Source organism: Muscardinus avellanarius (assembly GCF_963383645.1).
Source record: "Muscardinus avellanarius genome assembly, chromosome: 5".
Lineage (NCBI taxonomy): Eukaryota > Metazoa > Chordata > Mammalia > Rodentia > Gliridae > Muscardinus > Muscardinus avellanarius.
Window position 1 is genome coordinate 108591588 of NC_137790.1, and position 144179 is coordinate 108735766.

General features: G+C 35.4%; 1 protein-coding gene across 1 annotated transcript; it reads left to right on the forward strand.

The window, feature by feature from the left end:
- Positions 1-2908: 2908 nt before the first annotated feature.
- ZBBX (zinc finger B-box domain containing) lies at positions 2909-119052 on the forward strand (the record flags this gene model as incomplete). The annotated part of the gene is made up of 19 exons (XM_080696580.1): positions 2909-2976; positions 10440-10553; positions 13319-13409; positions 20114-20162; positions 21099-21208; positions 32527-32622; positions 54286-54441; positions 60186-60357; positions 63710-63830; positions 72278-72387; positions 73060-73160; positions 74318-74397; positions 75394-75533; positions 80926-81209; positions 86730-86883; positions 97187-97444; positions 107798-107927; positions 109626-109741; positions 118814-119052. 19 exons carry the CDS (start codon positions 2909-2911, stop codon positions 119050-119052), a joined length of 2589 nt encoding a protein of 862 aa, XP_080552706.1.
- Positions 119053-144179: the final 25127 nt, after the last annotated feature.

The following is a 144179-nucleotide window of genomic DNA, read 5'->3' on the forward strand; positions in this document are numbered from 1 at the left end:
GATTTACATAATCTTAATGATCAATGATATTAAGCATTTATTTATTTTTAACACAAAAAATTACATTTTCATGGGGTACCCTGTAATGTTCTGATACATGTTTACATTGTGTGATGTTCACATCAGGGAAACATATCCACTTTCTCATTTATCATTTCTTGGTTGTCAAAATATTAAAAACTTTTCTTATAGCTAAAACCAGTATTGTATTAGTGCATTGCAACAGTATATTATAGCGAGGTTCAATGTGACAAAACATTTCTAAAAATATATAGCACATTATCATTATCTGTAGTCACCCCATTGTTCAAAAGAACATCAGAACTTATCACTTTATCTTTTTAAACTATGACTTAGTACCCAAGAACCAACCTTTTCCATCTCTTCTTCCTCTAATCTCCCCAGTCTCTGATAACCACTGTTCTACCAGATGCCTATTGGCCACTGATATGTAGTCTTTCTTTATTTTTTTTGCGGGTCTTTCTTTTTTTTGGGGGGGGAATAGAATCCAGGGGCATTTGACCTCCGAGCTATACCCCCTGTTCTATATTTTAGTTTTTATTTTGAAACAGGGTCTCACTAAGTTATAAAGGGCCTCACTCAGTAGCTGAGGCCATCCGTGAACCGCAATCCTCTGGTCTCAGCCTCCCGAATGCTGGATTACAAGCGTGCGACACCACGCCTGGCTGACTGATATGTATTCTTTTAAGAAAGGCTTATTCAAATCATTTGCCCATTTTTAAATTGGATCATTTGAAGTTTTTCTGCCATTGAGTTGACTATTTTATATATTCTGAATATCAGTCTCTTGCTGGGTCAATAGTTTGAAATTAATTTATTCCATTTTTAGATTCTGTTTTTGTGGTATTGGGGATTGAACCCAGGGACTTTCCACCTCCAATCTATACCCTTATCCCTTTTCTTATTTTTTGCTTTGAAGCAGAATCTTGTTAGGTTCCTGAGTCTTGCTATGTTACCAAGGCTGACTTCAAACCTGTGATCCTCCTGTCCTCCTGTCTGTCTTACAAGTACTGAGATTACAGGCATGCACCACCACACCTGGCTTCATTTTTAGTTTTAAATGAAACAAACATAATAGATTTATGTGTTTATTTGGTATATAATGGTTCTGCAGAAAGTTTTTAAAAAGCCTTTTCAAAAGTGTTTGTTATTGTACCGTCAAGTTATGAGTCAGTCTTCCAGGGGAACAATATTGAAGAACGATTCATTTGATTATGTAGAATTCCTTTTGGTTGCCCCAATTGTGTCTGTTTCTTGCTTAAGTCTTAAAGCAAAATTTCTGGATGCATCTTCTGTTTTTCCTATAAAACATTCACTGATTCTTACTAGCTGCAAAATAGATTCCAAATGTTAGAACTTGGCATTTAGAGCCACCCAACACCAAGCCTCTGCCTCTCTAACCCTATGCATATTTCTGCTCTGTGTGCCTTGCACATCAACCAAATTGAACAAGTCATTAGTCCCCACTTTGATGAAGCTTACCCCACACTGGAATGTTTATCCATATCTCCACCTAGAATCTCTGTTTTTTCAAAACCTCACTTAAATGCTAGCCAGCTTGAATTCTCTCCTTTTTTTTTCACTTCTTATATTATTATATCTATAAATTTTATGGCCCCTGTAATTTCTACCATTTTATGGCTTTTATATATAGTCCTATAGGCCCTATTTGACTCTGAGCCATTTGAGCCTAGAAAACAAATCTCCTTGGACCTTGACTCTTCCTGCCTTTCAGCACAGAGCCTTGCAGATAGCAAAGCCTTAATAAATATTTATTGGAGTGACAAGCACACAGGAACCTATCTATAAACTGACAGCATCAAGTGATTTAGGCACTTAAGACTACAACCACTGTGATATTTCTTTAAAAGCATTTGGCATGTAGAAAATTTTATTTATATGAAAATCTAACAGTTGTGCATGGGATTCAGTAACTCATCATTACAGAGAAAATTATTTTAGAACCATGAATAATTGGGATACTCAGGAAACAGGGTGTTCTGAATAATTTAATTTTCTGGTTAGCTCAGAGTTAAGCAGAAAATCCTTTTCATTTCATTTCTTCTTGAAAATTTCTTTCTGAAATATGCTAATTTATGATCTTAGCCAAAAAGTATCATTAAAATTTTCTTTGATAAATGGGGATATTAGAATGCCTTTGGGTAATTATTACATACCTTAATTTTCATGTTACATCACCATAAATATAAAAATCCAGGTTTGGGGGTTTGGTTTGTATCTCAAAGGTTCTTTTCATTTTTCACTATATAGAACCTCCTTGAATATTATTTCTGAGTGGAAACGAATACCTTCTATGCTCTTACATGTTGCATAACCATGGGCATACATCTCGAGAAATGCATTATCAGTTGATCTTCTCATTGTGGAAACATCAGAGACTGTACTAACACAAGCTAAGATGGCGGTGATGTCCTTAGGTGATATCATCGTAAGGGACCAGGGTTGAATATGTGATCTGTTGTTGACTGAAACATTGTTATGGGGCACATGGCAGTTTATATTTTTGAACCTTAACCACTGAAAAAAAATAGAATGTGTACTATAGTTTGTCTTAATGAATGCATACTTCACTTTTACTTGAATATTTCCAGTTTCTTGTTATATCTAAATACTAATAAAATTCTAGTTTCACCAGATATGTCACATTTACATAACTTAAAGTGTATTTAACATATATGACAACTTTTTACTGTTCACCTTTGATTCAGCCTTTTTACTTATAAAGATTTGTTTTTACAGTTTATATAAATTATGTTCAGTTTGAAACTTGTAATCTACATTGTATAATTCTTTTGTCTTGTTTATTTTATTTTTTTTCAGATTTCACAAACTGGCATAATTTTTAGGCACTCTTAAGACAATAATCATGAACACCAAAGATTTTGTAGTTCTTCCATGGGGAAAACCTGGAAATTCTGTAAAGCTAAAATATAAGTAAGTACATATATATGTGTATACACACACACACACATATACACATACATATATATATAATATATATATATATATTTCTTGAGTAGCAATATTGCTAAAGTATCTATACATTGTAATTTAAACTAATCCTTTCACATGGAACTAGTTAGAGCCCAAACTCATATTTTGTAAATTCTCGTCTCCATTTTCATCACATTGCTATAATTTGTCTATAAGGAAATATCCATTTTAAATATGATAAATTGATTATGGTTTAAAAAATAGTACTAACAGTATTTATTCCACAGGAGTCAAAGTGCAAGTTTCAAATACAGTTTGGGTTCATTAACTATTGAATCAGTGTAAAAGAGTTAAAAGCATTTTTGTGGCCCTTAACTTTTAAAAATAGAGCACCTGGAAATTTAGGGAGAAACTGACAAAAGAATGTTAGAGTAAGCTTTACGCAGAGAGCAGAAAGCCCTGTGTACCTTGGTGCTTCACATAAAGAACTTTGTGTTGAGTGTGTCTTCCTAGGAAGTGTGCCTTCTGTCCTGGATCTACTGTGGGGACATTCTGCTAGAGCCAAGCAATTCCAGGTACCTTGAGAATTTCATGACATTTCAGGGGTAGGGGAGGAATCAACACACTGTTTTTTCTCCAGGATCACCTAGTTTCATTAGAAATTGTCACGGCCTTCCTCTCAAGCATCACTAAGAGCCAGCTAGCCTGGGCTGGGGACAGACTGATTTTTTTCCGAGTCCCTGATTCAGATCAATAATCCTGTGGTTATCTGGCATCCTTAGGGCTTTCATAGCATCCTCTGCACTTTTGAAATATTGGGCATAAAAGCATTGTGCATACTGAAAATGGTTTTCAAATATATGGCATAATTGTTATTACATATATCATTTTTTATGGTGATGGGAGATATCTAAGTGTTAGTACTACCTTTTTTTTGAAAAAGAGGGAGGGACATGTGTTCTTATTTTGTGGTATGTTTCAATGTTTCAACCTGTTTGTTTCTATACCTATAAATATTATTCTAGAATGAATATATTATTTGTGGTACTAAGAATGGAATGCAGGGGCATTCTACCTCCAAGTTATACCCTCAGCCCTATTTTTTAAATTATTTATTTTGAAGCAGGGCTTCACTGAGTTGCAAAGGACCTCAATAAGTAGCTGAGGCTATCTGTGAGCCGTGATCCTCCTGTCTCAGCCCCCAGAATTCTGAGATTACAAGTGTGTGCCACCATGCCTGGCAGCAAATATCTTTTAAATACAAATGGTCATATACACTCTGCTAAGGAGTAGTTGATACAAAAGTAGTGGATACAATCTACTTTCTATCAAGTTGATTGCAGAGGATACAAAGGGGTAAGATTCCATGGATAATATAGAATGAGTCATAATGTGGCATGTAAACACAGGATCCTAGGAGAACATGGCCCAAACTTCTGGGGCAAGGAGATGTCCAATTACCTAAGAGATACAGTTAGTTGGATAGTTATTTTGTGAAACTTTGCAAAGATATCTACACGACATAGACTGGGGACTTTTCAGATATATCCAAATGGCTGAGGTTATAGCAGACAGTTGAAGAGAAAGCAGGGTCTTTCTAACTTTCCTGCTGTCTCAGGTGCTGGAATAAAAGAGGTTGGAACTGGAAGTGGGGGTACACATCTGTAATCCTAGTACTTTCAGTACTTGGGAGACTAAGACAGGAGGATCACAGATTCAAGGGCAGCCTCAACAACTTAGCGAGGCCCATACAACTTAGTGAAACCCTGTTTCAAAATAAAAAAATAAAATAGTGCTGGGGGTGTAGCTCAGAGTAAAATATCCCTGTGTTCAATTCCTAGCAACACACACACACACACGCGCGCACGTACACACACAGACTAGAATTTATCTTTGAAAGGAGGACAGTATTTCCTGGCCTGTATTCTTTTTCATTCAACCATGACTTGAAAACCTGCAGAAACCAGGTCAGGAGAAGCTCCTTTGTGCTAATTGTCATGAGGTTCTCCTCCTTGTCCATTCCTTATTCCAAACTTATTGCATTAAACAGTGTCTTAAAATAGTCTTTACGGCAGTGTCCAACACTGTTGTGTCCCCTCTTTACCCCTTTTCCAGCCTCCGACTCTTCTCAGCCTTATCTCCAGTCATGTGATAGTTGTGTTGACTGGTTTCTTCATGAGCAGCCTTGCCTTTCTTCAGTAGCTTTGCCTGCCTCCAATTCTATGTCTAAGGCTGATTCCAGGAGAATCTTTTGTGTGGGACCTGCAAGATCCAACTTGGCTACTTGGTAAATTACCCAGTCCTTTTCTGTCAGTTTGGTCCCTTTTCTCTACCACAGTGGGGACTTCCAAAATATTAAAAGTCTTCCAAGAAAAAGAACACAATCGCATTTGTGCTTTTGAGATCTTCCTCTGGAAGCATAATATCTCACAAGCTGTTGAGATGTTGGCCAGGGAGAACATATGGAAGACGAATGCTGAGATAGGCCAGCCCTCTTCAGAGTGGACTTGTTCAGAAACAGGCACCAACGTCTTTTCGGGTACTCAAGCAGAAACTGGGATTATTTTAGATTCATTCCATTTTTGTTTTAAAATTGTACATATTTATTTATTTATTTATTTATTTATTTATTTATTTATTTATTTATGAAGACAGGGTCTTGCTATGTTGCCCTGGCTGATCTCAAATTCCTGAGTTCATGCGGTCCTCCAGCCTCAGCCCCTTAGGTACTGGGATTATGTGTCTGTGCCACTGTGCCTGGCTTCAGAGTCCCTCTTTGTCTCCTCCCTGCTCAGTCATCTACTTCTGCTCAGTCTACAAATTCAGTTAATTCTCTTTTATTTCAATTATCCCATCTTTCTCTCCATTGTCTCTGCTCAGTCAGATCCACATAAACCCTTTATTATTTGAGTTACTTGAATAATCTAACTGGTGTCTTGCTCCTGACCTTGCACCTTCTAGTTAGTTTTCCATGATACAGCCAGAGCAATCTTTCTAAATTTAAGTCTAATTGATTTTCTTAAGATCCTGAAATGCTCTTCATTGTCCCTTGAATACAAATCTAATTTTTCAATCATGGCTTACAAGGTTCTTCATGATCTGGCCACTTCTTCCTCAGCAGGTTCATGTCTGGCCACTTTCCCCATCCTGCACTTAATGCTTGGCTTCAGGGGGCTTCTGGTTCTTAGATGTGTACATTACATCTTCTTTCCTTCCTTCTTTCCCTGTCCACACTCTTCCTTCTTCCTGGAACCTGACCCTCTCTCCATCCCTTCAACTGGATCAATCCTTTTTCTCTTTTGGGTCTCAGCTTTCTCCAGAACGTATCCCTGCAATCCTGGGGCTGGCTGTGCTCCCTTTCTGGGTGCTCAGGGTGCCTCCAATCTTTCCCGATGAGAGCCCATCACACTAAACCTAAGTTACCTTCACGCGTATCTGTATTCCTTTATCTTCTGGAAGTTTTATTGGGTCTCATCTCTGATCACCATCTTAATGCTTGTGAGGAGTATGAGCTGAATTTCTCCTTCTGGAGTAGATATAAAGAAACTGATGAGCTAGGAGTAGAGGCACACACTTATAGCCCAGTACTTGGGAGGCTGAGACAGGAAGATACCAGTTTTGAGGCCAGTCTCAGCCACTTAGTGAGATCCTATTTTAAAATAAAAGATAAAAGGGGCTAGGGGTATAACATGAACATAGTATGCCCCTTAGGCTCAATCCCTAGTACAAATAAGAGAAAAAGGAAAAATAAAAAATTCCACTATATTCTAGATAGTTTCTCTGAACACTTTGGACAGTCTGTGCCAAAGCCCTCTGAGATGTTTCCCTGGAGGTGTCCCTTTGAGGACATATGCTTGGCCCACTTGCCTTTTGGTGATAGCTTTTCACTTATATAGGAACCCATACTACTTGATTATAATAAAACACTAATGTAATAATGAAGAGATTTAAATTCATGACAGATAATAAATGCTAGAGAATTAGGTTGCCTTCTATCTGTAAAAGAAAGTCAATGACTAATTCTGACAGGAGACCAAAATCATAAAAAAAGAAAATGGCTTGTGTTTAAAATTTGATGAGTACCAGATATTATGATCAAAAATCTCTTCCACAAGAACATCCTATTCAAAAGATTAAGAGGGCCTTCCTCCATGAGGCCCAAACACACTGTGCTTTTTCCTTCCGTGTTTCTCACATATAATATAAAGTAAGATTTATGTAAGGTTTCTAATCCATTAGTTCAGAAAAATATATATTTAGCTTATAAAGAAAAAAATAGTCATGGGTAAACAGGATAATTTCCTGGGGTTCTTGGCTTCCATGGTGAAAAGAACTTCATCACATACCAGTCAGAGAAAAGCAGGGGTTAATTCAAGAAAAGTGGAGACCCACGTTCAGGGGAAATGCAGGCCATCTCGAGTGTGAGAGCAGTGCAGAGCGAGAGCACGGGGTCTTTTCAATCTTTTTTATAGGATTCCTAGAGAAGGGGGGCTCTGGGCACACGGCGAGAAATGGGGCAACATGGGATGGCAGTCTTCTCTCTTTGAAGCTTTAGTCTGACAAAAGCCTCTTTGTTCTTCTGCACCATGCTCCGAGGTCTGCAGTCCCCACCACCCCATAGACTAAGCCCCAAACCATGAGGAAACTGAAGTCCAAAGAAATGTCACAAGTTCACAGAGCCAGTTAGCTGCACATCCTGGGCCTCAGTTGATCCTGAGGAGTCTACTGTAGAAGTGGAAGAATAAAAGAAAGAAAAAGAAAAGAACATGCTTTATTTTTTTCTCAGAGCAGGTATCCAAGCTATAGATCAGCCCTGAGCCAAGGGAAGAAGGGAGAGTGGATTGTATGTGAAATCAGAAGTTCCTTTTTTTTTTAATACCTAAGAGGTCAGTTATATACACTAAAGTGGGACACAATAAATACGTGACTGACTGGTTCAGAACCTGGAGACCTGGGTCCCAGTCTGGAAGAAAGTAAAAGAAACACAATTATTTTATTGAAGAACTCTACCTGCTATTTATTACAAGAAAAAAATCTCTTACTTTAGACTTAAGAGATCTAAATTGTCTAAAAAAATAAATGTATGTGATAAATAGTGAGAAATAAATTGAGAGCCAAAACTATACTGTATTTAATAAAGTAAATCTATATAAAAATTTTAATTCACAGAACATTCCCGGAAAAAGTGAATTGTGTCATGATAATAAGATAAATGCTGATTATAGTGAATGCAGAGATGAAAGCAAAGAGAGAAAAACAATTATAGTGAAATTGATAGAAATGGAGAGTACAGAGTAGTTCAAAGAGTTTAAATCTATACTCCTGAATAATAGCACCCAAGTAAATGAACCATCATCCAGTGGTGTATTGCTGGAAAAATCCTCTGACATGAGAGAAAAATTTTAATTAGAGCAAAAATTTGTATGCCAGGAATATTTAAATTATAATACATAATAACTATCTAGGCATATTCTGGTTAAAAGAGTCAATATAAGTGATGAACATTTTTTTATAAAAAAAACTGGAGAGGAAAAATAGGTTATCTACAAAGGGAACAAAAATCAGGCTTAAATCTTTTCTGTAACATGCAGTGGCAGAACACGATATGGAAAAGTGGCTACAAAGTTCTGAGGGGAAGGAAAAAAAGCATACTTAGAATCAATCTTACATCCACCTAATTGTTGTTCAAATATAAAAGAAAACTTTCACTCTCAGATATGCACAAAATTAAGAGGATATGGTACTCATGAGCACTGCTTGAAAACCAACTTTGTAAGAACACCTTAATCCAAAAATCCAAGCCAAAATAACTCAAGAACAGAAAATCCTTGGTAATTATAAAGATAAAATGAACTTAAATATAAATACAGAGGTACATCTGCGTGCAATAATACATGACTGTAATCCCAGTACTTGAGAGGCTAAGACAGGAGGATTGCAGGTTCGTGGCCAGCTTCAGCCCTCAGCAATTTAGAGAGACTCTATTTCAAAATTTTAAAAAGGTGGGCTGGGAGTCTAGCTTGGAGCTAGAGCGTCTCTGGATCCAATCCCAATACTAAAAAGTAAAATAAAATAAAATAAAGCTATAACTTAGCAAACTGAGCAAAGTATGAGGACAGAATGAATGAGAAAGAGTTGAACCCTGGTGAAGTAACTGTAATTTGGAGAAAGAAGGGAGGATGAAGTATAGCAGAAACATGCTCATCTAGAGACAGTACAGGAGATATGGTTTCCTAAAATATTTCAAAAGTTCAATGCAAATTATGAGATCCATTAAGATGTCAGAGGGCTTTTAAACTATATTCTTAAGTATTAATTTGGGACAGAATAAATGGGTATCTTGTACTGTTCTTGAATTCATAAAATGTATGATTATAAAGGAAACTAATTGGAGCTGAGCATGGTGGCACACACTTGTAATCCCAGCATTTGGGAGGCTGAGACAGGAGGATTGTAGTTCATGGACAGCCTCAGCTGCTACTAAGTGAGGCCCTTTGCAACTCAGTGAGACCTGTTTCAAAATAAAAAATAAAAAATAGGGCTGGGGGTGTAGCTTGGAGGTAGAATGCCCCTGGGTTCCATCCCCAATAACGCAAAAAAAAAAAAAAAAGAGGAAACTAATTGTATTGAAATCTAGTTATCAAATTTAAAAATAACTTTTTGAATATGAATAAATGAGTTTTAAGGCATAAAATAACCAAATATAATGGCAGGTTTAATAATTATCATAATTTTAGGTAGTGACAAGTACTAATGCTACTTTGAAATCTATACTACATGTAACATTATATAAAAATGTCTGCCATGAGTACTGTTAATGCCTCTGAGATTAGTGGCCTAGCATTATTGTTGAAAGAAATGATAAATTCCAGGTAAGGTTTAGTAAAAGTGTAAGTGTAAAATTTTTAAAAATCAGATTCACAGACCACTTAAATCTTCCACAAGATTTGAGTAGTCCTTAGACTCCTGTCTTAAGAAATTTTCCTCTGATAATAATATAATCCAGAATCTCATAATTCATTCATACTGGATGAAAATACTTAAATGAATAAATTATTTTTTCTTTGTCAAAAAGTAATACTTTTAAACTTTGGACTTCAAACTACTTGAATTTGCTAGAATAAACACTTTGGAAATTAGAAGCATTTTTATTTGTGTGCCACAGATATTTACATATATGTATAGACATGGCTCATATATGAAGTGAATGGCAATTTTGAAACTCTAGCAATGTAACAGGAGAAACAAAGTAAGATTTAAAGGCATCCTTACCTTAAGAGAATATTAATGAAGGGAAATGCTAATTTTATAAAGATCATATTTCACAGAAGTAGTTGAAATATTTCATCCTTTAATTTTTAATAATATTAAGAGCAAAACATTATGTAAAATTATTTTATCGTGGGTATTACTTGTTTGTTTCCTTCAAATGGGAAGTCTACATTTAAATCTCATTTTTTCAGAAATGTTCAAGAACTTCGAATGGAGAAAGTACAGTTGGAATTGGAGAACCAGGAAATGGAAAAGAAATTACAAGAATTCAGATCAACAAGGAGTAAAGAAAAGGAAGAAATAAAGTAGGTGAAATTTTTAGAGAGTTTTATAAGAATAATCTGAATTATGTAAAGAACTATTTTATATACTTAACATTTTAATAATACTATTCAGTGGATGGATAAGTTTTGCCTTTCTCTAATGAACAAATAATATTGTATCTGTGCTTTAAATGAGCCACATTGCTTCCGAAAGTTGCATTACTTTTGCTTCTCCTGAGCTTCATTTAGTCTTACCAATTCATATTTCCCTTCTTACTTTATGCTTCTCAATGACTTACAGTCTGAAGTGCTTAGGGTGACAATGGGAACTTTGTTCTTTGCTCTTAGAAGATTGCTGCCAATAGCATATGAGAGCCAGTGGGGCAGGAGTTTGCATGAACATGCAAGAGAATTATTTATTTATTTATTTATTTATTTATTTATTTATTTATTTATTTATTTATTTATTTATTGGTGGTACTAGGGTTCCTGGAAACACTTCTACCTCCGGGTTACACTCCCAGATCTATTTTTTAAAAATATTTTTATTTGGAAACAGGGTCTCTTAAACCAGCGCGGCTGGCTTTGAACCTGAGCGATTCTCCTGTCTCCGCCTCCCAAGCACGGCGATTACAAGCGTGGCCACCACGTCCGGCAAGAGAATCACTTAAACCTGCAGAAATGTTTGAAATATTTTTAGCAAATACAAGTTAGCTGATATTTCAAGAACTTTCTAATATCACACTTTTATATTTATACTAATTTAACTGAGACTATTGTGTCATTATAAAAATAAAAAAGAGATAAAAAAGTCAAATAGAACTGTTTATTTGATGGAAATAATCTTCTTACTCATAGGCTGACCTCAAGCTCATATTCTAGCATCACTTTCATGATTAAAAATTATTTTTCTGAGTCTGTACATATACATGATTATGAATATGTATGTTCTGAGTAGGTGCATCTGATGTATCTTTTATGTAATAACAAATGTGATAATCTATAAAATTGTGAAATTTAACTAATATATTATTATTTTACTTAATATATCTTAATGTTCTGATTACATCAACACTCACTGATTTATTTAATTCTCTTGGTGGCTACAAAGTATTTCCTTATGTGGAGAGAATAGCATGAATTTTTTTATATTTTATTAACTTTAAACTCTTTTGTGATTGCAAATGCTGTCATGAACCTATGGTGTGATATGTATTTTTGCTTACATGCAAGGACATTTGGGGGATAAATTCCTACCTCTGTAATTTTAGGTAAAGGTGTACATATAATTTGTATTATGATAAACATTGAGAAATTGTTTTGCAAATGGGCTTCAAAAATTTATAATGTTCTTCTCAGGAATATGCAAGTGCATATTTAAATTTGTGCTGATACTAAATATTACAAAATTATTTGTATATTAAATTTACTTTTGTTTGTCCATCAAATTGGATCATCAAGTAACTACAAAATGCTTTTCGAACCATATTAAAGAAAACTCAAATATATTTATTAAAATCTCAGTGGCATTTATCTTTAGATTTAGTTCTTTGAAAAATATGTGTGACACACACACACACACACACATATATATATATATATACGCTCTCTAGATAACCAAAGCATTGGTTTAATCAAAGCATCTTGTATTATATATCATTCCCAATGGCAAGGTTTATTGTGTTTTGCCACTTTCCTCTTTATTATCCAGTAGCCAGTTCTTTTCCCTTCATTGATTTGTACTTAGTTTGGACTTAATGGATCATGATAGTCACCTGGAAATGAGAGCTCCTGGAATCAACCCTCAAGAGTGAATTTTCCTTAACTGTGGAATCATTTGTGCAAGAATTTTTTTTTCCTACTGAAGTTTGATCCCAGGGCCATTCTTCCTCCAAGCTATACCCAAGGCCTTTTAAAATTTTGTTCATTTATTAGTTATTTATGTTTTGAAAGAGTGTCTCTGTATGGTATGGAGGTTGGCCTCAAACCTGTGATTCTCCTATCTCAGCTTCCCAAGTACTAGGATAATAGGCATGTGTCCCCATCCCTTGCTTCTGAATGATTTAAAAAAAAATTCTAAAGCTTGACTGAGTTTTTAGAATACACTCTTTTCTAAGGCTGCACAAATAGTAAATGTCAAAAGCAGAGTTAGTACATGCTGTTCACTGACTCAGGAGATAGAAGTCCAGTGTTCTAATTTTCAGACTTACTATTTATTATCTGTGTGGGATTGAACAAAGTATTGTCTCATTATTATTAAATGGGAATTGGACTCTCTGTCCAGATAACTTTAAAAAAATTATGAAGCTCAACTAAAAATACTTTGAAAACTATAAAACTAAATTTGCTGTCTTTGTAATCTCTGTCACCTTTCAGTGTGGGAGCTCATTAAAGTTCTAATGAGAAATTCACTCCTTATTTGAGATGCTGAGTATCTGTGGGCATTGTGCTGCTTCTTTTTATATTTATGAATGCTTGGTTTTTTAAAACTGCTTAACAATATGTAACATTTTCTGTAAATCAGTGAAATGATATTTAATCATTGTAAATATCAAAAACTGGAATTCTTCAGCTGTGTTTGGACATTTCATTTTTATTTATTCTCTAAAAAAGTAACAAAGATGGTAAACCTATATTTTAAAATTACTGAGGATATTGAGCCATTATTGATATTCCATTTTCATTTTGTGATGGTTTGTTATATGTGAATATATGAATTTCTAGTCTTTGAAACAGAGAAAATATGTTTATTTTCATTAAAAGGAGAAATGTTTCAGTAATTACATTTTCCCTTGTTTATATTGAAGGTCAAATGGATATCACTGGAAATCTGGAAAAGTGGGCAAATTGGGTAATCAATCACATATGATGTCACAAAATAATGGAAATGCTATTAAGGTAAGACATTACCATTTTATTCCCAGGCAATTTACTAAGCGAGAAGATATAAATTATGTTTTCAGGTGGTACATTACATTCTAAGTCTTCCACAGTTCTTGTTTTAGCAACTTTGCATAATACAAGGTTTTTTATTTTTTGTCAGTTTATATGTAGCTTTCATTATTTAGATTTTTAAATTTTCGTTTATAAGTTGTTGTTTTTGTGGTACTGGGGTTCCTGGAAACCCTTCTACCTTCGGGCTACACTCCCAGACCTATTTTATATTTTTATTTGGAAACAGGGTCTCTTAAGCCAGCGAGGCTGGCTTTGAACTGGCACGATCTTCCTGTCTCTGCCTCCCAAGAGCAGAGATTACAAGTGTGTGCCACCACGCCTGGCTATAAATTGGTTTCTAAAGAATTATCTTCAGGTAAATATTTTCATTCTGAATTCAAATTCTAAACAAAATGTTTACATTCAGCTTTGTTCTGGTTTCAAATATGTGAAATAGCCGGGTGTGGTGGCGCATGCTTGTAATCCCCGCGCTTGGGAGGCTGAGACAGGAGGATCACATGGGTTCGAAGCCAGCCTCAGCTACTTAGCGAGGCTCTCAGCAACTTAGTGAGACCCTGTTTCCAAATAAAATATAAAAAATGTCTGGGAGTATAGCCCGGAGGTAGAAAACCTCTGGGTTCTACCCCCAGTACCACAAAAAAAACAAAAACAAAAACAGAAACAAAAAACCAAATATGTGAAATAGAATTATATAGTTTTCTATTAAGGTGAAAGCTAGTGTTATCAGATACAAGAAGTGACAGACTTCACTCCTACCTTTATAAAATTTCACATTTGTTTATTATTTTTATATCTTGTATCAATAATGATTATTCGTATCCTGGTGATTGCATGTATGAAGATACCCAAAGAAGAAAATGTGCTTTAGTTTCCCAGCTATATATTTATCTTTAGTGTGTGCTATAAAATACAATGTTGCATTATATTTAAGATTAAAACCAGGCAAGTATCTTATATATAAAAAAAGCTGTTTTGTTTCTGGATTCTTTATCAAGATTCATGACTTTGTAAGTTTTAACTTACACAGCTTTTTATTTTTTTATATGCCTATCATTAAACTTTCATCAGGTCAGTTGGCATCTATAAACTTCTTACTCAGTGCTTCTAAACTTTTTGTCTCTAAAAAAGCATTTCATTCTACAGTGTCATTCCCTTAGTTAAATAGGTTTCTCTAATTTTGAAGTTAAAGTTTTATAATATATTTTTAATGCTTCACTCTCATTCTAAGGTAGTGTTCAGTGTTTCAGATGTTATTATAAATATACTATTAAACTACTGACTGTGATTATGGATTTTGTGATTATTGACTTTGTAAATAGTACTTATAAAATGTTTTTGGGGTCTTATATGGAGATTTTTTATTCTCAAAGAAGTCCTCATCTAATCTAAAAGGCAAACTACATTAAAAATATCTATGGTAAACCAGGCATAGCAGCACACACTTGTAATCCCAGTACTTGAGAGGCTAAAACAGGAGGATCACAGGTTAAAAGCCAGCCTCAACAATTTAGTGAGGCTCTCAGTAACCTAATGAGACCCTGTTTCCAAATTAGAAATGGAATTAATCTGAGGGTGTAGCTTGGAGGTAACATGCCTCTGGGTTCAATCCACAATACCCCCCAAAATTATGGTAAAAGAAGTTAGTATGTGACTTTTGCTGTAATCATTTAGTATATGAAATGTGTGCTTGAATAAATAGCTTAAGGAAACTTTGATGAGTAACTAATAATATCTTTCCTCACAGGCATCATGATTAAGAAAGGTGAAAGAATGGAGGGGTGGCATTCCAGTCATTATTCTCACTCCTGTGACTAAATGCCTGATGATCACAACGTAAAGAAAGGAAGATTTATTTTCTTACAGTTCTGGAGGTTTCAGAGGTTGCAATCCATGTTCGATCTAGTGAAGCCTATGAAGCTCAGGGAATGGGTGCAGGAAGCAGAAGAAAAAGAAAAAAAGAGCAAGAGCTCTGCCCTCACATCACAGAGGCAGAAGGGAAGAGAGCTCTTGAATGAGTCCACAGACATGTGTATAGTCCCCAAGGCCATGCCCCCAGTGACTCACATCCTCCAGTCACTCTACCTGCTTAAGTCATCACACAATAAATTAATTGCAATGGTTTATTCACTGTTGAGATTAGAACTCTCATTATTCAAATTTATTACCTCTGAACTTCAATACATGAACTTTTCAGGGGACATTCTATATCCAAACCCTAATGGATGTGGAGCTGTTGAGAGTCAGTCTAGAATGTGAGACTGGGCAGGAGGTAGAAGGCCTTGAATACTAGACTCAGGAGTCTTGATGTGTTTTATTGGTGAATGGATTTCCCTGTTTTCTGACAGATTTTAAGTAGCAAGTTGATTTAAGATTGTTTATCTTATTTAAATATCCAGTAGTTTAGAGTTGCTAAAGAACAAGACAATTAGTGTCCAGACTATTTTGAATATTAAGTACCTTAAAGAGAATATATTTTAAGCTTGGATTTTCTATTTATTTCATATATATACTTACATATACTTACACCTTGTATAATATAAGACAAAACATGAGACTTATTCAAGGGTGGGATAAACATAAATAAAGATGTTTCTTTTCTACTTCCTTCCACCATCTTTCTTTCACCTTACCCTCTCTCTGGGCCACACCTTTACATATGCTGTACTGGCTAAACTGCAAATCTATAAAGTCTCTCTACTCTGCGTTCTGCTCCCAAACTTTGGTGCACAATTTGCTGAATACAGACATCAATATCTATAATGCAGTTTGGATACTTTTCTGTTTTGAGATTTCCTCTACAAGTTTAATCCATGCATCATCTTTATTAGCCTCACACAAAGTTTAAGGACACATGCAAAATACTAATAAATTCTTTGCCAGAATGTAACATGTGTGATCTCTACTCTATTTTCCTATGGAGTTCTCATTTCCTTTGAAATCTCCTGAGCACAGTCTCTACCATCGACTTTTCTAGCCACATTTTGGCCCTTCCAACTTCCTCTTACAAACCAGTTCCAAAGAATCATAGTGCATCTTGTCAGAATTAGATATAGCAGTGATCCCACTTTTCTGGTACACATTTTTGTCTCAGTGAGCATTCTCACTGCTTTCATTCAAAAGGACTGAACACACAAGTTATATGTAGGAAGATTTATTTGCTCACAGTTTCTTGGAGATTTTAGGTTCAGTCCATCTGAGGTCAGGGTCTTGGATCTCAGGACATGGTAGCAGAAAGTGGAAAGAGCATGCAAGCTTCTGCTCTCTCACTGTGGAGGCCAGAAACAAGGGCTAGAGGAGGAAGGATATATAATCCCCAAGGCAACAGCCCAGGGGACCTCTCCCTAGCAACCAACCCCACTTCCAACATTGCTACCTTGGTTCCATAAGGGCTAGAAAGACGTTCTAAATGCAACCATTATACCTCTCTTTCAATCCCCTTCTACTTTCTACTAGTCTCTCTCTTCATTTACCTGAAGTCCCTTTTGTTTCCTATTTTCTTTTTACCTTCCTCATATGAGAGATAAAACATTCTACCCTTGATTTTATGAGATGGGCTTATCTCACTTAGTATAATATTCTTTAGTTCTATCCATTTTTTCTACAAATGACATGATTTCATTCTTCTGTATGGCTGAGTATAATTCCATTGTGTATATATTACTACATTCTTTTTATACCTTTATATGTTTATTGTGATAAAAGTATATAAAAAAAGAAACCTTCTCCAGATAAAAGTATATTTTTTTGAGGCCAGAGAAGAAAAGCAGGTGAAAATAAAAACAATTTTATTGGCTGGATTGGACAGGTGGTAAGGTATCATACTGTGATACATTGTAATAGGAAGACAACACCAACAACTTAGTAAAGTTAAATACCATCTGCTCAGATGAAGGGAAGGACACAGGATACATTGCAGTTCTTGGACTTAGAGAAAAATTGGCCTAGCTGGTCATGATAGTGCATGCCTGTAATCCCAGCATTTTGGAGCCTAAGACAGGAGGATTACAGTTCTTGGACAGCCTCAGCTTCTACTTAGGTTGGCCCTTTGCAACTCAATAAGACTCTGTTTCAAAATAAAGAATAAAAATTAGGGCTGGGGGTATAGCTCAGAGGTAGAATGCCCCGGGGTTCCATCCCCAGTACCACCAAAAAAAAAAAAAAAAAAAAAAAATTGGGAGTGGCCACTGTGGGAATCATGATTGGGGTTTTAGTAGCAGATAAATGAATGTTTTTCTGAAAAGTCATGAGGCTCCACTGGGGTCATCCAGAAGGGCTCTGTAAGAAACCCCACAGCATTATTTTATCACAATGGTAAGACATGGAAGTCTAAGTATTCCTTTAACACCTACTTGCAGAGGCCTAAGTAGGCTACTAAAAGTATAGGGCTTAGTATTTTAAATCTTTGATGTTTGGATACACATTTATATATTTACACACACATATGTATATACCATATATATATATATATATATATATGTGTGTGTGTGTGTGTGTGTGTGTGTGTGTGTGTGTGTGTGTACAAAGGTAACTTATTTTTTGTGTATGGTACTGGGGATCAAACCCAGGAACATTCTAACTCTGAGTTACACCTCCGGTCCTATTTTCTTTTTATTTTAAAATAGGGTGTCACTATGTTGCTGAGGTTTGCCTCAAACCTACAATCCTTTTATCTCTGCTTCCCAAGTACTGAGATCACAGGCCTGTGCCATCATGCCCAGCTTACATATGTTATCTTTGTGTGTTTGTGTGTGTGTATGTGTGTGTGTGTGTGTGTAGATGTGTGTGTGAGCACATATGTATCTTTCATCTGACCATACTACACCACCCAACACATTTTCAAACAGATAAAAAATCAAACTTGAGGAAATTCTATTTGCCTAAAAATAGCAGCTAGCAGCTTGATCACTGAAATATTTTATAATGTTTGAATAATATGAAGTCAATCTGGCTGTATTCACAGAACAGAAAAATTTATTATTCAGAATAATAAAAATAAAACTTTCCTAATAATTGTTCATTTTGCTCTAACACATATATCCATTCTCTCCAAGTAGCCCACAACCACGCAATCATATTGCAATTCAGACGTATCACTAAGGTGATCACATCGGATAATTTGGCTATGAAAATGAGATTCAATTATCTGTAACTTGTGTAACTTAAAAATAAAAGTCTGATTCATGTAAGAATTGATTATTTTAATCCTATTTTTTTCTGCTCTGCTTGGTACAGAAAACATCTGAGAAGCTCCTTCAAAAAATATGAACAATAAATGCCTCTTTGAAACAAAACTATGGAAAATAATTAGGCTTAAATTTTCAAAGATGACTGTAGTTGGTGTAGCCATAGATACAGAGACAGCCATTGTCTTCATATTCTCTTGTACAGATTGGGCAATTGAGCATGCAAATTGCAAACTGAAAACGGGCATGCATTGACAGTGTCTGTATAAATGCGCCCCATCCTCCATGCTCACTTGTGTACTTTAACTGTTGGTTTTAGGAAGACCAAGGCAAATACATTCAATTACCAAGACTGTGTTCTTTCCTAAAATGTTAAAATCCAAGGATGTGAAGTGATTATTTATTGAAACACCCAACAGTGAATCTTATTTACTCCATTGTTTCAGCTAGAACAGCAAAGTCAGGCTTCACAGATAATATATTTGAAGGTTAAGATCATGATACTAAAATATGTGCTTCCCTAAATTGAACAAATAAGTTAATAATATTGGCTCCTACAGTTATGTAAGCAGAGAAACTCAGAATTCAGTTTTTATTCAGTCTATATAAATATTAGACTTTGCGTGTTTCAGAAAGAGCAGAAATAGAAAATATTTATTGACCCTTTACAATATTTGAACACTAGTACTTTCTTATAATAATTTCATGATTAAATTGAGCAGTTTCTGTTATTATTTTTTTATTTTTGCAGTACTGGGGGTGGAAACGAGGGGCATTTTACCTCCAAGCTATACTACCAGCCCCATTTTATTATTTATTTTGAAACAAGGTCTTACTAAGTTGCAGAGGGCCTCACTAAGTAGCTGAGGCTGTCTGAGAACCCGCGATCCTCTTGCTTTAGCCCCCCCAAGTACTGAAATTACAAGCATGTGCCACTAAGCCTGGGTAAATTTAATAGCTTCTGTTTAAAAATAATTTCTGTCGGGCGTGGTGGCGCATGCTTGTAATCCGCGCGCTTGGGAGGCAGAGACAGGAGGATCGCGCTGGTTTGAAGCCAGCTATGCTGGCTTAAGAGATCCTGTTTCCAAATAAAAATATAAAATAGGTCTGGGAGTGTAACACGGAGTACAGGTTTCCAGGAACCCCAGTACCACCAAGTAAATAAATAAATAAATAAATAAATAAATAAATAAATAAATAAACTAAAAATAATTTCTGATCTGTTTTTAAAAACTGGTCCTGTATATATATTTGAAAGTTTTATTTTCTTTTTTTGAAATTCTCTGAAATTAGTAACAAATCTATATATGATTTAATGATATCTATTTCACATTATTTCACTATAAATTTGTGTATAGGATATATCAAAACTGTACAGAATTCTAATAGTGTAGTTGGTAATTTAATTAAGCTTTTGCTAAGAGATTATATGCCTGACAAGTAGTATCTGCTTCTTTAATACAGCTTTCTGCAGGAAAAATGAAGTTAAAATTACTGAAGCATCAGATTAAAGGTAAATAGTTAAACAGTGTATCATTAGATATTAGAAATATAGTTCATTCTCCTTCACATTTGAATTACACATAAGTTGTTCATATCTTATAATGATTCAAATCCCCAAAGTGGTGACATTTTTATTTGCAAAGTAAAATTTATTCAGATTTTTTTCAGGGAGGGGACCAAATTTTTTGTCAACAAATGTCAACATGAAATATGATCAATAATAATACTTTTAAAAAGTAAGGGCTTTGATAGCACTACTCCTTAAACATTGTTGATATAATCTTCTAACCCAGAAGATAATTTTTCTGTTTGAAATAAATCATAAATTTATAAACTGAAATGTTTTTCTAAGAAATTAAAGTATTTACAATTGCTTTATATGTTAATAAATTATTAAAAAATAAAAAACTCAAAATAAATTATGAATTTATAATGATTTCAAGGAAATACAATATTTTTTGCAAGACAAATTTCATTTTGAGTAGTTAACATAAATTAGTAAAATAAGTTCTAATGTGTGTGTATGTTCAATATTTATTGCATGTATTTACATAAATATAGAATACATATTATACATTTGGACTATTGTACATGTTTAGAACTTGTTCTGTGTGTCCTTCAGTTTGACCCAGAGAAGGGAAAATGTGTAGGGATTCTGTCAAGAGTGTGGTTTTTGGCTTTCTGAAATTGTCATGATCAGCTCAGGTGAGTGTCAGCAGAGAGGCCATTGGCGGGCTCTACCACCTGGGCTCACAGGTACTGGCAGAGGCTCCATGGGCTTCATCTTCAACTGACATTAAACTTGACTACATGTCTTCTTGTTTTGGGAAGACAATATTTAAATATTGTTTGAGAATTTAGCAATATGCATAGCCACATTACTTTATTAATCAGAAAAGTAAACATCATATCATAAAGTGATTGGCCTGAAATTTTTTTCTTCCAGAGCCAGTGAAACAACCAGTTAACTATAAAATGGCCAATCCCTCTGGAAGTGAAAAACCCAGGATAAAAGGGAAGGTTTGCGGACAGTGTGAGAACAAAGCAGCTCTACTAGTATGTATGTTACAACAGACAGTTGATAGAGCTTTCTGAAGGCCTTACAGACCTTGCTCACCCCCACCTGCTTTGGAGCTGTGCTCCTTGTTTGCATTATGGTTATCATGGGTGACGCATCCATGATTTTTAAAAAATCTTGTTCTCTCTCCTTTTTATAACTCCTGTCAACACATAAATACGAAGCAGAATCTCCCCTCTAGAATCAAAACCAAAACCAAACCTACCACAAAAATTCTTTTTGACCTCCAAGTCTCCCCTGAACTCTAGAGAAATAAAAACTCTTCTGAAAAGTTTTCTCTTCTTGCTCTCATCGTATTCTCCCTCCCATTCTCCTTTACTTGTTGAGGTATAATTTACTTACTACGATATGGACAGCTCTTAAATGTACAACGTATGCCTTTTGACAAATGTATATACCCTGGTGGAGATACAGAATGTTACCTTAAGCAGTAGCTCACCATTCTCCCTCCTCTCAGCTGTAGAAAAACCATTTACCTTTTGTTTTTGTAAATTTGACTAGGTTACTCACATAAATAGAATCATATATTATCTATTTTTTTTCCAGTACTGGGGATGGAACCCAGGGACATTCTACCTCTGAGTGACACCCCAGCCCTAATTTTTTATTCTTTATTTCTGAAACAGGGTCTCACTAAGTTGCAAAGGGCCTCACTAAGTAGCTGAGGCTGTCCACCAATGGTGAGCACCACCACGCCTGGCTTTTACCTATTCTTTTGTAACTGGCTTATTTCACTTAGCATAATATCCAGACTTTTCAGCTATTCTGTAGCATGAGTCAGAAATTCCTTTTCTTTTTTTTTTATCAGAATAATATTCTGTTCTCTGTGCAGACCTCATTTTACCTCTTTATTGATAGGTACTTGGCTTGCATCTACATTTCAGCTATGATGAGTAATACTGTTAAGGAGGTGATACAATTATCTCTTGCTTTTCTTTGGAAGTATGCCCAGAAAGTTGCTGGATTTCCATTCTCTCCTGAACTAATCAAGTCCTTTCCTGGGTCTCCACCTACTGTCCTCCACCTACCAGCTGTACCTATCAGGATCATCAGTGACTTGCACATCCTTACACATGGTGACCAACTATCAGTTCTTATCTTAATTTACTAGAAATATTTGATTCCATATCCCTCCCCTCACCAGTGACTTCTATTCTGTGGGTCCTCCGAGATGCCATGCACTCTTGGTTTCCTATTACTTTGTTATGTGTTTCCTCTCAGGTTTTGCTTTCTTTCTCTATTCTTGAACTCTAATGTAGGTGGCATGATACCGGGCTCAGGTCTCAAGCCTCTTCTATGTAGTCTTATGCTTAGGATTTTATCTACTCTCTTCATTTTAAAGACAATTTCTACATTGGTAATTTCTGGATTATCTGACCCATACTTCATCCCTGAACTTTTGACTAAAGCTAATTACTTAGCACTTAAACGAGGATGTCTAATAGGCTTGCTAACTTAGTATTTACAAGATTGAGCTCTAACTTCTCTCCAACAAATAATATTTTCCTAGTCTCCTCCTATCAGTAAACCCCAACTCGAGTGTTGTGACCATGACAATACGTTATGTTATAAATGAGCAAAAGCTAAACCGGGTGTGGTGACATGCACTGTAATCTCAGTACCTGAGAGGCTGAGACAGGAGGATTGCAGGTTCATGGCCAGCCTCGGCTACTTAGTGAAGCTCTCTGCAACTTAGTGAGACACTGTTTCAAAATAAAAGAATAAAAATAGGGCTGGAGAATATAGCTCATAGGTAGAATGCCCCTGGATTCAATCCCTAATATCACAAAAAAGAAAAAAAATAATAATTAAAAATAAAAAATAAAAAAGCAAAAGTCACTACTTTTGAGAAATGAGTTCATTCATTTGTATGCCACTTGTTTATTTTCCATCGACCTACAGTGCACCTTCAAGAGGGTCTGGGTTTAGTTCTAGTATCCACTACCTGGAACCCTGCCTGCAGTTTAGCCAGCACCCAACAAATACAGGTGCAGTGATCATTTCTTTAGTATTGCTCTACTATGTAGATTTTCATACATTTAGATATATTTTTAGGTGGCATTCAAGTGTTACAGTATTTTTCAATTTAAAATATTATACATATGTAGGAAGCTGATTCCCCCTTCAATAATTTAATGATTAAAATTAATACTGTGTTTGTATGGCTTTAGAGAACTTACTCATAATTACTTCTAATTTAAAACTATATTCTTAGGTTTACTCAGGGATAATTTTACTTGGATATAAAGTGTTAGAATGTTCTGTATCCAATAAAGAACAAATAATGATATTAAATGACAAACCTGGCTCTTGGTATGCTGTTGTTAGTATTATATTTTATTTTCTCATGTGATATGGTGGTGGACAATAATTTAAGGAATGTTATCACATTTTAACTATGGAAAACTTGTAAGATTATAAACAAATGCCAACATTTCTCAAGTAAGAGGTATGAAAGCTAAGAGGGACTTACTTGTTGGATAAAATTGTTGGGATCTTCTGTTCATTTAAGCAAGGATTTAAGTTAGAGCTGAGTCAGTGTTTCCTGAAAAACTCAGTGCTAAGCACTTAAACTTACTCTTTAAATTTGTTTAAATTGGTGCATTTTAGTCAAACATTTTAATCTTTGGCTTCTTCCTAGCTACCATATATTAGGAAGAGCATCCGATTTCTTACTTTTTATGAGTGACTAATCTCACTTTTTCCAGTTCAGTTCATTTCTCTATAAATGATATAATTGTGTTTTTCTTTATGGCTGAGTAAAAATTCATTGTGTACATATTCCATAGTTTTGTAATCCATTCATCTGTTGATGGACATCTTGGCTGATTCCATAGTCTGGCAATTATGAATTGAGCAGCTATGAGTGTAGACACTCATGCATTAATTTTGTAGTCTGGTTTTCATTCTTTGGGTAGATATCCAGAAATGGTATTGCTGGATCATACGGTAGGTTCATTCTCATTCTTCTGAGGATACTCCATATGTTTTCCAAAGTGGTTGTACTAATTTGCAATCCCACCAACAATGTATTAGAGTTCCCACTTCACGTTCTTGCCAACATTTTTTTTTTTTTTGTGGTACCAGGGATGGAACCTAGAGGCATTCTACATTAGAGTATATCACCAGCCATATTTTTAAAAATTTATTCTGAAACAGGGTTTCACTGAATTGCAAAGGGCCTCAGTAAGTAGTAGCCGAGGCTGGCTGTGAACCTGGATCTTCTTGTCTCAGACTCCCAAATGCTGGGATTACAAGCAAGAGCCACCATGCCCAGCTATTGTTTGTGTTTTTAATGATTGCCATTCAGTTAGAGTTAATTAGATTTCCTATCTAATCAGAGAGGTGTGAAAGCACCTCTCTGATTGCTAATGATGTTGAGCATTTTTTATACACTTATTGGCCATTTGAATTTTTTCTTTTGTGAAGTGTCTATTTAGTTCATTTGGCTATTTTTCTTTCTTTTTTCTTTCTTTTTTACATTTTTTATTGGTGCATTGTAGTCATGCATTATAATGGGATAAAAGATGGTGGAGACATACATGCACACATCACCCAATTAGCCCTTACCCAATTCTTACCCAATTTCCTCCCTCTCCCTCCTTTCCATGCTTGGATTAGTGATTGACTTTGATATATTTAAGTACATCATGTGCTCTAGAGAATTTCTCTCTTCCTCTCTCATTTCCTCAGTTAGTTAACCTTATTTGCACTTAGCCAATTTTTGATTCAGTTATTAGTTTTATTAGCACTGATTTTCTTGAGTTCTCTGTATATTCTACATATTAATGCTCTATCTAAGGCATAGTTGGCAAAATTTTTCTCCCATTCTGCCAGTTGTCTCTTGAAGTTCTTGATAGTTTCCTTTGCTTTACGGAAGCTCTTCAGTTTAATGCAATCCCATATATTGATTCGCCTTTGAGTTTCTTGTGACTTTGGGGTCTTGTTGAGAAAGTTTTCATCTGTGCCTATGTGTTGTAGTGTTGGACTTATACCTTTTTCAAGGAGCCTCAAGGTCTCTGGTCTAATTTCCAAGTCTTTGATCCATTGTGAATTGACTCTTGTGCATGGTGAGAAAATGGGGTTTATTTCAATTTTTCTGCATATAGTTAATCAGTTTTCCCAACACCATTTGTTGAAGAGGCTATCTTTTTTCCAGTGTATGTTTTTGTCCCCTATGTCCAAAATCAATTGGCTATAAGTCTGTGGATTTGTTTCTGAGATTTTGATTCTGCTCCATTGGTCTTGTATCTGTTTTTGTGTCAGTACCAGGCTGTTTTTATTACTATGGCTTTATAGTAGAGTTTGAAGTCAGTTATTGTGATTCCTCCTGGATGGTTTTTGTTGCTGAGAACTACTTTGGCTATTCTGGTTTTTTTTTTCCAAGTGAATTTAAGGACTGATTTTTAATTTTTTTTTTGGTCTATGTGGAATGACCCTGGTAATTTAATAAATATTGCATTGAATCTGTAGATCACTTATGGAAGAATGGCCATTTTGATGAATTTATTTTTCCTATCCAAAAACATGGAAGATTTTTCCATCTTCTAAGATCTTCTTTGTAATATTTAAATCATACTAAACATACTTTTCTTTACACATTTGTCATTTCATTGTGGTAAGAACAATCCATTTCTTCTAGCATTTTTAAATACACTACATTGTAATTTCTATAGTCACCCTACTGTGCAATACCACTCCAAAACTTCCTACTCTTATTTAACTGTAACTAAGTGTCTATTGATCAACCTCCCCCATCCCTCCCTCTCTCCCTTTCCCCTATTCTTCCTGGGCTTGAATATTCACTATTCTGTTCTCAACTTCTTTTAGATCATTACTTTCCACATATAAGTGAGATTATACACTACTTGTCATACAGTGCCTGGCTTATTTCACTTAAAATTATGATCTCCAGTTCCATACATGATATTTCAAAGGATGAGATATATATTTTTATGGCTGAATAGTACTCTATTGTGCATGTGTGGGACACTTACCTGTCCATCATCAAGTTGATGGATACTTGCCATATTTCTGCTCCTTGGCTCCTGTGCATGGCCGTACAAAGAGCATGGGAATGCACAAGTTCCTTCCACATACTGCCTTTGTTTCCTTTGAATATACACCTAGGAGTGGAATGCTGTAGCACACAGTAGTTCTAGTTTTAACTCTTTGAGAAACCTTTGTGAAAAACCATACTGTTTTTCACAATGGCTGTATTAATTTGCATTCCTGGTGTCATTGAGCAAGGTTCCCTTTTCTCCACATTCTCCCTAGGACTCACTATCTTTACTCTTTCTGTAAATGGTAATTCTTACTGGAGTGAAATGAGGCATTGTGACTTTGCCTTTCATTGTCCCTGATACTTACAGATGTTGGATTTTTAAAATAGCTTTTTGTTAATCCGGTCGTGGTGGCGCATGCTTGTAATCCCTGCGCTTGGGAGGCTGAGACAGGAGGATCGCAAGGTTCGAAGCCAGCCTCAGCTACTTAGTGAGGCTCTCAGCAACTTAATGAGACCCTATTTCCAAATAAAATATAAAATAGGTCTGGGAGTATAGCCCAGAGGTAGAAAGCCTCTGGGTTCCACTCCCAGTACCACCGGGGGATGGGGGGGGATAGTTTTTTGTTAAATTGTATGTCTTATTTTGGGAAAGGCCCTATTGTAATCAGGTTATTTTGCTATTTTTTTTGCTATTCATGTTTTGGATTTCCTCATATATTCTGAATATCAACTCATTGTTAGACATATAGTTTGCAAATATTTTCTCCCTTTCTGTAGACTCTCTGCATTCTGATGTTTCCTTTGCTGTACAATAAATTTTTAGTTTAATGTAGTTTCATCTCTCAAGTTTTGCTTTCATTTCATCTGCTTCTTGGGTCTTGTCTAAAAAATTCTTTCCCATTCTCATGTCCTATAGTGTTTCTTTTATATTTTCTTCCAATATTTTCATAGTGTGATGTCTTATATTTAATTTTTAATTCATTTTGAATTAATTTTTGTACCTGGTGAGAGACTGAAGTCTAGTTTCATTCGTATGCAAGTGGATATCTAGTTTTTCATTTACCATTCATTGAAAAGACTTCTTTCTCTGATGCATATTTTTAACACATATTGAGGACTGGTTGGCTATAGATGAGAGGCTTTAGTTCTAGGCTCTCTATTCTGGCCCATTAGCCCATGTGTCAATAGCATGCAGTTTTAATTACTACTGCTTTGTGTATTTTTAATACTTTTATTGGTAGATTATAGTCTTACCTCATAATGTAGATCATAGTGATAGTGAGATACATGCACATAGCACTTGGTGGGCTCTTCCTTGGCTCTTTCTCCACTCCTCCACCCTGTATACCCCTACAAAATACTGAGAATGACATTAGTAGTCTCACAGATGTGCATAATGTCCATAGAGTGATTCCTTGTTGATTCTCTCTCTGCCTCCCACTCTTCCCCCTATACTATGTCCCTGGATGAGTCAGGTAGTGTAATGTCTCTTGCTTTATCAATTTTCTCAAGTTGGCTTTGACTAGCGATTTCTGTGGTTACATACAAATATAAAATTTAGGGTTTTTTTTTAGTTCTATGAAGGATATCATTGGCATTTTTATAGAAATCACATTGAACCTATGAGTTACTTTGGGTTATATGGACATTTAAAAATACTGATCCTTTTAATCTGTGAACATAAGATGCCTTTCAGTTCTGAACCCTCTTCAATTTTTCAGTGCTTTTTTATTATAAAGATTTTTCACTTCTGGGTAAATTAATTCCTAGGTATTATTTTGTAGTTATTATAAATGGGATTGCTTTCTATCTCAGAAAATTCCTTAATGCTATATAGAAAAGCTACTATCTTTGAATGTTGACTTTGTGTGTTTGCTGAATTCATTATTAGTTTTGAAAAAATTTAGGGGGCACTCTTTGGATTATTTTTAATATGTAAGATTATGTTATCTGAAAACAGTGACATGTCAGCTTTCTCTTTTCAAATTTGAGGTCTTTTATTTCTTCTCTTGCCTGATGCTGTGGCCAGCACTTCCAGGACTATTTTGAATGGAAGTGGTGACAGTAGGCCTTCTTGTCTTACTTCACATATCAGAGGGAAAGTTTTCAGGTTCCCCAACCCAATATAATGCTAGCTGTTGGCTTATTAGGCATGGCCTTTATCATGTTGAGGCATATTCCTTGTACACATAGTTTGTTCAGCATGTTTTTTTTAATCATAAAGCAATATTGAATTTTATTAAATATATTTTCTGCTTCTACTGAGATGATCACCATCCTGTTGATGTGTCCTGTATTGTTTACTGATTTCCTAATATTAAATCATCTTTGCATCCCTGAGATAACCCCATTTGATCATGGTGAATAGACTTCTCAATATTTTGTTATAATTGGTTTGGTAGAATTTCATGGAGGATTTTAACCTCTATGTTCTTAGCCTGGAGTTTTTTTTTTTTTAATTTGTTATATCCTTGTCTTACACTGTCCTTGCCTTCTAGAAAACATTTGAAAAAATCCTTTCTCTTCAATTTCTGAGAATAATTTTAAGATAATTGATATTTTTCTTTAACAATTTAGTAAAAATCAGGAGTCTAGCTATTTGATATTGCTCTTTTCTCTGATGGAAGGCTTTTTATTACTGATTGAATCTCATTACTATTTACTGATCTGTTCTGGTTTTCTATTTCTTTATGAATCAATTTTGTTAAGGTATGTGCATTCAGGAATTTGCCCATTTTTTCCTTGTTATCAAACTTGTTCATGTATGTTTTTATAATAATCTTTCATGATCCTATGTAGTAGTATTTGCAGTGCCTCTGTTTTCATCTCTGATTTTATTTATTTTTGTCTTTGCTCTAATTTTCTTAGTTGGTTTAGCTGAGAACTTCTTCATGGCTATGGAACTTGAATGTGGCTGAAGTAGATAGGGCTTGATCTGCAAATAAAGGGTCTACTTAAAAGGAAGAAAAACTAATGAGGAGGAAATTTTACACAGGATAAATGGCATGTGCCTTGGCTGGAAAGTAGATGAGAGTAACACAATGTGAAGTGATTAAAGAGATTATTTGCCCCCAAATTGTTTTATACTGTAGCCAGGACTTAGGACCTCAGTAGTCTCTAAGAATTTCATTAAGATTTTAAGGATTTTCTTGAATTTGAAATTAAAAAAAATCCCATGATAGTTGTGAAAAAAACCAACAAACTATTTAAAATTAATCTTAAGTTGATTTAATGAATGGTATTCTCACATTTGGAGGTTATGTCATGTTCCTAGGATTGTACATGGAGAGAGGAGTTAAGGGCTTACATTTTGAAAGTATGAATCTCAGTTTCATCTGTTAATAGCTATGTGACCTTTAGCAAATGACTTAATCTCTCTAGCTTTGTGTTCTTTATAAAATGAGATAATAGGGATAATAGTAGTCTATATCACAGTTATTTATGATTATGAATTGATGCATGGAAAGTATTTAGTATTTTGTCTGGCACATAGAGAAGAGACAATACATTGTTAGGGTTAACTATGGACACATTTTCTTATGAGCTGATACATTTACAAATATTAAATGCAAAGATAAAATCCAGTACTCCCAAATTTCTTATTTTACAAGAAATTCCAATGGCTTTAGGCTGTTTTTATATGCCAAAATTAATTGGATAGTTTAAAAATTATTAATTAGTTTGACATATGTGAATAATTTAATTAGGCTCAATTGAATTCTGAAGGCTTTGCACAATTGACCTGGTGTTCAACAAATAAGATATTTGTTAAAATGCACTTGGGCATTTCATGACTGCAGAAGTGTGTGCAGCAGAATGGAGTCCTTATCTGTGTTTTTAGTATGCTTCTTCCAGTTATACAAACTGCCTAAAAAGATTTTCCAGTTGGTGGTCATTTTAACCCATTTTAAATTGAAATAGACTTGTATAACTAAATACACGAGCTTGCTCTGCAACTCTAGCTTTGATCTTCTAGACTACAAATACCTGTTTGGCTACTTTCATTAAGAGTTGAGAAGGGAGGAGGGAAGGGGATGGGGTGGAATTGGGGAAGGCTTAAATGAGTGATGTGTGCATGGATGACTCTATCATCTTGTACCCCATTAAGATGTGTGATTACAATGCACCAACAAAAAAGTCTGTTAACAAACACTTGGCTTCAAATTACATGCTAAAACTGATGCTCAGTCCCAATTTTATACTATATTGTAAAAACTGCCTAATATTTATAAAAATGAATTAAAATATTAGCAGGCATATCAAATATAAATGGTACAGAGTACATTTAGAAACATTAATATAATACTACCATATGTTTATGTAAAATTATAGTTTTAAATATATTTTGCACTTAATATGATACAGTGAGCATGATGTTTTCATCATCATTTCTCCAAGAGACTGCAGTTCTTGAAGAGTTGAAAAGGTAGAAATGGTTTTCATGCTAGTGATGGTGTCTATTTTTTTCTGCTTAAATAAAAAAAAATCCAGTCCTGATGCATCTCAAAATTGATAAATATAATAATTAGAAATCCAGTTCTATATGGCTAATCACACTTAAAAATGCATCGGTATTTTGATAAATACAAGATCATGCACTCATTTGAAATATTGGATTTTATATTATTGTAGATTTTATCAATGTTTTAAATAAATGATAGTATTGCAATTAAAGTCAGAGATGGTTTAATTATTATTAATGTACACCATGGTTAAGAGCTAGAGCTTTGAGCCGTACACTGGGATTGAAATCCTGGTTCCACCACCATTAGCTTGCAGCACTGCAGAAAATTCCTAATGGCTGTGTTATTGGTTATCTTATCGTCATGATGGAGGTAGGACGATTGCTTTAACTTTACAGGATTATAGTGGGAATGAAATGAAATGGAACATATCAAGCCACCAGAACAGTAAATGCTCATCAAATGTTGTGGATGTTGCTAACGTTATTTCATTCTAAACTCTCGCTTTTTTTAAATAAAAATTTCTTACATATTTAACCATTTTGTGTTACCCTAATCATTTTTATATTTAATAATATACAGTTTTGCACATAACCATGTCACCATATGAGAATTTTAATATATTTTTATAAGTTAATGGACTTAAAAGTCTCCTATTGTGTTATAATAAGTATTTGGTCCACCTTCTTTGTTGTATACATCCCAGGGCTTTACTAGTCAGTGTGGGTTCTGCACAGCTGCAGGAAAAGGGGCATCTGAGGCTTTTTAGAATGCAAGATCTCAGGTATAACAAAGTCCCAGGTATTTCACATATGCATTGCAGTTGGAGATGCTAAATTGCATATTTTGGTCTGTCATTGGCCAGTACGAGGCAGAAGAGCTCAGTGAAGTCCTTGTTGTCAGCCTTTCACAGTTAACTCAGCCATGGCTTATTCATTATTTCTCCTGCTTTCTTCATCATGCTCCTGGTCACTTTTCAACCTGAGCCAATCTGAAGAAAAGAAGTGCTTAGCCATTTGCACTGCTGTTTAATCACATCGTCAGGGGTCTTGATGCAACAGCACCACTGCACAGGAGTCATCTTATTTGTAGTAAAAACTTCATTTTCTTCTCTCTTTATTTTTAGTTTTGCTTGCTTACCATTAGCATTATGGAACTTACCTGTACATTGTAAAAAATACATTTGGCATCATATAGAATTTGGAAGATAACTAGAAACATGCTCACAATCATTTGCCAGCCATAAAAATTGCTGAGTTTGGAATGTAGCTTCATCCATTTTTTTTTTTTTTTGTATTTTCTTTCCCTTGGAGATTCTTTAATGAACATGTTCAAAACGGTATTTTGATACTTACCAGAAAAGAAATCCCTTTCATGAAATCATATGGGAATTTAGAAGCAGATAGTATACATTACCTGTATTAGGTGAATCCATACAAAAAATGAAGTCATATAGATGGGAAAGTTCTGATTCATAGATAATGACCTTTAGTTTTTTTTTTTTTTAAATCAGGTCAAGAAGTTTGACTTAAGGCCACTAGTTATTTTATGATTCATAATAAATTGCATATGAATATGTGCACTTAAAACATAAGCCTGATGTCTAAAATACAACCATTATATTTATTTTGAGATGAGAGTAATTAGTGTTTGCAAGCTAGTTTTCTTCAGAGTGTTAAATCTTAATTTTTGGAGATTTCTCAATTATGATGATATATAAGTATGTAATTTTAGAAATAAATACAAAGACAATGATATCTAATTGCAAATATCTCAAAATACTACTATCATAAGATTGTATGATTTTTTAATTTATCTATCTTTTAAGGTATGTGTTGAATGTGGAGAAGATTATTGTTCAGGGTGCTTTGCTAAAATTCACCAGAAGGGGGCACAAAAACTCCATAGAACAACTCTTTTACAGGTAAGACTTTCTAAACTTTACTTACAGTGTATTTATAAAATATTTCAACATAAAGACACTTAAAACATGTCTAATTTAGAATTCAGGATGATTTACATTAATTTATAAAATTCCATTATGTACAGACAGTCTTGACATGTATCTTAAAATTATTTTACCAAACACTAATCTAGATTCTATTTTGCTATTTAAACTATGTTTTAATATAGTTTCTGAAACACTTAGCTTGATTAGAGTCTTTAGATTATGCATTCTACCCGTGAATTTGACATTTAAAATTAGACATTATTTTTGTCTATTGTACTTTTAAATGAACACGTGGCTGCTTTTAAATATGTCTATCTAGTTTGTGAGTAGACACTTATGTTTTCTTTTTATGTTTATTGTTAAAATTTTACTAGTCCTTATCTATTAAAAATTTAGATATCATCTCTTGGGTTTCTGCTTTTCCTTCCCACGTATTAAGGCCTTTTATTACATTATTCTTGTTCATTTTTTAAAAAAGTCATTGCTCTTTAACATGCCAGAACACAAACCCTGTCAAATTCTAATAAGAATTTTAAACAGTAAATATGGTAGATATACACATGGTATTACACAGCTACTTTTAATGTTGCACAGATTTATTGTAGGCTTAATTTGTTTCACAGTAATTTATTTAAAAAAATGTTTCCTGAGTACCTTCTAGGAAGCTGGGTCTATGCCAGGCAATGGCCTTTTATAGTTAATATTGCTCTAATCCTGCTTTTAAGGATTTGGAGATAAAAAAACACAGAAATTATGTAATGGGCTAAGGATTTTGCAGGCAAAAGTAAAGAGGTGATCAGAGTTGTATTTTAAAAGATCACGGTGCCGGGCATGGTGGCACACACTTGTAATCTCCGCGCTTGGGAGGCTGAGACAGGAGGATTGCACAGGTTCAAGGGCAGCCTCAGTTATTAGTGAGGCTCTCAGCAACTTAGTGAGACCCTGTTTCCAAATAAAATATAAAATAGGTCTGGGAGTATAGCCCAGAGATAGAAAGCCTCTGGGTTCCACCCCTAGTACCACCAAAAAATAAAATAAAATAAAATAATAAAACAAAGTAAAAGATCACAGGTAGAGTTCTATTTTTACATGTTATGTCAACATAAATATTGGTAGAGCTCAAAGATTCTGTGACCCAAGTTATATTTAATCCAAAACGTCAAATAGATCTAACTTTTATTTAACATCAGTTACTTTTGAGTTTCCAATCAATCGTCAGTCTTCAGACAGAAATGATGGGGGAGAACAATGAACCACCTTTTTCTTCCCTCCTTCAGGACATTAAGAGTAGATAGTCAGCCGGGCGTGGTGGCGCACGCTTGTAATCCCCGCGCTTGGGAGGCGGAGACAGGAGGATCGCGCAGGTTCGAAGCCAGCCGCGCTGGCGTAAGAGACCCTGTTTCAAAAATATAAAATAGGTCTGGGAGTGTAGCCCAGAGTTAGAAGGACTTCCAGGAACCCCAGTACCACAAAAAAAAAAAAAAAAAAAAAAGTAGATAGTCAAAAGGAATGAAAAGTAATCGCTATAAAAGTGAGTCTATGAGAGTCAAGATGGCGGATCCGAACCACCAGTTTGAATCCAAACAGCAGGCCCACAGCAGCTTGAGGAGGGCAGCAACTGTGGGAGAGTGCTGGGATGCAGCAGAGACTTCCCTAGAGACCATGGCAGTGGAAGAGTGGGGAGAGCAGAGCACCTGATGTCTCTGCAGCAGGGAGGGGTGGAAGAGGAGCCTGAGCTGAGTACAGTGAGGGAGGGAAAGCCCGGGGAGCCACGCTAGCACAGGTGGCCCTTTAGGCAGGCTGTCTAAAACAGAAGATCTGACATCAACCTGTAGAGCTGGCTCTGGAGACGTTCTCCACACTTCCCAGCATATTGACACAGTGCTGTGACTGGGTGATATCTGGAGAAGGATCTTAGTTTTACCAATTTTAAAAAGCAAGTCTTTCCAAGTACTTGGGAAGCTAAGACAGAAGGATTGCAAGTTCAAGGCCAGACTCAGCAACTTAGACCTTCAGTAATCTAGAGAAACCATGTATAAACACAATAGGATTCTACTCAGAAAAAAAAAAAAAGAACAAAATTATGCTATTTGCAGGAAAATGGATGGACCTAGAGAACATTATGTTACGTGAGATTAGCCACTCACAAAAAGTGAGGAGTCATATGTTTTTCTCTCATATATGAAAGCTAGGGAGTAAAATCAGGATACAAAAGGGACTTTAGATACTGGAAGAGAAGCCTCGGCAGAGCCAGGAAGGTGGGTGAATTAATGAAGAAAATACTTCCACAGACATTATATACACATGTGCGAATACCAATGCCAATCTCAATATCTTGTGTGGAGAAGGGGAGGAGTGGGGAGAAAGCTGGAGGAAAACTCACCAAGTGATATGAAAATATAATGTAATGAAAATATAAAAATAAAAATAAAAAGAACTGTGTTTGTTGCTTCGAGGTAGAATGCCCCGAGGTTTAATCCTTGGTAACAACAAACGAATAATTAGTTAAGTGAGTTTAGCTGTTAATATACAAATAATACACAATTTAAAGTGTTTCTACCTTGAAGGTAAGTAGTACAACTACTCTATTATATGTTCATACTAGGAATTACTCTTTAATGATTTAGTATTTAGCATTTTTTTGGTACTGAGGGTTGAACCCAGGGGCATGCTATCTTAAAGCTATGCCCCTTGCCCTTTTTTAATTTACTGTTTTGAAACAGGGTATCACTAGATTACTGAGGCTGTTCCTAAACAGGACACCCTCCTGATTCAGCCTCCCAAGTGCTGGGATACAGGTGTGCACCACCACATCTGGCTATTCACATTTTTCAAGTTACCAGTTAGTGAACTGATGTGACATGACATAGCTGATATGAAAGATAGAAAAGAAGAATGAGACAAGTCTCCTTCCCTTAGCTTCAGTATTTGAGCTTCAGGATTTACCTCGGTTGGACTCTCTTTTCCCCTGTTTTCCTCCCTTTCCTTTCCCTGTCTCCTTTCTTCTCTTTCCTGTGCATATGTGAGCACACACTCCCTGGACATTGCTGAGAGAGAGCTTACTGCTATCTACATGTAAATATAATACAGGTCAAATCATACTTACTAAAAGCAATATGACATAGAGGAAGCTTTCTAAATACTGAACTCTTTTCAATTTTATATTATACATTAAAATGGTCCTATGTCTCAGAATAATGTGATTTTAGTAGACTATAATCCTATAACATTCTAAATATAGAATTTATTGGGAAATATGAATGTTTATTGAGTTATATACTTTTGATAAATAAAATTTGGTTACTTTTTGGTAAATATATTTTGAGTTGGTTGTACTTTTGCTTGGAGAATTTATAGCAACCTATAGACTATTTTTGCCATCCATATTGACAGATATGACTGTAGAGATCCAATGTATTGATTACTTATGCATTATGAAAAAAATCTCCAAAACCAAGCTAATGAATATATCCATCACTTCACATCTCTGATTTTCTTTCTTTCTTTCTTTCTTTCTTTCTTTCTTTCTTTCTTTCTTTCTTTCTTTCTTTCCTTCTTTCTCTCTTTCCTTATTTTTTTTCTTTTCTTTTCTTTTCTTTTCTTTTCTTTTCTTTTCTTTTCTTTCTTTTTATTTCTTTCATAAGACCATGTAAGATACTGCCAGCATCACATTTCCTATTTTTCATTGCAGAAGAGGAAAGGTTGGTGAGCCACAAATAGTAAAATGATATTTAAGTTCCTAGTGAATCTCACAATTGCAAAAGATATATCTATCTCTAAAAGTTAATGTTAATTAACTTCAGATGTACAGAAATCAAAGGGTACAGCAGATAATCATGAATACTTGACAGGTTTTTTCAAATGGGATATATATATATATATATATATATATATATATATATATGTAGTAATTTGTGATAAAGAACACCGCCTCTTTTGTGTTCTTGTAGCTCCTTTTATTGCCCTCTAATTTGTTGGTACTGAAATCATTTGTAACTTAGTACTTTTTTTTTTTTTTTTGGTGGTACTGGGGTTCCTGGAAACCCTTCTACCTCTGGGCTCCACTCCCAGACCTATTTTATACTTTTTTATTTTTTGATACAGGGTCTCTTAAGCCAGCATGGCTGGCTTCGAATCTGTGCGATGCTCCTGTCCCTGCCTCCCAAGTGCAGGGATTACAAGTGTGCGCCACCACGCCCGGCTACTTAGTACTTAGTACTTTTTGAGGGAGAGTATTGGGAAGTACCTTTTCTATTTGGGAAATGAAATTGTTATGTTGGTACTTAGGAGAATATGTATAGATCACCTATGCTAGAAACTAAACCTACATTGCTCTTACTTTTTTATATATAACCTCACTTTAGCTGCTGAGATATCTAAGGAATGAAATTCTTTGAAGAAGACATTTACCAGACAATTTAATTAAATATATTCATTTATTCATAAAACAAAAATTATAAATAAAATTTTTCTTAAGATTTCGCATGTAAGTGAAATAATACAGTTTTTTCCTTCCGTGCTTGGCTTTTTTTTCTCACTAGGGATAATCTGGTCCATGTTTACCCATGTTGCCAACAATTATCTCTTTTTTGAAGGTTGAATATTATCTTGCGTGTATAGTTGTTCTAACTACAAGAAAAAGAAAAGAAACTATTTGAGGTGATGGCATGTTAATAGACTGGACACTTGTAAATCATTGCACTGTGGTTATGTATATTGTGCATATGTATATGCATACTAAAACATCATCATCTATTCCTTACATATGTAAAACAGTAAATGAATAAATACATATTTTTGAAGGAAACTATTTCAAAATACACTTTCTCTTATCTTAGAAAATAAAGTACAATGAATACAGCTCCGCTATAAAAATTAATCATAACCATTATGTTGATTATCTGTGATTATATAACACTTAAGGAGAAGCAAGCCTCACATAAACTGGATGTGGTGGTACATGCCTGTGATCTCCATACTTGGAAAGCTGAGCTAGGAGGACTTCAAGATCAAGGCCAGCCCCAAAACATTAAAAAAGAAAGGAAGGAAGGAAGGAAAGGCCTTAGCTAGCTGCTGTAGCACGTACAGCTCTGTGCTTCCCGTGAGCAGCTCGCTCTTCTGCTTGGAACCTCACGTTTTCTATCATGGCCTTGTTCTCCACCATCACTTCTGGGTTTCATTCTCTTCCACCGTTTGCTGCTACTTCCTGTTTCTGCCCTTTGTTTAGACCTTCAGCTTTCGTCAGTTGCTTTGCTTTTTTCTCCCTGGTTTCTATCATTCTTCCCTGTTGTTCCCTGTACATTAACGTTCTTGTCCTTGTTCCTTGGCTTTGATGGCCACTTGGTTAGTAATGAGTGGATGTCTCTTTTTGTATAGCCCTCCTTATCAAGTCATACTGTAGTTTCAGTTTTTCACCATTTCGGCACTATTAAGGTAACTATTAAAATCTCGAGGTTTCACTGACTGCTGAAATCCTATGCAATCTGAGAAGTGAGGGCAAACATCTGATAGGTAAGTAGGAAGCACCACTGGATAAAAAGCAAACATTCCCCTGGTGCAGTGACATATGCCTTTCACCCCTGTACTTGGGATGGTGAGGTAAGAGGATTACAGGTTCAAGGCCACCCTCAAATACTGGGGGAGAACCTCCGCAACCAAGTGTGACCCTGTTTCAAAATAAAAATTAAAAATGGCATGGGTAGAATGCCTCTGAGTTCAATCCCCAGTATCAAAAAATAAAAAGCAGACATTGTAGGCTAATGGTTGTTATACTTTATATTATTTAATCTATGATGTCTTTCTGGTTTTTATAAAGTGTAGCTAAATTTTGTAGTTTTTAAGCATTTCAGGCCTGATTTTATGGCCCCTGTAGGCCTGTAATTCAGTCACTGTGAACATTTTGTATCAGCATATCTTGTTTTACTTAAGAGAGAAAGCCCTGGAAAATTGAAAGCAAATACTCCTATTTCTCTGTTGACTAACATTTTAATTTAAAAAGGAGTTTCTTTGAATTATGATTGATTTATACTTGGCAGTGATTCAAAACATTTCAAGTTTGCCTTTTACAAACTCTGTTAAATAGTTAATTATCTGCAAAACAAAGCGGAAATGCACAGGAAGAATTACTAAGTACAAAATTTCTACTTTTCTATTTAGAATGATTGTCAACATTAAGGGGTGAAATGAAGGGTTTTTTCAGATGAAAAATAAGGTGTTAATATGCAAGGTATTCCCATTTTCTTTAACAACATATAATCAAAGAGAAGAAATAAAATTAGAAACCAAGCAAAGAGCATTCTATTATGAAGTGTAACATGCACAAGGGATTAGTCGATCACTAATAGAGTGTGCTGAGTATCTTTTCTTAACTGAAACAAAGATATTCTTAATTGGGGAAAAGAGACTTTGGGATGTAGAGGATGAGTGATGACAGAAGAGAAAGTTAAGGTGGAATTTCTGTGTTTTCTGGTCTGAGACCCTTTATCTCCAAGGAAAGATATTTCTAAATAAATATGGATAGAACCAAAAATGTATCCTTGTCTGAACAAACTTGTAGCCAAATAATTTCTGGACTGGGCTTAGTTGGTGTCAGAATACAGGCTACGGTAACTTTAGAAAATTTTTTTTTAGTTGACAGTGGTGAATATCAAGGTTTAGGTTCACACCATCACTTATCTGTGAAGGTTCAGAACAAGGCAGCACTTTCAGATCACAGCGAGTCACTTGAGGCATTGTCCTCAGGGCTTGAATGATCTTGTGAGGGGACCAGTCTTAACACTGTGCATACACATACTACTGATGTAATGGTGTGCACCCCAGCTCCGCCTCTCCAGCACTTGCTCATTGCCCTAGCTGCCTGGAGCATTGCCTGCTGGTGGGTTCTGGTTGAAGAATCCCTGGGACTTGCCCTATCCACAGGGACCTGTCGCTACTACTTAAGTTATTCCTTTCCTTATCAGTTTTCTGCTGTTATAACTGAATTTCATGGACTGGTTAATTTACAAAGAATAGAAATCTCCATAACTCATGGGTTTGGAGGCTGGGAGGTCCAAGCTTGCTGGGCTGCATCAAGTGGGGCTTCCTTGCCGGCAGAGCCCTGGGTGGTCCAGGGTGTCATGGACCACAGGTGCCCATTCTCCAGTAAAACTCGGAAGCAAAGTCTTAGCAATTATTTCCCAAAGAATTTGATGTGATATTCTGGAGTTCAGAGTAAAATTATACATAATCATTGGCTTAACTTTAGAGTTTTAAAAGCTTTGAAGGTTTGTGTATAGCATTACTTTCTTTGCTTTCCAAATTATTAACTGAGACATAGATATTGGGGTCAGGAAGTAGAAATGAAATTCTCTATTTTATGATTGATATATTCAGAATCAGTGATTATGGTGTGGATGTCCAGACAAATCCAACATCCTGATGCTTCTTTGAACTAAATATGTTTTTCTCCCAAGTTATAGACATTTCCTTTTGATAGGGAAGAGCCCAGAAACATTTCCATAGGTAACTAGTTTTTAATGCATCCCTCTTTGGGCAGACAGAATGGGTAGAGTTGAGCTTGCTGTTTCTTCTCCCAGAGTCATCAATAAGATGGAAACATGTCAATGACAATTAAATATCTCCTCAAATTAATTATTATAAATTCATGATTTTAAAGTCCAGCTTATAAAATATACTGAAAATATAAGCTTGTTATTTATAAATATTATTTAATATTATATTTAAGAAACAAGTAAACATTTAAAATATATAAACAAGAGTATTTCTATTTTTTAGCCAATTTTTTTCCTTAAAATTTTTTTTTTATTGGTCCATTGTAGTTTTACATCTTAATGGAGTATGAGATAATAGAGGCATATATGCACACATCACCCAATTAGCCCTTACCTAATTCCCACCCTGTTTTCTCTCCCCTCCCTCCTTCTTATGTTATTTTGGCTTAGTGATTGACTTTAATATGTTTGTGAATGTACATCATGTACATTAAGAAATTTCCCTCTTATTATAATCTATAGTATCTCCTTCTTCATCTAGAGTTCCTTCTATGACCCATTTTCTCCCTAGCTTTCGCATATTAAGGAGAGCATCTGATTTCTTATTTTTTGTGACTGACTAATCATACTTAGCTTAATGTTCTCCAGTTTCATCCATTTTCCTCTAAGTGATATAATTTTGTTCTTTATGGCTGGGTAAAATTTTATTGTATACATATCCTATAGTTTTATAATCCATTCATCTGTTCATGGATATCTTGGCTGGTTCCATAGTTTGGCAATGGTGAATTGTGCAGCTATGAACATAGATCCACATGCATTAGTTTGGTAGTTTGGTTTCCATTCTTTTGGGTAGATACCCAGAAGTGGTATTGCTGGATCATATGGTAAGTTTGTTCCTATCTTCTAAGGATCCTCCATACTGTTTTCCAAAGTGGTTGCACTAATTTGCAATCCTATAAACAATGTATTAGAGTTCCCATTTCTTAATGTCCTCACCAGCATTTGTTGTTGTTTGTGTTTTGAATGATTGCCATTCTAGTTGGAGTTAGGTGAAATCTCAGGGTAGTTTTGGCTTGCATCTCTCTGATTGCTAATGATGCTGAACACTTTTTATGAATTTATTGGCCATTTGAATTTCTTCTTTTGTGTAGTGTCTATTTTGTTCACCTGCCATTTCTTGATTTGGTTGTTTTCTTAATACTGAGTTTATTGAGTTCCTTGTATATTCTAGATATTAGTCTTCAATTAGAGGAGTAGGTGGCAAAAATCTTCCATTCTGTTGGCTCTCGGTTGAGGTTCTTGATAGTTTCTTTTGCTGTACAGAAACTCTTCAGTTTAATGCAATCCCACATATTGATTTGCCTTTTAGTTTCTTGTGCCTTTGCAGTCTTGTTGAAAAAGTTCTTAACCGTGCCTATGTGTTGCAGTGTTGGGCCTCTGTCCTGTTCAAGGAACTTCAAGGTCTCTGGTCTAATTTCCAAGTCTTTGTACCATCTTGAATTGACTCTTGTACAGAGTAAGAAAGTGTGGGTCATTTCCATTTTTCTGCCTATGGTTAACCAGTTTTCCCAGCACCATTTGTTGAACAGGCTATCTTTTTTTCCAGAGTATGCTTTGGGCTCTTATGTCAAAAAATCAATTGGCTGTAAGTGTGTGGATTTTTTTCTGAGTCTTCTATTCTACTCCATTGGTCTATGTATCTGTTTTTGTCCCAGTACCATGCTGTTTTTATTTTATTTATTTATTTTTAAATTTCATTTATTTTCCAGTACTGGGGATGGAGCCCAGGGGCATTCTACCTCCCAGCTACACTTCCAGCCCTATTTTTTATTTTGAAACAGGGTCTGACTGAATTGCAAAGGGACTCACTAAGTAGTAGCTGAGGCTGTCCGCTAACCATGATCTTCCTGTCTCAGCCTCCTAAATGCTGGAATTACAAACATGCACCACCACACCTGGCTGCTGTTTTTATTACTATGGCTTTGTAGTATAAAGTCAGGTATGGTGATTCTTCCTGCATGGTTTTTGTTGTTCCAAATGAATTTAAGGACTGATTATTTCTTTTTCTATTTCTGTGAGGAATGACCTTGGTAATAGACTTACTATCCATTTGAGTATCTTTCTTGGAAAAGTGTTGACAAAATTTTTTTTGTGTGGGGGTGGGTGTGTGTGGTATTGGGTATTAAACCCAGGGTCATTCTACCTCTGAGCTATACCCCTAGGCCTATTTTATTTTTATTTTGAAACATTCTATTTATAGGTTGGTAGAGTCTCTTCACTTCTTGCTGAGGCTGTCCTTGAATCTGTGATCCTCCTGTCTCAGCTTCCCAAGTACTGAGATTATAAGTGTGCACCACCACGCCTGGCTGACAAGAATTTTAAGAACACGTATATGTGGGACAGTTTTGCAGCTTGTGCTCCAATGAAATTGTACCTGTGGTAATGGCCCTAGATGCCAACATTAAGAACAACTCAGGAAAGGAAACAGAATTTAGCGAACCATCTGTAAAGAGTTGAAGGAGCATAGGTGCTTCCAACATACATAGGGATACATAGGGAATATGTATGTGATACATAGGGAATGTATGACAGAAACGAGTGACAGAGTGAAGTGATGGACACACAGGAGAAGGGGAGGCTGCAGCAGGGGTTTAATGCGGGGACAGTCTGAACCAATCTCAAAGGGAGGGCGTTTCTGCTTCTGTGATGTTTAGGTTAAGGGGAATCTTTATGATAAAATGCATATATGCAAGCTCAGAACCTTGTAGGGAGATTGTGAGGATAAGATTAAATGACAACAAATATAAAAGTATTCTCAAAGCAGGGGTTACATACATTAGGTTTTATTAGTCAGGATAAAATTTTACTAGAAATTCAACCTTATTTGACTATACCATCTACTGTTTTGTTTTAGCTCAGAAAACTAGGATTTTGGTGTGTTTTTTTTAGGTCTGGGGATGGAACACAGGGGTATTTGACCTCTTAAATACAACCCTTGCCCTATTATTTTGAAACAGGGTCTCACTAAATTGCCGATGGCCTCACTAAGTAGCTGAGGCTGTCTGCGAACCACGACCCTCTGGTCTCAGTCTCCCAAATGCTGGGATGACAAGCATGTGGCACAGTGCCCGGCTTCAGAAAACTAATATTAATGGCAAGTCCAAAAAAATTACCGAAAAGGTGACTTTCGTGCTTAGATTTTTTTCCCACAGCTTTACTATAGAAATTGCGCATATTTAATGTTGTATAGTTTGATAGATTTTAATATATACCTATGTCCATGATATCATCATAATCAGGACAGTAAACATATACATTATACCCAAAAGCTTCCTGTGTTCCTTGTGTGTGTGTGTGTGTGTGTGTGTGTGTGTGTGTGTGTGTGTTTGTATGAGTGTTTGGTAAGAACACGTAACATGAGCCTAGAAAACAAGCGAAATAAGTAGGTAGAAAAGGACAAATACTGCATACCTCCATTTACATGTGGTAGTCAGTGCTGTAGAAGTGAGATAGTGGTTGTACATGTATATGAAGAATGGAAAGCAGAGAGAGCGTGTTCAGTGGGTGGGAAGTTAAAGTTAGAAAGAGGACCGAGTTCTCGGCATCTACTGATCAACACTGCTTACAGTTAACAATATGGCATTGCACATTGAGGGCTGTTTTCAAGAGTGGTATAGTGATGTATATTTTGGAAGGCTTTTGTACAAAACAGTGAGTTAAAGTGTTAGCACTCAATTTATCAGAGCATATTTTAAAACACAGACTTTGTTTTTATTTAAATAGAAGATGATAGAGCTGGGCGTGGTGGCACACACATGTAATCTCATTACTTGTGGGGGCTGAGACAGGAGGATTGCACAGTTTTGAAGCCAGCCTCAGCAGCTTAGTGAGGCTTTAAGCAACTTAGACCCTGTTTCCAAATAAAATATAAAAATATAAAAATACAAATATTATTAAAAATATCTAGCCAGGCATGGTGGTGTACACTTGTAATCCCAGCATTTGGGAGGCTGAGACCAGAGGATCGAGGTTTGTGGACAGCCTCAGCTACTTAGTGAGGCCCTCTGCAACTCAGTGAGACCTCGTTTCAAAATAAAGAATAGAAAAAAAATAGGGAGGGGATAAAGCTTGGAGGTCGGATGTCACTGGGTTCCATCCCCAGACCTTCCCCCCCCAAAAAAAAATATATGTATGTATGTATGTTATGTATGTATGTATGATGGATGTATGTATGTCTGGGGGTATAGCCTGGAGGTAGAAGGCCCCTGTGTTCTACCCCCAGTACCACACAAACATATAAATAGAAGATAATAGAATGTCAATTTTGGAGGATAGCATAGAGGTCTAACCCAATGTCTGAACTCTCCTCCCTCACATTCATGCTGAATATTCAAGGGTCTTTGTTAATTGGCAAGTGCTACCTGTGTTGGCTGGTAAATTTTTCTTGCAGTTGACAAATTTTACAGTGATGTTGTTTGTTATATTTTCTGTTGATTGGTCTTTATAAGATAAAAATGGTCTTATTGTGATACAAGAGTAATGCTACATTTAAAAACCAAATATGAAAATAATTTTGATTGCTATTTCTGAGTTTATTCCTGTTTCTAAAAATATGTTATTCAAATCATTGCCTACGAAATCATTTGTTCTCCGGGTAGTGAAATATGAGTAATTGCTGAAAGCAGCTAACTCATCTGGATACATTATACATGTTATATTAGTTGAAAACAACAGTAAGTACTTGGTAAGATAATTAATATAGTGCATAATTACATGGCATCAAAACTGCAAATAGAAGGCAAGATTGCAGGTGTGAGTTTCTTGTGTTGCTTTCCTGTTGTTCTGACTCACTTTTAAGATTGCTTCTAAGTAGAAATTTTTAGTGTTATAATAAAATTTAAGAGGCACAATTATTTACCCCTAACTTATATTCTTTTCCTTGTGATTGAAGGGCTAAGTGATTGAAAATTTTTGAAAATGTATTATTTGTTGAGCTATTACATTTATTTCTTGTCTTATTTTAAATGTCTTACTGTATTATATGTGTTTTATTTTAATAGTTTCAAATATTGTTTTATGATTAGTACTAAATATTAAGTCCAAGTTAGTTTTATTTGACATAATTTGTCTATTAAATAATAAATTACATTTATAATAAAATGTATATGAACAGAACCTTGTTCATTTTTATGATTTCTTTATGTGTCAAGGAGGAATAATAATATATAAATCTTTGATTGATAAAACCTGATAGAAATCAGACCTTTATAGGAAAGGTAAATTTAAGGGTCTCTTAAGTTCTGCTTAAAGTTATATGTTTCTAGAATAGGCAATAAACTTCAGCCCCATAAATGTTATACTTCCAATATATGATTCCTATTTATCTTTTGATAAGTGCAATGTTTTTTCGACTATCGATATTGTACTACTCATGCAGATACTATATCTGCTTTTAAAAATATGATGATCTGATGTGAGTTTAAAAAACATGATTCTATTGTGAGTTTCCCCATCATAATTTTACCTACATTGTGAAAATATTTAAGTTTCCATATGCATTTGTATAAGAACTTTTCCTCAAATTTGGTTTTTCTTTTTCAGGACAGAAATATCTGCCCCTTGCTTCTCAAACATTTCCTTTTCTTTCTGGCCTGAAGTTAACAACCAACTCTCTCTCTCTCTCTCTCTCTCTCTCTCTCTCTCTCTCTCTCTCTCTCTCTCTCCTTTCTTTCTCTCTCTTTCCTAATAGTAAATGAAACCTTTGATCAAATCATGTATAACTATTTTTTTTCTTAAGCTTCATAAGAGAAATCAGAGTTAATAATAGTGGAGTATATTTTAAGAGATAAATTTGTACTGAGATTATCTGTAAAGATGAACTATTATTTTTTATTTTTATTTTTGCATTATATTCATACATCTTAATGGGATAAAAGACTTGTGGAAACATATATACACACATCACCCAATTAGTCCTTACCTGATCCCCACCCCATTTCCTCCCCATTCCTCCTTCCCGTGCTTGGCCTAGTGATTGACTTTTTTTTTTTTTTTTTTTTTGTGATACTGGGGTTCCTTGAAGCCCTTCTACCTCCGGGCTACACTCCCAGACCTACTTTATACTTTTTAACTTGGGAACAGGGTCTCTTAAGCCAGCATAGTGGCTTCAAACCTGCGCGATCCTCCTGTCTCTGCCTCCCAAGTGCTGAGATTACAAGCATGCGCCACCACGCCCAGCCTTAGTGATTGACTTTGATGTTTAAGCACATCATGTGCTTTAAAGAGTTTCCTCTTCCCCTTCCTGTCCCCACAGTTAGGTCGCCTTATTTGCTCCTCTTTAGGATCTCCTTCTTCGAGTTCCTCCTGTTACCCATTTCTCCCTAGCTTTCACATATTAGGGAAGGAGCTTACCATTTGATCCAGCAATACTACCCAAAAGAAGGGAAACCAAACTAATAATGCATATCTATGTTCATAGCTGCACAATTCACCATTGCCAAACTATGGAACCAGCCAAAATGTGTATCAACAAATGAATGAATTACAAAACTGCAGGATATGTACACAATAGAATTTTACTCAGCCATAAGGAAAAACACAATTACATCATTTACAGGGAAATGGATGGAACTGGAGGACATTATGCTACATGAGATTAGTTAGTCACAAAAATGTAAAGATGATTTATAAGAGAAGTAAAATTTTTGGCAATACTCATTTTTTTCATCCTTGTTTAATGAATTAGGATGTTTAAAATAAATTAATTTGTTTTTGTACTGAGGATTAAACCCAGGTCCATACTACCTCATGAACTATACCTCCAGCCCTATTTAATTAATTAATTTATTTGTTGCGATATTGGGTATTAAACCTAGGGGCATTCTACCTCAAGGGTACACCCCTATCCCTATTTTATATTTATTTTGAAACTGGATCTCACTAGCTTGATGAGAGTATCACAACTTGCTAAGGCTGTACTTTTGAAATGGTGTTTGCAGATGGCCTTGCCGTGGCTGGCTGGGAACTGGCAGTCCTCCTGTCTCAATCTCCAAAGTGCTGGGATTATAAGCCTGTACCAGAACACACATTTGAAATGACATATTTTTATAGTATATTACTTTTACCGTGCAAGGATATTTTACTAAGTATACATTTAATGAGTTTATTGCATCCTTCTATGGTGATTTGAAAAATGTCTCTCCTTGATATAGCTAGTTCTCCCTCTTTTCCATGTAGCACCCAACTCAGGGGATTTAGTTTTATCAGTTACTGTTGATTTTAGATAACAACATCCTTACACTATCATAATGCACTGAATCTAGTGCAACATATTAATAGAAATATGCTGGAAAAATACTCTATAGAGACTAGTGTTGCTGCTTAACACAACACATGATTCCTAAAAATCTTTCCATCTGGTAAATCTCTCAACTAATTAACAAGATTTGAGAAAAAATTGGGATGAAAAGAAAGCCACTCAAATCCTGTCATTCTATGTCATCAGAAACCGAACAAAAGTAGTGGGCAATCCTACTTAAAATATCAGTGTACACCCTCGGGACTTTTACGTTCTTCTCTATGATGTTATGTCCTGTAGGAATTTTCTTGTAGCTGGACACAGTGGCACACTCCTGTAATCCCACCACTTGGAAAGGTGAGCCAGAATGATCAGTTTCTAGGTTAGCATCTGCAATATTAGTAATACCTTGTATCAAAATTAAGGGAGGGAGGGAGGGAAGGAGAGAGAGAGAGAGAGAGAGAGAGAGAGAGAGAGAGAGAGAGAGAGAGAGAGAGAACTAAATTATAGACCTGGGAGTACAGCTCAGTGGCAGATCACCCCTGGGTTCATTCTGCAAAACAAAACATGAAACAAAAACATGTATCAAGATAGAGCTTCCTTTATCAATTCCTTGTTCTGGATCAAGGTGTGTCTGCAGTTTCTGCACTTATACTCCTAGTTTGTCTAGACAGCCTAACTCTCAAATGCCTGGCAGTTGAAGTCAATTCAGACCTTTTACTCTAGAGGAGGCATTTCAAGAGTTTCATCTTTTATTTTCTATTTTCATAAATTCCTAAAGTTCTGGCTTTAATTGTAAGAAAGCTTGTTTTTGATTGCTTCAAAACAGTAACGTATTGAAAAATAAAAATTTAAGACTCAGTACAACTCCAGAGTTATACTGACACATTCCCATGTCTACCATTTGCATGTTGAGATAATTCCTATCAAAGCCCCAGAAGAAACTATGTCTGGGAAAATATTCCTATTGAAAAAGAAATGTTTTCTCAAAGAACAGGTTTAAAATTATTTTTATATACATAATTTTACATACATAATTATTTTCTATACATAATTTAAAATATTAGATAAATTTATTATTTAAAACTTTTAAGATTTTTAATTTAAATTAATTTAACATATAAAATTCAGATTATGAATGGTAACAAGTAAATTTAGTATATCATGTGATCTTGAGATGATTTTTTAGTTAAAGTTGTCTGAGTCTCAACCATGACTAACAATCACCACAGCCAGGGCACATGACATTGCTTGAGTTCTACTCTAATTTTTTTTTCTGTGTGTATGGGTGTATTTTGCCTGGCAAATTTAAAGGGCATAACAACTATCTGACAGAGTTTAGAATGTTTAGTTTATAATGGGATGCTGTGTTTGCAATACAGCTCTTTTAATTATTTTGCAACTGTAAAGTAAATGAAGCTTGACATTAAGAAAAGAGAGTTTCCTCTTCTTTCTTTCAAACTTGAGAAGTAAACTACGTGTGGATTTCCTTGAGCTGGCACTGCTGGGCCACACAGAGGTATGGCCATGTCAATGTGGTCATGAATATTTATTGCTGGGTACCCAGAGCTTTGGATGATGGGGGTAGGGAGAGTTTTGAAACACTGACACTACCACAAAGTATATCATTTTTCTAACTGAACTAAAACTTTTACTCTTGGACCTTAACTTTTGCAAGGTGCCATCCACTCCAGAATGCTATAAAATATCAACCTTTTTACTTTGATTAATGATACATTGTCAGAGTGATGAATTCTTCTAGAGTGTAATTTGAAAGATAATATCATTCTAGGGGGAAAAAAGTTCAGGTAAGAATTTAGAACAGTTACCAGATGAAATCCTACCATCACACAGTTAGTGAAGGATGTGGGAGACTGGAAATATCAGCAGTAAATCACTTTCTTTGGCTTTAGTTTAAGCTTCCATCCTACAGTGAAATATATGATTTACTACATGCCCTAAAGGCTATTTTGATTTTAAAACATTTTTAACATGTAGAATAGTTGCAAAGGTAATTTTGTACATTTTATGCTCCTTCTCCTTCTCTTGCTACTTATTATCCTGACTTATTTAAATGTTCATATTTAAATGATGGAAAGAAAGTTACATTTGAGTTTGAAAATTCAAAAATGTCTTATTAGTATATATTATTGTGTTATACTTAATACAGTTGTTCATCTATTTTAAATGTAATCTATTTCACATTCTTGCTCATTGGTTATATTATTAAGCGAAAGATAATGTGTTTGGTGTTGAAAATATAGATGCATCTTTTTAAGTAGAGGGCCATGTTCCCAACTGTTACCCATAATTACCCATGGGTTGCTATTTATGAATTGGGAGGAACATCTATTACTTAAATTTTAATATGGTGGGAATATAACTTATTATATACTTAAATTTAAAAATGAATAAATATAAAAATAAATGGAAAACAAAACAGTAAACCATTTAATTTTTGCATAGGCAATGGCATATGGAATTAGAGTTTTGTGTTTTCTTTAAATGAAGAAACAGTTTTCAAACCTTTTGGAGGTAAACTTAATATTCTCAATTTCAGAAAACCAAAGATAAAATTTATTTTCTGTCATCAAGGTTAATGTGAACTCAGCAGAGAAAGAAACTTGTTTAGGAGAAACAGGACTTTGATTCTAATTCAAGCTTCAATATTTTATAGCCATTTGACTTTGACTTAGGCTCTATGAAGTTGGGTTTCCTTGTCTATGTAATAAGGATAATAAATATTTTCCATCTTTTCTTGTGCGATTGCCATGAAATTAAGCAAAAAAAAAAAATATACACACACAGGCTTGCAACAGAGAAGAACAATGTTTAAATGGATAGTGTTTAAATGGATAGTGCCCATGAACTGGCATTTTATTTATTTCAGTTATATACTAAACTAACAGGACTTTAAGATAGACAAATTTAAAATTCAGTTTTATCAATAATCCGTGACACTTATCTGGATTTTTAAATATGCTACCTGAAAATGTTATAAAATTATTGAGATTTGATTGCAAGATTCATTTTAGGACAAGAACAAATTTTAATGTTATTGAATTAAACCTATTTTTGACTAATAATTTTGTCTAGATAATTCTTTATTAAATTAATAGTATTGTTTTAATTTTGTAAACATAAAATGAGAACTAGTCTTCATAAATGTCTTTGAAATGCATAGAACTTTACACCAGGCCATATTAAATCAGGCTTATGTTGGGTTACTCTGCCTTAAAATTATTGGTTAAATGTATTTCTGGAAGCCTGGAACATCAGATTTGCTTGGATTTCTTTTTTGTGTGTGTGTGGGGGGGTACTGTAGGTGAAATTCAGAGCCTTTCTACCTCCGGCCTATACTCCCAGACCTTTTTTATATTTTATTTGGAAATGGTCTCACCAAGTTGCTGAGAGCCTCACTAAGTAGCTGAGGCTGGTTTCGAACCCGTGTGATCCTCCTGTCTCAGCCTCCCAAGCACAGGGATTACAAGCGTGCGACACCACGCCCAGCTTGCTTGAATTTATTTTAACAATAAGGACTGCAACTCAACAGCCTACCAAGCTCCAGAGAGGAGGACTGCATAGACCTATATGGACTTTTGGATAACCATTTGGAAACTTTGGAGCAGATACCAAAGTATAGAAAGCAATATATGTGGAGGTCATGTGTCGTATTTTCATATATAACATATTAATTCAGTGTGAAAAACACTAGTTAATTTGACGTTCAGTGATTTATTCCAGAAGCTGACTGCAATGAATCTTAATACATTTACAAAAGGTCATAACTGGGAAGTTTCTATGTAATCATAGTTACTTAAATGGTAACTAGATTAAAATTTAAAAGTGAATAATTCCATGGAAGAACAAAAAATAATCATTTCTGATCTCTGCTGATTTATTTTCCTTGAGGACATTTGCTCAGAAGTAAGACCATTTCTTAATGGCAGGTTCCCTTAGAGCCTCTGAAGATCCTAAAGCTTCCCCTTGTAGTTTAATTCCAGCTCAGATGAGACTCAGAATCCTACAGAGTCCTTAAGCCGACCAATAGATAGAGCCAGGAGACACTGCAGAGAATTGGGACTTTCCAATATTTATCTGTTTCTCACTAGATTTTCTGAAAGCATGCCCAAAATTATTATTTTTTAACTTTCCTCCTCCTCCTCCTCCTCCTCCTCCTCCTCCTCCTCCTCCTCCTCCTCCTCCTCCTCCTCCCCCTCCTCCTCCTCCTCCTCCTCCTTCTGTATACTAGGGATTGAACTCAGGGGCATTCTACCTCCAAGTTACAGTCCCAGCCTTATCTTTTGAATTTTTTTTGAAATAGGATCTCACTAAGTTACTGAGGCTGGCCTCAAATCTGCTAAATTTCTGAGACTGGCTTGAAATCAGTGATCCTCCTGTCTCAGACTCCTGAGTACTGAAATTATAGGCAAGTGTCACTATGCCCCACTCCAAAGTTATTTTTTTTAATTTTTATCAATTTTTAAATTCTGCAGCTCTCTTTTATCCTGTCTGTATTTTATTTTTATCATATACTATTTGGAAGGCACTGTGGTAGCCACACCAAGTTAAATTTTTTTTTCTTCTGGGAACTTATGTGATATGATGGGATAGGTCCAAAGTTGCTGCAAAATTTACAAAATTAGGGCTATTAAAGAGCCCTTTAAGTGTTAAGGCTGTTATGTTGTGGAAACCTCAAAAAGTTTTGAATGGGGAGGGTTCACAGAAGATTTTTGGACCTGCGGGAGTACCTTGGACTTATTCTAAAAAAAAGTAGAAATCTGCCAGGCAGGGTAGGCGGCTTGGGAGGGGAGGGTCTCCTGTGAGCACACCTCCTAAAGGAAGGCCTGAGGAGAAGCAGGGGCCTCTATCCCAGGGTTCTGCAGCTGAGGTGCCTTCTGATGTGCACTCTTGAAGAGTGTGGAATTTCTGAAGATGTTTTATCACCAAGGAGTACTCATAGCTGCTTATCAGGCTCCTGGCAGATAAGGTATATTTAGTTCTGCACAAAATAACACACCTTATCTGTTTGAGATTGGCAAGTTGGTCAGGCTCTGAGAGTCCTTAGCACCACACACACCTGGGGTCACTTCCCAGCTCTGCCGCCCACTTGCGCACTCACCATGCCACCAATGACAAATTGCTTAATCTCTGAGCTTTTTTTTTTTTTATCTCTAAAACAGAACAAAAACAGTAATGATTTAGCTTTGCCTTAAGGATCAAATGATTTAACATTTTATTTTTTTTAGTTTTTTAAGGATTGAAGCTTTATTTTTTCATTTCTTAAAATATGTTCTTTTAGCCAGGCATGGTGGCACACGCGTGTAATCCCAGCGCTTGGGAGCCTGAGACAGGAGGATCGCACAGGTTTGAAGACAGCCTCAGCCACTTTGTGAGGCTCTCAGCAACTTAGTGAGACCCTTTTTCCAAACAAAATATAAAACAGGTCTGGGAGTATTGCCCACAGGTAGAAAAGCCCCTGGGTTCCATCCCCAGTATCACCAAAAGAAGTTTATTTTTAATTTATTTTTAATTTTTATGTGGATCATACTGAAAATGCCATATATTCATACATTCAGACTGAGCTTGGTGTCCTCTCCCACGCCCCCACTTCTCCTTCCCCCTCCCAACAATGAGTGTCCAGGTTAACCATGCTATATTCATCCTTTTACACATATTCGAATGTAGCTCCTCCATTAATCAACCTCAACTTTCTTCATCTCCTGCCCTTCCATTTCAGCTTTGCTGAGGTTTCCCCTCCATTATCTGGAGTCCCTCTGGTATTCCTAATAGTCCCTATTTTGGGCATATTAGAGAAAACATATATCCCTTCTCTTTCTGTGCTTGGCTGATCTCACTTAACATAATGTTCTTTAGGACTTTCCATCTTCTTGTGAATGACATGATTTTGTTCTTCTTTATAGCTGAGTAGAATTCCATTGTGTGTATTTCCCATAATTTTGCAATCCATTCATCCCTTAATGGAGATCTAGGTTGGTTCCATATTTTGGCTATTATGAATTGTGCTGCTATGAGCATGGTTATGCATATGTTACTATATTTCTCTGATTTTAACCCCTTTGGACAAATACCCAGGAGTGGTGGAGCCAGATCAAATGGTGGATCTATTGCCAATTTTCTAAGGGATCTCCACACTGACCTCCATAGTGGCTGAACTAGTTTGCACTCCCACCAACAGTGTAAAAGAGTTCCTCTTTCCCCACATCCTCTCCAGCATTTCTTGTTATTTGATTTCTTTATGTTTGCCACTCTCATTGGGGTTAGATGGAATCTCAGCGTGGTTTTGATTTGCATCTCCCTGATGACTAATGATGTAGAACAGCTTTTCATGACAAATGCCCAATAGATACATGATATAATGTTATAAAATTTTTCAGATATGTATCCTGTACATCTTGTGTACTTTAACATTGTATTGGTGCGTTATCATTATACATCATATGAGTCTCAGAGCGATAAGAACATGCATGTATGCAGCACTCACTGTGTTTCCCTCTGGGTTCAGTCACCCCCCTCCCCACCCACAGAGTGTTAAAATTGGTAATGATAACTCCCTTTGTGAACATAACACTACCTAAAGTTTCCTTCATCAAGTATCCCCTTAAAGATACATAGAATAGTCTGAGCCCAAACTGGTGTCCTCAGTAGATGGCAACCGTCACCATTATAATGATTAATAAAAATGGCAGTTTGACTTTTTAAACATTGATTCAAATTTATTGAATCTTCTGAGTCAGAGAATGTTGAAATTTTTATTTAACATTTATAAATGACTTCGGCTGACATATTAGACTCTTTAGTATTATTTTTTTCCTTTTCCAATAGGCAAAATCACAGATACTATCTGGTGTATTGCATGTTGCCCATCAATTTATAAAGAAAGTTAATCCAGATGAGCCCAAAGGAGGAGATAATTTTGCAAAAGGGACCAGGAAAAGTCAGCATAAACCCAAATCTCTTCTACGAGGGAGCAGCTCTGAGGTAAGCTGAGGAAAATGTAATAAGACATTTTCTGTCTTACCTGATGGTGGTGGCTGTCATTCAGAAATGTAACAAGACTGTAAAGCTTTGGAGATTATTGTATCACATTGTTGCTTAATATAGATTTTTTATTAATCAAATATATCTTTATTATAAAATATTTTCAAGGCATCATTTTGACCATTGAAAACTAATATTTTTGATGAATGATCTTTGGACCATATGATCTTCTGAGCATTTCTGCCATGTCAGGAATTGAATGTGTTTAGGGAAAACATCAAGATAAAAACCACATTGCAATATAACAACTTTATATGCGTCAGAACTTCAGAGTGGATGAAAATACAAAATCTTGCCAAGTTCTTTAGGTGACAAGCAATTTCACAGTTATTTAAAGCTAGATTCATATGAAATTCTTGCAGTTATTCAGATAGACTACTGATGCCAAGATGTGCTAAATAAGCTTTTATCAGCTCATGTCTATATTTTTATAATAGTTTTGTATTGATTATTTAGCAAGAAACACTGCAAATTTTGATCTCTGTAAGAATCTTTGTTCTTGTAGATGTCATCCTTTCCTGCAGTTTAGAAACTATAACTTGGTTGGTCACATCTTGTTAACTGGTGACCAAATCTGTTTTGAACTTATTAAGTTTCAGATTTACATTCATAAAACTTAAGAGAATACATCCTGTATGCTAAAGGGACCATTTTCCAACAGGGGAACTATGTAAGAATTTCCCAAGGAAATTGGGGTATTTTCATAGGTTTTGCTTTCTACTAGTTCTGCCAAGGGTACTTTGCAAAGAATCACCGAATGAGTTACCGCTCATGATGCTAATACTATTATATTTTGGACTGGACATTGTCCTAAATATTTTACATGTATCTTTTTCTTTTGTCTTTAATTAAAGTGTCAACAAGCAGTTGTAAATTGCCACTGTATCACTGGTAGTGAAACTTAAATTTGAGCTCACACCTTTGACTCCAAATTACCTGATTGAACCAATGCACAGAGGCTGTGGTTTTTAAAGGTTTCTCCTTGGTGCCTGACATTTTATCTAGTTTATATTATAAAGAATAATAGTGATGAGTCAGCAGCTAACATTTATTGGCCACTTTATGCTCGGCGTGGTGCTGAATGCTTTACTTGCCTTATAATGCAGTAATCACAATCAGCATTTATGTTTTGTATTATTATTACCCATCCTTAACAGATGCAAAAGGCAGAGGAAGGGTAAATAGCCCTATTAGAAGTCTGTGAAGTGGACTCCTTGGTGCTTACAATCTTTACAATAAATGCCTCCATAGGTAATTATGTATAATGTACAGACCCTCTGGAATTAGCTTTATAAACCATTAATTCTGTGGCTTCACTCAGAGGTATACGTTAAAATCAACTAAAGAAACACTCTGAGTTCATTATCTTTGTGGGTGAGGTCTAGACATCTGTGATTTTAAAAGCTTCTTAGTTATTTAATGCTCCTCAGTGAGCATTATTTATTAAGAATTACTGCTGGAGACCTTCAGTACGTACCTGTACCCAGAGCATGCACGGAAGAGAAGATCCTCCGCCAGGCTTGGTACTCCCCTGTGCTGAGGAGCACAGAACTATAGTGAGCACCAGAAGCACCGGGCAAGCTTGATAAAGATGTGCATTTCTTTATCTTCTACCCACATTTATTTATTTACTGATTTGTTCGTTATATTTGGGTTAGGGATCAAAAATCTGCTTTTTAATTGGCACACCTAAGTAATTCCAATGCCTGAGAAAGTCAGTATCCTGCCAAAGTCTGCTCTCTGTCACATGACTTTTTTTTTTTTTTACAAAAAGTGGATTTAAATCAGCAGTATATCCTCAGAAAGGGATGATCTTTATGAAAGAGTTTATGTTTTAGAGACTGAAATCTAGGTTTGAGATACTGATGATGGTTTTATTATCACTTTGCAGTATTGGGCAAATTACTTATCCCACTTTATCTTTTGTTTTCTCTTTTAAGAAGTGGAAATATTAAATCATTGCATATAAATAAGATGTACTGAATGTACAACATTGGAAGGCTATTTGCTACTTCACATTTCCTGGCCCTCTAGGATTGGGCAAGACCAGGAGCTCTGAGTGGAAATGATGTGTGGCAATTCTAAGCTGAAATATTAAAGAACCAATGTACAGCAACCTAGCTCTGTGGAAGCCAGGTATTACAACAACAGAGAGAACACCGTACATACCTGAGTTAGCTGCTTGAAAGGGCACTGTTCTGGAGAGTGGCTGGGGTCACTGCATATGTAACCAATTTGCATCAAGCCACTGAATTTCCATCCCCTCTTCATTACTGCAGCATACATACATAAACACATTGACAGACTGCTTATGAGATACTCTAAGTACCTCCCACCTACTCCTAAAGCACAATGTCATCAAACTAAACTCATCCTTTCTGTTCCAACATCTATAGACATTTTTTGTTAGTGGTACCATATCTAACTTTCCAAGCCAACAAAAACAATCATTTTTCTGCAGTCTTTTCTGTTCTTTCTTATACATGAAATCAGCTACTGTTTTAGTCTACTCATAGTGCCAAAGAAAACACCACCACCTGAGTGGTTTAAACCACACATTTACTTTTTCACAGTTCTGGAGCCTAGAAGTCCCACACGAAGGTCTCAGCAGACTCGGGTTGGACTTTTCTTGCTGGCTTACCCAGGGCCACTTTCTTGCTGTGTCTTCATTTGGGCTGTCCTTTGTGCATAAAAGGAATGAAAGATGGAGGGGAAAGGAAGAGAGAGAGAGAGAGAGAGAGAGAGAGAGAGAGAGAGAGAGAGAAGAAAGAAAGAGAGAGAGGATAAAGGGAGAAAGGAAAGAGGGAGAGAATAAGAAGAGGAGAGAGGGAGAGACATTTGCTGTGGTCCCCCCCCCTTTTTCTAAAGCATACCAGTTTTATTAGATTAAGGCCCCACCTTTATAACCTCCCTTAAGTAACTACCACTTTATAAGCCTATTTCCAAATGAAGTCACATTGTGGGCCTCTGATCTTCAGCATATGCATTTTTGATAGGAGACATGATTTAATCCATAAGTTACCCTGTTCCATGCATTCGATCCCTGGAACACTTTGAATGCTTGGTCATTTATGCTGCCTCTGTAGCCATTCCAGATACTGCAATTAGCATTTTCTAAAAGAACAAAATATTTATATAATGGAAAGTACATTTTACTCTCTCCTTTTGTGGAGTTAATATTTCTAGTTTCATGTGTATATGTTTTGTTATACAAATGTTAATGTACTTTGCATAATGCTCTGCAAAAATGTTTTTACACCCAACAATATAATTTTTGTATATATATATATATATATATATATATATATATATATACATTCTACAACCTTCACTTTCAATTTAGTGGCTATAAAATGTTCCATTTATTGAACATGAAATGTATTTTAAAATCTATCTTCTAGACCGGGCGTGGTGGCACACACTTGTAATGCCAGCTATTCTGGAGGCTGAGACAGGAGGATTGCGGTTTGCAGACAACCTCAGCTACTTAGTGATGTCCTTTGCAACTCAGTGAGACTCTGTTTCAAAATAAATAATAAAATAATAGGGCTAGGGGGTGTAGCTCAAAGGTAGAATGCCCCTGGGTTCCATCCCCACTACTGGAAAAATAAACTATCTTGCATTGATAAGCATTTATGCTTTTCCCTGTACAATGTAAAACATAAATCACAATTTTTATATTTATGCTTTATATATATAATAGCATATTGTGATATTTATTATTTATAATATATGATTTATATGTGATATACATATATATGTATATATCACACTATTATGAAATCCTGAAATTTCTAGGTAAAGTTTGTGGTAGTACAGGAGGATGACAGGTTTGAGGTCAGCCTAACCAAAGTAGTGAAATCCTGCTTCAAAGTAAAAAATAAAAAGACCTGGGGTGTAGCTCAGTGGTACGTACTGGGTTTAATCCTTAGTACCAAAAAGTAAAAATTAATAAAAGATTCCCACCTATTTGTAATGTTGGCCAATTGCCTAAATCACTCTAGTACTTGACTTTTGTTTTGCATCCAACCTTACTATTCCTCAATTTTTCTGCTTCATGCTACCATGTGGATTTTTATTTTTTAGTGTTTTTATATTTCCAGTCCATTTAGGACAAAGCTCCTCTGTGTAACAGGCAAGGTTCTTTATGATCCTGCTCATTGTTCTATGCTTTATATTTTCTCATCCTCCATTTTTTATTATATCTGCACAATCCATTTGCAGTTCCATGCCACAATGCTGTTTGGTTCCATTTCTTAGCATGCACATCCTCTCCTTCTGGAAGAATGCCCTTGCCTCCTTTTGCTAATGGAATTCTTGTTTTATCTTTCAAAACCTGTTCAAACATCACTTCCTCTGAGTTATTCCTGATCCTAGTTCCTATTTTCTGTTATGGACTTAACTATCTTATGTTTTGGTAGCATAGGATCTAGTGTCTGATGGATTCTCAGAGAAATTTTGCTTGTATTTAGGTTTTTTTAACTCTATACTTTTTAACTCTATACTTTTGATTGTGCTCTTAACTATTGGTCTATTTATTTTTCAATTAAGGGTTGAATGCATACATTTCTACTCTTGTGTCTATAATAGAGATTTAGCAACTTGATCAGTATAGGTAATTCACAGTTGATAATTCAGCCATTGATGCGGATTTTATTTTGCTTGAGTTTCCTAATTTGGCAAACTTCCCACCCTGAGTCACTGGATACCTGAAAAATCTTACTTCCATTTTCTTCTGTGTTTTCTGAGTAGGTCCATGCTTTGTGCTGAATTCGTCTTTTCCTTCCACATGAAGCTGAGAAACAGGCACTATTTTGCATGCATTGAGGAGCTGATTCCACTTGTAATTAGCACCTTCATTTTGCCAGGCATTGCTCTAGGTACAGAGGAAAAAAGACACAAAAATTCCCAATCTGATTATATTCTATGGAGAGAAACACTAATAAATAAATATGTAGAAAAAATTCACACAGAGAAAAGTTATGAGGACAGAAATAAAGCAGTTAAGGATTACACAGTAAGGAAAGGAGAAGTTATTTTGAAATCATTAGCAAAGAGCTCTGTGAGCAGGTGGTGTCTGGGCAGAATGAAGGAAACGAGGGAGAGGCTGTGTGAGATGTGGAGAAGATGGTTGCAGGAGTCAGACCTGCTAGAATGTGAGCTTAGCTGGAGCAAGGGGGCTGCAGAGAAGATCAGGAGGGGTAAAGTCCAAGCAGGGAAATACAAGGCCAGGCAGGGCCCTTTGGGTCTCGCTGGAAGCTTGGAGTTTCATAGAGAATTCATAGACTATTTTGGGCAGAGAAGTGACACAATCAGATATATACCTAACAAAACAAAACAAAACATGACAAAACAAGCAAAAACACCCTGGTCTCTGATGTGGGGAACTTGCAGAGAGCAGGGGATTGGAGAGGTGGAAGGAGCAGATGCAGAGCTGTGGTTCTGGTACAGGGAGAAGAGCAGCTGGTAGCATAAGGAGAAGCCATCGAATTGCTAGGCTTTTATTTTGATGATTTTTGAAGAGAACATTTATAATTGCCAAAAGAATTTAAAACATAATGCATGCAAATAAGTACAATTTATAATCCTTCTATTCCAAGTAAAACATGTCTGATCCATAATAACTGGGTTTTAAGATACAGGAAACATAACAAACCTACTTATAGACATTGTAATTGGTTTAGGTAGAAATGACAGCAAAAGGAACTGAATGTGCAAATCCAGGCGGCTGGCTCTTGTGTGAAGGGTCATTTGATGAAGAAGCTTCTGCCCAGTCCTTTCAGGAGGCATTAAGTCAGTGGAGAACTGGACACTACAAAGACAAGGAGAAACAGCAGCTGCAAGCAGCAAAACCAGGTATGGCTGTATAACATGCATGCTAGAAAGTAAGGTCACTCCATTGTCGTTCTCTGTCAATATAAATGCCACATTAAAAAACCGTAGGCACATATCAGTTACTAAGCCAAGCATGGGAAAGAGGGATGGGGAGGAAAGGGGTGGGGATTAGGTATTGGCTAATTGGATTATTTGTGCATGTATGTCTCCACAAGTTTTTTATCCCATTAAAATGTATGACTAGGATGCACCAATAAAAAAAATTAATACAGTATATATTTTGATATCAGGCTCTTTTCATAGAAATAGAGAACCGTGTAATGGTTGCCAGGGGTTATATAGAGTGTACGTGGGGGAAAAGGTAGGAGGGAAATAGGTGAGGCTGTAAGAGAATATCACGAAGAACCCTTATGGTGATGGCAATGTTCACTATCTTGACTGTTAATATTGAAATCCTGGTTAGGATATTCTACTATAGTTCTGCAAGATGTTCTATTTAGGGACACTGAGTAAAAGCACATGGGGACTTTTTGTATTATTTCTTACAAGTGCATGTCTGAATATATAATTATAATACTGTATCATAAAATAAAGTTTATTAAAAAGCAAAAAAATAAAAATAAAAACCGTAGGCAGAGCAGTTAGCTATAACTCCTCAGGGTGTCTTTACTGTATGGCCATTGGTGTGTGTCTTACTATTCATAGACCTGGAGTTGGGTATTGGAGGTATTTGCACTGTTTTTTGTGTAAACTCAGGCTTTCCAATGAATGGATACTGGATCTTTTTAGCTTTTCCTCTCCTTGCAGAAAATTGTTGTCAAGACAACCGTTCCATTTTAGAGCCGTAATTGTAAGACATAAAATGGAAGAAACTATGTAAGACAGAAGTAAAGATGGTTTATATAGATATTGAAAAATATGATTTTAAGAACCACTGAGAACTTTAAGGGGAGAATTGATTTATGTTGGTTTTTTTTTCATTCTTTTAAGAATTATTTCTATTTTAAATTTTTTTCTTTTTTCTTGATTTTAAACTTTTAAATTCTATTTTTAAAGTACTTTATAGGTTCATTGTAATTAGACGTCATAGTGAGGTTCAAAGTGACACACACAGCACTTGGTGTGCTTTCCTCTGCATCCCGCCCTGCTCTGCACCTGTTAGTGAGATTGATTGTGAGGCCTTCATTTTATTTTTCTTAATGATTTTCACTCTTGTATTCTAGACATTGAAGATCAAAGTGGCAATAGTGTATAGTATATTTGCTTTGTTTTTCCATATCTTCTGAAGAAAATCATACTTTTAAAGTATTCAATTTACTAACACTATCAATCAGATTTTTGTGGTATCTTATAGTTGCTTTTTATTGAATATAAAATGTTAGATAAGTTCATTCCTATATCTTTTTGTCATAGGCATTCAACTTTACTACTACTTTTTCCCAGTAAAGAAATTCTGATTATTTCTCCTTTATTCCATAGTGTGATTCCTAATGCCAAAGTATCACATACCATCTTCTCAATTATAATATACTTAACAAAATAATGTTCTCTCCTTCAAATATTTTTCACATTTTCTCATAATATATCTCTTACTATTTTAAGACTTTATTTGTATGTTTTCTTTTAGTAACATGTATCCCAATTCTCACTTACCATGTCATTTTATGTGATTTATATTTGTTACTTCATGTTTTGATGTATTTTTACTATTTTTCTTTGAAAGAGGTTAAGTCTTTAACAGAAATATATTTTAATTGTCTACTTTAAAATATATAGTATTTTTAAGTAATACTTGAGGTGAGAAATCCCTCAATGAGAAGTCCAAAACCATTTATAAAATTTGGTTTTCAGAATGAAAATAACTGCATAATAAAAAAATAATAGTTATTTTTAAAGACTTGGTTAGAATAAAAATTACTATGAAGAAAATAAAATTAACTTAAACATCTATCATTTAAAGATTTTTCAATACATATAGTTGTACACACACATACACACAAATGGGGTAACAATGCATATGCTATTAGTTTGCATTTTCTCTGTGATTCTATTGTGGAGTTCTTCCTTTGTAAATACAGATATATGTCATCATTTGAAACTGTTGCATAGTATTCTCTATGTGCCAGGATTGAATCCAATGTTGATGGGTATTTTGTTTCTTATTCTCAGTATTAGAAAATGAATTATGATGGTCAACTTAGTTATTTGTACACTTGCATAATTACCTTAACACAAGTTTTTAAATATAGAAATGTCTGTGTAGAGACAGACCAGGTACTTTAACTCTTTAATTCTTTCTCTGGCTTATTTCTGTGACTAAGAAAGCAGAAACAAAACAAAACAAAACATGATTTCCTTCTCTTTTTTCTATCCCTTCCTCTCCTTCCTTTTTTTCAGCATTTCCTCCAAAAAAATCTTTTGTTTTACTTCAGAAAGGGGGATGAGCAGCGAGACATCTCTTTTCTGTGACTTGCTCGCATTCTGCATTCTTGCTCTTTATGTTTGACAGGTTCTGGGTGATGTTTTCATAACTTTCATTTCCTTCTCCCACACTGCTGTCAGTACTCTTTGGGAAGAACAGAATTTGGGTAATTCCATTCTTTGCTTTATTTCTATTGCTGATGTTTGGCTGTTCCTGGAAACTAATCAAATCTTTAGTATGAGGTTGGGATTGACATTAAAGTTATATAAATCTATTTTTCCCATGTGGCTGCTTCTCTTCCCTTCCCACCCCCTATGACAGTTCAGCTTGGGGAGAGGGGTGATAGCTGGGAGCATGGAGAGACTGGGAATCCTAAATTTACACTGTTTTCATGCCCAGAAAACTCAATTTGGTTTCGTTTTATTTATTCATTAAACATGTGCCCTTTACCCGTTTAATAACTCTGAATAGCGACTTAGTGTAGTCGAACTTCAGAAGTGACTAAAGCATCTGGAAGTCAATGACTGTTTAGGAATAAATTCATGAGGACAGTCATCTCCTGCAGGTGTCGATCTGAATTATTTATTTCCTGTTTCTTATAATATGTAAATATCATTGACAGTGTCTATAATACATTCCTTTGGTGTGTGTATGTATATAGAATCCATGATCGATCTGCATTTATCTTTCTCATTTAAAACAATTAGGCTTTAAAGATCTTGTGATCATAAGATCCTTTCATTTCAAGGGATTTTTTGAAGAAAACTGTCTATATGATCATTATTTATGAAACATCAGTATTTAACACTTTCACATCCTTAACCTACTGACTATATAGATAAATATAAAAACATATGTGCCTCAAAATAATGAATTCTATGTCCTTAGAGAAGAGATGGTAATTTATAGATTTGGTTACATTAATTATGTACATTTTAATTATTTTTGTAGACTCATTGGAAGAATGTGAAGTACAAACTAATCTGAAAATTTGGAGAGAACCAATTAATATTGAATTTAAAGAAGACAGTCTATCGTATATGGAAAAGTTATGGCTTAAAAAATACAAGAGGTATTTCCAAATGTTTGCTATTATTATTAGGAAATACAAAAGCTACTTCTGTTTCTTGCTTATGTTGCATGCCTTTACATAGAACTTTTACATGTATTTTTATATTTCTGCAAATAATTAAAAAATAATATTAAATCCCAATGATGCTTCTACTATTACAATATGATATCATCGCTAATTTAGAATTTGCCTTGAGAAATGGAAATGAGAATGGAAAAATAAGGCACAAATGGTATTTGATAATATAGAATTTAGTAATATTAGAAAAATAGTGTGATCAATATAAGATTACAAAGATATCGTTGCTAGGTTTTATACCTTATCAAAAATGTCTGAGGATATACTTTTCAGAACCTGCTATTAATTTTAAAGTGTGCTGGTGCATGTCTTTAATCACAGTACTTGGGAGGCTGATACAAGGGAATCACAGGTTGAAGTCAACTTCAGCTCTGAGCAACATAGTGAGAACTTGCATTCAAATGAAAAAAAATAAAATATGGCTAAGATGTACTTTGGAGGTAGAATGCCTTTGGGTTAAAAAAAAAAAGAAACAAAGAAAGAAAAAGAATTTACTATAAATGGACCTTTAATTTTCCTTTCATTAGTAGTATTAAGATTTGCTTTATTCAATATTATCACTAGATATGCCATTTTATTAATTATTTAACAATTAAAATATTAACTCGAAATTGTGAATGGCCTCATGTTGTAGTCATTTGAAATGTTACTGTCAAATAATGCCCAAATATTAATATATAAGATTTTGGACTTATATTTAAAGGTCCTAAGGTAAGTTTCCCTGAAGCAGAGCTGTCCAAACTTTATTTGCCTACAAAGTTCCTAGAGATAGTGAGGAAATACCATTTTTTTCTTTAGTAGGTCTGAAGGTGGGCCCTGAGAATGTGGAACACTCATTGTTATATCTCTTAGTGTGCTATAGTTTGTCTCCAGCGAATTTCTTGGTACTAATACCACCCTTTCTGTCCATACAGAAAAAATATGATTTCTCTTCTCAGTGGCTTCTTTCAGACTTTTAAAGTCAGTCCTACTTTAAGGTTCATGACACTGTATTTGTACAACTCTGTTTCTGGTGTTGCATTTTTTTCTTTTAAATATTTTACTTTGAAATAAGACATATGGAAGAATTGTAAAATAGCACAAAGTGTTCTTAGATATTATTCCTTCAGCTTTCCCTAATGGTTGTAATGTCTTTCACATCCATATTGCATGTATTAAAACCAGTAAGTCAACACTGGTACAGTACTATTGACCAAATGATGGCTTTTTTTGGATTTTATTAGTTTTTTTAATTGGTCTTGCTTGAGGATATAACCTACTGTCTCAAATTATGTTTTGTCTTGTCTCTTCCTCTGAGAAGTCCCCTGTTTTATATCACAGTTATCCAGTCTTTCCTTATTTCCCCTGTCTTTCATGATCTGGCATTTTGAAAAGTGCTTGCATGTGTTTGATGGAATGTACTCAACTGGGGTCTATGCTGTGAGGAAGAAAACCAGAGAGAGGCTGTGCCCTTAGTTATGAAGCTATGGGCTCATGACGTCAGTGAGGCTGAACTCATCCCACGGTTCCAGTGCTGCTCATGGACGACTCCACTGTAAAACCTCCCCTTTCCTTTATAGTTCATAAATACTGTAAAGGGGACACTTTGAGATGATGTAAATACCGTGTTTCCCCCTGAAGTTTTGCCCCTTGAGTTTAGCAGTTTTGAGTGGATTTTGCCTGCAGCAGTTACCACGCTCTTGCTCTTGTGATTTTTTAAATTTTTTCTTGCCGGGCGTGGTGGCACACGCTTGTAATCCCTGCGCTTGGGAGGCTGAGACAGGAGGATAACCCGGAGACAGGAGGATAGCCGGATAAAATATAAAATAGGTCTGGGAGTATAGCCCGGAGGTAGAAAGCCTCTGGGTTCCACCCCTAGTACCACCAATACATACATAGATACATAAATAAATAAATAAATAAATAAATAAATGTTTTCTTCATTTCTTCTATGTTTATTAATTGGTTATTCCAAGAGAGTGTTCTTTCTCTCATTATTTATTCATTTCATTAAGTGGATTTATGGATATTTGTTTTGGGGTTAAGACCTTAATGCTATTATTATATTATGAAACAAATTCATCCTGCTTTGGACATAAAGGGCTCTCATGTTGACTTCTGTTTTTTTTAATGATTTTATAATTTTTGCTTGTTTTTGGTTAGTTTGCTATAAGTGTCTCTTAGGCACCCTGTCCTACCCCAGGAATAATTTCCCAAACAAATCCTATTCCTTTTATTGAAAAAATGGTGTTCAGAAAAAAATTAAAAATTCAAAAAAGAAAAAATGGTGTTCAGAAACCAAGATCTGGCATCTACTTGTGCTCATCCTACTCAGGCATCACAGATGCCTTCTCAGAGGAAGACCTTGTCAGAGGTAGGACAACCTCACATACTGTGCATACATATCAAAATTTATCTCTGTACCTATCTATTGGAATATCTGTTAAGGTAATATGAGTTCACATACAGCTCTGGCTCCAAGCCAGCAATGCAGAATTTATTTTGAATTTTCCTTTGCTTGCTTTAAGTTTATTTTACTAATGATGAGAAACTTGGTTTTTCTGATTTTGGGGAAATATGACTATATTTTAAAATATTTTCATGTAGATTTTTGTTTTTTATATGTTTTCAAATATCTGCATACATCCCTGTGACTGGCATGACCAAGGTATATAGTAAGTATGCATATATCTTTGTATAAAATTACCAATGTTTTCTAAAGGGACTGTACCATCTGCATTTTTCCAACTAATATTTGAGAATTTTAGTTGCTTCCAGTCTTTTCCAACACCTAGTATTTTCTATCATTTTCTCTTGGTTTTCATTTTAATAGATAGGCAGGTGTATCTCATTGTGGTTTTTTGGCAGGATTTTGTTTATGTATTTACTATTATAGTATTCCTGTGTAACTAATATTCAGGTTGCCTATATATGTTTTAAAGTTTGAGATCCACAACAGCTCTTAAGGTGTGAAAACTCAGTAGCAGATAACTGTCAATTACCTCTTTCTAGTTTAGCAATTAGTATGTAAAAGTAATTCTAAAGTCATCTGTCTTTTTTGTTGACTGCTTTAATGTTGGAACCTACTGAGTTTATAATACAAATATTGTATATAAACAATTAATGCATAAATATCATACCATTATTGTACATTTTAGTTATTAAAATTAATATCATTTTTGTGTGCTGAGGATGCTTTTATCATGGGCATATCAAGTTGTGAGCTACCCAAAATGTTGAATATTGGCCATTTTTCTTAGAAGATCCTAACATTTAGTGCATCTATTCCCTCTAGTTATTCATATAATTGATCATTGGATTTGGATTATTTTTTGATTGATTTTGAGCCAGGACTTACTATGTTGCCCAGGCTGGTCTCAAATCTTGGGCTTAAGAAGTCCTCCTGCTTCAGTCTCCTGATTATCTGGGACTACAGTGCAGATCACCCTGCCAATAAGTTTTTGAGTGAATGCTTAATGTTTTAATTTTAGATGTCATAATAAAGCAATCTGTGTGCAATTTACAAGGTTACAGAGCATTTCTCATGCTGAGTTCAGAAAACTTTCCCATTATTAGAGCCAATGTAATGGTTTCAATGTTACTTTTACCTAAAGTCATGGTTTTCATTTATTAACCTTAGAAATAGTTGATAGATTGCATTTTTACATTTCTTTTTTTATTTGGATCATAGCATTTTTAGTTTTGTATTTTACTTGCAAAAATACATTCAGTGTTGATAGATAACCTTATTTCTGGTTTTAGCAAGTTATAATTAGCAAGTAAAAATTGTAAATCTCTAAGTACACAATGTGATAATTGTACATGCATTGTGCTATGATTGCAACAAACAAATGAATTAGGATTTTGTCACCTAACATGGTGAGAACACCTAAGGTCAAGTTTCAACTGTAATCATTATGATCTACTTTGATTATCAGAACCTACTCATCTTTCCCAATATTCCCCTTATGGAAACAGAGCGAATAATGCTATCTGTATATATGAATGTGTCACTATGACACTCATTGCCATGTAAAATTACAATGCACCAATAAAAGTCATTGGCTAAAAACAATAATTGGGCTACAATCTGTGTAACCCAAATTTAGTGACTTTTGATTGGTATCTCTCCAATTCTCCCAAATGTCAGTCCCTCACAACAACATTCCCCTCTCTGCTTTTATGATTGGATGTTTTCAGATTACCCATGGCTGAACTAAGATAAATTTGGTTCAAACCAGCCTCTGTACATATGGCACTGTACCCTAACCTGATGCATAAGCCAGCTGTAACCTAAGAGTGCACTATTATAAACAAATGTCTAAGGCTCGGCCAGTCACAGCAGCTGAATCTCTGGTCAGTTAGAGGCTGAAAACTGCAAAATATTACCATATAAAAATGCTAACTGTAGCCAATAAGGTTCTTTCTTTATGTCTCTTCCTTTTCTATGGCTATAAACTTATCCTGTACATGTAGTGGGGTGCCTTCTGAAACATCTTTATAATACTTTTTAGTTATAGAATATTTTTTCTCATTTTAATTTTGTTAAGCTAACTGGCCTCAGGTTTTCTTTTAACAGCATATAAATGAAAGCATGCAGTATTTGTCTGTCTGTGTCTGGCTTACCTAACTCAGCATAGTGTCCTTAGCAGTACCCCAGGGGTCCACCAATGGATGAATGGATGCTGAAAATACACACACACACACACACACACACACACACACACACACACACATTATTCAGCCTTAAAATGTGTTTATAGATCTTAATTGCTTGCACCCAGTGCTTTTTTTTTTTTTGTGATACTAGGGGTGGAATTCAGGGGCTTTTCTACCTCCAGGCTATATTCCCAGACCTATTATATACTTTCTTTGGAAACAGGGTTTCTGAGAGCCTCACTAAATAGTTAAGGCTGGCTTTGAATCTGTTTGAGCATCCAGCCTCAGCCTCCCAAGTTCTGGGATTACAAACATGCGCCACCATGCCCGGCTGCACCCAGTGATTTTTAAATCTAGAAGTTTCATGAGAGTGTGCAGAAGCTTTGAGTGGAGAATATTTTACAGGCAGATATTAGCAATTAGTTGATATTCCCATTTCCTCCTCTTTTCATTGCATACAATTATTTTTGTGCTTTTATTGGTATATTATAGTCTTACGTCCTAATGTAAATCATGTTAACAATGACATACGTGTACACAGTACATGGTTGCTCCCCCTGTCTCCCCATTTCCCTCCATCCCAATACAGAGTACCCAGATTGACATTGGTATATTCAGATGTATTCACATAGTGAGTGGTATTATTTCCATTAATGAAATTCTTTTTAGATCTCCTCCATGGCTCCACTGAGGTTTCTCCTCCCTTGTCTGGAGTCCTTCTTGTATCCCAATTACTCCCTATCCTGCACATATTAGAGAACACATATGACCCTTACTCTATGTGATTGGCTAATCTTACTTAACATAATGTTCTTTAGATCCTTCCATTTTTATTGCAAATGACATAATTTTGTTGTTCTTTATTGCTGAGTAGAATTACATCATGTGCATGAATAGAATTTTATAATCCATTCATCTGTTGATGGACACCTGTGCTGGTTCCATAATTTGGCTCTTGTGAACTGTGCTGTTAAGAACATGGGAATGCATATATTACTGTAGGGATTTGATTTCAACAACCTTGGAAAGATACCCAGTAGTGCTACACTTGGATCATATGGTGGAGCCATTTTCTGTTTTCTAAGGACTCTCCACACAGACCTCCATAGTGGCTGAAGTAGCTTGCAATACCACCAACAGTGTAGAAGAGTTCCTATTTCCCCACATCCTCGCCAACATTTACTGTTATCTGATTTCTTTATGATTGTCATTCTGATTGGTGTTAGATAGAATCTCAGTGTAGTTTTGATTTGTTTCTCGATTGCTAATGATGTTCAACATTTTTTCATGTATTTATTAGTCATTTGTATCTCTTCTCTTGTGAAGTGTCTATTAAATTCAGTTGCCCATTTTTTGACTGGGCTATTTGTCTTTCTAGTATAGTCTTTTAAGTGTTTTGTATATTCCAAATATTAGTCCTCTGTCAGAGGAATACCTGGTAAAGATCTCCAATTCTGTAGGCTTTCTTTTTAAACTCTTGATGCTTTCCTTTGATGAGCAGAAACTTTTTTAGTGATGCCATCCCACTTATTAATTCTTGCTTTAATTTCCTGAGCTCTGGAGATTTTTTTGGAGAAAGTTTCTACTTGTGGCTATATGTTAGAGTCTTGAACCTATTCCCTCCTCTAAAATTTCAGGTCTTTGATCTATCTTGAGTTGATTCATGGGCAGAGTGAGAGGTAAGGATTTATTTTTATTTTTCTACAAATGGATAGCCATTTTTCTCAGCACCATTTGTTGTCTATTCTCTATTTTGTTTATTTCTTCCATAAATTTAATTATTTTCTGCCTTCTGCTGGCATTGAGATTAGACTGTTTTTGTTTTTCTAGGTTTTTGAGGTGTGTCATTAGCTTGTTTATTTGTTGACTTTCTGTTTTTTATAAACCTGGGCACTCATAAAAAATCCTCTGATTTCCATTTTCAAAGTATCTCATTGATTTTGGTATGTCATGTCTCTATTTTTGCTTAGTTCCAATATTTTTTCCCCCTTATTTCTGTTCCAATCAATTTCTCATTCAAGTTTGTATCATCCAGTCTTCATGTATTTATGTAATTTATTTTGGTCTTCCTGCTGTTGATTTCTAGTTTTATTCCATTGTGATCTAAAAAGATGCAGGCAAATATATTACATCTTTTGAATTTGCTGCAGCTTACTCTGTGGCCCAGGATGTGGTCTGTTTTGGAGAAGAATCCAGGGGCAGCTGAAAAGAATGTGTATTTAGCTTTTCTGGTTGAAATATTCTGTGTATGCCTATTAGATCCATTTGATTTATAGTACTCTTTAGGTCTGAACTTTTTTTTTTAACACAACTTTTGTCTTGAAAATTGACCTAGTGGCATGAGTGGTGTGTTGAAGTCTCCGAATATTATTGTATTTGAGTCTTTTTGAGACTTGATATCCCAAAGAGTTTGTTTTACAAAAGTCAGTACAGTCTTAATTCTAGCTGATCATCAGAAATACTTGGGGCAGATCTATCCAGATTCCTGGACCCAACTCCAGATTGATCTAAACCACAGAGTATTTTGGAGTGGGTATGAGACTTGGTTTTTGACATTTTACTCTAGAACTTTTTGTCTATCATATAATTAAATTATGAATGTCAGAGATGTTACTCTCATTAAGTTACCTAAGACACAAAGCTGAGTAATATGGAAATATTTTGTATTCATCTGATATATATGTATATGTGTATACATACATACATATATACATTACATATGTTAGGAAATGTACATAGATTGTAAGTTACCAGAGGACTGTCAAAATTTTAGTATCCCTGAAAGTTAAAAAAGAAGCATTGAAAGTAAGAACATAGGTGTGAGGATGAAGACTGCTTGGATTCAAGTTTATCTTCTGCATTCACTCTCAGTGAACAAGTGGATTTATCTTTTTATATCTCAGTTTCATTATCTGTAACATTAAGATAATAATGGTGCTTATTTATTCATAGTACTGGTTAAAATTTAATATACCAAAATTAATTAGAACAGAGCTTGGCGTAGTCTAGATTTTGCATTGGCATTAATATAAATGTCATTAAGGTGGCTTTGTCATTCAGGGTCCACATGAACTTGCCTGGCCTGCATGGGGTGTCCAGCTAATTATATTCTTGGCTAAAACTGATATCTCTCCTTAATAATCTGAGCATATCCTCCATAAACAAATATACAGTTGTGGCCTTTAAAAATTCCTGGGCTCCATTGCCATCTATTTGAAATGGGCTGCATCAATCTCTGTTGTTAATTAGGTAATAGAGGCCACAGCCAGAACTCTTCATATTCCCTTTATGGGAGCCTATGTTATCACCCCACTGGTGTGATGGAAGTTTAGACAAATGCCCTCAGGTTCCCATATAACTAATAAACATAATGCCAAGGTTGTGAGATAAGACACATAGTTGTAAATTTGTTTTTAAACAGCATGATATGTTCATGGATTTCATGTGGCTTTTGAGAGAATACTGCCTTCTATCCTAACTTTAATTTTCATCTTAAACAAAAACAGTGGGATATACAATTTAAAAATTCTCTGTGATGCCCTGTTGGTTTTCAAAGTTTTTAAAATACATTAAGATTTTGATATACAATCATAATTTCTTCTGTGAATTAAAGGTACAGTTATAGTTTCAACATTAAAGTTGTATACTCCTTGATAAGGCCATGACATCTTATATGGGGAAGTTTTAAGCTATTATTTCAATCTTTTCAGTGCAACATGTTTGTTTTATAGAACTCCACAGGAGCAACTTGTTACCACGCAACTGGATACATCTGGACATGCATGTGAAGCCACAAGCGAGGCCCAGTGTTCTCAGAATGGCGGTGATGAAAAGAGCGAGGGTCAGTCCAGACTTGATTAAAGTTATTATTATGAATGATAGAAATAATAAATAAATATATGTAAATAAGTATATATATGTGTGTGTGTGTGTGTGTGTGTGTGTGTGTGTGTGTGTGAATGAGCATTGATTTTGGTATTCTTTAAGATCTCATTCTCAACTAGAATAGGAAATCCTTTATTTCCAAGTCAAAATTGTGCACACAGCCCTTTTCCCACTTTAGACTTACTTTGCCTTAATTAAAAAGTTTTATTTAAAAATTGAAGGCCAGGCAAATCTGTATTTCACTTAAGTTGGGAAAATTTACAGCACTTATGTCCTTGTATGGAGGCATAGGGGAAGACATTTTTGTTCTTAGCAATATTATTTCAAGAAAAGAAATGATTAGATAAGATGCATTCTTTGATTACAGTATTTTCTTTTTCTTTCTTTCTTTTTTTTTTTTTTTGGTGGCACTGGGGTTCCTGGAAGGCCTTCTACCTTAGGGCTACACTCCCAGACCTATTTTATATATTTTATATATATTTTTTAAATTTGGAAACAGGGTCTCTTAAGCCAGTGAGGCTGGCTTTGAACCTGCGTGATCCTCCTGTCTCCACCTCCCAAGCGCGGGGATTACAAGGGTGCGCCACCACACACGGCAATTACATTATTTTCTAACCTTATTTTCTAGGTGAAGAGATCAAAGTACAGCAACCAACACCTTTTCTACCAGGAGAAGAATTAAGCATAGAGAGACCTGAACCATCTCTGAAGATAACAGAACTGGATGATGTAAGTGGATAATGACTGTTCCAACTCCTTAACAAACCGAAAAGCCATCGCGTATAGATACATCTGTATGTTATTGTCAACAAGACTTCTTTCACAACCTTACACAGTGTAAGAGGAAGTTCACAAGTGTTTGAATTTAAACATGCTAGAAAATGTAACAGTATAAATTTGAATGTGGATAGTAAATTTGTGAGTTTAAATTAGTAGTGTCAACATTTTTTGGAAGTATGCAGAATGGAAAGTGAGAAAACATGGCACCATGTTAATTTACAGAATGTAGTCTGGTGTTTGGTTAGGTTGTTTTTTTGTTGTGCGGTTTCTCAACAAAAGATCAGCTTTCTTACATGGGCTATGTTTAATTTATGTGCAAATACAATTTCTTGAATGTCATTTAAAATTATTTTTTATTTAAAGCAAGAAATAGCATTTAAGATATAAGAGGCTTATCATGATGATTAGCTTCAGCACAAACTCTTACAAGACAGCAATAGAGTCAGAGTCAGAGCCTTCAGGACTCCAGCTCCAGGCTGAGGACTCGGGGGTGAGGACATTGCTGCATCTCTGTCCTGCTCCTTAAGCACCAGCTGACTGTACCCCTTGTTCTTGATTTTCTCTTACCATGGTTATCACAAAAAATGATTCAAGTGAAAACACTTGAATCATTTAAAGTGATAATCTCATTTGCTAGGTTGATAGCTGCTGCCTGTTTTTCTTGCCTAACCTTTTTACTTCTCCTCTGGATAAATATGAGCTATTGAACACACACAAACACATACACATAACACACACACACACACACACACACACACATAGAGCACATGCACACATATGCTATTCATTAAAATGCTGATGCATGGAATAAACTTATGACATGCCAGAGAATTGGAAGCCTTTTTGTCACTGATATACGTGGCAGTGGTAGTTACATGATAAGATGTAAGTCGTTATTGTTGAAAGACTGGCACGTCAAATGCCCTCTCTAAATAACTGTGCAGTTTGCTTGGTTCTCCTAGTACTCATGTGTTCTGAGATAGGAGTAGATCGCTCCTTACATCATTTGTAGGGACAGAGTACTCTAGATATATTCCACAATTAACTAGCTACTATATAATGAACTTATTGAAAATACTAATATTATGCAACATATATTTAATAAGACTTATGAAGAGGAACTTGAAGAATCAGAAAATGTCGTGCCTTACAAAGTTGAATTATCCAGTGCTGATAGTCAACTGAGGTAAGACCTCCCTAATTCATTTTGGATGCTTATTAAAAACCAAGCATACAAAAATCTATCTTTTAAAATGAGAAATGCATAGTATTAAAATGTGACATTAGTGTTAATTTTACTGAAACCATGTTTAAATTTATGGACAGCATTGCTAATATTAGCATTCAGCAGTTAGGGAATTGTCTATAGTGCTGGGTTTGTATTATTGTCTAACAAGACTGATCAGACAATAAGAGGCTTAATATCTATTTTTCTATGCCTGAGAAAAATGAATGACTTTCTACTTTGTAGTTTGATTACTTTTCATATCTTACCATATGCCTTTGCTTTGATTCCTATATACGGTGGTTTGGCAATTTTATAACTTTGGTTTGGAGGTGTCCATAGAACTGCCTTAACTTTACATCTCTCCTTGGGTTCATGAGTAACAGGAGAGGATCTTCTGGCTAAGTGTAATTCATTAATTATATGAGATAATCATGTGGAGCTTATATAAATATCAAATATTATTAAATATAGTATTCAATTCATAGTAATGTTAAATTATAACTGTAGTTATAAATAGTAATTGTTATTTTGTTATTACACATTAGAGCCTAAATACCACATGCTCCTTTTGACTCATAGATCATTGATGAACAAAAATAATATGATTATATAGTAGTAAAACCTGATTCATCACATTTCAGTGAGCTTGAAAGATAATTCTTCATTTTAAAGACAGAATGTTAAAGATCAAATTTATTGCCAAATGTTTTGGAACAGAAACTTTCAATTGCGGTCTTATTATTAAAATGAATTTTGTCCAGTTACCCACTCCTTTTATATAATACTATTTAGTTATTTATAGTTTAAATTATGATAAAAATAAGGTTAAAAATGAATATTATATTTACATAAGTAACCTTGTTCCATTAACATTTTACTCTACTTGTTTTAATGAAATGAGATTTTACAATATCATTTTAACTCTATTTTTGTTTGTGTCTTTAAACATGAAAGTTATACACTTGATGATTATCAAAATAGTTTTCCATATGAAGAGTACATCTATCAACATTATGTTTTCAACAAGGAAAAACCAGATCTCTTAAATCATAGTTTGAGAAACAACTCTACCTATTGTAAAGATGACTTAAAAGGTATTTTTTTCTTATTGCTTAATTTTTAATGATATCAGCAACTAATGAAACCAGTAGATAATGCAATCTTTAAAAGTTTTGCTTATAGCTTTGTTGATTTTTAAACCAGAAAATAATTTAACACTTAGAATAAAATTGATTGAAAACACATAATTTTCTCACAAAATAGTCTTTTTTAGTCAATGGACAACCATGTTTGTATTCATAAGAAAAAGAAGCCAATAAGCCAGGCGTGGTGGCGCATGCTTGTCATCCCACCATTTGGGAGTTTGCAGACAACCTTAGCTAATTAGTGAGGCCCTCCACAATGTTTCAAAATAAAGAATAATAAAAAAAGATAGGACGTGGTTTGTAGCTCAGAGGTAGAATGCCCTAGATTTCATCCCCAGATCCGAAAAAAATAAAAAGCCAATGAAAAGGAGCTATTTAAAATTGTTCTGGACTGTTAGAACTTTAAAATTATATAAATGAGACTTTGTGACAAAATATGATTGGCACTCTGTCATCCGTGCCTTCATTAAATATTTTTTCAAATATTTTTATTTGATATTGTTTTACATAAGAAGTAAAACCTAAACAAAACATCACAGTGTCTAGGGTTGTGTTGTTGATACTAGCATTTCCCTTGGGTTCTACAGATTGGACATTTGCTGTGTTCAAATGTCTGTTTTCACTGTCAGGTTGTGAGATCAGTATTTAAAGGATCATTGCAAATACCATAACCTGCAAATGAGAATTTGTTTTTATTCTACCTTTGTCATCTTGAACACATCATTTGCTTTCTCAGACCTAATTTTATTAAACTAATATGAAGAAACTAGATAATTTCAAGCTTATTTTCCAATATCATGTATTATCTACTTATAATTAAAAAAAAACAGTAGAAGAATTTGAGATATACCAGGGGCATTATTTAACATAACTAACTATAAATTGATAATCACTTTCTGATTGGGCAGCATAAAGTAGAAACAGATAGATTTATGTCAGTCATACTGGTCTTTCCATTTTCAACTATTAAACCTCTCAATTATTATGGGTAAGTATGAACTGTGCCTAGACTGGAGCTCAGGACTTTATAGGACTCCAAATTTGGTTCAGAAGCTACATTTTAGAGGAGTGAGAAGCATGGTGTTTCAGTTGCCTTTGGGAAAATGGTGAACATAAATCCTGAAGTAAATGTTGCTTTAAAGACTCTTTAAAATATTTTTCATTTAGATCCATCTTTGTTTCATAACAAAATTGAACGTAAATTACAGAGAGTTACAATAGACTATTTGTCCCCATCAATACATTGTTCCCCTGCTTTCACTGTTACAAACCAAAAAGCTCATTTCTTGTTCAGAATAATTCGTCATATGAAAGAACTGTGGTTTATTTGCCCACTTACCTATTGAAGACTCCTTGGTTGCTTTTTGTTTAGTTATAAACAAAAACTACTGTTAACACTCATGTTGGGTACAAACTCATTAGACAAAAATTTTTAGCCCCTTTGGGAAAGTACCAAGGAGAATAGTTATGGAACAATATGTTTAGTTTTATATGATATTGTCAAAGTACATGACATACATTCATGAACATATTAAAGTCAATACAGTCAGCCAAACATGAGGAGGAGAGAGAGGGAGGGAATGGAGTGGAAATTGGGGAAGGGCTAAATGAGTGATGTGTGCATGTACGCTCTACCAGCTTGTACCCCATTAAGAAGTATGACTACAATGTACCAATAAGACATTTTTAAAAAGTATACAAACTGTGTAACCAAAGTGACTATGCTATTTTACATTTCCACCAGCAAGGGACAAGAATTCCTGTTGTTTGACATCCTCACCAGTGTTTGTGTTTTCTATTTTTGCTTTTCTAATTACTATGTCTTGATGTCTTATTATATTTGTTTACAATTCTCTAATGAAATATGGTATTGACCATCTTTTAATATGCTTGTAACCTGTATATCTTCTTTATTGAGATTTATTCATATTTTCCCATTTTAATTGGATTTTGTTATTAAATTTTGAGAAATGTTTGCATATGTTGGGTAATACTAAACTATTTCTCAAATATGGCTTTTCCCGATATCTTCTTTCAGCCTTTGTCTTCTCATTCTCTTGTATTTTTCAAAGGGCAAATTCTTTACTTTTCTTTTTTATTTTGTGATACTGAAGATTGAACCCAGGGACATTTTACCTTCAACTCTATTTTACTTTTTTTAAAATAGATCTTGATAAGTTGCTGATAGTCTCATTAAGTTGCTGGGGCTGGCTTTGGACCTAGGATCCTTTTGTCTCAGCCCTGCAAGTACTGAGCTTACAGGCATGCACAACCATGCCCACTAAAATCTTTACTTTTAATGCAGTAGTTCATTTTATTAATTATTTCTTTGGTATTGTCTCCTAAAAGTAATTACCATACCCCAAATCATCTAGGTTTTATCATATGTTTTGCATTTTACATTCAAGTTTATGGCTCATTTGAATTAATAAGTTTTGAAAGGTGTAAATTCTGTGTCTGTGTCTATTTTGTATGTGGATGTCCAGTTCTACCGTTTTTTGTTGCAAAGATTATCTTCTCTCCATTGTGTTGTCTTTGCTTTATTTTCAAAGATCATTTCATTTTATTTAAATGAATCTATTTTGGGTTCTTTATTCTATTCCATTAATCTGTGCATCTATTTTTTTTTTTTTTTACTAATTCTTCATTGTTATTGTAGTTTAAAGTAATTCTTGAGGTATGGTGATGTCAGTCCTCTCTTTTTCAACATTGTGTTGGCTGTTCTGGGTTGTTTGCCTGTTCATATAATATTTAGTCTTCCTATCCATAAACATGGAATATTTCTCCATTTATTTAGTTATTTGATATCTTTCATCAAGCTTTATAATTTTCTTAATTAAACCTTGTGACTATATATTTAGTTTTATACCTATGTATTTTGGGGAGGTGCTAATACAAATAGTCTTGAGTTTTAATATCAAAATTTATTTATTTATTATTGGTTTATAGGAATGTGATTTACTTAACCTTATATCCTTCAACCTTGCTATAATTGTTTATTCCAAGATGATTTTTGGTGATGGTTTTTGATGATGTTTCTAGATTTTTCTACATGGACAATTATGTCATCTAGGGACAAAAACAGATTTATTCTATTCTTCCCATTTTGCATACCTTTGTTTCATTTTCTTGTCTTGTCCAGTAAAATGTTGAAATGGAGTGGAAAGGATGGGACATCATTTTCTTATTCCTGAACTCAATTTAAAAGCATTATATTCTCACTAGGTGTGGTTGTGCAGGCCTGTAACTCTAGCACTCAGGAGGCTGAGACAGGAGGATTCTATATGTTTGAAGCCAGCCTCAGCTACTTAGGCTCTTAGTGAGACCCTGTTTCCAAATAAAATATAAAATTGGTCTGGGAGTGTAGCCCAGAGGTAGAAAGCCTCTGGGTTCCATCCCCAGTACCACAAAAAAGAAAAAGTATTATAGTCTTATTATTAAGTATGATGTTAGTGGTAAATATCTGGAGATGTTCTTTATCAAATTTCCTTTCTATTTTTAGGTTGCTGAAAGTTTTTATCATGAATGGATTTTGAATTTTATTAAATGCTTTTTCTGTATCTCTTGATATCTTCACTTGATTTTTCTTTATAAGCCTATAGGATGGGTTAGAATAACTGATTACTAAATGTTGAATCAAGATGTATCTTTTATAACTCAATAGGGCTCGCAATGAAAAGACTAAGTTAAATATATCTATATTGCATTTTTAACATTATTAAAAGACCTTTTTGATTTGCATTTTAAACATTAGCTAAACTTTTAACTTTTAACAAAAAGGATATTTTTCACATTTCCACAACCATAAACCTCAGTAGTATGATTTTACAATCTTGCCAAAATATTATTGAAAGTTGTTATAGAAAATTCGACAGAATAAATGGCATCTTTTTCTTCTGAAATGTCAGATAATTTCTATATTCAGATAATTTTAAGTGAATTAATTATTGTAGATGTTTTATTGTATGTACTGGTCTTTTATAGTTTTATTATATTTATATTAAAAGTATTTATTTGACAAAAAATTAACATTATTATTCACAATATTTGTGGTAATTAAGACCTGCAGCAGTTGAGGGTGAAAGTTCTACATATTTTGTCTAATTGTCAAGTTACATAAACATTTGATCATAAACAATTCCTTTGGGATATAAAGCAGAATTTACATCATTGATGACTGTTTTAGTCAGTCTCTACTTTTTTATGTAGTTTATTTATAGAGATATCTATTTTGAAAAGAGTATGAGGGACAATTAGATGAAGGTTATATTCTGTTTAAACAGTAGTAGACATGCTTTTATTTAAAATGAGAACAACTTGGTTCAAAAATTCTTACAGAATTTTCATTCCTCAGCCGATCTTGACTACTCTTACTGCACACTATAGGAGTTTGGTGGGTGAAAAAAAAAAAAAAAAGGCCGTGCCTGAGCGTCGTCTCTTCAAGTGCCTGTTTTAATTGGTTTGAAGTCAGGCCCATAGATTGACTGTGTTAAAGAGCATGTTCAGATGAGTCCATTGTGCAGTAGGTTTAAAACCAATTATCTAAACCAAGTGATTTACTCAAAGTGGACATAATGAGGTGGGTGACTAACACCTTGCTCATGGTGATGCCTTCTAGAAGCAGGTGCGCCAGCTCCATGTTTTCTGTGCCCCTAACTACTGCTGCTCTTTCCTCTGGTACAGTAGTTTCTTTGGCCTCTTCTCATTGCTAGGCACACTAGAGAAAAGCGGTAGAGGGTGGAAAAAAGTTTCATCTGCATTACTTCTCACAAATCTTCGCAATTGTAAAATTTGAGTGAGAGAAGAGGTGAGAAAGCATGAATTGAACCATAGACTGAAATGAAAAGTTGCATCAATTTCAAGAATTTTTTTGCAAAATAAAACATCTTGCATCCTTCAATTTGTCTACCTCATTACTATTTGGCTGCGTACGTGGTTTATTATTGCCAATCACGAACCATAAGTACAATAAAAGTATTTTGTTATTTTTTTTTCCTGGGGATTGAATTCAAAGGCATTTTACCTCCAAGCTAAATACCCCTCTCTATTTTTTTTTTTATTTTGGAATAAAGTCTCATAAAGTTGCTGAGGGTCTCACTAAATTGTTGAGGCTGGTCTTGAACTGGAGATCCTACTGTCTCAGCCTCCCAAGTGCTGAGATTACAGGCATGTGCTACCACACCCTGCTTAGTAAAAGTATTTTAACACTGAACCCTCAGAAAAGGAATTTTGATAAAATAAAGTTTATAGAGTTTTTACCCCAGAACTTTGGCTTATGAAGAGTTTTTTTTTTTTACTTAAATCTGTTTGCTCACCCTTTGCTAGTATGTGTTTTAGACAGCAGGAACTTCAAATACAGATTCTGACAACATTGTGGATGCTGATGTTTATTATGCTGACATTAAAAACATAGGGGAAAGCAGCTGTTTTGAAAGAAACTTAAAAGAGGAATATATAGGTCTAGAAAGTAACCAAAAGTCTGACGATTCCTGCATATTAATTGAGAACAAGGATTCCTTGTCAAATATAGGTTTAGATAAACCTTCCACTAAGGAGAAATTATCTCAGAAGAGCAAAGACTCCTCAGAATTTAGCAATTTGCATGAGAGGCCAAAGTCAGCACTGGTAAATCTCTATTATGTTTATTGCTATAACCTTTTTATAAGAAATTTCATAAGAAAATGTTATACAATATATTTTTAAGTTTTACTTTCTATTGAAGATAAAAATGTGCTACATTTTCATGTGGTAGCTAAAGAGTAAGACATATGAGGGGAAATATTAATGACTTATAGGACAAGATGGAATGTGATGAACACCATCTTAAATGATTTTCTGTGACAGGTACTTTAAGGGACACCTCATAACCCATAGTAAGTGTGCTGCTATTTTTTCAAATGAAATTAACTATAGTCTAATAACTTCTATAGCTTACCTAGCCCTATTCGTGGTGCTCTGTGGAAATTGGGTTCTAAGAATTACTCTGGTAACTGCTGCAGCTGGGGGTGATGAAATCTGTGGGCTAAGAAGTCTTGTGTCTTCCGTCAGTAGTCGAAAGTATACCAGATTTGAAAGAAGGGTCAGATTTCAGACCCTTTAGATTTCTTGATGGAAAATGGAAAGAGCAGGCTGACAGAAATAAATCTAAGCATAAAAGTAATTAGAATAAGTGTGGGCAGATTAAATTGTGTAATTTGCAGTTAGAAACAGAATCTGGATCTAAAAGTAATTTATCTAGATAATTTTTTTAAAACAAGAAACTCACTTAAGACATGGGGAAAAGTTTGATAGTAAAGAAGTGATCTTAAAAAATAATAAAACTTTTCAAGTAATAATAAAAGAATTACCAGGGCAAAGGGGATGTAAGCTTATTAAGAAGATTAAATAAAATCCAAATTTATGTGTCTCTGTCAGTATAGCCTCAGCTATAGTTTAACAAAAATGGATAAAACTATATAATATTTTGACAGGTCCACTAACCAGATGTTTCTTTATTAAATGAACTTTTATTGGTGCATTGTAATTATGCATCATAATGAAGTTCAGAGTGATAGCAACATGCATGCACACAGCACTTGGTCTGTTTCCCTCTGGATCCCAACTCCTACCACTCTCCCCATACATACTATTTAGATTGGAATTGATAACTTCATGGATGAACATAGCACATTTTGAACTGTTTCCTTCATCAGGTTTTTTCTCTCCTTCACACTTCCTTCTCTCACTCCCCATCTTTTCCTCTCTATTTTCTCTCTTTCTTAATTAGTGAAAATAGAGATGATTTGAACAATGCAGAAAGACGTAAAGAGCATATTTCGAACCATATATTCAATAATTAGAAAAATGTTCACTCTTTGAAAGAACACATGTATAAAATACACTTTTAGAGCAAATTACCAAAATAAAGCTACAGAGGATACCTTGACAACTACTAAAGAAATCACATCACATACTGTGTCTTTCAAATGCAATATTTAAATTATAAATCACTAGCAAAATGGTAACATCAACTACAACTCAAATAAGTCTTGATTAAGAAATAACTCATAAATGAAATTATACGCAAAACTGAGTATGAGCAAAAAGACCATATATAAATATATATGAGATGAAATTAAAATACTTCTTACTATTAAATTTATAAAAATGGTCTCTAACCCTGGTTAAATTATGAATTTTTTATTTTACAATTCTGTAAAAGCAATAAGCACTTAATAGAAACTATGTTTCAAATTTTGAATGCTAGTCTTTTCCCAGTACAAGGTCTTCCTTTTCTTATCTGTGTATTGTAGTCATACATCTTAATGGGTTATAAGATGGTGAAGGCACACATACACACATCACTCATTTAGCCCTTCCCCAATTCCCACTCCATTCCCTCCCCTCTCCCTCCTTCTCATGTTTGGCTTAGTGATTGACTTTGATATGTTTGTGCATGTATATTATGTACATTAGGGGATTTCCCTCTTATCCCTTCCCAACCCCCCCAGAGATTTTGGATATGGTACTTGGTCACAGTGCTGGGTGTTGGTACTGAGCTGTAGCTTCCAGTTAACCATGATATTCTACAGTGTAACGTGTCGCTAAGCTATGACATTTAGTAGGCTAAGTGTATTAAATGCATTTTCAACTTACAATATTTCCATTTTCACATGGGTTTATTGAGACCTAACTCCACTGTAAGTCAAGTCACAAATGCAAGAGAAAACAAAGAGTGAAAATTAATTAGTTATGAATCTGACTCAAATATAATGAAACAATAACATTGAATTAAACTCAAAGGGTGTAGAAAGAAATAGTGATGACAGGAACAGAAATAAATAAGACAAAAAGTAATAAACAGCATCAACAAAAACTAAAAAACTTATTTACTTTATGTTAATAAATTAGACACAGTTCTGGGCACAGTGACCAAGAAAATATCAAAATACATACATACATACATACACATACATACATACATACATAAAATTACAATTAGACAATAAAACATTAATCAAAAGAAATGCAATATAATTTTAAATGATTTCTAATGCCATTATACCAATACATTAAAAGTTTGAAAAAAATGCATGGATTACTATATATATAGATATAAATGACATAAAATGACTGAATATTTAGAAAAATCTAAAACAATGCATAACTACTCGCTATGATTTGAATGTGTATTCCAAAGTTCTTGTGTGGAACTTTTTACTTCTTTGAGGTGGGTCCTCTAAGAGGTGACTAGTTTATGCCTGTGCTCCTGAAGGGATTAATGGTGTTATTGTGGGGTTGGGTTCATTATCCTGAGGGAGGGTTTGTTGTAACCTGGGTTCAATCCTCCCTTGCGCTCTCTTATCCCTCCACCTCCCTCCATTGAATGATACAGCCTGAAGTCTCTCAGCCCGAGGAGGCTCCATGATCTTAGGCTTGACAACCTCCATGACTGTAAGAAATAAATTACGCTCATAGAGCAGTACAAAATTCTGAGGCCATTAAAGAATTTGAATGAGTAATTTAACATTTATTTCCCTCCAATCTTCTTTTCCTTCATAAAAACAAAAGCAAAGGAATAAAATAGGCATACAGGTTTTGCAGTGCATTTAATAAGCCATTAAAAATTGATAATATTATTCAACCTCGTGTGGAGAAAACAGGAAGGAGGAAAATGTCTCCAATTATTTCTGAGGCTAGAATAACCTTGATAGAGAGATTGAGAAAAGACCATATCCCAGGATATATCATTAAAAGATGGCAAAACAAATCTAGTACTTTATATGTAAAATTAATTCAACTGGTCCTTTCTTAAGAGTCTAAGAACTCAAGGGATGTGGTAAATATTTTGTTAAATTAAGATATTTTATTAAAAACATTAATAAAGTATATCTTCTATATTTTAATTAAGGGCATATTGGAAAATCTCATAGATATACAACCTTTGCTAATTTTTTAATGCAAAAGAATGTAACAGCTAAAATGAATAAAAAATTACTTTCATTCACACTGATACAGCCCAGAAGTATAATGTTAAAATTTAACTAAAAGTATACACAGAGTCTAAACATGACACTATTTTGTGATTGTGTACGGTGGTACTATGGATTGAAAACAGGGTCATTCTACTACCGGGCTTCATCTCCAGCCCCTTGTATTTTCTGAAACAGGGTGTTGCTAAATTGCTCAAAGTTGAGATCCCCTGCTTCAGCCTCACAAATTGATGGCATTATAGGCATGTGTGACAGAGTCTGATTTTTTTTTGCATTTAGGATGATTGTATTTTTTATAGATGCACACAGATGTGATAATAATAAAAAGCATGCACTGGAATATAGTATGTCAACACCAATTTAATACAATTTGCTCTCTATAAAGTCTAAAAAATAGTCTTTTATGGTAGATATCTCAAGCAAATTTAATTACTAAAATTAGGTTGTACCACTAAGTTGTATGTTGTACATGTCTACATTTAAAAAATATTTTATAACTTAAAATGAAGTTTTAAAAAAGTTTCAAGTTTTTTTCATCACTTCACATTACTATTCCAATATAATGATGAGCAGACTTAAACTGCTTTTTAATTCTTCTTTCCCTCGTAGAAACCATTGCTTCAGCAGAATTCATTTATATTTCAGAACAAAGTTCAGACACAAACAAAGAAAGTTCAGATCCCTAGAAGCAGGGGCAATTCCTAACAGTGATATTTTTAAACACTCAAACTGCGTGCAAGGTTGCTTGTTTTGCATTTCAGTTTTCATGAGATGCATCTTCCTCTGGAATCAGGAACCAAGTTGTAGGGCAGTGTTCAGGAAGAATATGGACAAGTCATGAGTTCTAGGTGCTGGCTCTGCAACTATCAGTAGTTCGGACAAACAAAACAAAACAAAATACAACCAATATAAGCTTTCTTATTGCTAAAACAAGACTTTTAAACTCTTCTATATTTATACTTGCATAGTCCAAATATAAGCTTCAGCCGGGCGTGGTGGCGCACGCTTGTAATCCCTGTGCTTGGGAGGCGGAGACAGGATCGCACTGGTTCAAAACCAGCACCAGCACCTCCGGCTTAAGAAACCCTGTTTCCAAATAAAAAAAAGTATAAAATAGGTCTGGGAGTGTAGCCCGGAGGTAACAGGGTTTCCAGGAATCCCAGTACCATCAGAAAAAAAAAATATATATATCATATATATATCATATATATATATCATATATATATATGATTTTGTTAGAAATGAAGAAAGATGTCCTCAGACAATTAGACTTGGATATACCTTTGACTGACATGATTTATTGGTTTCTAGCTTTGTTTTGTAATTCCTTATTTGTTTCTGAATTGTGAATTTGTATAGAGTTAAAGCAACTTGCTTTGTTGTGTTCACTTCTTTGAATGAGACTATTCGGGCATTCATTAGATTCAATGGGGAATTATTGAATAGTGAGAGCCACTCTAATTCTATTTAAGCCCAGAGTGGGACTAATCTAGACTTTTTACTTCTGATTTGCTGATCTGTTTCACATTAACTTTCTGCATTTTTTTAATCCAAGTTATATTCTATCCAGAAGTAAAAAAGCACATGCAAAAATAAACTAATAGGCTGGTGGAATAAGCCTAGGCAAGATTTATATTCAGCACCCAGGTCTGCTAGTTTCCAGCTATGTGAATTTCACAGATCTCTTTATTTGCCTGGGTCTTTTATTTTTATGTTTGCTTTTTGATGAGTATTCTGTAACTTGGATTTTTGTCCATGACCATTGTTAGATCCGATTTATTCTTGTTGGTATTTTACTTTCATCTTTAAAATTATTTTATGTTTAGACCAAGATATTAGTTCAAAGGCACTGCATATGAAAGAGACTGAACTCCAAGATAATTGATGTGCAGAGTGAGGAAAAAGTCAGAGAGAAGGCAGAGAGGAAATACTATTTCATAAATGTTTGTCCTCCTTAGATTAATGACAGCTTTCTGATAATTACTGTAATTGTACTTTATATATTTTTGGAACTTATTGTACATAAATGTTGTGTAGCTATGTCTCCACTATTAGAGCCTGAATTTGTGAGAACAGAATTCGTGCTGAGCAAAATGTTTAACAAATGAATACATTTCTTTGTTTTAATGAGGTAGAAAACCAACTTAATTTTGTTGAATATTTTGTTTCCTAGTTGTTACAAGATATAGCCCTCAGAAGTAAACCTATAACTGAAAAATATCAAGGACTTGAGAAATCCTTTACTTTTGATAGAAGTGAAAATCTCAACTTAATATCTTCTTATAGCTTAGAATGCAGCCATTCCAGTACTAGGATTACACTTGCAGGTAAATTCAGACATAAAATCAGATGACCTAAAGGACCAACCTAATAACTTCTAATTCACTTTGTAAAAATAGCCAATTGTCAACTAAGGAAACACTGGTTCACCAGATAGTAATTTCCTTCTTATCTACTTAAAAGTATTAACCCTGTGTGAGTTGCCATGTATTTATGCTTAAGGCTACTATCAAAATGTGAGAAAACATGAATAAAATGAAATTGGGGGAAGATTATTGTTAGAATTTAGCGTATGGTCCTTACTATTTGCAGAATAGTAGAAATATTTTGAGTCACTTTGCCAGCTAAATAGAGATATATATTAAATTTTATCTTAAAAATAACATAACATTTCAGAATCAATGAAATTTGAGATAGACCTATCTATAATTTCATTTTGTCTCTCTGATCTTTTTTATGGCAAAATACACATAACTTAAAAACTTACTATCTTCACTATTTTTAAGTTCATAGTTCACTGGTACTAAATGTATTCACAGCGTTGTTAAGCCTTCATCACCATTCATCTTCCTAACTCCTTTTATCTTGCAAAATCACACTCTCCAGTCATTCAGCAGTACTTCTTCATTCTTTCTTCCTTCTATCCCTAGCAAACACCCCCTACTTCTGTATCTATTATTCTAATTATTTTAAGCACCTCCTTCATATAAGTGGAATCTTACCATATTTTCTTTCTGCGATCGGCTTATTTCATTTACTTTAATGTCCTCAAATTTCATCCATGTTGTAGCATGCATCAAATTTTCTTTATTTTTAAGGCAGTCGTGGTGGCACACACTTGGAATTCCAGCATTTGGGAGGCTGGGACAGGAGGATCATGGTTCGTGGACAGCCTCAGCTACTTAGTGAGGCCCTCTGCAACTCAGTGAGACCCTGTTTCAAAATAAAGAATTAACATAGGACTAGGGGTGTAGCTTGGAGGTAGAATTACCCTGAGTTTCATCTCTAGTACCACAAAAAAATTTTGTTTTTAAGAAAATATAAAATATAAGAAATGAGGTCCAAAGGTCTGAAACTGTTTTCCCAGCTTCTTCTTTATGGATTTCTCCAACCCCTCAAGACTCTTTAGGACATAGTGTGAAAGTCACTGTTAAAGGGGGAAAAAAAAGTTTATATAAAAATGCCCACCCTTTCTTCTTTTTTAGAATCAGATAATATCTCATTGTATGGATTCGCTACTTTTACTTAACCATCATTCATCAGTGAAATGGTGTTGCTTCCTCCTATCAGATGTCATGAATAACACTGCTTTGAATATGAACTTGTACAAGTGTCTCAAGACCTCCCTCTCAATTATTTTAAATATAAACCCAGAAATAGAATTCCTAGATTATATGATAATTTGATTTTTAATTTTTTGAGGAATGATCACAGTGTCTACCTTTTTAATGACAGAAAATGAACTTAATTTTTGGAATAGTTTGCTTGCTAGTTATTTACATTTCCACCTACAGTACACAAGAATTCCAATTGCTGTGTTACTATCTTCTTTTTTTTTAACGGTCATCCTTCTGAGTCCGAGTTGTGGTATATTGTTGTAATTTAGATTTGTATTTCCCAAATTATCATTGATGCTGGGCCTCATTTCATGTGCTTACTAGTCATTTCTTTAATCTTCTGTAGAGTCATGTCTATTTAAATCCTTTGTTCGTTTTTTAGTTTATATTGGATTTTGTTGTTTCTGACCTTTGGGAATTCTTTTTGTATTCACACGATCTGCGAATATTTCCTTCCATTCTATGAGTTGTTTTATTATTTTTTACTCAAATAGCAGTGTCTTTTGATGTAGGATTTGTTTTTGACTTTTCATAAAATTCTTTGACTTTGAGTTTCTTTGCTAGTGTGTTGTTGAGGTTTTTGCTTATATGACATATTTCTATAAAGTTTTCTACTCTTGTTGTATCTTTAGCTTTGGTATCAGGGTAATGCTGACATTATGAGCTAAGAAGTATCCTTTTACATTTTCTGGGAAAATTTAAAAAGGATTAGTGTTAACATTCCTTAAATGTTTGATAGCACTCACTCAGTAAAGTCCCTAGATTCAGGACTTTATTGTGAGATTTTTTGATTACTGACTCAATATTTTTACAAGTTATATTTATTATATTAATTAATTAATTTGTTTATTTATTTTTGTACTGGAGATTGAACCCAGGGCTTTGGACATGAGTGCTATATCACTGAGCTACAACCCCAACCCATTTTTATTTTTTATTTTGAGACAGATTTTCACTAACCTGGCTTCAATCTTGTCTTTTCCCTGCCTCAGATTTCTGAGTATCCTCCTTTGTCCTTTTTTTTTTTTGGTGGTACTGGGAGTGGAACTAAGGGATTTTCTATTTCCGGGCTATACTCCCAGACCTATTTTATATTTTATTTGGAAACAGGGTCTCACTAAGTTGCTGAGAGCCTCACTAAGTAGCTGAGGCTGGCTTTGAACCTGTATGATACTTCTGTCTCAGCCTCCCAAGCGCGGGGATTACAAGCGTGAGCCACCACGCCCGGCCTCCTCTGTCTTTTTAAGACACTTTGATTGGTGCATTGTAATTATACCTCATAGTGAGGTTCAAATGTTATAAACATACCTGCACACAGGTCTTACTGTATTTCTCTTCAGATCCTACCCTGCTATCTGTTCCTCCCTGTACATGTGAATGAGATGTGTAGTAACACTTTCATATATGGGCATAGCATTATTTGAACTGATTCCTTCCTCAGTCCTCTTTTGTCCTCTCCCCACTTCATTCCCCTAACCCCTTCCCTTACTCTAGTGGTCTCTCTGCTCAATTATCTAAAGCCCTTTTTGTTTCCCCTTCTCTCTAGCTTCCACTTATGAGAGAGAACATTTGACCTTGACTTTCTGAGCCTGGCTGATCTCACTTCATATAATATTTTGTAGTTTCAAATATTTTCCTACAATGCCATAATTTTGTTTTTCTTTATGGCTGAGTAAAATTTTGTTGTGTGTGATATGCCACATCACTAAAAACACAAATAGCTCTCCTTGATTTTTTAGTTTAGTTTTAAAGCTAGGTCTTGGTGTCATCTATATATTTTGTGGCCCGTGTGTTTAAATTTGTTTATTTATGCACAAACTATTAAACCTTTTGTTGTATTTTTATATACTTTTAAATATATTTGTTTCTATTCATAAATGTGTTTTCAGCATCTTTGCAATTTATAGCTTAAGTTCTTTTTCTCCAGATGTATGAGCCAGGCATGGTGGCACACACTTGTAATGCCAGCATTTGGGAGGCTGAAACTGTGCAGACAACCTCAGCTGCTTAGTGAGGCCCTTGGCAACTCAGTGAGGCCCTGTTTAAAAATAAAGAATAAAAAAGTAGGTCTGCGGGTGTAGCTCAGAGGTAAAATGTCCCTGGGTTGTATCCCCAGTACTGCAATAGAAAGATATATGAATAAAATATTTTATTTATGAGATTCTATATTTCATAATATGTTTCATTTTGTATAAATACTTCTTAATTCAGAAGAATATTGTTCAGCATAATAAAATTTTGTTTTTGCGGGACTGAGGATGGAATCCAGGGGCATTTGACCTCGAAGCTACACCCCTGCCCTGTTTTTTATTCTTTATTTTGAAACAGGGTCTCACTGAGTTGCAAAGGGCCTCACTAAGTAGCTGAGGCTGTCCACGAACAGCGGATCTTCCAGTCTAAGCCTCCTGAATGCTGGGATTACAAGCATGCACCATTACGCCTGGCTCATAAAAATTTAATAAATAACATGGATTTATACCTCATTACTTCATTTTTTGATATATATTATCATTTTTTCCATTTCAGGAGACAGAGAATGGATTCCAGAGATCAGTGTAAGTGGACATACTGGTACAGAAGCTGCTTTGGGTGTTCTGCAGAGTGGCCAGAACCTTACACCAAGTGGAACACCTCAAACAATAGGTGAGATTGGGTATACATCAGCAGGGATGGATGTATTGAGGGCTCTCTGTACTTAGTAATTTGTTTATTAGAAGTAACTAGAAACCTAAAAATTTGCTTTTGCAATTACAGTTTATTTTAATTAAATGTCTTTGATCTCCCCCCCAAAGTACACACTAAATATACTTATTATTCCTCTAAAAAATTGAGTTGTAGTCAGTTATTTTTTATAACAATATTATTGGGTAATAATATTTGTTCAACATAGCTGAAGATGTGATATATTCTGAACACTCCTTATAGAATCCAACTCGTTTCTATTACACACTTAGGAAGCAGTCAGTTTATACCCGATTTTATGTACTCTTCTACTTGATTCGTATTATGATTACATGTAAATGAACAGTTTAGATAAAGATTGCTACTTAGAACTGGGATTGAGATAGTTGGCTCCAAATGTAATTGCAGTACTTGTTAACCCTTGGATCTTGATTTCAGTTCATTAACTCTTCTCTCCAACCAAAGTAATTGCACGACTTTCCGGAAGATAACTCTTTTGACATGTTGAATGTCCACTGAGATGTTTTCATGATAGATGCATCACTAATATTATCAGGTCATTACTGTTCTTCCATTATATCTACTAAAGTACATTTGCTTTATGCTGTATTTTATGTGAAGCTGCAGCAGATAACTAATGAACTGAGGCAATTCAACACACCTGTGTTGACTATGTTAGCACTCTGAAGCCCTGGGGATAACGAGATGTATAAGTCATAGTCCTTGACCTTAGGGAGCTCACGGTTTAAAAGGAATACTTGACAAAGTGTGCTAATTGCCTTGGTTTAAAGCCTCTCTTCAAGCCAGAAATTTAATTATATATGATTTGTTCATGTATAAGATTTATATGTCTCTCTTGCCCTAAACCCTATGATTAAATTTCCTTGGCTAGCTGAGATCATTGGTATATGCATTTATGTTGAGAATCTGTCAGAAGCTTTTTTTTTTTTTTGTAGAAAAACCATCCATTTATGATAAATGTTTTCGGCTCTATAATTAGATACCTATTCTCACATCAAATGCTAAAGCAGCTTCAAAAATTCTGGTTGCTTCATTCTGAGGCAGTTAGAAGGAAATGGTTTAAATCATTGTATATTGATAAAAGTAAATTCATATTCATACTCTGATAAATTTGTCACTAAGACAAATTTTTACAAATAAATAGCCAAATGCTCTTAAGTATCAATTTGGGCAAATCAGACAAAGTTAGTACTTTATTATGGAATATAGTAGTTTTTATGAGAATCTTAACCTCAGTCCAGCCACTGCCAGACACAGCTGATACCCATGTCTCTATGGTGCAAGAGCTTAGAGTCCAGTGCAGTGATCCTGAAACCTCAGTGTGAGCACAGTCCACTGAAAACCTTTTTATAATGTGCATGTCTGGATCTCACTCTTAGAGATGTTGATTCATTTAGACTGGGGTAAGGCCCCAGGAATTTGCATTTGTTAACAACTCCCTTTTATGCTGATTTAGATATATCTAAATTCATATTTTGAGATTATTATATGGATGTAAAAATGAATAAATTATACCATATACAATATAATAAGTTTTTAAAAAACTATGAATAATGTACTTCTAAAAATTAATAGCAAATTCATGATACTCTGTTTTGTCTAATAATAGAGGTAGGTACATATGCAGTTGTTTTAGCAATAGAAATGATAACATAATGACTTGGCCACTGAAAAGTGAAGCTATGCAAGATGTTAGGGAGTATGTAACATTTATGTTAAATCTTCCAAAAGTAATAAAATTTACCTGTTAGGGGAGTTGTGTAATGGCTTTCTGAACAGAGTAGTGGTCTGAATAAAATAAAAAATCCCTGGCTATGTCACAAGTTATAGAAATGTTATATAAGGAATCGATGCCAATATATAAAGAAATTCCAATTTCTGTGAGATTTTAAAATTTGTGAATCTAAAAACACGGTGCCTATAAAAACACATGTTTAGCAATACGGTCACTGATTCCCTCCACCTTCTGCCAGAGCTTACTCCTCTTTGACCTCATCTTTCAGTCTCTATAAATGGTGACAGCATTCAAATATTAGTTAAGCCTGAAATCACCTTGACTGCCCACCAAAACCTATTCATTAGTAAATCCTGCTGACTTCAGCTTCAAAATTCAGCCAAAGCCTACCCACTCTTACCCTCCCTGCTCATGATGAGCCCAAGCCATTCTCCATCACTCTCTGGTTTCACTTTCATTCCTCCCCAGGCCATGTTGCTATGATTACTCTCTATCAAATTCTACTGTTTATAGTCAATGAGTAAATTGTTTATATGTGTAGTCATAAAATTATTTACATTTATAGTTTGTAGGAGTGACTCATACTTTCCACAAATTTAAGCCACAAATAGTATCATGTCATTTTGTTGCCTAAAAACATCCCAGAGCTTTCTATCGAAGATAAAAAAACACCATATTCCTTCCTTGGATCACACAGCAATTCTGGAATTGTCTGCCCTTCTCTCCCACAATCTTTCTGTTCCTCGGCAGGCCACCTTCTCACTTCTCAGCCTCGGAATATACTCCTTCCTTGGACACAGGATGCAGTGTACCTCTCACTCCATCCTGGACCTTTCTTCCTATGCTTGCTTCCTTCCTCTGTCTCAGTTGAGATGCTACGCCCTTGAGAGGCCTTCGAGACCACCCTCTTTAATGCTAGCCTCTTCGATGCCTCTAACATTTCTCATAGAACATTTTACTGTCTGACATCTTATTTATTTATTTTTTGCTATCTCTCACATTGGTCAAAAGAAAGCAAGGACTAGCCTGTCCTGTTCATTGGTGTGTCTTCAGTGACAGGAGAGGGACCGGCAAGGAGCACGTGCTCAGAAGTGCTTCTGAATGGGTAGGATAGAAAGATGGTATGTGAGTCTGGACTACAACTTGAGAGTAAGGACAATGTCTCATTTGCTTTGAGCACCTTAATCAAACACAGTACCTGGAACTTTTAGTAGTCAGTACATGATTTTATAATTGAGCTAGATTGAATATTAATTTATTAATAAATTAATATTAATTTATAAGTTCTAAAAGTTAGAAGGAATTTAAGGCATTATACCATTCAATTATTTAACTTTACAGATGAGGTATAAACTACTATATCCAGGTCATGAGGTGATTCCTAATTCAATGAGATGGCACAATAAAATTCTGAGCTACCTGGTAGCAGTTTTTCAACAAAACTGTGCTGCTTAATAAAATGTCCTTATGTTTGTAGAACTCTTAGAAAATACTTTCTATTTTATGATATATGAATTCTCAGCAGTTTAGACAGTGGGACAAGAATGTCAATAGATAATGTTTTGCAAATTTTATTCAGGATTAAAATACTGGGTCTTTTGATAGAAATATTTTTATTTGTTACTAAAATACTACACAAAAATCATGTTATAATTATATTTTACCAAGTTTCAATGTTATATTTAGAACAGCAATGGTATTATTGTCATATTAAATACTTATTAATATCTCTGTGCTCATTAATGCCAATATATTTTATTTGGTATAGTTTCATTAGTAATCATAGTGCACATATTCTTTAGGTAACTCCAAGGAAAATCTACTTTCTTCTATTTACAGTACAACTGGGATCAATATTAATCATTTTTAATTATCTTGCTGGTGATGATGTGTTACTCCAAAATTAATTTATGTTTATAAATTAACAAATTGTTAAATAGAAATAGTAACAATCTGCAAAATGTTATTCCAAAGTTAATTTCTTATGTTTATAATCTGCAAAATTTTTATGTTTATAGTCTACAAGTTTTTATTATGAAATGATCACCTCCACAGTGACTTTTTTCATTAGTGCCAGCCTTAGTCTTCTATCAATTCTTAACATTAACAATATTAGTGAGCTTACAAATTAGATACTGGACAGAATCAAACAGTTTTAACAATAAATAAATAAATTCAAGGGCCAAATTTGGGCATTCTCTCTCTTCCTACATTTTGGATGCTTTACATTACATTAGAGTGCATTTCCAGTAAGAAAGATGGTCTGTCTGTTTGCTCTGCACAAAGCATAAGTCTGACCCATCTCCTGTGTCCTTTTTTTCTCAATTGGGATCAATTAGTTTCAAACACCGTGGCAACCAGATGCTGTTGTAAGAGTTCAGCAAGTGTTGTGCTCTCCTGAGTTTCCTGAAGGGCATCTACTTTATGCTAAATTTTTCTCACTTCATGTTTTTCTGGGTTGGCAGAAGCCCAGCTCTTACTAATAACACCTTCCTTTTGTTTGTTTTGTTTTAATGAGAGTTCTAAATTCCTTTAAATTTTACATTGCCCAAGACATATCATAATACAGAAGCAAGATTGGGGTCTTTCAAGTTCTTAGAGAATTCCTCTTGTACCCACAGGCATGTGCTCTTAAAGCTGTTCTACTTTGGCGTCATTGCAGAGGAGTGGCAAGCTTGTTTTCCTCCATGGTTCTGCATGAAATAGTGATTGTTTACCTTTATTCCCAAAAGAAAACCTACTTCCAATTTCTAGTCTTTAAAATAATTCTTAAAGTAAACAACAATGAAAATATCTTTTATATAAGACACACACTTATTTGCACACTTGTTTTTCCTCAGAATTGTTTTCAAGCACGAAAAGACATGACATCAGAATTTCTTTAATTTATTCATAATTTTGCTCCAACAAACTTATTATCATTATTATTATTTTTTTTTTTTGCGGTGCTGGGGATGGTACCCATTGGCATTTTACTTCTAAGCTACATCTTCAGCCACATTTTTAATTCTTTATTTTGAAACAGGGGCTCACTAAGTCTTGGGGGCTTCACTAAGTAGCTGAGGGTGGCGGTGAGCTGAGGGTGGTACTGGTATTACAAATGTGCGCTACTACACCTGGCCCAAGAAAAGGTCCTAAAAATTGATTTCTTCAATGTTCATTAAAATTGGTGTCCTTTGGCACTTATTTTAGTCTGCTTTAATCTCTTAAGTAACTACGGGTAACTACATACTGCATTCAAGTGCTTCTTATGGTTTAGCTTCATTCAAAGTAAATAGTGTATTGTAACCTAAAAAAAAAAAAACAACTCAGTAGTCATCAATTTCATATAGAATGTCTGCCTGTGGCCACGTTTTTGAATTTTACATGCCCTTTGAGTCACTAGAGGAGTGTGTGTTCAGTCAACACAGTTTTTATGAGGACGACAACTGTACTTAAAGAATCCACACTTTATATGCAGCCAGTTTGTGTTAAGGGAATCGAAGTTAGGATATAAATTATTTAGGTTTAACATAAATATATATATTTATCTGAATCAGAAAACCATTTGGTACTGTAAAAAATTTATCTGTAGTATGAATTTTTAAAAATTATTTCTTGAAAATTCCCTTGGCTTTTATTTAAAAAAAACTTTCATGAGAAATGAACAATTATAAATGAGTTATGCTGCAAATGATTTGAAAGGATTCTTATATTGTGAAAAAAATTACCTTTCGATGTAACCAAGTAAACCAACCTTTAAATCAATCAAGATAAAATAGCACACTAATGGAGCAATAGAATAACCCTAGGCCCGTGCTTCTGGAGCATCTCCTGCTCTCCAAGGTAGCAGAGGACCAGGCAGAAGATGCTGCCTGGTCATGTATAGGAAAACTGGAGATGCCACCTCGCTTTCTTTAAAGCCTGTGTTTTTTCCAAAGTTTTGAGCAGATTATGCATACTGATTTGTTGACATTTTTTAAATATAAGAACTCATATAAGAACTCATATAAGAATTCATTTATACACTTGACAGTGTATAAATTATATAGATCAGGTCATTGGAAAGTGGCAGCATGTTTATCCTATTTTTTTTTTTTTCTCTTATGAGGCTAAGTGTTGCATTGCCCCAGAATTGAAGAAACATCACAGCACTTGGCTTCAGGGTAGACTGTAAGATTGTGTGTTATACTATTCTGACATTGACTTGATTTATGTTCTGCTTTAGTGAATATTAAAATTAGTTTATCTTTTCTGGCTGCAGAAAAAATTGGGAAAACTTACTCAGAAGAGTTCTTTATATCACTAGGAAAGTAATTTGAGAGTAATAAATTGTGATTAGATAGAGTGGACGACAATCAAAAGTTGGTTTTCTTATGCACTTTGATATCCTTCATTTATTTATTTGGGCTTGAACTCAGGTCTTCCTATATGCTAGGCCAAGTATTATTCCACTGGGCTATATCCCCAGCTGAGACTTCCCACAAACTCTGTTATATGAACTTCACTGTTTTATGTTTAAGAAGTTGGTATTTTGTCTTATTAAATATTCAAAAATTTAAAAACAGTTGATTTACTTTTTTCTTTTTGTTTTAGGCTGGGAATCACAGAGGCCTTCAACAGCAAATTTACCGCTTTCCAACTCTGTTAAAGAAAGCTCCCTCTGCCTTTCATCCTCTCGTCCCCATTCAAGCAGCATAGCTGTTCTATCATTATCTAGAGCTGCTTCTGAAATTTTAGAAATTGAGTATATTGATATTACTGGTCAGAATGAGCCTTTCTTAGATAATACGGCTGATCAACAAACCTTAGACAGTTTGGAAAAAGAATTAAATGAGATGAGAAATCTTGCAGGTAATGCTATTTTTTCATAGATAATAACTTCTTGCTCTCTGCCTTACTCACTTTTTCATTCATATCTTGCTCTAAAAATCAAGAAAGTAAACAAAGACAGGTTTTCCCTTTCCTCTTTCATCATCCATCCTTTGTGTCTGTTTCCTTGGATATCCCCTGAGAGTAAAGAGGTTATCCACTGTCAGACTGCCCGGCCACACCAGAGCTGGCCCCCCTTGGCCTAAATAATACACAGCTAGGGTGTGGCATAACGATCTCCACATACTCAGAAAAAACAGACTTTTTCTCTTTTCTTAAAACCCGGTGAAGAGTTAATCTCTGCAGCTTTATGAGGCTGTTGTCTGACACCCTTCTGGAAAACTGAGCAGTTAGAGCTTTTGAAGCAGTGCTTCTCAGCTCTAAGGTCTGCACACAATCCCAGGTGGCTCTTGCTAAAATGCAGACTGATTCAGGATGTCTGCGTGGGGCCTGAGGCTCTGTGCTACTCAGTACCCAGATGATACTAACTTTGTGGTTTAGCAAGCCACAATTTTAGGAGAAATTATACTTGTGTATTCTCTTTCCCACTTCAGTGGTTTTAGTCTGGCAAATGGTAAAGATATTATTGAACATGCAAAGGTCCGTTTGAATAACAAAACTTAGATGAAAGTAATCCTATTTTCATCAAAATATCATTCACATAGTTTGTAAGAAACCAACTGCAGATCTAAGAGGCAGAGTAGAAAATTCCTGGTCCTGTGTATTCCACACTGGACATTCTCTCTCTCTCTCTCTCTCTCTCTCTCTCTCTCTCTCTCTCTCTCTCTCTCTCTCTCCTATTAATGATCTTGTCCCTTATTGACCTTAACAAAATTATTATTTTTCTCAAATTAATATGATTTTATTTTGAAAACTTCAAACAGAAAAATATATAAATAAATAAATAATGCCAAAACATTAACAAATATTTTCACTTTTAAAATTGTAAACATATTAATTGTAAAAATTGAGGGATTCACTATGATATTTTGCGATGCATATATCATGCCTGGGTTGTATCCATCTGCCCTTATTCTAACATCTCTGTTTCCCTTTTCTTAGCCTCTTCCCAGTTGTTTATAGTTACACTTTTATTTTCAGAGTTTTTGTTTAGTTTAGCTTAGTTTCTACACATGAGGTACTTTTCTGCGTCTGGTTTATTTTACTTCAGTTCTATTCTTTTTTCTTTAAGTGAAAATAAACCATTTTTCTTTATGGCCAAGTCCTGTGTGTGTGTGTGTGTGTCAGAAGCAATTTCTTTCTTCATTCATCTGTTGAAGGACACCTAGGCTGGTTCCATGTCTTATTGATTGGAAATAGTGCTATGGTAAACACTAGTGTACTAATTCAAACCTTTGGACACATACCCAGGGGTGGAATCTCTGGATCATATGGTAGTTTTTTTTTTTTTTTTTTTTGAGGAAACGTCATACTATTTTCTATAATGGTGATAATTTATATTCCCCAAAGCAATATAAGAGTGTTCCTTTTCTCCACATTCACATCAGCATTTTCAATGTTTTGCTTTGTTTTTGATAATAGCTATTCTAATGGAGAGATGGAAATGCACATCACTGTAGTTTTGATGTATATTTCCATAATGGCTAAAGATACTGAGAATTTTTTCATATTTACTATTTGTATTTCTTCTTTTGTGAAGTTTCTGTTCAAATCATCAGCCTGTTTTTTATTAGATTACTTGTTCTACTATTACATTTTTTTAATTCTTGGTACATTCTGGATATTAATCACCTGTCAGATGAGTAACAGGCACAAAAATAATAAATATTTAGAAAGATGAGCAGTAAGTAGCTGAGGCTGTCCTTGAACCATGATTCTCCTATCTCAGCCTTCCAAATGCTGAGATTAAGTATGTGCCTCCATGCCTGGCTCATTTTCTTTTTTTAGTGAAAGATCATATGGATTAAAAACTCAGCAGCTGGGTGTGGTGGTGCACTCTTGTAATCCCAGCATCTGGGAGGCTGAGACAGAATGATCACGGTTCGTGGCCAGCCTCAGCTACTTAGTGAGGCCCTTTGCAACTTGGTGAGACCCTGTTTCAAAATAAAGAATAAAAAATAGGGCTGGAATGTCTCTCAGAGGTAGAATACCCCCTGGGTTCCACTCCCAGTACCGCAAAACAAAATAAAATAAAACTCAGCACCAGCATTTTCCCCCAGGACTTTTCTATCTTGAGCCTTCTATTTTGAATCATCTCAAAGGGTTGATTTGGCATTCTGGGTAAGGTCTTTTATCCCTATGAATGATCGGCACATTAGCAAGATTTGTTTAGTGGACCACAGTTTCCTTTCCTTTGCACTTAGTAGAAGTCTCTCCACTGTCTTCTGACCCTGAGTTAGTTCTTTATCACAGCTTTTTTTCATAAAAAATGTTTTTATTGTGTGTGTTAAATAATCATTGTTGGACAGTTTTTCCCTGAAGTTAGGGCTTATAGCAGCTCTATTACTGGAGATCTTTTGTGTTTGAGAATGCCTGCCACCTTTATATTTGAATGGAAATGGGCTGAGAGTAATAATAGCCTTGGTAATCTTAACCCGTGTGCTGGCTGGCAGAGGGGTAATCTGAAGCCTCCCTACTTTTTTTACCTCACCCTCTCTTGCACAGAACAGTCTTATTTTCTGCCTGGATGTCTGAAGATTTTTTTCCTTAATTCCTGAAATTCATTAACTGGACAAGAATTGTGTTTCAGTGACAATAATTCAGCATTTTTTAAAAATGGCAGGCTTCTCTTTGTGTCTGCAGAAGAGTCCTGGCTGTTTTCCTCCTTTTGTATCCTTGGGTTGCTTTTCTCTTCCATTTGACTTTCTCCTGTGAAGCCTTTTTTCCTTATGTTGGGTCTTCTTTATGCAATGTATTGCTTACACTTCCTTCAATTGTTTCAACTAGTTTTTTTCCCCTTTATATTTACTGTTATTTTCCCAGCTTTCCCTTCTCTGTCAGGATTTGAGTTTTCACTGGGTATCATCCATTCTTTATCATTTGTCTTTTTTCACAAGTAATTCACCACAGATGTCTCTTTAACTATTTCTTTGACATTTTCTTTTTTTTTTTTGCGGGTCTGGGGATGGAACCCAGGGGCATTTGACCCCCAAGCTACACCCCCTACCCTAGTTTTTATTCTTTATTTTGAAACTGGGTCTCACTGAGTTGCAGAGGGCCTCACTGAGTAGCTGAGGCTGTCCGCGAACCGCGATCCTCCAGGTCTCAGCCTCCCGAATGCTGGGATTACAAGCGTGCGCCACCACGCCCGGCTTTCTTTGACATTTTTGGTATGTTTCCATTTTGATATAAATCAAGCTTACAGAAAATTTGCAAAAAGTCAAGAGCATTACAAGAAATTTTATTATGCATGTATACACTCTACCCAAGTCAGTACTTACAACGTATGTGACATGCACGTGAGTGTATGCGCGCGTGGGCGCGCACACACACACACACACACACACATACACACAGTTTTCTGTTTTCTCTTTCCTTTTATGAACCATTTAGAAGGTAGTTAGAACACTGTGACACTACAAAAATACCTCAGTGTGCATTGTTTCAAAACAAGAACACTTCTTTATATAATCTATTATAATGATTAAAATGGAGAAAGTCAATATTGATAAAAGGTGACTATTCCCTGGAGCATATTTAGTTTTTAAGGTTTTCCTGATGTTTGTAACAATGTAATTGTGCCTGGCACAGGACCCAATCCAGGCATAGGAGGAATAGAAGGCCATTTAATTATCTCTTGTGATGCTTCACAAATTGTTGTTTGCTCTTTGAGATTAGTTTTGTTCTTTATATGAGAATGGTTTTCACCCCCACCCACCTTTGGGTAGCAAAGGACTTGTTGGAGATTTTCTTACGGTCCTAATCTGTTTTCTCCAGATTAGTCTTTGGTTTATTTCTCTCTCTCTCTGGATGCAGTGGACTCTTGGATTCTAGTTTCGTCACTAGTGGCTGTGCCATTTCGTTGTATCTTACTCGTTCATGCTCCTTGTGGATGGCTTTGCCCAGATTTTTGTCTCTTCTGATAGCAGCCAGACAAAATTGCTCCTGCAGTCCCTTTCCTATACCTAGCTCAGTCAGCCTTTTCTTTAGAGCGACTCTCAGTATCCTGTGTTGGGGCATCTGAGCTAGTTTTCTTTTCCTAGATTTTATAAAATGCCAAACTTCCTCTGACTTGGCTTCAAGAATGCACTGTCTCTCTGGAGAATACCTGCAGGACTACATTTTATTTTTCTTCTAAATTCTTGTGGTAGGTATTTAGAGGCTTTAAAAAGATTTTAAACATTTTCTCCTCACTTCCCTTCACTTTAACTCAAATTGAGTAGCAGCAGAAGGTGATCCCATCCCCACATTTCTCCCAGGACTGCTGTCTTTCCATTGGGAAGATTACCTTGGACGAATGCACAGCTTTCTAAGAGGTTCACCAGGAGTTCTGAGGAAGGAAAAGGATGGCACATCGGCTGAGTCGACAGATGCCATGATGAAATAAAACCTTAGCATAGAAAAATCATCTATTCTGCAGAGAGTTTTTGTACTCTATTTAGCATCAATGGACAGAAAAAACCCACCTGCATTTCACTGCTCAGGATGCAGTCTGGGGAAAAAAAAACAAAAAAACAAACAACAAAAAAAAACCTTCTTCCCGAGGTTTGGCCTCGCACAGCCAGAGTGATGCATTTGAACTCTCCTGGAGATGTAAGCATTGCATCCCTGTGGATGCTGCATTGTCGTGAGCAGCAGCCCTCTGACTCGCTCCTTGTTAGGCCTGGGATACATCACTTCATTTTGCTAGGCTCTATGAAAAACAACTGTGCCAAGGAGCTGGAAGAGTAAATGACAAAACAACTACATTAAATAAACTCTTTCTCCTCTTATTCAGATTGTTATGGGTATCGAAGTGCCGTTTCAGAAGTAGCTGGGGTGAGCAGAGGGTTTTGCAATGTGTCTGCGTGTGTGTGCACGCAGGTTACAGATGCAGGTAGGTTTGTGATGAATCAGAAGACAGAGGACAGCAAACTTGAGTGTTTGAAAGCCAAGCGTAGGGTCAGGAAATCTGTTTTTTTTTTCTTTCAGTTCTGGAATTTGAACCCAGGGTCATTCTACCTCCAAACTACATCCCCAGCCCTATTTTTGAATTCTCTATCTTGAAACAGGGTCTCACTGAGTTGCTGAGGGCCTCACTAAGTAGCGGAGGCTGGTCACAAACCTGTGATCCTCCTGTCTCAGCCTCCCAAATACTGGGATTACAAACATGCACCACATGTCCAGCAAATATGGCTTCTCAATTTGATAATATTACTCATGACATTGGTCAAATTTCTTTCTTTCTTTCTTTTTTTTTTTTTTTTTGGTGGTACTAGGGTTCCTGGAAGCCCTTCTACCTCCGGGCTACACTCCCAGACCTATTTTTTATTTTTATTTGGAAACAGGGTCTCTTAAGCCATCGCAGCTGGCTTCAAACCTGCGCGATCCTCCTGTCTCCGCCTCCCAAGCGCAGGGATTACAGCTGTGCGCCACCACGCCTGGCTGTCAAATTTCTTTTCTAATCTCTCTCTGCATTTTATGTTTATATATACATGAGTATATTAATAGGATCTAACAAAAATTGATGATTAAATAAATTACATATGAAGTATTATATTTATGAAAAATTATCTTTGTTTCCACGCATATTTAACAGTGCCTAGTACATAATGTCAAGAAAGTGTTAATTTATATAAGGAACCAGTAGGGGGCACTTCCTATACACAGTAAGGTAGGATGTTCCTTGGTAAGCCCACATTTTAGTCAACTCTAAAAGCTGCTTCCATTTAAAACTATATTTTCTTACAAATTGTTTTGAGAATTATAGCTATAGGTCATGCTTTTTAGTATTCATTCCACATGTGTCTGTGCAAATAACAATATAGTCACTTCCTTAATGAGCTTAACATATCAGCATAATTTTCTTACTAAGGCACCTTGTCAGTTGCCTTATATTTTTATGGCTTGAAGAAATTTGAAAAATATCAGCAAGGTAGCATTATTAAAAGTATTGGCAATAATACACTTTAATTCATTTACTTCTTCAACAGTTAAAAATGGTTCAGTTGTTCCAAACTCATTCTGATTTGTGGTTTAAGAGTCTTTGTAGACCTTAAATTCCCAAAGCAATTTTATGTTTGTCCAAGTCCGCAGGTAGTTAACTGAGCCAAGTAATTAAAGAGAGGAAAGTACTTTTTCTTAAACAAGAAATAATAAAAATCCACTGGATACTAACAGATGTAGCCACTTTATCTGTGAAATTAACAGTGAGGCAGGGGTGTTCTGAATAACTGCAGTCTCTGCTCCTAAGCTGATCATCAAGTAATATGTTAAACTGTAAAAGTGCTAATCTAGCAGGGATTTTTAGTTAGCAAATAAACTAGACCATCCTTGTAAAGACAGGCAGATTATTGTGGACTACCATGGGCACATTTTGCTTTTAGATGACTTTGAATAGCAGGAGAGAAATTAGGTGCACATACAAGTGAAAATGAACATATTAAAAACTAATAAAAGAAATATGAATCTATTAAATGAACAACAATAATCACTAGTCTTTATATGCAATGTGTTATTTGCTGTGTGTGTGTGGGGGGGCTGGGGATTGTATTCAGGGGCATCCTATCTCTGAGCTATACCCTCAGCCCTTTTTATTTTCTACTTTGAAACAGTCTTCCTCAGCTGCTGAGAATCTCACTAAGTTGCTGAAGCTGGCCTCTAACCTGTGATCCTTCTTCCTCCAGTCTTATACTCCTAAATAGGGGGCATCACAGGTGTGCCCCCCCACACCTGGCTTCATTTGATCTTAGTAGCTACTCCATGAGGCAGTCATGGCAGGTGCCACTCTTAATTTTATCTTTCCAGAGCTTCTCCTCTTTCTTCTTCTTCTCCTGAGGCTCAGGACATTGTATTTGTGGTCTTCTTGAGTTTGCAGAAAAGACAAGGCACAGGCCCAAGCAATTCTGCCCCCACATCCCATGACAGTGACTCAAAAATAATATGAAATCCTACTTCAGGTTAATACTGTGACCACAACCATGCAAGAGGTAGAGGGTGTGGGCAGAGTGAAGATAATGGGATAAAACCATGGAAAAAACAAAAGGTGGGATAAGCCTGGCATGGTGGCGCACGCCTGCAGTCCCAGTACTTGAGAGGCTGATACAGGAAGATCACAAGTTTGAGTCTAGTCTCAACAACTTAGTGAAACCTAGTTTCAAAATAAAAGAGGGGAGTAGCTCAGAGGCAGAACACCCTGGGTTCAATCCCTAGTACAGAGGAGGAGGGAGAGGGGGAAGAGGAGGGGAAATAAGGCAAGGCATAGTGAAAGAGGGGAAGAGAGATGGAGGAAATGAAAGATGGAGGAAATGAAAAATAAGGCAGCTGAAGAATGAGGAGTGCGGCTCAGAGCTTACAGGGTGCATGCAGTACTAGTAGTGACATTTTCTTAAATATTGGGGCACCGAGCTTGGTTAACCGACAGCCTCAGCTACTTAGTGAGGTCCTTTGCAACTTGGTAAGACCTGGTTTCAAAATAAAGAATAAAAAATAGGGCGGGGTGTAGCTTGGAGGTAGAATGCCCCTGGGACCCATCCCAGTACCACAAAAAATATTGGCGTGTAGCTATGTACTTGTGCTAGATAGAGTATTTTATGCATTGTTTTTGTTCTTGTCTCTTATGAAGAAACAGCCTATTAGATTAGTTTCTATTCTTTGAACATTTTCATTTTTTCCTTTTTTCTATGTTTTGTTCTAATAAGTGCATTTCCCCTTGTATAAGATAGTTTTATGTCTGTGTTTTAAATGACTAGCTTTAGGCATGTACCCTGAAATTCTATATTTGCTCTATTTCTTTGTCATTGCTTATTACTGTATTTAAGAGAGTCCATAGAAAACATAAACTTTCTTTAGTGACAGGAGAAATCGAACTTCAATCAATTCCACAAAAATCAGCTAACTTCCATGTTTTAAGTAAATTTTCCTGTATGAATATCAAAATACCCCTTTTTGGCCCTGTATTGAAAAAAAAATTTGTTTTATTTGTACAGCTGACTTTTTGTGTTTCTAACTGACTTGCAATAGGATTTTGATAAACTTTTGGGTTTTATTTTTTTGCCTTGATTATACCATTACCTAAAATCAAGGGATGTCACCTTTGCTCCTATTAACTTTACAAGATAACCTAAAATATAATTTTGAGAATTAATAATTCAACACAATAGCCTCATTTTATTTGCAGTATTTGGGTTAGCTATATACTCAATTAGAACTCAAGCATTTAATAGTTTGAATAATTGGCCAAGTGAATGTGCTTAGTTGGAAGCATGACTGTTGGATTTTAGAACTGGTTTCTCCCATTTCAAATCTAAGTTAGAGGCAGTCCTGTGGGAGTGTCCCCTCACTGGGGCATGCAAATGTGTGTCAGGTACCTGTCTTCTTTCACCTTGTAGAAAATAGGACAGGAGATAATAGATTGAAGCTGAGGAATCAGATTCTGGATAAGGTAATTCAAAATATTGGTGAGCTAAAAAAACACAGACCTGGTTCCAGCTCTTATACTGTGTAGTGTGTAACTCTCTACAAGTTACTGTTTCTCTGTGGACCCCGATTTTCTAATCTCCAACAAGTTAGAATGTGAATAGTTAAATGACTTAGATGGTTTCAAAAATTTTAGCTCATGAATCTTTCAAGGTATCTGGGTGTGATATGCACACCTGTAATCCCAATACTTATGAGGCTGAGATGTGAGGATCACAGGTTCAAGACTGGTGTCAGCAACTTGGCGAGAACCTGATTCAAAATAAGAAAAAAAAAAAAATGGTTCTACGACAGCCTCAGCCACTTAGTGAGGCCCTGTGCAACTCAGTCAGACCCTGTTTAAAAATAAAGAATTAAAATATAGGGCTGGGTATGTAGCTTAAAGGGAGAATGCCCCTAAGTTCCATTCCTGGTACTGGAAAAAAAAAAAAAGAATGGAACTATAGTACTTTAGTTCAAAGGTAGAATGCCCCTGGGCTTAATAACCATTATTCCCCCAGAAAAAGAATCTTTCAGGGTAATTTTATATAGTGTCCCCAAATTTAAACTGCATCAGGTAAAGTTATCTTGATTGCTTGAGAAATAATGGGACTGTGGACTTCATCCTAAACCCACTGAATCGATCCATGTGTCATGATTTGATAGCCACCAGGCCAAATTATTCTCAAGCCACTGCCATCTATACATGTACTGATGTCTCACTTTCAGCAGGAACAATGTAATTTACCTTTAGTAAATGAATATCTGTTTGCTTAAAAACTTAGTTGCTAATAGCAAGAAGAAAGGAAAGAAAGAAGGAAGGAAATACATTTAGGTCAGGGTAAAAAATTTGGGGCTTGGTGTTTGGATCTTCTGACCAGGAGAAAGTCTACTGGACACATATGTAATGTGAAGAGAAAAAAACAATACCTAGTGACTTTGACATCTTTAAAAATCATCTTAGTATAATTTTAAGAAATTGCATCAAAGCCTTTCTAATATAGTACTATTTAGTTCTGTACATGAATTTATGGCCTTTTACATAATGATGTGTTCACCTATTTTATTTACTCAGTTGGCACCATATGTCCATACATGGGGTAAGTCATAGGCCAGTTTGATAAAGAGGAAGACAATTTAAAGCTTTGTCTCCTTCAAATATAGATGGCTATTTACCAAACAAAGCAAAGAAGCCAAAAAGAGAGCAGCTTTGCTGAGACGAACCTTTTCTTTAGACCATGTCGGGGTAAAGCTTTTATTTCATAGAAGAAAAGAATGCGTAATAAAGTGTCTGACATGCAGGCAACCTGAAGAGCTGCACAATAGTTTTTGAAGAGGATCACTTGATTTTCTTTGGAAGTTTGAATTCTCAGGAGATTTGGCACATTTCACAAGTGTCATGTACATTTAAAAAGCAATTAAGGTGACTGGATACTCATGCCCTAGTTTATGGATTTCCAATTCTTTTATTTCTCCTTTACTTTCTTTGTTATTTCTGGTGTTCGGCAATGAACCCAAGGCTTCACACATGTTAACAAAGAGGTCTACCACTGAGCTATACTACCAATCCCCCATGCTCTAATTTGGAATCTCAGATTAAGTTAACCTCACACTCCATCATCCTTTGAACATTAGAAAATTGTAGGATAATTAAAAATCTGTGCTGACCCTCTTTGCCCAACTTAGAGTTGATTCTAGGTAAACTTCCAGCACCATATGCTACTGCACGTTTGTGTTGTGAATATATGTGTTGATGATGCACAAAATGAAATATTTCAGATCCTTCAGAAAAACTTTACGGCCCAACATCAGAAGAGTCGCCAGCTTTCAACAATCATTCTCTGAGTATAATTCAGATTTCCACAGATTCCCCTGGAAAGACCTCACCCTGTGGAGTTGAGGAATTAAGGTAAGTTAAACATTTTGTACATTAAAATAGTGCCTGGTAAAAACTGAACGAGCCCACAACTAGTCATTTTTATTATATAAGAAAACATTGCCCTCATGTGTGTGGTTTATATGACCATTCTTTATAAAATGTTTTGGTCTTTTGCTGGCCTATTATCAGGATTTAGTAAAAGGCTTATAAAGTTGTTACTTTAATGTGAAAAGATAGTTCTCTGCTGAACACTGTGTATCATAAAAAAGAAAAGACCTGGAATTTAAAAATCCATTAATGTTTCTTTGTATATATAAAAGACAGTTGTCTTACCTAAAATGAATAACCTAATAAAATTCAATATTTTGGATTAGTGGAGTCTACTCAATGCAAGTAAAGTTTTTAAAATAAAATGTTGAGAATTTTTTTTGCAAGGGAGTCTAGATTATTAGCAATACCATATTTTTTGTATTATTTCATTCTTTCCTCACATAAGGAAATAACAGGATAGTGATCACCTTACAAAAAATTAAGTTATTCTAAAAATGGTTCAGGAAATTAGTCTATCTTTTAAGTCTAGTATTGATGTATAAAATAAAAATGTCTTAATTATAAAATCTTTGGTTTGAAGCCTAATATTGTAGCCAAAGGAAATCAAGAATTTGTAACTCTTGTAAAGATGGAAATTATTTACTTTGCTCTTGAAATTTTTGCATTGCTAACACTACCTATTTTTTTTTAAAAAAGAGATCCATATAAGGTGCTATTTTCCCCTAAACAGGTCATTAAAACATACTAAATCTACCCATATTCTCACCATGATTTTATATAACAAAGGACATTAATAGTAAAACATAAGGAAAACACAATAACAATAAAACACAGTTCTTTAAAATTACAAATGTTGCAAAAATTGCCACTATATTTTCCTTATATTCTCAACTCTTCTTAGATGATTGAAAATTCTGTCACAGTTTTATCTGCACTGGGCTACAGATGTAAGTTTGTGAACTGCTGATTTAGCCTGTGTTGAAAAAAGAATTAAAAAAAAAAAAACAGTTATATCCATGACAGGGAGACATATTTTATACTTAGTGGCCTATGTGTGCTAAAAGTCTAGATAACCTTAGACCAAAACTCCTGAATTTGGAGGCCCCTTTCTTTCCCCAAACTCGCCTTTGTTTCTAACCCTCACACATCTAGGTGCAAGGCCTCTTGTCAGTCTCTGACCTTCCCATGAAAAGATGCAACAAAATAAACTAACAAATCATTACTGTCATTACTTTGGGTTCTGGCATGTCCCGACTGATATCCATGTAGTCCTAAATTACTGTACACAAAAGAGGTTATTTATCTACAGTCCATTCATTAGGCTTCTATTAAATAGCCAGTGTACTGATGAATGCTCTTGATGATAACACCAAAGCTCTGCTAGCTTAGAAGTGCCCTCTGAGTCGTCAATGAAAAGCATCACCAGAGACCATAAAAGCATCCCTCCTTGGTTCCATTGTGGTTCTATTTATTGGGAAAGAGAGACTGATGAGAATTTCTCTTTAAAAGAGGCTTTGGTATATTGGGCACATTGTAAATTATAGCCCGAGTCTGGTAAAGTCCCCTCACATCTGTCTGCTTCCAATGACTTCAATGCATGTAGTATTGATCAGAAGATAAATGAAGGCTAAAACTCGGTTCTGTATATTGTGTATTGATCTTTTAATGTATTTTCAGCTCTTATGGAAAAGATACTGAAGTTCGGTCTTTGCTGGCATTTTCTGAGAGCAGCACAGATGAGGAGGAAGAGTTTCTTGACAAGCAACATGTCGTCACACTGCCCTGGTCAAAGAGTATTTGAGAATCATTTGTTCATTACTTTTCCATTTTGTTCTCAGAGTAAAGTGAACTGGAAAAAAGTAACTAAGTGATTACCTGTCCAGGAGCTGGAGCTGTTGATTATTAATGTCTCTGATGTTTCAAGGATTGTAAACCAATAAAAGACAGTGAAATTTTAAGGTTAAGGGCTTTTCCTTCCAAATGATAAATTGTATGTCAAATAATAATCTATATTGCAGATTATGTCAGTAAAGTTTGGCACATTTAAAGGAATAATAGTGATAACTTTGTCTATAAAACCTACTATAGGACAGGACATGATTATATTCAAGTCATATTTTTTTATCAGTGAATTATGTTTTAGGTAATTATGTCATTAAAAAGAGTATACATTTTATGACCATATAATAGTAATTATCATCAGTTGAGCTTGTTTTTACAGTGTTTCTCTCTTAGGATGTATGTGTGTGCATGTGCTTTTATAAATGCATTATAGTCTCATGACATAATGTAAATCATGTTGACAGTGACATACACGCACACAGCACTTGGTGCTCCCCTCACCGCCTTATTTTCCTCCCTCCTGATACAGAGTACTCAGACTGATGTTGGTATAGTTGGTATATATTCACATGTATCCATTAATGAACCTCAGTCTTCCTCCTCCTCTATCCTTGTATCTCCTGCCTGGCTCCACTAAGGGTTTCTCCTCTATTATCTGGATTTTCTCTTGTATCTCAATTATTTCCTATCCTGCACATATTAGAGAAAATATATGACCCTTCATTCTTTGTGATTGGTTAATTTCACTTAATATAATGTTATCTAGATTCTTCCATTTTCTTGCAAATGACATAAAATTTTGTTCATTTTATTGTGGAGTAGAATTCCATTTTGTGTATTTCCCATAATTTGGTAATCCATTCATCTGTTGATAGATATCTTGGCTGGTTCCATAATTTGACTATTGTTCATTGTGATGCTATATACATGGCATATACATATATTACTATAGTTCTGTGGTTTCAAGCCCTTTGGAAAGACACCCAGTAGCAATATAGCCAGATCATATGGTAGATCAATTTTCAGTTTTCTAAGAAATCTCTAAACTAACTCCATAGTAGTTGAACTAGTTTATAATCCCGTCAATAGTATAGAAGAGTTTCTATTTTCCCACATCTATTTGACTTCTTTATAATTGCCATTCTGATTGGGGTTAGATGGAATCTCAGTGAAGTTTTGATTTGCATCTTTTTGACTACTAGTGATTTTTGACAATTATAGAAGTTCTGACAACTTTAAAAGTTGGCTCTAGGGAAAAAAAGAGAAATCAATATAAAGTGGACATAATATTCATCATACTTTGCTCCAGTAAATCACAGAAAATACCCCAATGAACCTTACTTTGGGGTATTTCTTATGTCAGCTTGTCTAGTTTACCAATGCTCAGATTCTTTTGTTCAAACATAATTATAGATGTTTCTGCAAAGGTAGTATTTAGATGAGAGATTAAAATAAGTACATCAGTAGACATTGGATAAAGCAGATTTTTCTCCATAATGTGGGTGATCTTTATCCAATCACTTTGAATGTCTAAAAATAAATGACAGAGATTCTGTAAGGCATCAGGAGGAAATTCTTCCTTTGCTTTGCCTTTAAGCAGGACTGCAACATCAGCTCTTCCCTGAGTTCTGGATCTACTAACGCCATAAATATGTGAGCCAATTTTTCAGAATGCTCCCCCCTTTCCACAACTAACTCTCTCTCTCTCTCTCTCTCTCTCTCTCTCTCTCTCTCTCTCTCTCTCTCTTCTCTCTCTCTCTCTCATTTTTTTTTCTGGAGATACTTAATACAGGGTATCTGAAGGAAAACTGTGATGGTCATAGGAAATAACCCAGGGGAAGTGTTTTTCTGATGTAGATCTTGGCTTTAGTGCATGTTTAAGATTTTACATAATTTTTTAACTCGTGGGCTTAAAAAAGAGCAAGAGAAGATGTGAGGATACTTTTGTGGTTGTCACTGGATGACATTTTAAGATTTTTCCCTTATGGAGCTTGTTGACATTAGAAAAAGTGTCTCTAGTGGTTGACTATACTTTCCAAAATCAAAATATGGTCCTGCTTCAGGGTTCAAACTCTTGCCTCCTGTGTATTTCCGAGTAGTTACCCCTTCTACAAGATTGATAGTTGTTCACTGAACATTTATCTTTGATACTTTTCTATGGCATCAAAGCATTGTACTAGAATTCTCACACATCATCTACTGACAGGATAGAAAATGATGATGAGACTTAATAGTCTTTCTGTCTTTTAATATAAAAATGCCCTTTATTGGATCTGACTAACATATGTGGACAATAAACAAACAAGAAAGTCAGTCATATTATCAGGAAAATATGTTTCAAAAGAAATAAAAAATTTTAAAAAGACTGTGACTCCCTAGTAATATTTAAAAAAATTATTAGTACATTGTAAAGCTACACCATAGCGAGTTTCAATGTTATGAAAACATGCTGGCACACAGCTCTTGGTGTATTTTGTGTTAATATCTCACTCCACTCTCCCACCTCTCTCCCCACACCAGTTATTGATATTGGTGGTAATATCTTCATGTGTTGTGATATAATAATACTATTATTATTAATTTGTAGTACTAGGGATTAAGCCCAGAGGCATTTTATCTTTGAACTAGACCCCTAGCACCTTTAATTTTTTTTTTTTTAATTTTGAAATTTGGTTTCACTGAGTTGCTGAATGTCTTGTTAAGTTGCTGAGGCTGGCTTCCAGTGTATGATCCTGTCCCAGCCTCCCAAGTACTAGGATGGCAGGCATGCCCACGAAGCCTGGCTCCTTGGTAATGTTTACTCTCCTCTTATCACTTCCTCTATTAGGATGCCATAGATGCGATAGTGAATTACCCTCAAGTCCGAGTCTTCAACACTTGTATCAGAAACCCTGTAGGCGTGTGGTGCTGAGGCTACTGGCTATCTGAATTTTAGTATCTGTAGTGAAAAGGGGAGGAATTGCCTACTTACCTACTAAGAAAGAAAAAAAAATTAATTTTAGCATATCTGCTCAGCTTCAAAATTACTTCACTCTTCTTGCTCTTTTTTCCTCTAAAACATTTTCTTCATTTCTGATGAAGAAGCACATTATTCCTCTGGACATGATTTATAAAACTCAAGTACTTTTCTCCAATTGGAAGGAAGTTTATTTTATACCCGTTAGAGAAGGATTCGACCATGACTATTCCATCCATGTATTTAGCCATAGTGTCCGCCTTTTATGATCTGGCTCAGAAGAATATTTCGTATGATACATTACCTTTTCCAATATAAGAATATTGAAACAAACATTAATCTGATGATGGATAATCATCAGTGCATCTCTGGCCAAATCTGAGATGAGCAATGGAACACACAGACTTTGTGACTTGGCTTCCAACACAATATTAAAGTTCCACATGAGTGTCCCCTGTGACAGAGCAGAGCAGATTCCCTCTTTCTTTATTTGCTTCCCATAACCACATATTTAGAAAAGTTCCCTAATTCTAAGGCCATTCGTCTAATGAGGAAATAAAAGCCAAATAAGATTAGAGCCCTTGTCTGAAGCAGCTTCTCTCATTTTAAATTCAAGCTTAAACTTGTTGCTGAAGGCCTGCCTTGAGTTCTGACTGTGGAACTGAAAGAATCATAGGTATTCCAGGAGAATCCCATCCATGTCTTTAATACTAAAATTAGTACTGTGTGCCTCTAGCAACTGTTGGAAAAATGACCACAGGATATTGCATGCATTTGACCTTTGGATGTTTATGCCCAGACTTTACTTATTATGTAATAGCCAAGTGAAATTCCATAATTTTATAGCTCTGGACATCCACATAATGCTAACAAGTTGCCATTACACTGGATTTGATAGTTTTAATATGTTGCTTGATATTCCTTGAAACCTTTCTTATTTACTGCACCCTAGTAGATGTAAGTCAGTGCTGTTCATGCTCTTAAGATCACTTAATGATGTGCCATATATGTGAGGTACACAGAAAACAGTTTTTGAACAAATAAATGTTACCAAATGGCTTCTTCCCTGCGGCGGGGCACTCAGATATTTTAAATAATGCACTGATTCAGAAAGAGTGATATTCTTTATTTCCTTGATTGAATTTTTGGAAAGATTCATCCAGGTTTTGGCATATGATATTTCTCATCTCCTATTTCCCAAAATATACCTTTTCAAAAGAGTTTTCTCTAGCCAGGCGTAGTGGTGCAGGCTTGGAATCCCAGTATGTGGGAGGATGAGATAGGAGGACTGTGGTTCACAGACAGCCTCAGCTACTTAGCTACTTAGTGAGGCTTTCTGCAACTTAGTGAGATCCTGTTTCAAGATCAAGAGTTAAAAAAAAATAGGGCTGGGAGTGTAACTTAGAGGTAGAATGCACGTGAGTTCCATCCCCAGTACTCAAAAAAAAAAAAAGAGCTTTTTTCTAATCTCTACTCAAATTATTTCCACTTATCCCCATTCCTTCATTCTTTCTCATGGCATCACATTTTTCCTCCATAACACTTAACACAGTGGTGTGCTTGTGAAGATTATATATCAACTGGATTTTAGTGAATGGATACATGCGCATGATCCCAAGGATAAGACTTCTCAGTTTGTAACTTTTCCCAAGGTTAAACAATATATGTAGTTAGAAAAATTCAGTTTATCTTCAGTTTATCAAATATGTTGTAAAAATTAAATGAAGTTATAAATGCAAAAAGCCACTTTTGAAGCTGGAAAGGGCTCTGTCATGCTTATTATCATCACTTTTTATGGATTTACACCATAATCATTGAATATATGGACTAATGGTGAGTCAGTAAGTGAAGTTAAGGTCAAGTTGACAAAAATTATCCACAAAGACACTCAACATCAAAAGTGGGGAGTGCTTTCAGTAAATTGAACAATTGAATTGAATGATGTAAAATACCAGTGTTTAGGTTGAAAGTTAGATATTTAAACTTATTAATCTTTCTGAAACATTGTTCCATATGTCCATAGGTTACTTTTATCAAATATAAAAGTTTTTAAGTACTAAATATATGCCAGCACTGTATAAACATACTGTATGTCATATTTCCAGATTAAAAAAAAGTTAAAAACGTACTCTTTACACCTCCCCAAACCTATTTTATATGATATTCTGTTTCATCATAATTTTCATCCCTGGTTATTTATTACTAGCCACATTTGCATGAAAACAATGTTTATTTCCTCTGAGTTCATCTGTGCCTGTAGTTTATCCCCTACCTAAAGTCATAATTCTTTGTTAGTGACATCCTGATTGTTCCTGGGTAAATGATTATGATGCTGCAAATGAGATTATGACTTGAGCTGGGGAATCACCAGCAGGCAGAGATAAACTCTAAGGAAATTAGATCCTCCTCTTTTAATGCAAATGTCTTCCATAGTTAAGGAAAAGGAGAGGATATTCTGAATGTTATGTATAAGGTGACAGTTATGCTTAAAATGAAAAGAATTAACTGATTGATAGGATTTCTTTTTCAAATGCATATAATGCACAATAACAGTTCTGCAGGCATAGTTCTGAAAGGAAATTTATATGCTGTTTATTTTTCTGCTGGAAGGAAATAATATGTGCATTGCTTTCTATTCAGAAAAAAAAAATCTAGCTACAAAGGCTCTTAAAGATTTCCAAAGCTGGTCATGGTGGTGCACACTTGTAATCCCAGCATTTGGGAGTCTGAGAAAGGAGGATCGTGGTTTGAGGACAGCCTCAGCTACTTAGTGAGGCCCTTTGCAACTTGTAATTGTAAAATGCCTCTGGGTTCTATCCCTAGTACTGCCAAAAAAAAAAAAAAAAAATTAAAGGGAAAAATATTCTTCATCCCTATTTTACAATTAATTGGGCTTTATATAGTAAATAAAAGTATAGAAAAATGTTTTAGAGTAAAAATTTTATACAATTTAACCCTTTTTACATAATTGTCATATTTGTATTGACTGCCATTTTTCTCTTTATTCAAATGATAACAGTGTTTTTTGTTTTTGTTTTTGTTTTTGTTTTCTGGTACTAGGGCTGGAATTCAGGGGCATTCTACCTTTGGGAGACATCCCTAGCCATATTTTTTATTACTTATTTTGAAACAGGGTCTCATTGATTTGCAAAGGGCCTCGCTAAGTAGCTGAGGCTGGCTTCTAACTTGAGTAATCCTCCTATCTCAGCCTCCCAAATGCTGGGATTACAAGTGTGCACCACCACACCCAGCTAACAATGTTCTTGGATAGCTCTGTACTTCAACAATGTGACTTGAAAGTACAGGCAGGAGATTAACAGATGCACATCTTGGCTTTCAGAAATATTTCTCAAGGCCTGGCAAGTAGCCTCAGAGACCCAACTCCTTCAGCTACATCCTACCCACTAAATGCATTAACCACTTAAATGTTTTATCAACGGATAAGATTCGAACTCTCATGATTGAGTTATTTCACTTCTTAATCTTTTTGCATTAATACATGCACTATAAGCTCTTTGAGGATACATTTTAAATCTAAAGCATAATATTATGGTTTGTAATAAGTGGCAGAAACCAATGTTTTGAGATAATAAGTTACACTTAGAGGCAATGACACTACTATACTTGAATAACACAGTTTCTTATATAATCCACACCTATATTTTACTTTTTGTTTTATGTATGTATGTGTATATATATATATATATATATATATATATATATATATATATATAGCTTTACAAAGGCCTAGAGTGCACACACACACAGAGATCATCATTATTCAACTTCAGATTTTCATCTTAGGTCTTCTTGAAACACATTCCACATCTCTAAAGTTCAGATTTTGGGCTAATACCCAAATCCAATATGCTTTGGCAAAGACCTTCAATGCACTGTTTTTGAAAAATGCTGTGATATGAAATATTTTTTCAAATGAGTTTCCAATATTAGGGTATTTTGAAAACTGTAATATTAGAAAATTTCACAAGAATTCAAGAAGAATAAATTTGAAATATCTATAAAGAAATGATTTCAGAGCCAAAGATTACAAATTATTTCAGACATAAAGTTTTATTCCAGTGAATCAAGGCTTAAACCCTTTATAGTCTATGTATAAAAGGAGATATTTTGTTCAAACTGAGTTCTGGGGAAACAGGATTTCTTGATTTGTGTGAAGAGTGTGAAGAGCGACTGTCTACATGCTCAACAAATGTGTGTACACCTGGATGTATTTTATATAACTCTGTGAAACTGAGGGCAGAATTATACCTCCACATTTTGAGATCTCTGGCTTGAGCCCATGAAGATCTCTGGATCTATTCTCATACCTATATTCTGTGATTTAAGTTGTCATGGAATTGTTAAGATATGTTGCTGCATTGATACTCTTTTGCAGTGAATCACACAGCCATGGAAGGAAGATTGTTTCTCTTTCTTTAAACTAAATGGAATTTTTTTTTGGTGATAAATAAATTCAATGGAAATCTAAACAAGAACTATATAAAAAAAACAAAAACTGGGCATTGTGGCACATGCCCATAATTCCAGTACTTAGGAGACTGAGACAGAAGGATCGCAGGTTCTAGGCCAACCTTTGTAACTAAGTGGGGCCCTCAGTGATTTAGTGAGGCCTTGTTTCAAAATAAAAAATAAAGTGGCTGGAGGTATAGTTTAGACATATAATGATCCTGGATTCAATCCCTAGTAACACACACACACACACACACACACACACACACACACACACAAGAAAAACCTAAAAAAAGACATTTTCAAGGGGAAATAGGGTTCTTGGGGCATAAGGCAATCTACCTTAGGATGCTTGTGAATGCTCATGGATACTTTCATGGCTTGCTGCCTCTACTTTTTTTCTACCAAATGGTTTCTTGGACTCACCCCTAATTTCTGTGTATTCTCAAAGGTTTAATTTCTTTGGGGTCACTCAATTCTCTCGCTCTATCTTATAGACTTCCTCTCAGCTCTTCTCAGAGAGTCATTTTATTCTCCAAAACTGTCTTTTCAATTCTCCATGAAAAGGGAAACGTGGGATGGATCTACCTTGTATTTTCAAACCAGGGAAAACGGTAGCCTAAGGTGTGCCCACAGGTGGTGAGATCCAAGGATCTCACCGAACATGCTGAGAGAAACAGTGGAGGGAGGAATAAGTTTGTTATAAAGCATGGCCTCTCTACATCAGCAGGCCCAGAGTTATGATTTATCCTGGACATGGTGGTTCAGACCTGTAATCCCAGTGCTTGGAAGGCTGGAATAGGAGGATGGCAGGTTTGTGTCCAGCCTTAGCAACTTAGTGTGTCCTTCCACACTTAATAATATTTTGTTTCAGAATAAAAAAAATAAAAGCCGGGTGTGGTGGTGCACGCTTGTAATTCCAGCATTCGGGAGGCTAAGACCGGAAGATCATGGTTAGTGGACAGCCTCAGCTACTTAGTGAGGCCGGCTGCAACTCAGAGAGACCCGGTTTCAAAATAAAGAATAAAAAATAGGGCAAGGGCTGTAGCTCGGAAGTAGAATGACCCTGGGTTTTATCCCCAGACACACAAAAAACAAAAAACAACAACAAAAATAAATAAAAAATAAAAGATAAAATAGGGCTGGCATATATCGTGGAGGTAGAATGCCCCTGGGTTCAATCCCTAGAACCACCACCACCACCACCACCACCACCACTAACAACAAAAGAATCTTAAAAATGTGAAGTGTGTCTGTCATGCTGCAAGCTTCTCTGAAAGACACTCAGGGAAGGAACTTAATAGCAAAGGAGGTCTGCAGCATTTGCACTAGAGGGTTCTGAGCATGAGCATGGCTGTGAGGAGGACAGAAAAGGGGACTGAAGGCTAGCAGCAAGTCTGGATCACTCTGTGTGTTTGGCAGGGTGAGTGGGACCTCTTGTCTCTGGCCAGCATCAACCTAAGCACATTGTGTTCTTAACTCGTGTCCCCAAGGGCGTCCTCTCTCAGAGGATCCAGGTGTACATTTCACTCTGTTCTCAGAGAGCCATTGCTGGAAATGAGTAACCTGAGGCTTTATTTTAATTTTGTTCCCTAAGTCCTCATCATAGACACTTCTTCATTTCGAGGACTGATGCATTTGACAAGCCATGAAGTGAAATTTCACACTGAATTTCCCTCTGGGCAAATATCTTCTGGTGGTTGGTCGCAGCTTACGTTCATGGGCCACGTTCCCATGCAGCGGACACTTCCCTCAGCTTGTCTGGCATTGCAGGCCAGACAATTCTGCGGGGAGCTCAGGCCTGTCTCATATAGATTCGCTTTTATTGATTCTTGAAATGGCCCCATTTTCTTTTTTTTTATAGAGGAGGAACTAAACCCCAAGCAGATGCTTGTGATTAAAGTAAGAGATAATGATGATCAAACTTTTACCAAGAATATGTCTCCTCCTGCTATCAGATAAATACCAAGGTGAAAACAAGCCATTTATCTGTGAATAAATACTGCACTGGGGGTAAATGGTTGATTTTCTAAGTTTGAAACAATTATGCTTTGACAGCATCACTCCTCTCAAGATTTTAGGTTTATTATAACATCATTAAAAACACATTTAGTTGGTATTAGTGAAACAGTTCATTGCACTGTTATGTAAGAGACAATTTTGACATAAAGCTGGTAAAAAGTGGTCTCAATTTAATTTTCAATATTTCTAAAAATGTATCCTATCTTCTCATGTATTAAAATATTTTATTCACTGAGATTTCTTTAAATAAATGAAATTTTACTTTTCTGCTCAACAAATAAGAATGATAAACTACAATCCTACCAAATTATTATTTTTTATCGTATGACATTTATTGTTCTGGAATGTAGAAACAAAGATACTTTAGTCTGTAAAATTAGATTTGGTACATGTTATTCCACAATACCAGTCAACATAAATGCTACCTCAGAAGGAAAGGAGTGGTTTGCCATTTTCTTCATGGAGTCATAAATATGCAAAGTTTAAAAAAAAACAATTTAAACATCATTTTTTGGACGGACTACATTTGTAATACATATCCCAGATTTGGGGTGATGTAAAATGCTCTTCTTAGAGAAGGGACAGCATGCTGTCATATCCTTCATTGAAAGGAGCTTTTTAGAAACCATATCCTTTACCTGTTCTCACAGTTGTTCTCTTCATTGGTAAAATTTCTTAATAGAGATGTCTCTACACTTTCAATATTTCATTTTCTGAGTTCTCTTCGACCCTTTCATAGTAGGCTCTTGTTCTCACCACTAGATTTTAATATTGCTAGTAATAATGACCTTCCTGCTATCAGAAGTCACCTAAGCCTCCTAGCATCATTGGTGTGGCTGACGACTCTGCAGCCCTTGAAGGCCTGTTCACATACTCCACATTCTCACCACACAATTTGAACCCCCCTTGATTACTCCTTTCTAGAGTGTTGTCTACAAATCCTCCTTCCTTTCCCAGCTCCAGGATGTTGGTGCACTCCGGACACAGTCTCTGCCATTTGTCTATCTAGCCTCTCTCCAGGTGATGTTAGCTGACCCCACCGCAAAATTTCACCTTAATCATCACTGCTTACCTCAAATTAGTGAGGTGACATTTCTAAAACGAAATTGCAGATTTTTATTCTCAAAGTAGTTGCTCCTTGAATTCCTATTTAGAATGACAGTGGTATTCTCCTAATTACTCTGTTCAAAGAATCAGGAAGTTATCTTTGAATCCTCTCGTTCTTACAGGCCAATGTGGATTCTTTAACGAGTTATTCTGACTCTTTAGTTTCTTCCTTCATTCCTTTCTTTCTTCCTTTTCCCCTCCTTCCTCTTCTTTCCTTTATTTTCTTGTAAACTCGGGGACATTCTACCTCTGAGCTACACCCCAGTATTTTTATTTTTGTTTTAAAACAGGGTCTTTCTAGATTGCTGAAACCCTTACTAAATTACCAAGGCTGGCCTCCAACCTGCAATCCTTCTATCTCAGCCTCCCAAGTATGGAAATACAGGTATACAGCAGCATGCTCAGACATGGTTTTTTTCTTTAAAATGTGTTTTCTTGCAGCAAATTTAAAAAACTTTATATTGTCTTAACCCTTATATGTATCCCTTGGGTCTTGGTTTAGAAAAATGTCAAAAACAAACTCTAGATTTGTGATAACTTTTATACTCTTAGTACTATGGTTATAATTTTCCTTCCAAAGGTAGAATATGTTGTTTTCTTGGGAGAGCGGAGGAGACTATTGAGAAGGCTTCAAGTAGCTTGTGGACTTTCTGTCCTTGACTGAAGGCTTGGGTAAAAATTGATCATCAGATTTGCTAAATTTGCCTACCCACAAAATAATCCTATGAGGCAATGCATTTTATTTAATAGTCATTTTTATCTGCTAATAAACATTTTTGACAATCCACTATGTGTTAGGCCCTGAAGAAGGCTTTGGGGCATAAATGAATAAAATATGAATCTTGCCTCAATGACTTTGAGGTCTGATAGGAAGGGGAGACACATAAATAATTGCACTAATGAATATAGATTGTCTTCATCTCTGAGATATTTGTGTTAGTCTATAGAAGTGGTGTTCAATTTGGGTCTTAAAAATAAATTACATTTTTTCTTCTCAACTGGCATAGTTGAAGAATGAAAAACATTCTTGACAAAACTTACATGATGAAAATAACTCTAATGAAGAGAAAGACACCTGTATTTTTTTTTCTCATCATTAAGCTTATTAATAAACATTTGGTTCTGTATCCAGACAAATTATAGCCTCAAGATGGAAGATTCTGAGTTTCTATGTGCTAAGGTTATCTTAAGATTTGCAATCAGGGTTCAGTATATCCTCCTAAGCTCTAGAGATTTGACATTCTGTCCTAAAGGGACAGGAAAGCAACAAAGTCTGCTTTTCAAGTTATACATTAAGTGTTGATGACAGGAGGTAAAAAGAGCAAAGGGGACCTTGAGTGATACATGGGATGAGTTGAAGCCAGCCATACGTGGCAGGGGCATGTCATTCAACACTGCAGCAATGAGCTTATTTACTTTCTGAAGTTCCTGGAAAAAATTATCACCGGGAACCTCTAGCAAAATGAATGATGAGGTCATGGGCTGTCCTTCTTTTTGATTTTGTAGAAGATAGGAAGCATTAAGTGAACAATTTCTCAGATATTTATCTACTACACTGTCAGCTGCAGCTTAGAATTCAAAACAGAGAAAAATGTTTTATGTCAGTGCTTTTCAAACTGCTCCACAGAGCACTGGTTCCAAAAAGACACCTTAGACGGTGAGCATGGAGGACAGGGTTCTGAACTTCTATCCAGGTTTCAGTCAGAAACCATTTCAATCTCCTCCCTGTACATAAAACTATTTCCCGCTAAAGATTTATCATAGTATTTCTTAAATAGCACTGAATGGGGTCCACTGTATGTGAAGGGGTACTCATGTTGTTGTTTAACTCAGTGGAATAGTACTAAGCCCAGGCTTCCTGCAGTCTAATGCACAAATGCTCATGACGCTGCTGTACTTTGTGGTAAAGAGGCTCCCTTGACTCAGAGCTGAGTCATTGTTCTGAGAATGTGCTTTTATCATTTTAAGAAGCAGTTTAACTCTTTAGTTTCTCCTGAGAAAGAATTAAAGAGGAAGCGTTTAAATGTTAGAAGTGACTCTACAACCTATTTTCATTCGCTCATGAGAACCTGAACAAATAAGAGAGGTTTTTTAAGTCCTTGTATAAAAATTTCTCAATATCACAGGATTTTTCTATTTGTACAGTATTTAAAGCTATAGAAAAGGTGGCTCAGGAGCTAGACCTGAGATATGCTTGCCTGAGAGGGAAAGTAAGCAGGTCGGCTATAGATGAAAAAAGAGGGCTAGCTTAATAGGCACCCACTGCAGTAGGTGTCAAGGAGCAGCAAGTGAGCCTCTGCCTCTGCCAGGCCATTATCAGTAAAGGTGTCTGATCAAGGCAGGGGCCCATCAAGATAAAAATAGGAGCACTCAATAGCTCATCAAACAGGGCTCAGAAACAATGGGACTCACAGAGGCTTATACAGATAATTAGGATGATGTCCATTTCTCAGTTCGAGGTCTTTGAGATATGGGTAATGAATCCCTGAATAAATTTCAAGAAGTTTGTGAACACTATGGCAATCTAAACTTACATGATTCTGTGCTGTGGAAAGAGATCATGGCTTTCAGAGATTTAAAGCAATCTACATTTGTAAAAAAGTTTCAGACATGGGAATTGCGGTGCTTGCCTATATAATCCCAGTACTTGGAAGGCTGAGACAGGATGATGACCAGTTTGAGGGCAGCCTTAGCAACTTAGCAAGACCCTCAGCAACTAAGACCCTGTTTTAAAACAAAATTAAAATGGGCTTGGGGTATAGATTTGAGGTAGAAAGTGGAATGTACCTGGGATCAATCCTCAATACCAAAAATTAAAAAAAATTCCTTTATACATAGGTGACATTTTTTCTGATATTTGAAGGATGACAAAATTTTATCTGTTTAAATAAGAGAATGGGACTTCCAGGAAAATGGTGACAGAGAGACAGCCCTTATGAGTCCTGCTGACACCTGATCACCATTGTCTCAAAAACAGCATTCTACAAAGCCAGAACATACTATTAGTAGAGGGATAAAAATGGTAAATACAACGGACAGAGAATAAGAAGAATAGAAGACTGAACAGAGAGCAGAAAAGAAACCTGCCTGCCCTGTGGCATGGGTGCCATAGCAGCACCATCTTGCCTCACAGCTCCAGACTCCAGAGATGAAAAAGAAAACAACAACCTAAAGTGAGTGGCTACATATCAATGGGTTGTATAAGTCATAAGTTGTTCCTGTGAAAATACCAGCTACAACTTCCAGCAGCTGAGCTTACCACATCCTCCAGAATCCAGAGAGAACCTCAAAACCAGAAAAAAAAAAAAACAGCACCCCTCATGGCACAGGATGCTATGGTGGTGCCATATTGCCAGCGGTGGCCAAGCTAACCATGCCTGCTAAAGATCCAGACCAGTGCACATTAAAATCATAAGTGAAACTGTGGTACCCACAAGAGACCACCCAGTGCTACACCCCCAGGAACTCATGCAGTTGTGATAAACTTCCTGGATCTGAGATTTGAAGTTCAAGTCAGTGAAGGAGTAGTGGCAGCTGAGATTATCACAACTTCCAGAGATCCAAAATGACTCTCAATACACCATAAGAAAAGTTGCAGTTTTACGAGAAAATGCCCAGCCCTACTTCCGCAGGGACTCCTGCAGCCCCAATAAACTTTCTGTGTCTGAGGCTATGCATTACAAACCAGAGAGGTGGAAGTAGAGTCTGCTGTTGGACATAACAGAGACTCAGACAGATTCAGGCTCTATTCAGTGGAAAGTGTGGGAGAGAAACCTATGATTAACAGTTCACCCAACTAGTAGGATTTTGGGAATCACTACAGACCTCCAAATCATGGTGAACAAGGAGATGTTAGAACAACCCAGCCCAGGCTGTGAAGAACAGAGACCCTCTGCTTACATGTTGACACCTCTAAATTTCTACTACTAAGATTGGATCATACATAATATCCACAAAAGAAAAAATGCCAAGACATCAGAACAACAATCCTGAGAACCCTGAAAATATGAAAACTAGGAACAGTGAAGAAATAATAAAAGTCATGAATACTGACCTACAAGAAATGCAAGGAGAATTCTGAATCCTGATCTTCAATATAATGAAAGGCCTCAAAGCAAGTGTACAAGAAACGAAAGAGAAAATGGAGACACTAAGAAAGAATCTGAGAGAGAGCTAAAATAAATGAAAGAGCGAATAAATGAAATGAACACAGCAATATGAAATTCTGGAATATTAGATGAAATGAAAAATAGAAAATCACTGTTAGAAGACAGTTCATTCAAAACCAAAAACTCAGTCAACAGCATACAGAAGTCATTACAGCAACAAAGCCTAAACATCCAACAACTATGAGGCATGAAACATCCTAACTTACAGATAAAAGGCATTGAAGAAGGGAGAGAGGTACAGACCAAGGGTATTCATAATCTCTTCAGAGAAATAATTTTAAAGAATTTTTCAAAAATGAAAAGAGACTTGGACTTACACTTTCAGGAGACATACAGAACACTGTTAAACAAGATCAAAGAAGGACCTCACCGTGCCATGTAATAATCAAAATAACCAACATAGAGGGCAAGGAAAGAATCTTAAAAGTAGTGAGAACAAAACGATGAGTGACATATAGGGACAAAGCAATAAAATTAAACCCAGAGTATACAACCCAAGTCATGAATGCCAGGAGAAACTGAAATGATATGATCCAGACTCTGGAAGAAAACAACTTTCAAACAAAACTTCTATATTCATCAAAGTTATTATTAAAAAATGAGGGAAAAACAAGGGTTTCAAGATAAGCAGAATCCCCCAAAATTCATGAATTGAAAGCTAACACTAGAGAAAATACTTAAAGAAATAAACCATAAAGAAGAATAAAAAAGCAGACTTCAGAACCAGAGAAGGGATGAAGTTGATCAGTGGGGTATCTATGTAAAGATGAAAAAATATTATACCAAATAGAAGATAGAACACAAAATGACAGGAAATAAAAATCATATTTAATAATAACCCTGAATGTCAAAGGATGTAACTCACCAATCAAAAGACATAGACTGGCAATATGGATTAAAAATCATAATCAAAATATATACTGTTTGCAAGAAACTCACCTTACAGACATAGACTGAAAATGAAAGGATGGAAAAAGATGTATCATGCTAATAGAGAGTGAAAATGGACAGGGATAGCAACGTTGATATCCAACAAAACAGACTTTAAGCTAAAACACATCAGAAGAGACAAAGCAGGGAACTTCCTTTTATTAAAAAGAACAATCTGCCAGGAAGATATAATGATAGTAAATGTTAATGCTTCAAATGTGGGTGCAGCTACATTGTAAAACAAACCCTTCTGGACATCAGATCTCAAATAGACCCAAATAGAATAATATTGGGAGACTTCAACAAATCTCTCATATAACTAGATCATCTTCAGGGCAAAAGATGTGTAAAGACTCTTCAGAACTAAAGAAAATAATAAACTGAATGGACCTTATAGATATATGCAGAATATTTCAACCAGGAACAACAGAATACACATTCTTTTCAGCAGCCCATGAAACCTTCTCCAACATAGATCATATCCTGGGCCACAAAGTAAACACCAGCAAGTTAAAAAAATGTAATATAATTCCCTGCATCTTTTCACATCACAATGGAATAAAAGTAGAAATTAACAACAGGAAGACCAAAAGAAACTATTTAAATACATGGAGATTGAATGATACACTATTGAATGATGAGTGGGTAAGATCAGAAATAAAGAGAGAAATAAAGAAAGTTCTGGAACTAAATAAAAATACAGAAACAATTTACCAAAAGCTATGGGACACTTTGAAGGCAGTGTTTAGAATAAAGTTTATATCATTGAATGCCCACATAAGAAGAACAAAGAGACACCAAGTAAACAACCTAATGACACATCTCAGTGGCCTAGAAAGACTGCAATAGTCTAATCCCAAAGCCAGCAGAAGGCAGAAAATTATTCAAATCAGAGGAGGAATAAATGAAATAGAGATCAAAATATAATTCAAGAATCAACAAAACAAAAGGTGGTCCTTTGAATAGATTAATAAGCTTGACAACCCCCTGGCTAACCTAACGAAAAGAAAGAAAGAATAAGCTTAAATTATTAAAATCAGAAACGAAAAAGGAGACATCACCACAGACAGTGAGAAAATTCAAAGGGATTATCATAAACTATTTTGAAATTTTATACTTCAATAGACTGGAAAACATGGAAGAAATGGATAGATTTCTAAGCACATATAACTGACCTAAATTGAACCAAGAGGCCATAGTAAGCCTAAACCAACCAGTAGCAAGCAAATAAATAACAAACAGCAATAAATATTCTGCCATCAAAGAAAAGCCCAGGCCCTGATAGGTTTCCAGCTGAATTCTATAAAACATTCAGTGAAGAACTAATCCCAATACTTCACAACTTGTTCTGGGAAGTTGAAAGAGATGGAATTCTCCCAAATTCCTTCTGCAAGGCCAGTATCATATTAATCTCCAAACCAAATAAAGATACCTCAAAAAAGGACAATTACAGACCAGTATCCTTGATGAACATACATGCAACAATTCTAAATAAAATACTACCTATCTGCATTCAAAACCATATCATGAGAATTGCATACCACAACCAAGTTGGTTTCATCCCAGAAAAAAAAAGGCTGGTTCAGCATATGTAAATGAATGCACATTATTCACTACGCACATGATCATATCAATAGATGCTGAAAAAGCATTTGACAATACCCAACACCCATTCAAGTTAAAAACACTGCAGAAAATTGGAATAGAAGGAACATATTTCAACATCATTAAAGCAATATACAATAAACCCAAAGCCAACATCATATTGAATGGGGAAAAACTGCAAGAATTTCTTCTAAAATCAGGAACAAGACAAGGATGCCCACTATCTCCACTCCTTTTCAATATAGTCCTTGAGACTCTTGGCACAGCAATAAGACAAGTGAAGGAAATCAAAGAAATTCAAATAGGAAGAGAAAAATTAATACTATTCTTATTTTCAGATGGCATGAAACTTTCTCTAGAAGACCCAAAGAACTCAACCAGAAGACTACTGGAGGTGAGTAACCAATTCACCAAATTTGCAGAATACAAAATCAATCTAAAGAAATCAGTTGCTTTTCTATATGGCAACAATGAATCCAACAATGAAAGAAATAAAGAAAACAATTCCATTCACTAAAATCTCAAAACCAATAAAATACCTAGGAATAAACCTAACCAAAGACGTAAAAGACCTCTATAATGAAAACTATAAAACAGTAAAGAAAGAAATTGAATAAGACCTTGGAAGATGGAAATATCTAAATTGCTCATGAATAGTCAGAATAAGTATCATCAAAATGGCCATTCTGCCAAAAGTGATCTACAAATTTGATGCAATTCCTATCAAAATACTAATGACATTCTTCATAGACCTAGAAAAATCAGTCATGAATTTTATATGGATAAAGGAAAGACCCAGAATAGCCAAAACAATCCTCAGCAATAAGAACCATGCAGGAGGCGTCACAATCCCTGACTTCAAATTATACTATAGAGCAACAGTAGTAAAAACAGCATAGTATTGGCAGAACAACAGGCATACAGACCAGTAGAACAGAAAAGAAGATACAGAAACAAACCCTCACATCTTTAGTCAATTATTCTTTTAAAAGGGGCCAAACTCATGCACTGTAGAAAAGACAGCCTTTTCAATAAATGGTGCTTGGAGAACTGGCTATCCTTTCATAGAACGATGGAACTAAGTTCTTACCTCTCACTATGCACAGGAATCAACTTTATATGAATCAAAGACTTAGAAATTAGACCAGAGACTGTGAAGTTATTAGAGAAGTGTATAGTCTCAACACTCCAACATATAGGTACAGGCAGTAACTTTCTCAATAAGACCTCTAAAGCACAGAAAATTAAAGCAAGAATTAACAAGTGGGATGGCATCAAACTAAAAAGTTTCTTCTCATCAGAGGAAACCATCAAGAACCTAATGAAAAAGCTTAGAGAATGGGAGAAGATCTTTAACAACCACTATTCTGATAGAGGGATAATATCCAGAATATGCAAAGAGCTCAAAAGACTTTACACTAGCAAAACAAATGCTGGCAAGGATGTGGAGAAAGAGGAACTCTTTTACACTGTTGGTGGGAGTGCAAACTAGTTAAACTATGGAGATCAGTGTGGAGATTCCTTAGAAAACTAGAAATGGATCCACCATATGATCTGGCAATACCATTCCTAGGTATCTTTCCAAAGGTGTTGAAATAAAAGTACAATAACATATGCATGCCCATGTTCATAGAAGCACAATTTGTAATAACCAAAATATGGAACCAACCTAAGTCTCCATTAACAGATGAATTGATTGCAAAATTATGGGAAATACACACAATGGAATTCTACTCAGCAATAATGAAGAACAAAATCATGTCATTTGCAAGAAGATAAAAAGACCTGGAGAAACTTATGTTAAGTGAGATCAGCCAAGCACAGAAAGAGAAGGGACTTATGTTTTCTCTAATATTCCCAAACTAGTAACTATTAAGAATACCAGAGGGACTCCAGATAATGGAGGGGAAACCTCAGCAAAGCTGAAAGGGAAGGGTAGGAGATGAAGAAGGCTGAGGTTGATTAGTGGAGGAGCTACATTTGAATATGTGCAAAAGTATAAATGTAGAATGGTTAACCTGGACACTCATTGTTGGGAGGGAGAAGGGGAAGTGGGGGGTAGGAGAGGGCACCAAGCACAGTCTGAATGTATGCCATTTTCAACATGATTCACATAAAGATTAAAAAAATAAGAGAATGGAATAGCTAGGCACGGTATGGTGGTATACATTTCTAATCCCAGTACTCGAGAAGCTGAAACAGAAGAATAACAGGTTCATGGCCAGCTTCAGCTGCTTAGTGAGGTTTTTTGAAAGTTAGTGAGACTGTGTTTCATTTTATTTATCTATTTATTTATTTATCTATTTATTTATTTATTGGTGGTACTGGTGTTCCTGGAAACCCTTCTACCTCCAGGCTACACTCTCTGTCACCTATTTTTTATATATTTTTTTGGAAACAGGGTCTCTTAAGCCAGCAAGGCTGGCTTCAAACCTGCCTGATCCTCCTGTCTCTGCCTCCCAAGAGCAGGGATTATAAGCATGCACCACCATGCCCAGCGAGACTCTGTTTTAAAATAAAGAATTAAAAATAGGGTTGGGGTGTAGCTTAGAGGTAGAATGCTCTTGGACTCAATCCCCATTACAGAGAGAGAGAGAGAGAGAGAGAGAGAGAGAGAGAGAGAGAGAGAGAGAGAAAGAGAGAGAGAGAGAGAGAATAACAATGGGATGAAGAAAATCAGATTTTGGTAAGAACATCATACATGCAAAAATGTAAAAAGATTGATTTTATCCAAATATAATGGGTAGGGAGAAGATTGGTTGAAACAGAACTTGAAAAGTTTGCAAGGAATTTGTGTTTTATGTGCTGTACAAGGCCATGGAAGACTTTAAAGTGCATGTGCCATAAACAAATTGAGCATTTCAAAGCTCACACTTGTGGAGATTACTGTGGGAATGAGTGATAGTGGGAAGAATAGTATAGAAGGTTTAGATTTATGCACCTATTCTAGCCCTGGGAAATTGTGATAAAAGTGTGGCCGGATCTAGGCTAAAACATTATTTAAGATTCTATGGCCTTTATTTAAATACAAGAATGATCGCAGCAATTTCTTTAGATAACCATTTATAAATGTTGAAAGGCCTGGGGTTCATCCATAGCCATGTTCCTTTTTTGTGTGAAACAAACTTATACAGTGTCAATATATGTATACCATGAGTAATCATCAAGTCAGGGTTGCTAGAATTTTCTCTCCTAGAGTAGTTTTGATTTCTTTGGGAAGTTTTGAACTCCTATCTTCTATTTTTAAATAAAAATATAATAAATTGTTGTAAACTATCATCACCCTGCTGTTACAGGAATCTTTCATTTTCCTTTTATAGTACATTGAGAAGCTTCCAGTAGAGTCCTTTCTGGAATTAACTCATGCTTTTGTGAATGGATTATCAACAAACAAACAAGCACACACAAAACTTGAGCCTGATTCTTATTAGTCCTGTGGAAAGACATCCCATGCTGAAAATCCAGAAAGTCTCCAGAAATATGATCCCAATTTTTCATCATCCTTATTGTTATGACTTCTAACAGGACTCAGCCTTTCCAGCCGGCTTTTCATCATGTTCACCAGTAGGTCTTCTACTCATGGTCCCATAGTCTGTGGTGAACTGAGGAAATGAATATAGAAGATAATCCATCTTGAACTTCAACCCTGTCCTCTCTTGAGCAATCTATATCTGCTTAGATATCTTTTAAAAGGAAGAGTGTCACATACTAACCAGGACCTTGTTCATCCAATTTAGGCAACACGAATAACTGATCTTAGTAAAAAAGAACCTGAAAATCTCTGGTGTCTCATGAAATCATCCTCAAGGTACTCTCCAGATCCTCGACCACTGGAGAAAGATGCCAGCTGATGAAGTATGGTGTATGTGAGGGGCATGGAGAATAACTCAGTTTGCACTGGTTTCAAGTCTGACAGAGTATAGGATATCTTGATGACTTTGATATTGATTAAAGAAGTACTTTTATTGGCAAAATGTATGACACAGCATAAACTCCCAAACTTATTGGCTTACCACCACCTTTAAAATATTATTCTGTGTACCTCTGTGTTCTTCCACCACCCCCTTAGTTTTATTCAATGCCTCCCCCATGGAATTAACTCATGCTTTGTGAATGAATTATCAACAAACACACAAAACTTGAGTCTGATCCTATTAGTCTGTGGAAAGACATTCCACACTGAAAATCCTGGAAGTCATCAGAAATACGATACCAATTTTTCATCATCATTATTGCTATGACTTCTAACAGAACTCAGTCTTCCCAGCAAGTTTTACATTGGTACCCAAGGCTATGATCACTCATTCTCAATTGGTCCAGCCTCTCTTTCCACCCTGGGAGGGCAGTTTCCTAGATTTTAGGGGTTTATAGGGGAGAGAAGAAACACATTTTGAGCCACTTTATCTTAGTAATCAACTCAGTCTTCTGACCAGTGGAATTATTTTGGTGCAAGTCTGAATAGGCTATTTTCTGTGTGCCACAGATTGAGGGATTAGCCACTGTGTTTTTCACAACTGAAAAACAGCCTCTCAGAAAGTGGCCTCAGGAGCTGGGTATGAGCTGAGGTAGAGAATGTGTGAGAGCCATCTTCTTTTCTCCTGCAGTCTTTTATTTCATGTATAACATAGGAGGATTAAATTACTCCTACCTTTTGTGAGGATGATGAAGATAGTAGATGACAATATTTTTTTATTTCTTTGCCAAGTGCTTATATGTAGCAGGTATTAAGAGATTGAGAATTGTTGATAATAGCAGTACAGAGGAAAAGAGGCAATAATGAAAGTAGCAGTAATCTCATCCTAATGAAGATTTTCAGATTTTCATCTGGGACCTCCTGGAGTCTCCTGATATCTGCTTAAACTTGATTTAAACCTCAGTACCTCATCTTTATGAGATTCCACAGTTTCTCCGGTTTCTTCGAGTTTACTTCTCATTGGTTTCTTGGTGTCTATTTCATATCAACACCCACTACTTCTGCTTTTGTTTGCTTGACTGTATTTGTGGAAGAAACACAGTTTTCTGTAAGAAATGTTCTTGAAACCAGAAACATGATGAAGGCTGCCATCTTGATGAAGATTTCTGGGGAGGGTAGCAGTGGGTGGAGTGTGCAAAGAAGACCATATCTCTGATGGTGGAAAGGGGATATTAGGTGGCAGTGGCAGTAGACAGGAGAAAACAATGAAAGATGATACTCAAGTATGAGTAAAATTGGGAGATGGTTCTGCCATTTACAGGGTTGGGAAAAACTTCAAAAGAAATATTTAATATGTTATACATTCAATTCATGCCACAATATTTTCCAAATACATATTTGTCAGAATTAAAATTGCCTACTCCCACCATTTTAACTTATAATATTATAACTACAAAGTTATATTAATTTGAAATTCATACTGTTTTCTCTGTGGCTTGATATAATTCAGAAAGTTTTAGCATGCCAATTTATGAAAAATACATAGAATTAAGGAAATATAAATCAATTTACTCATGAGAAGTCTGAAAATAAAACACTAAGATGTCTTTAATTGATATGCACTGGAATGTGATGGCTGGTTAATTCCGAGGCTTATTGGGAAGCCAATCTAGCCCTGATGTGGGGATAATGGACTGCTAATTGCCATGCATTTGAGCCTGCTAATATCTTGTTTCCCACCCGCGATGTTAGCTATATTCTCTCCTGTTGGCTTGTCTACTAAGCAGATCGACCTGAGCTGCTGGAGAAGGTTAAAGTGCTTGAGGCAGAAAAACTCAGTCACTACACTCTTATCTACTGCTGATTTTTAAAAGTATTTCAAAATAGAAAAGTTGGAGCCATTAGCTATGACAGAGAAATCATTCTTTTTTAATGTCACTCACACTTTACATGTGTAGCAATGTGAACAGACAAGATACATTTTGGGGCTGGCTAAGAAAACATGTAGTAATAATGCAGAAGAGAAATTATGAATTTCCAAAGACTCAAATACTTAAACCTGGACCAAGAAAAACATAAAATAATGGTTTTGAGGGAGAAATTTTGCCTGAATTTCCAAGTTGGCTAGTGACTTATAAGGGCTATAGGTTCATTAATCATAATTTTGACAGAGGAGAAAGAGTGTTAATAGAAGTTAAGAGCAAGAGTTTTCTTGAAAGATAAGTTTAACTCAACTCAATGATTTTCTAAGTGAAACTTGAGGGCCAGAAAGGTTAAATGATTGGTTCAAGTCATGCTGGAGACCAAGCTAAAACTAAATATTAACTCTTGCAATTCTCACATAAATTGTTCCTATGATGTCTAAGACATTTTAGAATGCCTTTCCCCCCAAAAATTGTATGTCTCTTTGCTCATTTATTGAAAAATAAAATAAAATAAAACATTTTCTTGATGATCTACTGTGTTCCTAGCACTATACTGATAATTTTGGAGCACAAAGTCCCTTGGCTTTATGGGGCATAAATAAGGCAGACTAGGTAGGATGCATGATACTTAACTGAGGCATATGCCTGAATGGATTTGGGGTGAGGTGATTAGCTTGAGGAGGAGGCCAAGATGGTGGGCAAGAGGAAAATCAAGAAGTCTCTAATGATAAATATTTAACTGTCAGGTCAGGGAAAAGAGAAATGGGATTCAGGATTTTATAGTGTGATTTTTAAATAGATACCCACTAGGGTAGCTATAGCCATATTAGCACACGAAGGAAGATCTGAATTTCAGTTGGAATCACTCCCTGGTTTTGAATTCTTTTGCTAGGCACAAGTACCGTAAACTAAGAAGAATGGGCCATGTTGAAGGACCATTCTTGAAATAAACACATGATCTTTCATCTATGAGGTTATTATTACTTTTAAAAAGTCAGAAAAATGATGAGTGGGGTATTTTTCTATTTATAATTTATATATATATATATATATATATATATATGATGCATACATAATGTATGTGTGCATACAAGATCTTATTTTATTTTTATTTTTTTTAATTTGTGCATTATAGTCTCACACCATAATGTAGAACATGTTGACAATGGCATATATTCACACAGTACTCAGTGCCCCCCCACCTCCCTATTTTCCTCCCTTCTGATATCAAGTGTCCAGGTTAACAATGTTATATTCACATTTAAACGCATTGTCACAGTAGTATTTCCATTAATGAACCTCAGCCTTCTTCCTCTCCTCCCCTTCCTCCTTGACTACATTGAAGATCTCCTCCATTATCTGGATTCCCTCTAGTATTAATGTTATACATTATGTTAATGCATACACAAAATACATTCACTTTTTTATTGAGTTGTGTGAATTCCTAACATGTTTTGGATATTTACATTTTATCAGATAGCATCAATTGGCAAGATTTTTTTGCTAACCCATAGCCTGCCTGTTGATTGCATTGATTGTTTCCATTGCTGTGAAGGCATTTTCTATTTAATGTAGTTCTAATCATCTACTTTTGCTTTAGTTGCTAGAGCTTTTCATATGCAATCCAAAAAGTCATTGGCAAAGCCAATACCAAGAATCTTTTCTCTTGTGTTTTCTTTTAGGTCTTCAATCTGATACAGCTGATTTTTGTGCATGGTGCAATTTATAGGGTCCAATTTTATTCTTTTGTGTTTGGATGTCCAGTTTTCTGAAAACCATTTAAAGAAAGTCACTATCTTTTCTCCACTGTGTCATCTCAGTGGTCTTGTTAAAAATTAGATGTTGATATTTATTTCTGGGCTCTCCATTGTGTTCCATTGCCATGTGTTTGATTTTCACTAGTATTATGTTATTCTGATTACTACATAGTTCAGAACTTTTAAGTGTGATACCTCAAATTCTGTTTTTTGTCTTGACTCTTTGTACTCTTCAGGGTCTTTAATGCTTTAATTTGACTTTTAGTATTGCTTTTCCTATTTCTGTGAAAAATGCGATTGAAATTTGAATATAGACAATATCCAACCTATATATAGCTTTTAGTAGTGTGTACATTTTAATAACATTATTTTTTCCAATTTGCAAACACAAAATCTCTTGCCATTTGTGCCTTCTTCAACTTAATTATGAAATCAAATCATTATCTTAAGAAAATATCTGAGTTTCTGTGTCAACTCCAGCATTGCTCATAGTATCCAAGAGGAATAAAGAAAAATTTATTTGTATTATTGTGTATAAACAGTAAATTCCTCTGCTTTTGGGGGCTGAATATTTGCCATTTCATAATTAAATATGTCATATAAGTTTATAAATAAATCTATTAAAATGGAATCAATAAAATGAAATTATCCAAATTTTTGGCAAGTAGAAGATATAGCCATTTGTATCAACATGGATGAAACTAGAAGACATTAAACTAAGTAACATAAGTCACAGAAAGAAAACTCTTGCAATATCTCACTTCTATGTGGGGTATAAAAAATAAACATATAGAAATGGGAGATTAAGCAGTGATTTCCATGGTCAAGGAGGAGGAGGAAATGGGAGGAATGATGTCAGAAGGTTCAACAATTGCAGTTATATAGAAAGTCATACTAGAGCCCCGATAAACAGCATGATGATGTTACTTAAAAATACTGCACTATATATGAACATTTTCTAAGAGAATAGAATTTTTCTGTTTTTACCCCCCACACATGCATAAGTATATGAGATAGATAAGGGACCATTTCACTATGTAGATATGTATACACATAGCATAGTGTACCATTAACTATAAACAAGAGAAAGAGGCAAAATAAATTCTGTATACTTCTCCCTTTCTGTTTCTTTCTAACTGCTAAATCTGTCTGTCAGAGAATGCCATCTTGCATTTGTTTACAGCTTGTTTTAATTTACACAAATTGCTATTTTTCGCTGGGGTATAATAGCATAGTTTTTGTACGTTTTAAATCCTGGTCTCACCAACCACTTATCAAGTAGGTTACATGATCATGCTTCCAGTTCCTTTCCTGTAAATGCAGATAAAATGTGCAGTAGGAAACTCATGATGTTCCTGTGAAAGCTGGAGGAATAAAAATATCTAAATGCTTCCACGAGTGCTTGGCATATAGTAAGTCCTGTGTGAATTTTAGCTGTTTTTATCTCATTTGAATGAAACACTAACTCTATGAAGTCAGCAGCAGTATGTAATTATCCCATTTAACATCTCATCCAGCTATCACTTGGAGTCTCAGATCCACTTAAGATCTTTATAAGATCAATCATGGAATATGGAAGCCCAAGGCCCCTGACAAGGCTCCTTCAGCCCATTCCTGAGAAGAACTTGCTCTTCCTCATCGAGTCTTCCCTCTCTTTTCTCATCACCACTATTTTCTATCAACCATCAATAATAACTATATTCTACAATATAAGGCTCTTTAGTGTAATTGAACTTCTATAGAACGCTTGAGTGTGTCTGTGTGTTACTGGTGGTTTACCTCTGAGATATACCCCCAGACCTTTTCTAAGTTTTGAAACTGGGTCTCCAATAAGTTGCTGAGGCTGGCCTCAAACCTGCAATCTTCCTATCTCAGCCTCCCAAGTGCTGGGATAATAGGCATGCACTAGTACGCCTGGCAAAACTTGGAGGTTTTCACAAGTGGCCAAGGTGCACCCTAATAGAAGATATGTTAAAATTATAAATGAGGCCACTCTGCAGAAATTTTATCAGCTTAGACAATTCCTGATGTGCCTGCACACACTCATCATCTTGTTATTTTCTGTCTCTCAACTCCTATTTCTTCTTTAACTGTTCTTTCTCCTCTTACCTTCATCATCAACAGTCAGAATAAAATTTATCTCTCATTCTTTCACTCATATACACAAAGAAAATCAGCCTACTTCTTTTTTGTGTCTTGAATCCTGTTTTCAGTGATTTTTTTCTATTCACACACTTTATGAACAATGATAATTCTGCAAGAAATTTTCTTCTGCATTATAAACACCTGACAAAATAAAAGGACTGATAACTTTTGTGGATTGTTGAAAATTACACACATTATATTTGGAAGGCCAAGAACTTGTGCTGAGTTGCTCCAACTCAAAATCAGTACATTGCCTGTTGTCTTTTTACATAAGGGAAAGTTATGATGTATTTTATCATCTTGTCTTTGGGCATATTTATTGAATATGAGTTCAGTTGAAAGCACTAAACTAGAGATAAGAAGTTTCAAAAATGATTAAGACTTACTCAGTTTGTGCCCTCAAAGTACTTAAAATTTACCACAGGCGCCTGAATTCTTTATAGTTTACAAGGAAAATGACCTTTCATCAACTAGAGTAGCTATGTTCTTGCTAATATTACATTTGGGCTTATGGTCTAAGATTTTGTTGAAATAGTTTTTAAAAACAATAAAAGGAAATGAAAGAAAAGCTTGAAGGAAATTGGGAAACAAAAGGAACTTCGGATAAATGAGGAGAGGTTCCAGAATAGTGGAAAGAAATTAGAGGAGATTGGTGGCTGGTGGAAAAAAAAACATCATTTCTTGAGGCAACAGAGATAACTCCTAAAATTCCTGAAAAGATCTGACTTCCCAAATGTCAAATGATAACAAAATCAGAAGCCTTCTGAGAGTGACCAGAGCTTCGCAAAACTCCATTTGTTCCTGCTGATAAACAATTTCAGGAGAACTCAGAAAACAATATCTGGAATACCAACTGAGAGGAGACTCAAAGGAGGACACTGGAGATACACTCTGCAAATACCAGAAAACTGCCTCTGAGACCCCCAACTAAAAGGACTTAAAGAAGCATACAAACTCGTAGACCAGCCATTCTAAATGGTTACCCATGCTGGAATCCCTCCTTTTAGGAAGCTTTTCTCTCTCTTGCAGATCCTGTTGCCTTTGCAGGCCCAGGCAACTCCCAGGTAGTGACTTGAAGGCCTCCACTGGACATCGAGGTCGCACAAGGCCCTAGGGGAGACTGCATGGACTTTAGGAGAAAGCAGTTTGCAATTGACGGAACGTGGCTTGGGATACTTTCAAGTAGTGTTCAGAAGGCAGCTGCAGGACACCAGAGCCCCACAGCCCACAAGGGTGGTCTGCCTCTTTTTTCCTTCTCCATTCTCTTTACAATAAACTCCTTTCTATAAACAAGAACCCTGATAAAGAAAACATTTGTTTCAGCAGGAGTGAGAGGGGATAGGAGACTTGATGAAGGAAACAGTTCAAATAATTCTATGGACATATGTGAGGTTATCACTACTAATCTCCATAATGTGTACTAAGGTGAAGAAAGATGGGAGTGAGGTAGGCTTCCTGGATGCTGGGAACATGCAGGTTTCTGTATCTCTGAAATCCATTATGATGTATCATTACAATGCAGCAATAAAAGCATATATTTCAAAAAAGGCTGAGGATCTAGCTCAGCTGTAGGGAAGTTATTTAGCATTGTAAAAAGCCCTGAATTCAGTCTCCAATATTGAAGGCAAGTTTTAAATAAAATAAAAATAATAAATAAGAACCAATGAGTTTTGGATGAGCTATAGAACATTAGTCAATGAGAATTTTAGTCCTTAGATTATTAATATATAGAATATAAAAGTAACTCACACTTTGGGATCTATAAATAAAATGGAGATCCTTTCTCAAAAAAGGAGGATAATCATTGATAGAGATGTATTATTGTGGAACTTCTTTGATTTACCACTATCTATTTCCTTCAGATTTTTCTGAGATTTTGTGGCTAGTAATTATATTTATTCTTGATTAAAAAATGTAACCTCATTCAACCTGTTCGTTTGTATATGTTATTTTTGCCATGCTTCCTTTCAATTAGTCACAACACATATCCACATACAGTGAGAAAAGAATGTGTCTGCATATCTTGGATGCTATGAAATGAATTACATCTCCTCAAGATTCATGTGTTGAGATCCCATCCTCTGGTACCACAGAATGTAATCATGTCCAAGATAAGGGTTTTTAAGAAGTGATTTAAAAATGGGACTATTAAGATAAGGACTTTCTCAGTGTGGTGGGAAATGCCTGTAATCCCAGTACTGGGGAGGCTGAGTCAGGAGGATCGTAGGTTCAAGGCCAGTCTCAACAACAGCAAGATCTTGTTTCAAAATTTTAAAAAATATAAAAAAAAATGGGGCTTGGGATGTAGCTCAGAACTTAGAATACCCCTGAGTTCAATCTCCAGTCCTACCCCCCCAAAAAAAAATAAATAAAATGATAAGGACCTAATTCAATAAGACTAGTATCCTTATCAGGTATCAGGAGTGAGCATAGCCAGAGGACACAGAGAAAGGCCTGTGGAGAAACCAGATCTTCTGACACCTTGATTTGGGGCTTCTAGACTCTAAAATTGTTATAAAAATAGGGTTTTGCTGTTCACACCACCTTGATTATATATTCTGATGGCTCTAGTAAACTAACACATTGAGATGATAGCTTTTCTACATTTTTTTAGGTCATGAACATTTTTTCATGCCAATAAAAATACTTCATTGTATATCCCTATGAGGAAAATAGTATACTCTTCATAGTATACCTTCATAGTATACCCCTATGGGGAAACATAATTTAATTAACTATTCCCTACTTCAAGTCATTCTGCTTTAGTTCTTGTTTGCTGAAAGAACCCTTAAAATTGAGAATTGATGAAACCACAGGCCCCTTAAGACTGTCTGAACAAGACACTACGAGGCTGATCATCTTGGGTATAATTATGCTGACAGTTTATTTCAACCAAGAGCCATAATAGAGGCATCATGTTTTTCACTGCAAACTATACTGCTTTCTTTGTAGTGTTGCCTTCTTACTACAGTCAAAAGCCTGTCAGTGTGTTGGCCATGAATTTCCATTTTTAGGATTTTTATAATGTGGCCATTACCAATAGATATATGAAAAGATGTTCAACATCACTAGCCATCAGGGAGATGCAAATCAAAACTACCTTGAGATTACATCTAACCCTAATCAGAGTGGCAAGCATAAAGAAATCAAACAACAAATGCTGGCAAGGATGTGGGAAAAGAGGAACTCTTTTACACTGTTGGTGGGAGTGCAGAGTAGTTCAGCCACTATGGAGATCAGTATGGAGATTCCTTAGAAAACTGGGAATAGATCCACCATTTGATCTGGCTATACCACTCCTGGGTATCTTTCCAAAGGTTTTGAAATCAGAGAACTATGTTAACATATGCATACCCATGTTCATAGCAGCACAGTTTGTAATAGCCAAAATATGGAACCAACCTAGATCTCCATCAACAGATGAATGGATTGCAAAATTATGGGAAATACACACAATGGAATTCTATTCAGCTATAAAGAAGAATAAAATAATAGCATTTGCAAGAAGATGGAAGGAACTGGAGAACATTATGTTAAGTGAGATTAGTCAAGCACAGAAATAGAAGGGACATATGTTTTACCTAATATGCCCAAGCTAGGGAATACTGGTAATACCAGAGGGACTCCAGATAATAGAGGGGAAATTTCAGCAAAGCTAGAATGGAAGGATAGGAGAGGAAGAAAGCTGAGGTTGTTCAATGGAGGAGCTACATACGAATATGTGTAATAGGCTAAATATCACATGGTTAACCTGGACACTCTTTATTGGGAGGGCGGAAGGGAAATGGGGGGGACAGGGCACAAAGCACAATCTGAATGTACACCATTTTCAATATGTTCAACTTATAAATAAATAAAATAAAATATGGAAGAAAACAAACAAAAAAACCAATAAAATGCTAAAAAAATAAAAAAAATAAAAAATAAAATGTGGCCATTAGGATTTGATTTGGAATGAAACTCTGAAAAATTAATTTTCACATTTTCTTTTTTAAGCCTTTCATTTCTGAACTTTTATTGTGACTTGGCTTGAATTTCATTAAAATGATAAAGAGGATTAGTAACTAGCAAGAGCTTACTAGTTTCTGTTTTTGCCTTTGAACTTTTTTTTTTTTTAACTCTAACTGCTTTCCTTTAGAAAACAGAACTCCATAGTCCATTGGTTGTTCATATTGGTCAGCTTCCAAGCTATTTTAAAGCAAACCTATGGAGACAAGAAATCCTAATAAAGGCTGCATCTCTCCAATGGCTACTTCTTAGTTACTTAACCCATATCCTGATAACACTCCTCACAAATGTGTGGCAGACAGTTGCCAGCACTTTGCTTTGATAAATTATTTTATTTGAATAAACTTTTCCTGAAATAGCAGAATCTCATGATGTGATGAGGGAACCTTGGATTGTTTTTCAGGAATCTGGGCTCACGCTCTACTTCTGCTAAGAGTCAGTGTGACCTTGGGCAGCTCCACTAACATCATTAAGCCTGACTCAAACTGTTGACCTATTGGATAAAGGACATGGCAATTGTGACCCATCCTCCCCATCCACCACAACTTCTGGGGCCAAATGTGACACCGTAGGTTCCTGTAAATAGCAGCTCCCATTATTACTCAGTGTGTACAGGAGAGCCACGTTGACCTTTTCAAACAGATAATGTGTACATTGGTATCCTCTTTAGCTGCAGATAGTGCATGGCATGAAAATGTTGAGAGGCTTGTCTAAAATAAGGAGGAGAAGAGATTTCTAGTTAAAGACCTTAAGCATTTTCCATCATGTCACGAAACATCTCTCTAAAAGTTCACATTCCAATTTTGTCTGTTTTGAGAAATAGGTTTTTTTTTTTAACATTATTTGAAATGCAGAGACACAACAAGCGGCAATCTACATTTCCTGGAGATTGACTCACACTGTTATTTTTAGTTATTTAAACTGTTATTTTTAGACACTTTTTGGGTGATTTACGTGAAAAGCTAAGCTAGCCAGCTCTTCTATCGGAATGCAATTTACCTCATACATCTCATTCCTTCATCTCAGTAACCTAAAATAAATTACCAATTAGTTTAGATTTGGTAATTTCTTAGAACCTAGAACATTCAGTCTTCTTTTAGTTTACTAATTGCCAACTATCAGTAATGGAGCATGTAAAAAATTAGTATGGACAAGAGAATTATTCTTTGACCTTTTAAGTGTTTAATGAGAAACAACAGGACAGACATTTTAGTATTTGTAGAAGGAAGGATAGAAGGCACTTATGTAAATAAAAAAATTCTTGGCTATAAAATTCTCAGACACTGTATAGATCTAAAACACAATCTTGTGTTATGAAAATATGATAGATTTTCTCCATCAATCTGCCCCCACTTAACCCAACCCCAGCCTAACACACTGACCTTTGTCTGCTACATGAAGAACAAATAAACTTAAGTTGTGTTTGAGTCATTGTGCATTAGGATCTATACGCTACTTTGCAATAATTGCAGAGCTTTTTGAAAAAGCTAACTGTCTTTGACCTACTGAACAATTACCCTTTGGGGTAAACTACAAAAATTTGACATAGGGAAACTCTAAAGGAAGTGAAGTTTGGGAACAACTGAATGTTTGCATAAAAAAATTTCAGAATGCTGCTAGTATCCTTTCACTCACTGAGAGGAGCACGGTGAAAGAACAAATTTCTGCATGTGGTTTCCTGGGTCATGTGCACACATTTGCACATGTGCATGTACATTCATATGTGCCTGCATGCAATCTCCAGGAGGAAGATCATCTACATATTCTCATACAGCCAAATATTTCCCTGACCAATATGCTGTCTGCCTAAAAGTATGCTCTGAATGCTGTAACTGGTGCACTTGGAATTGTAGGTCCAGGAGAAACTTAAACATTTTGCCTTTGCAGTGACCCTCGACCTAGAACAGATCAAAGTGGATAAATTTGCCATTTCCATAAGTGCCTGCTTGTGCTTGCTCCCTCTTTGTCCTTTTGGGAGAACCCAGACAAAAACAAAGTTAATACAAATTAAATGCAAAGGCTTTACATTTTAAAGAAAATACCATCACTTTTTTTCCAGAAAGGTTAAAGCTACATGAATTTGTACCAATTCTACTTCCATTTTTTTTTTTTTTTTTTTTTTTTTTTGGTGGTACTGGGGTTCCTGGAAGCCCTTCTACCTCCAGGCTACACTCTTAGAGCTATTTTTATATATATAGTTTATTTGGAAACAGGGTCTCTTAAGCCAGCAAGGCTGGCTTCGAACTTGCACCTGCTTGATCCTCCTGTCTCTGCCTCCTAAGTGCGGGGATTACAAGCGTGCTCCACCATGCCCAGCTGTGTGACAAAGATAACTCTTGGAACCCTGATAGGAGCAGAGCACTTTTTTTTTTTTTTTTTTTTTTTGGTGGTTCTGGGGATGGAACCCTTCTACCTCTGGGCTACACTCCCAGACCTATTTTATATTTTTTAATTTGGAAACAGGATCTCTTAAGCCAGCAAGGCTGGCTTCGAACCTGCGTGTACTCCTGTCTCTGCCTCCCAAGCGTGGGGATTACAAGTGTGCACCACCATGCCCGGCCAGAGCACTTTGGAAGGTGCATAATGTCATTAACAAATTTAATGGTTGAAATTTTAATTAAGTGCTTAAAATGCCAAATTCAAAAAACAACTATGCCTTTACCTCATGGTTTTTAAAGCCTTGCATTCCCATTCAGATCTGGTATTTTTGTCTTTTTAATCTGGTTAGAAACTTGGCACAATATAATTGAGATCACTTAGACAATGCTCTTTACTTTCAATCTTTCAATTCCTAAAACGCAAATTTTTATATTCCATTTTTTAACATTTCACTTTGAAATAGCTGTGGGATCTATGATAAAAAAATACTGACTTTTAAAAGACATATACCATCTTTAAATATAAGAGATAAAAGTACCTCTTTGCTTTGATAAAGATCTACCAACTCTACCTAGATTCACTTAAGCATATAAGAATACAGCAAGCTAAAATTTAGATAAAGGCCTAGGTATGGGTCTGAAAAGTAGTTTTTATCATACTAGATAGAATGCCATCAGGGTATCTTTCTTCAAGTAGCTGAGATAATGGAGATGGATAATTATGTTATATTGTTGTTTGTTTTGTTTTTCCTTTTGGCTATTTTGCAAATAATAATATAGAAAAAAATTGGTGTTGAACCTCCTAAAAATCTTTCAAATGGTCCTGTTTGTGTTAAGGACTTAATTCTGGGCATAGTAAAAATTATTACATGATATCATTTATATGTAGAATTTAAAATCCGTGATTTCATTGAAGTGGGAGTGAATGGCTGGAGTGGTTGAGGGAAAGTTTTGGAATATATGCTTAAAGGATGCAAAATTTTTTTTCCAAAGAAGAAATAAGT